Genomic DNA, 114,582 nt, shown 5'->3' on the forward strand with positions numbered 1-114,582 from the left:
GACTTGAAAAGGACTTCCTAGTTCATTCTGAATCCATTTGTTTTGGTCTTCCCTGGTTGACCAATAATTACTGCACATAGAAAAAGCAGAATTTTAGGGCACAATCCTATGCATGTTTAGACAGAAAGGAAGTCCTACAACTCCCAGCAGTACCCTGCCACCATGGCTGGCGGGGGAATGCTGGGAGTTGTAGGACTTCTTTTCTGTCTAAATATGCATAGGGTTGTACCCCTTGCTACCCATTGGAGTTATCCCTAGGCCTACCAGAAGCAGGAAGAGACAAGTCAGATCAGCAATGACCAAAACTCTCCACATGCTTAAGGTATTTTCTTCTCCTTCTGCATTAATGCTGCCAAATTTTCCGGTTTGTGGATTTTCTCCCACTTTGTGTAGGTTCCAAATGTCATGAAATGTGACTCTAAACAACAAAGCACATACACACACACACAAGGAAAAATCACAGGTGTGATGTAGTAGTGCATACTACAGGCAAATAAATATCACATCCTATTGCACATTTCTAAATTTTCCTTTGGAAAATCCCTGGACATTATGTGTGTATGTTAGACAACCCTCAAATAACCTTAAAACAAGCCATGGGTTATTTGAGAGTTTTCTAACCCTCAAACAACCCCTGCTGCCTAGGTTTGCATGACACGACAAGCCATGGCAAGCTGAGTGCCCACAGGTACCATGCAAAAAGGGTGCCCAGCACAATGCCACAGCCCCTGCAGGTAAATTAAGCCACGGTGGGCTGTCATGTAGTGCGAACCAGCTCTCTTAATCAAGGCCCCTTGTGACCTCTGAGCTGTGTTCTCAGGGCCCCACACTGGTACCAGGATTTTGTCTTTCACGAGCTGGCAACCCCAATGAACTTGCATAGGTGCACTGGACAAACAACATCATATACATTTTATTCGTGTGCATTACACTTCCGTTTATTTCATCTTAAATTTGTGTCCTTTCCATCTCTTTTTACTGGAAAGTCCTGTTTGTTTTATTTTGAAAGAGAGAGTGAGAGTGAGAGAGCACATAGCTTTTCCCTATATGGATAAGAAAAATTTTTGTTTTTTTAAGACCAACCAAAGATCACAAAGTAGTGTGCAGGCTTTCAAGTCCACCAGAAACTTTCTTCAGTCTTTTCTTCATGCCTAGCAACACCTTTTTCTGTCCTCCACCCTTTTTTGGTTATTTGTTTGTTTAGGTTGGCTTAACATCCAGCCTGAAGAAGAGCTCTGGTGAACTCCAAAGTCATTACTTTGAGAGGGGGCGAGGGGCGAAGAGTCAGGCATGGCAGGGGGGGATATTGTTAATTGTCCCTCTATGGAATTTTCCTAACGGTCTTAATGCGGAAAGGGGCAACTAAGGGCGCAATCCTGTGCATGTTTAGATGGAGAAAAGTCCTACAACTCCCAGCATTCCCATGGTGGCTGGGGAATGCTGGGAGTTGTAGGACTTTTCTCCGTCTAAACAGGATTGCACCTTAAAATGATCAAGGGGCTGGAGCATCTCCCCTATGAGGGAAGGTTACAACAGCTGGGCTTGTTTAGCTTGGAAAAAAGGAAGGTAAGGGGAAACATGGTAGAGGTGTACAAAATTATGCATGGTGTGGAGAATGTGGATAGGGAGACATTTTTCTCGCTCTCTCATAATTGTTGTTGTTCAGTCGTTCAGTCGTGTCCGACTCTTCGTGACCCCATGGACCATAGCACGCCAGGCCTTCCTGTCCTGCGCTCTCTCCCGGAGCGTGCTCAAGTTCATATTCATTGCATCCGTGATGCTATCTAGCCATCTCATCCTCTGCCGTCCCCTTCTCCTTTTGCCTTCAGTCTTTCCCAGCATCAGGGTCTTTTCCAGGGAGTTTTCTCTTCGCATTAGGTGGCCAAAATATTGGAGCTTCAGCTTCATTATCTGTCCTTCCAATGAGCACTCAGGGTTGATTTCCTTTAGGATGGACTGATTTGACCTCCTTGCAGTCCAGGGGACTCGTAAGAGTCTTCTCCAGCACCACAGTTCGAAAGCATCAATTCTTCGGCGCTCAGCCTTCCTTATAGTCCAGCTCTCACAGCCATACATTACTACTGGGAAAACCATAGCTTTGATTAGACGGACCTTTGTCGGCAAGGTGATGTCTCTGCTTCTTACTATGCTGTCTAGGTTGGCCATAGCTTTCCTCCCCAGGAGCAAGCATCTTTTAATTTCATGGCTACAGTCACCGTCTGCGGTGATCTTGGAGCCCAAGAAAGTAAAATCTGTCACTGCTTCCATTTCTTCCCCTTCTATATGCCAGGAAGTGATGGGGGCAGATGCCATGATCTTCGTTTTTTTAATGTTGAGTTTCAAACCAGCTTTTGCACTGTCCTCTTTCACCCTCAACAAGAGGCTCTTTAGATCCTCTTCGCTTTCTGCCATTAGGGTGGTATCGTCTGCATATCGGAGGTTGTTGATAATTCTCCCAGCAATCTTAATTCCGACCTCTGATTCATCCAACCCGGCATTTCTCATGATGTACTCTGCATATAAGTTAAATAAGCAGGGTGACAATACGCAGCCTTGTCGTACTCCTTTCCCAATTTTGAACCAATCGGTTGTTCCATGTCTGGTTCTTACTGTTGCTTCTTGACCCTCGTACAGGTTTCTCAGGAGACAGGTAAGGTGGTCTGGTACTCCCATCACTTTAAGAATTTGCCACAGTTTGTTGTGATCCACACAATCAAAGGCTTTAGCGTAGTCAATGAAGCAGAAATAGACGTTTTTCTGGAATTCTCTTGCTTTCTCCATGATGCAGCGAATGTTGGCGATTTGATCTCTAGTTCCTCTGCCTCTTCTAAACCCAGCTTGTACTTCCGGTAGTTCTCGGTTCGCATACTGCTGAAGCCTAGCTTGTAGGATTTTGAGCATCACCTTGCTGGCATGTGAAATGAGCGCAATTGTGCGGTAGTTTGAACACTCTTTGGCGTTGCCCTTCTTTGGAATTGGAATGTAAACTGACCTTTTCCAGTCTTGTGGCCACTGTTGAGTGTTCCAGATTTGTTGACATATTGAATGCAGCACTTTAACAGCATCATCTTTTAGGATTTTAAATAGCTCGGCTGGAATACTGTCATCTCCGCTAGCTTTGTTGTTACTAATGCTTCCTAAGGCCCACTTGACTTCACTCTCTAGGATGTCCGGCTCAAGTTCAGTGACCGCACTATCATGGCTATCAGGGACATTCAGATCTTTCCTGTATAGTTCTTCTGTGTATTCTTGCCACCTCTTCTTAATCTCATCTGCTTCTGTTAGGTCCCTGCCTTCTTTGTCCTTTATCATGCCCGTCTTTGCACAAAACGTTCCCTTGAGATCTCCAATTTTCTTGAAGAGATCTCTAGTCTTTCCCATTCTGTTGTTTTCCTCGATTTCTTTGCATTGTTCATTTAAGAAGGCCTTCTTGTCTCTCCTTGCTATTCTCTGGAACTCTGCGTTCAGTTGGGTATATCTTCCCCTTTCTCCCTTGCTTTTCGCTTCCCTTCTTTCGTGAGCTACTTGTAAAGCCTCATCAGACAGCCACTTTGCTTTCTTGCATTTCTTTTTCTTTGGGATGGATTTCGTTGCTGCCTCCTGAACAATGTTACGGACCTCCGTCCATAGTTCCTCAGGCACTCTGTCTATCAGGTCTAATCCCTGAAATCTATTCCTCACCTCCACTGTATATTCATCAGGGATATGATTTAGGTCATACCTGAACGGTTTAGTGGTTTTCCCGACGTTCTTCAATTTCAGCCGAAATTTTGCAAGAAGCAGCTCATGATCTGAGCCACAGTCAGCTCCAGGTCTTGTTTTGACTGACTGTATGGAGCTTCTCCATCTTTGGCTGCAAAGGACATAATCAATCTGATTTCGATATTGACCATCTGGTGACGTCCATGTGTAGAGTCACCTCTTGTGCTGTTGGAAAAGAGTGTTTGCTATGATCAGCATGTTCTCTTGGCAAAACTCTATTAGCTTTTGTCCTGCTTCATTTTGTACACCAAGGCCATGCCTGCCTGTTATCCCGGTGATTTCTTGATTTCCTACTTTAGCATTCCAATCCCCTATGATGAAGAGGACATCTTTTTTTGGTGTTAGTTCTAGAAGGTGTTGTAGGTCTTCATAGAACCGATCAACCTCAGCTTCTTCAGCCTCAGTGGTTGGGGCATAGACTTGAATTACTGAGATGTTGAATGGTTTGCCTTGGATTCGTACTGAGATCATTCTGTCATTTTTAAGATTGTACCCCAGTACTGCTTTTCCCACCCTTTTGTTGACTACGAGTGCTACTCCATTTCTTCTAAGGGATTCTTGCCCACAATAGTAGATATGATGGTCACCTGAATTAAATTCGCCCATGCCTGTCCATTTTAGTTCGCTGATTCCCAAGATGTCGATGTTCAATCTTGCCATCTCATGTTTGACCACCTGCAGCTTACCTTGATTCATTGATCTGACATTCCAGGTTCCTAAACAATATTGTTCTTTACAGCATCGGATTTTCTTTTCACCACCAGACACATCCACAGCTGAGTGTCCTTTCGGGTTTGGCCCAGCCGCTTCGCTCTTTCTGGCGCTACTTGGAAATACCCTCTGCTCTTCCCCAGTAGCATATTGGACACCTTCCGACCTGAGGGGCTCATCTTCCGGCGTCATATCTTTTAGCCTTGTGATACGTTCCATGGGGTTTTTTTGGCAAGAATACTGGAGTGGGTTGCCATTTCCTTGTGGGGTCATCCTATGAAGCTGATTGGTGGGAGATTCAGGACAGACAAAAGGAAGTACTTCTTCATACAGTGCATAGTTCAAACTGTGGAATTCACTACCACAGGATGTGGTGATGGCCACCAATTTGGATGGCTTTAAAATGGGGGGGGGGGGTGCGAAGAGAAAACTCCCTGGAAAAAAGCCTGATGCTGGGAAGGATTTAAGGCAAAAGGAGAAGGGGACAGGACAGCAGAGGATGAGATGGCTAGATAGCATCACCGATGCAATGAATATGAACTTCAGCACACTCCGGGAGAGAGCGGAGGACAGGAAGGCCTGGCGTGCTGTGGTCCATGGGGTCACGAAGAGTCGGACACGACTGAACCACCGAACAACAACAAAATGGGAGGGGAATTCCTGGAGGAAAAGGCTATCGATGGCTACTAGTCCTGATGGCTATGTGCTACCTCCAGTACCAGAGGCAGTGAGCCTATGTTCACCAGTTGCTGGAGAACATGACTAGATAGACCCTTGGTCTGATCCAGCAGGGCTCTTCTTATGTTCTTACGACCAGCTACTTTTGTGTAATTTGTTCTTTTAAATACGTTTTTGAAAATGCCACACTCCTCCTTTCCCCGTTGGCAGGGTCATAAAAGCACGCTACACCGCGCAGTCCTCCAGGGGGCGCAAGTGCCACTCCGCGCTCTCAGTCCGCCTCAGACGTCAGGACGAGCCTTGGGCCCTGTTGGAAGGAGGCAGCCTCGGTCACGGCGCACAGCAGTCACGTGCTCGAGGCCACTGCGTGCGTGGTGAGGTCAGGCGCTGTTAGGCGCCGCCGGCTTGGCCACCCGCCCGCCATCTTGGCCCGCTGTGTGTGGGAGCGACTCGGGCGGTCTGTTCGGCCTCGGTAAGTGTGCTCTGAAGGCGGTGTTATGTGGGAATAGCGGTGGAGAAGGGAACGGGGAACGAAACGCCGATGCGGGTGACCGTTAAAAGCCCCGGCGGGAAGCGCGGATCACGGGCAGGTGGGTGGCCTGAGGCGAGGGCGGTGGGCCCCGGCCGGACTCGAGAGCGAGCGGGGCGACGGGGTGGGGGATGGAGGCGGAGTGAGAGAGGACCGGCCTTCCCGCAGCCTCTTCTTCCTGAATTGAGCTTTGGAGCCTAACGGGCGAGCTGGAAAAGGATCTGCGGCTGCCCATGCTGGTTTCTAGCTGGATTTGGCGGGCGAGCAGGAGGGACAAAAGGAGACGGGTGGGGGAGTGAAGGAATTGGAAACGCTATATATTTTTTTAACATCCGGTCTTTTTCGCTTTGAAGGTTCCGGCGCCGTTTCCTGACCCCCCTTTCTCCCCCTCACCCGCCAATTCTCAAGCCTCCGCGATGACTCTTTTTACCCTCGCCTTTCCCTTTCTCTTCCGGCGTGTCTCTTCCTCCAGATTCCTTCCTTCTGAGGAAAATGAGTAGCTTCTGTGACTAAGTTCGGCCTAGAGTAGTGTTGCTCAAAGCGGCAAATCCTATATGCAGACCTAATTTTGGAGTAAGCCCCCTCAACCACAGCAAGGCTTACTTCCGGGTAAATATGCAAAGGATCAGGCTGAAAATCATTATAGCTGGGGATTGACCCCATTGAATATAGTGGACTTGCTTCTAACTGTACTGGCAGGTAGGATAAAAGCCCACTTGAAGATGCATGAAGGATTGCATCCAGTTCAGATGTAACCAATTAAAACAGAGTGCACAGAGGGGAGGGCAGAGAGAATTCACAAGCGACAGGTTCATTTGTGTCGCATCAATGCAGTGTCTCTGTTAAATGAATGGTTATTGAGTGAGCAGTTGTTATATGGATAACAGAGTGCATCCAATTGTACCAAGAGGCCACTATCTTATATGATCACTGACATATGCTCTATTAATTGATCATGTTGGCCACCATTCCACCTACTTCAGGTGCAATTCAGGTAAAATGAAAGATACTTAAGTTCTGTTTGGAATGTTCTTGTTATCTTGACAGGACTGTCAACATATTTTATTTTGGGAGCTTTGATGTCTTCACTGTTGTATGTACCACCTTTTATTACTACCTTATGGTACTTAGGTAGTAGTAATGTATTTTTCTGTCTCTTACCTCATTTTCATAGCACTCGAGCTTTTTTTTTTTTTTTTTAACTAAAATAAGGCAGGTTTCTCTTCTTGAGCTGTCGCCTCACTGGGTAGAACTGTTCAAAGAAATAGTTAGCTCTAGCAGAGACTTATGGAACAATCATATGCGTGTTTAGACAGAAAAAAAGTTCTTCCAATTAAGTCTGCATTCCCCAGCCAGCGTGGGGCTTTTTTTCTGCCTAAACTTGCATAGGATCACACCCTTCAAAGACTTCCCTAAACTTCTCTCCAGTCTTAGCTTTTTGATTGTGCTTATTTTTTTCTTTGTAGTACACCAGCAGTGAGGTTACTTCCGAAGAGAGCTGCTGGTACTGTCTCCATCATGAAAAGTACTATGTTAAATCACATTATGTGGATCCTGTAAATGAGAGTATCAGGGACTTCACTTTTTCAGGTTCCAATTGCCCCTGAGAAAGAAAATTTTGTTTCTGAAATATGTTGGACTTGAATAAGTTTTGGCACATCTGAAAACAGTAAATATTTTAAGAACCATGGCACCTACATACAAACTTTGTAAATTATTTCACATTAAAGTAGTGAGAACTACACCAAGAAAATGCAAGCTCTGTGCTCAGAATAATTATTCAACTCAGTGTAGTATAGTCAAGTGTGCCAAAGTGTTACCAGTCCTGTGCTTTATTCTTACTATGTTTTATTCTGAATTTAGTATTTCAGTTGAGATTTTATTTTTTTGGCAAGGTGTGGTGACAAAAGTAAAGTGGCAACTGTGGTAAATGCTTGGTCAGAGGAAAATAACTAGAGACTGGGGGGGAGTCATGCAAGTCACAGAAATTCCATGTTTTGAGAACTGAAACTTAAGAGGCCTTTGCAGGCACAGCTCATGTCTTCAAATATCTTCGCAAACATGAGGAACTTAAAAAAAAGCAGGTATGAATCTTCAGATCTATATGACCTGCCATATTCTGTGTCAGGTACTATATTCTGTATAAAAGTCCACTGAGTGAGAACTACTTTGCTTTTGAGGTGCTGCAAGAATGTAAAACTGGGTGAATAAGCATGCCATTTAGCTAGCACACACTAAGATGGAAAATGGCTTTTTCCCAGGCTTGTGAACATGTGCTTGTTTGTGGACTCCTCCAAGAGTCCAAGCAGGAGTACATCTGTAAAATAGAAGAGAGTTGGTTATTTTTTTTCTTCCATGTCCCACAGATGACTACGTATGTGTTGTGGGCAGTTCACTAATTCTTATGGACTAGTAATTTCTTCAGACTTTTTTCCAGGGCTCTTTGCTCCTCAGAGAGACAGCAGGATTTGGGGCTGGTTTAGATAGAATGGTAAGAAAAATATTTACAATCCTCTTCCATACTTTAGAATTCTGGCTTATCTGGAATGGGCACGCATGCTTGATCACTCCTGTTTGACTCCTCCTGCCAGCAGGAGCTGCTAACTAAACCAGGAAGCCTCTGTCCATGATTTGTTTAGTGTTGCATCCAAACTGAGATCCCTGGCTTGTTCCTCTCCTAACCAGCCATAATCATAAGCCAGGGGTTGTTCCACTGGCAGGAGGAGCCAAGCAAAAGCAATCAAGCAGCATGCACCAGTATGCTTGCTTGTTCCAATCATCTTACTGTTACGTCTGAACCAGGCCATGCTGTCCAATCACAGATAGCCCTTGCATTATGCTGTCAGTGACGCGGTATTTTTTTTTCCTACCTCTGCCAGTAGCCAAATGTGGTCTGTGTTCTGTTCATATGAAGGAAAGATTTATTCTATTATTTTTTCCTTTAAAGCAGCTGGTTTGGGGCTCTGTAGTATGAAACCACTTTCAATTACCTACACAGTTGTTTCTTACAGGATTGGAACATCCTGTAAGAGAACATAGTTTCATTCTCTTCACTTGTTTTCTTTGACAAGGTGATGCAGGCAATTAACATGAATGGGTGGTAGTCATGTTAAATGACAATCATAGGAGAGGTTTCTCCATTCTTTTCCCTACATAGAGAGGATTCTGCAAAGTTCCTTTTGACCTACTGTTTTTGATCAACATTCTTGAATACTTAAATAAGAATATTTTCAAAGAAGTATTTTCCCTGGAATCCTCTGCACATTTTGCATGCATTTTAGCTTTTATTGAAGGAGATTTGACTTAATCCTGAGAAAATTAGATGTGATGTGTCACCAGTGGAAGCTTTTAAAAAGTCGCAGTGGCATTTTCTGGCTGATGGTGAGTGTGTGTGTATGAGTATATGTGTTTGAATTGGCGCGTGTGTGAAAGAAGGTGTAGGGTGATCCCACCCCTTCTTGCAAAGGGGGAGCACATACCCCTGGCATGTGGCCTCCTGATGGTTTTATGAAAAAGAATGTGGCCTTTGGACTGAAAAAGGTTCCCCATCACTGCAGCAAGCAGAACTATGTCTTATTGTTGAATTGCACTTCTGAATGTAGCATTATGACTTCTAATGCTTTTCTACTTAGATTACCCTATAGTGGAATCACTACCGTACAGATATTTTTCTTGTTGCCTCAACTTGTTTACCAGGGCCCCATCTATATGGCATCGCTTTGACCCCCCATCCCATCGCAACCGCATAGCAATGCGGCTTCAAGTCAATACGACCCGCGATACACTTGCAGTGTACTGCGCGCTTCCCTAAGACTCACCGTGCCCTTCTCATTTTTTGCCACTATACTGAAATGTGCAGCTGTGCAGTCCCATGAGTGTATGGGTGCGACACTTCAGTGGTTGTTTTATATTTGAGGGACTCTGCTGTGTCTTTCTGACCCTGTTTTAGGTTAAAAAAAATTGGGTGTTTTGTGCTCCTTCATATCCGCACCATCAGTTTGTTAGTACCCCAGCCTAAGACTCGCAATGGTTCGCACTCACAAGCATCAGCACTACATGCCTAGCCATCATTCCGAAATGGTGCCCAGAGCGATGTTATTCCTCCCCCAAGACTCTCCCCTGCCCTTGGGTACTGAGTCCAAAAGCAACCGTTGCAAAGATATGAAGCTGCAAAAATGTGCAAAAGTGTGATTAAATAAATGAAAACGCTCCTCTGTGCCTATGTAACTGTGCAGCTGCGAAGGGATGGGGGGAGCAAAGGGGCGTTACAGAGTGACGCAGGCACTACGCAGACCTACAACATGCCCATTGTAAGATGCGAAGTCAGTTTGGGGAAGGAACAAATGGCCTGCAACCACAGGGGGAACCCACAGCAACCCCCCCCCCCCCCAAATGCAGTAAACGACTCCTTGGAACTCCACTTTTTCCAGGCAAAAACCACGGATGGCTGTTAAGTTGTGACTGTCATCTATCACAAGGGGCCCTGCCTTGCACCCGCCCCAGAGTAAAAGACCGGTGTATATCCTATCATCAGTACACATTTCAGACAACCAGTTACAAGTACTCTTCTGCTTTAGCATTAAGCTTTACTTCTGCATTCGTGAATTGTTGAAGAACATTGTTACCTTAACAGATAAAGAAGGGGAATTCCTAAATTTAGAAATCTTAGCTTAAATTTCTGTTAACAAGAAATGTGCAGTGAATCACAGCCAAGATTTCAGTCTTCACAATGCTTTAGAATCATAGAATAGTAGGTTTGGAAGGGGCCTACAAGGCCATTGAGTCCAACCCCCTGCTCAATGCAGGAATCCAAGGCAGATCATCCCTGACAGATGACTGTCCAGCCTCGTCTTGAAGGCCTCCAGTGTGGGAGAGCCCACCACCTCCCTAGGTAATTGGTTCCATTGTCGTATTCTCTAACAGTCAGGAAGTTTTTCCTGATGTTCAGCTGGAATCTGGCTTCCTGTAACTTGAGCCCATTATTCTGTGTCCTGCACTCTGGGATGATTGAGAAGAAATCCTGGCCTTCCTCTCTGTGACAACCTTTCAAGTCCTTGAAGAGCGCTATCCTATCTCCCCTCAGTCTTCTCAAGGCTAAACATGCCCAGTTCTTTCAGTCTCTCTTCATAGGGCTTTGTTTCCAGTCCCCTGATCATCCTTGTTGCCCTCCTCTGAACCCTCTCCAGTTTGTCTGCATCCTTCTTAAAGTGTGGTGCCCAGAACTGGACACAGTACTCCAGATGAGGCCCAACCAGTGCTGAGTAGAGGGGAACTAGTAGTTCCCGGGAATTGGAAGCTATGCTTCTGTTAATGCAGCCCCAAATAGATTTGGCCTTTTTTGCAACCACATCCCATTGTTGGCTCATATTCAGCTTGTGATCGACAACAATTCCAAGATCCTTCTCGCTTGTAGTGTGGTTGAGCCACGTATCCCCCATCTTGTAACTGTGCATTTGGTTTCCTTTTCTTAGGTGCAGAACTTGGCATTTATCCCTATTAAATGTCATTCTGTTTTTTTTCTGCCCTCCAGTCTATCCAGATCACTTTGAATTTTGTTTCTGTTTTCCAAAGTATTAGCTATCCTGCCCAATTTTGTGTCATCTGCAAATTTGGCCAGCATTCCCTGCACCACCTCCTCCAAGTCATTAATAAAAATGTTGAAGAGCACTAGTCCCAGGACTGAGCCCTGTGGTACCCCGCTCGTGACCTCTCCCTAGTTGGAGAAGGTCCCATTGATAAGCACTCTTTAAATCTGATTCTGTAGCCAACTGTGGATCCACCGGATCATTGTTTCATCTAGCCCACTTTGAGCTAGTTTACTCATCAGGATATCATGGGGCACTTTGTCGAAAGCTTTGCTGAAGTCGAGGTATATGATGTCTACAGCATTCCCACAGTCCACAAGAGAGGTTACTTGATCAAAAAATTAGATCAGATTCACCTTTGTTCTTGACAAATCCATGTTGGCTTCAAGTAATCACTGCATTGTTTTCGAGGTGCTTATAGTTGAATTGCTTTATCATCTGCTCCAGAATTTTCCCAGGGATGGGAAACAATGTGATTCAATTCGTGAACAGTTTCAGAGTTCATATAGATGTTAGTGTATGAAAGTGACAATAGTACTTGAGTGCTAATGTCAGAATACAAGGTCCATGCATATTGCATCAAATACAAATGGGGGCATGAATGCTTAAATTGTTGCTTTCCTCTTTAAAATCCGCTCAAGCAACAAAAGCCTGCAGTTGATCAGGCAATCTATGGTTGTCTTTTCTCCCTCACCAGCTAGTGGGAGAGATGAAAGAGTAAGCATTGGCCTGCACTTCTGTAGCCAAGGAATGGAGTGAGGCTGCTAGATGCTCTCCCTTTCTTTAATAGGGAGATCCAGATCCCTCAGTAGTCATCAGCCTGGCAAATGCTTAAAGGCTCACTGACTGCTGCCTCTTTCTATCTTGTTTTCTGTACCAGCAGAAAGAAATAGAACAAACAGTAATATATTGCAATGTGGTATATATTGATAAGAGTTTTTTTACTCGGAAGTACTAATGTGTTAACCTGGAACTAACTGACTTCCCCGGATGGTAACCCCCCCCCCCCCCGCAAATACTGTGCCAACTGTCCTTGATTAAGTACTCCAAACACAAGTAATGGAAATCTATTTTGTTTCTCATTTCCTACGATTTGGTCAAACTATGAATAATTCAGCAATCGCTGATATAAACGTTCTGTTACCTGGCATATCTTGACAGTCACAAACATTTATTTGTCTCTCTAGTTTGTGCTTACATACCACTTGGAACCATTAACAGTCAACATTTGACTCCTGACACCACATACAGCTTTTGCCTCTTTGCAGTGAATAATTTCAACCACAAATGGGTGGCTGTACATTTATTTATTGTATTTATTTAAAACATTTATTGGCTGCCTTTCAGGGCAGAAGCCCTCCCAAGGTGTCTCACAGCAACAAAATACATAAAAATAGTTAAAATATTAAAAGTGATAAAAACATAAAAACAACAATAAAAGTCAACAATAAATCCAGCCACAATGTTAACAGCAGTAACAGCAACAACAGCAGTCATATCAAGAGAAGGCCAAGGTAAAATATGTTTTCAAGGCCTTCTTAAAAGTCTGCAGTGATGAAGCATGGTGGACCTCTGATGGCAGCTTGTTCCAAAGGTGTGGGGCCACTGCAGAGAAGGCCCCCCTCACATGTGATCACCCACCTGACTGCTCTCATGGGTGGGCAAATGAGAAGGACCTCTCTTTCTGATCTTAAAAGTGCGGGCACCTGATATGGGTGAAGGTGGTCCTTCAAGTAACTTGGCCCCAAACCATTTAAGGCTTTAAAGGTCAAAACCAGCACTTTGAATTGGGCTCAGAAACACACTAGTAACACATCTGGCACAGTATAGGTGTTATGTGATCAAATCAGCTCACCCCCACCAATACTCGAGTGCCTGCATTCCACACAAGCTGGAGTTTCTGAACCATCTTCAAAGTCAGCCCCATGTATAGCGCATTACAGTAGTCCAGCCTGGACATCATTAGTGCACGGATAACTGAGGCAAGGTCCGTCCTCTCCAGATAGGGCCACAGTTGGTGTACCAGCCTAAGCTGGTCAAAAGCACTCCTGGGCACTGCAGCCACCTGGGCTTCCCCAGTTAGCTCAGAGTCCAGGAGGACTCCCAGACTGCACACTTGGTCTTTCAGGGGGAGTGCAACCCCATCTAAGACCAGTTGTAAACCTCCGTCCAAAGTACTTGATTTCCCAGCCAAGTACTTCTCTCTTGTCTAGATTAAGTTTCAGCTTGTTCACCCTCATCCATCCCAAAGCAGCCTCCAGACACTGGTTCAAGAGTTCTACAGCCTCCCTGCAATGTGCAGATGGAAACGAGAGGTAGAGCTGAGTATCATCTGCATACTGATCACATTTCAGCCCAAACCTCCTGATGACTTCCCCTAGCGGTTTCATGTAGATGTTAAAAAGCATGAGGGACAAGATAGAACCTTGCAGCACCCCACAGGCTAATGGCCATGGGGTGGAACTGAAGTCCCCCAGCACCACCTTCTGGGGGACCAGAACCACTTTAAAACTGTGCCTCCCAAATCCAATCCAGGTAAACGATCCAGAAGGATACCATAGTCGATGGTATTGAAAGCTGCTGAGAGGTCCAGAAGAACCAACAGGGTTGCACTCCCCGCATCCATTCCCCAGCATAAGTCATCAGCCAGGGCTGTTTCCGTCCCATAACCAGGCTTGAAACTTGATTGGAATGGATCTACATAATCAGTTTCATCGAAAACGGCTTGGAATTGTGTAAAGGTTTTGAACCTTGGCTCTTACCCCAGAAAAATGTCTCATGTGAACACCATGCACAGAAACAAAAATATTTCCCTGGAGTATGTGAACCTACCCTAGAGTGCATGAATACAGATATATGTTCAAGAAAAGTCTGTGCTAGGTACAAGTAGTTGGCATTATATAATTTACATTTGTCCAATTTCTCTCAAGTTAATTTGGATATTTTGCCAGTGAAATTGGCATCTGTGGTTAATATTGGGGCATTTACATCCCTGCCAATTCCCATCCGCAAGTGGTGGGTCCCACATTCTGTTGTGCAAGTGGGACCCATTTCTCATGTAAAGTGGATTTAGCACTTCCTAGAGGAAGTCCTGAAACAAACAGAAACACTTGTTTTTGGAAGGAGGCAGGTCGGCGGAGCTCCCTTATTCAAGCGTGGCGACCTGCCTTCTTCCAGAAACAAGTGTTTCTGCTCCTTTCGGGTTGCCTCCAGAAGCGCCATATTGCCATTGCACAAGCAGGATGCAGGAGAATCAGCAAAGGCATAAGTGCCCCATTGGATACTGGCCCAGACTTTCATCTGAATATTTAGTCTCTCTGAATTCTCAGCAGTCAATGCCAATTTCACTGGCAAACTCTCCAAATTAACTTTTGACATGGAAATAAGACATTTTTAAATGATGCAAAGCCAAGATGTCTGATGCCTCCTGAAGACCACTTTCTTCATAATTGTCATTTAAAAAAATTAAGGTGAACTTCTTAGAACATAATTTGGTACCAATTATGATTACAGAATGGTGAAAAGTTTGTTTGTCTTTAAGTAGTTGTTTGCTCAGAGAAATATAGTAGCAAACAAAGGAATATGGAAGGATATGGTACAATAACATCCTAGCTAGTGATGTGGGCTTTCTGGAAACCTTAAATTGGATTTTCTATTCAGAAAAAATTCCACTGCTCTAGATTTATAGAGGTACAATTTAACATGTTTATCTGAGGTGTGTTATGTCACAATATTTCATATAATAGAAATATCTGAAGAGTTTTTCTATAGGCAGAAGTAGTTGAACTGAAATATTTGGTTGCGGGGAAATCACTAAAGAGTGTGTTTTAAATGTTAAAACATTTGGAAATTATTTTTATTGGAATACTTGGAAATATTTCAAGACATGACAACTCAATAGCATGAATTTCCCTTACATTGTGTAGATTTTAAGGGCGGAAAATGAAAACACTGAAAACTGTTAACGTGCTAAGGGAGCATTCCTATGTTCTCTGGGAGGGTGGCTGAGGAGTAAAAGATGCTGTGGATGCAAACTCCTTCACTATGGGCAGAGAGGGGGGTCCACAGGCAGAGGCCTCCCCAGCATGATGGTGGGAAGCTTTGCCACCGTCACTGCTCAAATGGCAGTGGGCCAGGATCTTATGCCACCCCCCAAAAAAAAACACAAGCTGGCATAGTTTGTTGTTCAGTCGTGTCCGATTCTTCGTGACCCCATGGACCATAGCATGCCAGGCCTTCCTGTCCTGCGCTCTCTCCCAGAGCATGCTCAAGTTCATATTCATTGCATCGGTGATGCTATCTAGCCATCTCATCCTCTGCCGTCCTCTTCTCCTTTTGCCTTCAGTCTTTCCCAGCATCAGGGTCTTTTCCAGAGAGTTTTCTCTTCGCATTAGGTGGCCAAAATATTGGAGCTTCAGCTTCAGTATCTGTCCTTCCAGTGAGCAGTCAGGGTTGATTTCCTTTAGGATTGACTGATTTTACCTCCTTGCAGTCCAGGGGACTCGTAAGAGTCTTCTCCAGAACCACAGTTCGAAAGCATCAATTCTTCAGTGCTCAGCCTTCCTCATAGTCCAGCTCTCACAGCCATGCATTACTACTGGGGAAACCTTAGCTTTGATTAGACAGACCTTTGTCGGCAAGGTGATGTCTCTGCTTCTTACTATGCTGTCTAGGTTTGCCATAGCTTTCCTCCCAAGGAGCAAGCGACTTTGAATTTCATGGCTACAGTCACCGTCTGCGGTGATCTTGGAGCCCAAGAAAGTAAAATCTGTCTACTTCCATTTCTTCCCCTTCTATCTGCCAGGAAGTGATGGGGCCAGATGCCATGATCTTCGTTTTTTTAATGTTGAGTTTCAAACCAGCTTTTGCACTCTCCTCTTTCATCCTCAACAAGAGACTCTTTAGATCCTCTTTGCTTTCTGCCATTAGGGTGGTATCGTCTGCATATCAGAGGTTGTTGATAATTCTCCCAGCAATCTTAATTCCGACCTCTGATTCATCCAACCCGGCATTTCTCATGATGTACTCTGCATATAAGTTAAATAAGCAGGGTGACAATATGCAGCCTTGTCGTACTCCTTTCCCAATTTTGAACCACTCGGTTGTTCCATGTCTGGTTCTTACTGTTGCTTCTTGACCCTCGTACAGGTTTCTCAGGAGACAGGTAAGGTGGTCTGGTACTCCCATCACTTTAAGAATTTGCCACAGTTTGTTGTGATTCACACAATCGAAGGCTTTAGTGTAGTCAATGAAGCAGAAATAGACGTTTTTCTGGAATTCTCTTGCTTTCTCCATGATGCAGCGAATGTTGGCGATTTGATCTCTAGTTCCTCTGCCTCTTCGAAACCCAGCTTGTACTTCCGGTAGTTCTCGGTTCGCATACTGCTGAAGCCTAGCTTGTAGGATTTTGAGCATCACCTTGCTGGCATGTGAAATGAGCGCAATTGTGCGGTAGTTTGAACACTCTTTGGCATTGCCCTTCTTTGGAATTGGAATGTAAACTGACCTTTTCCAGTCTTGCGGCCATTGTTGAGTGTTCCAAATTTGTTGGCATATTGAATGCAGCACTTTAACAGCATCATCTTTTAGGATTTTAAATAGCTCAGCTGGAATACTGTCATCTCCGCTAGCTTTGTTGTTAGTAATGCTTGCTAAGGCCCACTTGACTTCACTCTCGAGGATGTCCAGCTCAAGTTCAGTGACCGCACTATCATGGCTATCAGGGACATTCAGATCTTTCCTGTATAGTTCTTCTGTGTATTCTTGCCACCTCTTCTTAATCTCATCTGCTTCTGTTAGGTCCCTGCCTTCTTTGTCCTTTATCATGCCCATCTTTGCACAAAACGTTCCCTTGAGATCTCCGATTTTCCTGAAGAGATCTCTAGTCTTTCCCATTCTGTTGTTTTCCTCGATTTCTTTGCATTGTTCATTTAAGAAGGCCTTCTTGTCTCTCCTTGCTATTCTCTGAAACTCTGCATTCAGTTGGCTATATCTTCCCCTTTCTCCCTTGCTTTTCGCTTCCCTTCTTTCGTGAGCTACTTGTAAAGCCTCATCAGACAGCCACTTGGCTTTCTTGCATTTCTTTTTCTTTGGGATGGATTTCGTTGCTGCCTCCTGAACAGTGTTACGGACCTCCGTCCATAGTTCCTCAGGCACTCTGTCTATCAGGTCTAATCCCTGAAATCTACTCCTCACCTCCACTGTATATTCATCAGGGATATGATTTAGGTCATACCTGAACGGTTTAGTGGTTTTCCCGACGTTCTTCAATTTCAGCCGAAATTTTGCAAGAAGCAGCTCGTGATCTGAGCCACAGTCAGCTCCAGGTCTTGTTTTGACTGACTGTATGGAGCTTCTCCATCTTTGGCTGCAAAGGACATAATCAATCTGATTTCGATATTGACCATCTGGTGACGTCCATGTGTAGAGTCGCCTCTTGTGCTGTTGGAAAAGAGTGTTTGCTATGATCAGCATGTTCTCTTGGTAAAACTCTATTAGCTTTTGTCCTGCTTCATTTTGTACACCAAGGCCATGCCTGCCTGTTATCCCGGTGATTTCTTGACTTCCTACTTTAGCATTCCAATCCCCTATGATGAAGAGGACATCTTTTTTTGGTGTTAGTTCTAGAAGGTGTTGTAGGTCTTCATAGAACTGATCAACCTCAGCTTCTTCGGCCTCAGTGGTTGGGGCATAGACTTGAATTACTGTGATGTTGAATGGTTTGCCTTGGATTCGTACTGAGATCATTCTGTCATTTTTAAGATTGTACCCCAGTACTGCTTTTCCCACCCTTTTGTTGACTATGAGTGCTACTCCATTTCTTCTAAGGGATTCTTGCCCAGAATAGTAGATATGATGGTCACCTGAATTAATTTCACCCATGCCTGTCCATTTTAGCTCGCTGATTCCCAAGATGTCGATGTTCAATCTTGTCATCTCATGTTTGACCACCTCCAGCTTACCTTGATTCATTGATCTGACGTTCCAGGTTCCTAAACAACATTGTTCTTTACAGCATCGGATTTTCTTTTCACCACCAGACCCATCCGCAGCTGAGTGTCCTTTCGGCTTTGGCCCAGCCGCTCCACTCTTTCTGGCACTACTTGGAAATTCCCTCTGCTCTTCCCCAGTAGTATATTGGACACCTTCGGACCTGAGGGGCTCATCTTGCGGCATCATCTCTTTTAGCCTTGTGATACGTTCCATGGGGTTTTCTTGGCAAGAATACTGGAGTGGGTTGCCATTTCCTTCTCCAGTGGACCACATTTTGTCAGAACTCTCTGCTATGACCTGTCCGTCTTGGGTGGCCCTGCACGGCATAGCTTATGGCTTCACTGAGTTACGCAAGCCCCTTCGCCACAACAAGGCAGTGATCCATGTAGTCAGTAGGCCTGTTCACACATCACAACAGCCCACTATGGCTTAATTTACCCATAGGAGCTGTCTCATCATGTCATGCAAACCCAGGCAGCAGTGGTTGTTTGAGGCTTAGACAGCCCTCAAATAATCCTAAAACAAGCCATGGGTTATTGGAGGGTTATCTAACCCTCAAACAACCGCTGCCACCTTGGTTCACACGACATGGCAAGCTGGGCACCCATGGGCATGAGCATGATGTAACTGTCCCCTGGGTAAATTAGTTGATGGTGGGCTCTTGTGTCATGCGAACCAGGTCAGTGGGTGGGAAATGAAGAAAACTCTTCCATGTGAAGGAGGGGAAAGACAAAGGGAGGTACAGCCTCCCTTCTGCATTGGCCAGCATGAGCTGGCAGGGCTAAGGAAGTGTTGGGAAGAAGAAAAACAGCACCTCAAATCAGCAAACCAGGAAGGAGAAGACATCTCTGGTGCTGAGTAATATTAGAAACCTTTAATGTAGCCCGGTGCATTTTAGAGTTAAAACGTCTTCTTCAGGAGCATGAGAGAAAAATATAAAACATACAAAACCTAGGGAGCAAAGCTTTCTTTTTCTCTGCACTTGTAAAGAATCACTGCAATGAAAGACTAAATTCATAGCACTGCCAAGATTTTCTGCGTATCTAAAGAGCAAGCAAGTTTCTCAGGTTTCACATTTTTGTTTCTTTCAAGTTCATGAAGGAGATTTTACTCCAAAGGATTTAAAGCCAAATCTTAGCAAGTAGTGCCTCCCTTGCCACAGATTTTCTCCCTCCACTCTCCAGGGTTGGTCTGTACTTTTCATATGTTCTTCCTAGGTATAGTCACGTGAACTACATTAATTACAACTTTAATTTTAAATTTGACTAGTATTATGTCCGTTCCAGTTGCCCTCTTTGACTTGTATTGTATTGTATTGTATTGTATTGTATTGTGTGCATTCATTGTTACTGTTTTGTTTTGTTTTGTTTTTGAAACAATGTATTTCTGATAGTGGAAAAATACAGTAGGTGGAATGTTTTCTACCCCATCATTGATCCCAGCCAAGAATGTGCAGCTTGGGATGACTTAGTTGTTAGCACTGTTCCTCTGATCATGCAAAGTACTGCAAACCACATGACCTTGTGCAGAATAGTTTTGGGTGATTGTGATTGTAGAACAGAGGTGGGCAACTGGCCTGTTTGCAGCTTCTCCCCCCCCGCCCCACCCCGCCGTGTCTCCAGAGTTCTGTCTAGCTACCGAATTTCAGTGACACAGTAGCAAATGATGTATTTATCCTTTAGAAAGGATTAGCCATTGTTGGTTCTTTCCCACGTGTGTCAGTCACGTGACTGTATTTTACATAATAACCCATGATGCAGCGTGGGTTTGGACCACATGGCAACTTGAGTTGCATCATGGGTGATTATGTAAAATGTGATTGCGCAACGAGCATTCACGGGGGCTGGGAAAGACCCAGCTATGGGTTCCTTTGTCCCTGTGATTATGCAAACCCAGCCTCATTTCACATCTCAAAACTACTTGGGTGTGTATAGTGCCAAGTATCTATATTGGTCAATCCATGCTTTTCAGGAAAGGTCTATTGTTAGTTTCCTAAAATTGACAAAACTGATAAAAGTGTTTTGTACTCCTTAGCTTTTGAGTTGTGTGACTGAATCTGGACATACATTTTAAGTTCTACCAGGATGTTGGTAATTTCTTGTAAAACTACATACAAGGAAATCTTGCTTTGCATAATCTCCATCTTTCTGGTCTCTTCATGATTGGCAGTGACATCAGCAGGAGATAAAAGAAGCGCCTTTTATCAGCTTAGGTTGATATACCAGCCGTGACTTTATGTGAACAGTTAACAGTTATTCACAGTCTGTTAACCTCCCAGTTGGATTGCTACAATGTGTTATACATGGGGCTACCTTTGAAGATGGTTCAGAAACTTCAGCTAGTTCAGAGCAGAGCTGCTAAGAGAGCAATCCTGTGGCCCCAGCCAGATTGGGGGGGGGGGGCAATAGGTTTTTCAGATTCCTGGATCCAGGGCCAGAATCAGCACTCCGACCTAGGAGTCAAAGCTCCCCACCCCTCCCCTGCAACCCTCGCAGCCGGCATGGGGAGAACTGTGCCGGCTGCCTCTACGAGCTCACAAACACAAGCTCAGAGAGGAGGGAAAGGGGGTGGGAGGGGAAGGGCCTGGGGAAGCAGGGATACGAGCTATCCTCAATCTTCACCAGCTTCTGTCCTTCCCCTCCCTGACATCTCAGCTAGACAGGCAAAAATGCCCATCTAGTTAAATCACACAGCAGGAGACATGGCGCACCTCCTACTCTGCTTTGGGTACTTGTAAGCCTCCAGGTTCGGAGGCTTATGAGTATCTAGGGTGGATCCAGTAGGATTGTGCGCTTAGTTACTAACTGGGACTGGCTGATACAATCATGCTTCATCAGCTGCACTGGCTTCCAGTCCATTTCCAAGCCTAAACAGCTTGAGACCAGAGTATCTACAGGAACATCGCTCATACGTACCTGCTTGGACCCTTACGTCATCTTCAGAGGCCTCCTTTGGGTGCCCCCACTGAAGGAAGCTAGATGGGTGCCTACAAGGGAGAGGGCCTATGGAATGCCCTCCCCAAAAAGGCTTGCTTGGCACATACGTTGTTATCTTTTCGGCACCAGGCAAAGACCTTTCTTTTCTCCCAGGTATTCTAGAGACCTAGTTCTAGATTTTATGGCTGTTTTAGCTATTCCTGTGCTGTTTGTTGTTTTGTACTGTATTTTATTCTTTTAAATATTTGTATTGTATGTTATATTTTTCACTGTTTATATGGCATTTTAATTTTTTGATTGGTTGTAATCTGCCCAGAGAATGCTGGTTATTGGGCGGGTCAAAATATAAATAAATAAATAAATAAAAAACAAAGCATTTTCTGTCAGAAGGAAGAAGGGTCTGTTGGGTCATCAACAATAGGAACCCCAACTCCAGGAGCACTTGGACATTCTTTTGTGCAAACCCCAATAAAATTAATGGGAGCTGTGGAAGAGTGCACTAGTGTTCCTGTGCAGCTCCTGTTCATTTAATTTGGGCTTGTACAAAATAATTTATTGGCAGATTAATTAACTTCTTCCTGCTGCCTTTCATACATGCACTTTTTCCTGGTGCCAGCCACCCATCCCATGCAGAAGACACACATGTACAAAACAATCACTCCCTGCTGGCCTCCCCCCCCCGACAGCTCATTCCCACCCCCACACTGGCCCCTGCTGCCTTCCCCAGCCCCCATTGACTTCCCCCATCTCCATGCTGCTCCCCACATCACTTACCAGACAGCAGTGATGAGGGTACCTTTTTCTTTTCTTTTTTGGGTGGCCTGGAGCACCTCAAAGAAAGGGGCTGGCTTCTTTCTAGGTCCATATGGGGCCCAGAGGCATTCATGGGACATTAACTTGGTGGTGGCTGAAGACCCTCACTTTGCTTTGAGGCAATCCCAGCCACTGGGAAGAAATGTTTTCTGAAATAATAATTTGGGTTCAGGTGTCGGATGCTTTAGCAGAATAGTCTTCACTTTTTAGTCTTCACTGGCACCCACCAGCACCACATTGTATGGGCAGAGCTACAGCAAAGCCTCCATAGGACAGTTGAGGCTATTCTCAGAGGATCCATGTCTCTTGAACTGGTTAGTATATCTGAAGATGCTATCAAAGGGGACACTTTTATTTTAGATATTGTTTGTTTGTTTGCTTGTTCTTTGTTTAAACAGGATTTTTCCTTGCATTTCAGGGGGTGAGCAAGGAGATTCCAGACTCAATGAACTGAAATGTCGGAAAAGTCAGGCCAAAGCACAAAAGCAAAGGATGGAAAAACAAAATATGCAACTCTTAGTCTATTTAACACTTACAAAGGAAAGACTCTGGAAACGCAAAAAACTACAGGTATGTAAACCAATCTGAGCTACTGTTGTGCCTTAGAAATGTTCTTACTGCTGATAGGTTTGTTCGAATTAAGTATTTCATCTAAATTAAACAGGCTACTTTAAGTTAATTTCCATTTTGTTGTGTGCAGGAATTCCAGAGCTAAACACTCTTTGTTTAACTTCAGGCTATTTTTTATGTTGCTAAGTAGTAATTTCCTATTTCATGCATATGACGACATACTTAGGCTGTGTATTTCTAAACAGAGTTGGAAGCGATCTTGGAGATCATCTAGTCCAATCCCCTGCTCAGTGCAGGCTCTGCAGTGGAGGTTGCAGCTACAGCATCCTTGACAGATGGCCATCCAGCCTCTGCTTAAATACCTCCAGTGAAGGAGAACCCACCACCTCCCAAGGCAGTCTATTCCACTGCCGAACATCCCTGAGTTTTAGGAAGTTTCTCCTAATGTTTAGCCAAAATATGCTTCCCTGCAACTTTCCACCATTGGTGCTAGTCCTGCCCTCTAGAACAACAGAGAACAACTCTGCTCCGTCTTCTGCATGACAGCCTTTCAGATATTTGAAGACTGGCAGTGTTCTCCAAATGCGACCTGAAAGTGGAACTATTACTTCCCGTGACCTGGACTCTATGCTTCTGTTAATGCAGCCTAAGGCTAGCAGCCGCATAACACTGTCTCATATTCAGCTTATGACCCATAGGTCCTTTTCACATGTACTGCTGCCAAGCCAGGTTTCCCCCATCCTATACTTGTGCCTTTGATTTTTTTTTGTACCCAAATGCAAGACAAATGCATTTATCTCTGTGGATTTCATCTTGTTAAGTTTCAGCTCAGTGTTTCAGCATGTCAAGATCCCTTTGAATTTTGATGCTGTCTTCTATGGTGTTGGCTATACCTTCTAGCTTTGTGTCATCTGCAGATTTGATAAGTGATCCCTGTACACCCTCATCCAAATCATTTATAAAAATGTTGAACAACACAGGACCTAGGACCAACCTCTGTGGTATTCTACCTGCAACGACCCTTCAGGTTGATGCAGAAGCATTAATGATCACTTAGTGGGTACAGTTGCTCAACCAACCGTGGATCCACCTAAAAGTAGTATTGTCCAGTTCACATTGTACCATCTTGTCAACAAGGATATCATGGGAAACCTTGTCAGACACTTTGGTAATGAAGATATACTAGGTCAACGGCATTCCCACAATCCACTAAACTAGTAACTCTGTCCAAAAAGGAGATAAGGTTGGTCTGATGTGTATATCCTTTCTTCCATCAATTCTACATACCTTTTGAGCCTCAGCTCACCTAGCATCTGTGCAACAACACTGGCTTCTTTAAATATTTTCCATTTTTCATTCCCATGGGAATAGCTTGCAGTTGTGCATTCATTATTTCAGTTTTCAAGATCTCCCATCCCTTTTGAACACTTTTTGCCTACAGAATTTGATACCAGGGTACTTAAAGGACGGTCTTCTCCCATGTGAGTCTGCCCATTCATTAAGATCTTCTGGATAGGGTCTCCTGAATTGTGTTTTGTTGGGATGTGGGAAGGGCCACTTTCTGTGGTCACACCCTCGCTGTGGAGCTCCCTATGTAGGGGGGACTTTTTTGCCCTGCCTTTTTTGGTCTTCTGACAGTGGCCTGAAACCTTTCTCTTTTGGCGTTCATTTGCTCCACCAAGGAATTAAGTTGTTTAAATCTTTCTGGCATTTTATCCATGCATTATCTGCTGTCTCTTCTCCTTTTAGCTGTAATTTTTTTGTGTATTTTGTATTTTATTGCTTTATTACACTGTTAGCTGCCTTGGCTATTTTTTAATGAAAAGGCAGGGGACAAATATACTAAATAAATATTGGTGTGATCTTCCGCAAGCCTTGATTAGATACTTTTGCAAGACCAGCAAAGTGAAAGTGAACACAAGAACCAAAAGCAAGTGAAAGGAGAGAAAAGGGACAGTCCTTTCATGTTTGCGGCTTTAAGATCTGTAAGGATTGATATAAAACATGAATAGGAAAGGATAAAAACTGACACTTGAAGAAAGTTTACTTTGAGAAAATTATACATAACTTTCTTAATAACGTAAGACTACGTTTTAAACCTTTTTAAATTTAGGGTTCTGAAAAAAATCAGGACACCAATTGCAGCCCTCTCCTCTTCAAGAACCTTATGGCTCAATCTTAGATTTTTAACTAGATTATTTGTATTTTTTCTATCCAAATGAGGCAGGTTATAGAGAAAATAAATTAATGTATGGATGTTCAGTTCGCTCCATCAAAGTAACTCAGCTATACTGGTTCTTAAAATACCATGTTCGTTTGTTCTTATATTAACTTAGAAATAAGGTTCCTTTTTTTCCATATCCCATTTGTAGGGTAGGAGGATAACAATATCCTCATTCTATTTTTTCAGTAGCAATGGAGCAGCAGTGATATATTTTTATCCCAAAGGGATTCTTTACTTGTATTCTTGCCAGCTTTGCCTATTATCATTTTTAATATGTATAAACGTGTACATTTATTAACAATTCAAAATGTTGTTTCTTGGTGCTTAGTTACAGCACGCCATGGATTACAGAGTCTTGGGAAAGTTGCCATTTCAAGGAGGATGCCCCCTCCTGCTAACCTCCCCAGTCTTAAAGCAGAAAACAAAGGCAATGATCCTAACATAAACATTGTGCCTAAGGATGGCACAGGATGGGCTTCTAAACAAGAGCAACATGAAGAAGAAAAGTAAGTTAGCAGTCATGGTATAAATTCTCATTCAGCATAATGGAATCATGTTTTAGCATATGCCACAGAAGCACTTTAGAAGATCGAAGGAGAATTGGTTTAGAAATAGCTTTTATCAGCTTCAACAGATACACCAGCTTCATCCATTACCTGGATGAAGATAGCCTGGCCACAGATACCCATGCTCTGGTAACTTCCTGTTTAGACTATTGCAATGTGTTCTACCTTTGCCATTGAAAACAGCCTGGAAACTCTGGTTGGTCCAAAATGCCTGCAAGACTGTTAACTGGGACTGGGCAATTTAATTATATTATGTCGGTGGGTTATCAGCTGCACTAGCTCCCAATCTGTTTGTGCACTCTATTCAAAGACCTTTGAAGCCCATCATGGCTTGGTATTGAGGTACCTGAAATATTTCTTTAGCCCATATATTCCTAGCTGAACCCTGAGATCTTGTTCAGGAGCTGTGCTCCAAGTGCCCCCAGCAAATTAAGTAAAGTGAGTGGCTAGCAGGGAAGAGGACTTTTTTGGTGGTAGCACCCCACCCAGTTGTGGACTGCCCTCCCCAGAGAGACTCTTCTTGTGTCACCATCATGGTCTTTTCAGTGTCAGGTGAAGACCATTTATTCTCCCAGGCCTTTTAAAATATGTGAACTTAACTTTTAGTCAGCTGTTCACCTGTTCTATACTTTCAGTTAAGCTGTGAAACTAGTTTGCTGACCATTTTATCCTGCAATTTGTTCGATGGTTATTGTATTTGTTTTTGAGCTGCCCAGTGAACATTGTTTTTGGACAGGATATATAAATGCTATAAATAAAATAGAAAATAAACCTAATCTCCTACTCTAGAGTCCTAGTATGATCTTAAAGTTCCCCTGATTGTGAACTTCCCCATTCACTTCAATGGAGAAAACAGTGCCACTTGTGTATCCTGTTGTACATGTTGGACTGCTCCTTTCACTGAATAAATGTGTATATGTGTTAATTTTTTAATTTTTCTGTTTGTAGCTTTGAAAAATTGTTTGAGAAACAAAATATAAATAAATACATGGTAAGTGCTTCTAGCCGCAGAGCTAGAGTCATGTCATATAGGTGTCCATAGAAGGTTTCTCAGCAATTTTCATGAGTGAAGATTGTTAACTTTATAGATCTGGGTGAGGGAGTACCCCTCCTGAAGCATTCACATGGAGGGCCTTCAGGAGTAGCCCACCCTTGACTGGACTTTGCTGCTTTCCTAAGGCTTGGCTTATATAATGACAAAACAACTCCAACAGTAGCAGGCTCAGTTCAACTGTTTCCCCTCTACAGTGAAGAAATACAGGATTGGTTTATTCATGACTACCATAAAAAAAATCATGTTATCCAACTGTGACTAGATGAATCCATTTTCTCTCTGCCCTGAGAAACAGATTTTTAACTTTAAAAATGAGAATGCTTTTTGGCTTTATACAAGCCAGGTTCATACAAATTCTGACATCAGTTCTCCTGCAGTTCTTCGCCTCTCTTCTACATTAAGGCTTCAGAAAAAAGATTCTATTGCTCTAAGTTGAACAGAAGCATTGATCAGGGCAGCTGCTTTTATATTACATAGTCCTACACTCAGATAACCAGGAATGCCTTGCCCCCACTGCAGACACTTCCTTTAATGACTTGAGAGTGTGAACTCTTATCTGCCATAAGCAACATAGATTTTCAACCCCTGTTCAAACATTTTTCTGTCAGGCTTACTACTTCAAATTTCTCTTGCTTTCAGACAGCCAGAAGTACCACAGACCCAGCCAAAGCCCGCAGTTCCTGCTCCTCCAGAAGCACCTCCTGTTGCCAAATCATGGGCCAATACCAAGCAAGGTGGGCAGGGTGACGGTAAGTGGAGGAGAGGTGGGCCAGGCTAGTTGGACTAGCTGTTCTGTTTTGTAGTTCTGTGTAGGGCAAATGGTCTCGTCTTTCTACTCTTTGGGGCAGCTAAAACTGGTGGTGTTGTAGAAACTGTGTCCTTAGGTAAAAGAATTAAGCACTTGATGTTCATTCAAGGGAACCCTCAAGTCTGTAGCAGTTGCAGGAGTTGTAGTTGAGAATGTCTGGAGCACAGCAGGTTGGGGAAGGCTGCTTCAGTACATATCCTAACGTGATTCAAGGTACTTTATTTTGTGGGACCAATAATGTTGGGATGACATTGGCTGACTTTCCAGTCAGTTGTTAAATGGAAGAATTTTACAGCCAGTGAGGTCTAAAAGATTTCACATAATTTGACTGAGGTAAGGGTACAATGAGGGGCCGCAGTGGCTTAGTGGTTAAGATGCTGAACTGCAGACTGGAAGGTTGGCAGGACAGCAGTTCGAGACCCGAGTGCTGCGTGACAGAGTGAGCTCCCGTCTTCAGTCCCAGCTCCTGCCAACCTAGCAGTTCGAAAGCAAGAAATTGCAAGTAGATAAATAGGTACCGCCTCGGTGGGAAAGGTAACAGCGTTCCGTGCACCTCGGTGTTCAGTCACGCCGGCCACATGACCACGGAAGCGTCTTTGGACAGCGCTGGCTCTTTGGCTTAGAAATGGAGATGAGCACCACACCCTAGAGTCAGACACGACTGGTTGGGGACACCTTTACCTTTAAGGGTACAATAACACTAATTTTTATTAGTTGATTGCTTGGTCCTCTGAGAGCTAAAGGATTTTTTTCTTGAAATATAAAAACTGGTTATTTCAGGACAAATCTTTACTAAACCTCATGAAAGCAATACTGTTCCACATTTCAGTGGAAAGCTCATGCAGACCCATAGATGGATTTAATGAACATTGAACAAAATGATACTGGTATAGTGGAACTTAAAATGTTATAATTGGTTATTTTATTTTTATTGTGAATCCATCTGTTGTAGGAATGGGCTGCCTTCAGTCTTGGTTCATTATTTTACTAGAACCTCAGTGGTCTACCAGTTTGCTTTATAAACTTTAAAAGCATGAGCATAGCCAGGATGTTTAACAAATCTGGGTTAAGTGATCTTGAGTTTGCACGCTTGCTTAAGGACATAGGAAGTACTTTGCTGAACCAGTTGCATGTTCACCTAGTCCATCAGCAACCAGCAGGTACTAGGTGAACATTGGTCAGTGGCCCATTGATGGATTGTTTTCTATATTCAGATCATCCCTGATCTATTGCATGGATTATCCATTTTGATAGACTGCTTGTTACTGGAATGTTCTGTTTGAAAGTGTGGCTACAGCTCTTTTCCCACTAAGTGTGAAAGATAAAGTAGATATGTTTGTACATGCTTTCAAGTCTCTTGGTCTTTCTCTGACAAGAAATAACTTTTTGGACCTGTTGATAATCCATGTTATGTAATCTGTGTTTTGGATACCTTCAAATTACGTTTTGAAATCCAGAGTGGTTTTTAATACATCAATATCTAGATTGTATAGTTTTCGCTGTATGAAAACTTTGTGATCAAGAGGGTGTCCACAGGTACATCTAGAATAGTTTTCTCACCTGCAGTTTGCAGCATGGTCAAAGCACAAAACTGGTAAAAGCAGAGATCTCCAACCATTTTTGGGCCTGTGGGCACATTTGGAAATCTAAGAAATTGTCATGGGCACCACCACAAAATGGCTTCCACAGGGGCCTGGCTTGTCACAAAGGATAAGTAACTTCCCCCAGAAACTGAATACAAGGCAGAGGTTGACCTTGAGGCCCAAATGCCAACCCTAAATTTGTCCCCTCAAAGCACAACAAAATATCCATTTTAAAGAAGGAAGACTGGTGACGGTCTGACAAACTTTGCCCAAAAGTAAACACAAGCAAAACTACCCCCCGCCCATAAGCAAATGGGCAAAACTAACCCCCAACCAAAAATCCAAAGACTGCAAATATGCAAAATACCCCTGCAAACCAGACATGCAAAACTAACTGCTCCCCAAAGCCAAACACATACAGTCACAGCTACCCCACAAACTAAAGAAGCAAACAGGCCTGCAAGACTACCCCCATTCCCCCAAGCTTACCAGGCAACAGCAGGTAAGCTTGGTAAAAGCAGGTAAGCTTTTCTTTTTTTTTTTAAAGCCATTTAAGCTGGCTGCTTAGGTACACTGCTAAGGAGATCACCAGCCTGCAGTTGCCTCGCCCTTTTCCTTTCCTCTCTGAAGGATGCTCCGGGCCCACATGGGACCCAGAAGCATGCTAGGGAAAGGAAGTAGGCAGGGTGACTGCAGGCCAGAGGTTTAAAAAAGTTTTTAAATTCTTTTAAAAATAAAAATTGGGAAGTCATGCAGCTTTGCAGGCACCTAGGTGGTGTCTGGGAGTACTGATGGGTGTGCGGGTGCTGTGTTGCCAACCCTAAACTAAAGCTTGCAAATAGGGTAATTAAAAAGTAGTACTAGGGAGGATTTTGTACCCGTTTTGAGTGTGGCCTTGTGTATCTCCTACACAGGTCTTATCGTGTGTTAGGGAACTCTTCTGCCTCCTCACAAGTCTAGGATTTTTAACATTGAAATCCATTTTGGTAAAGAGAGTATCATGATTCCTTAAACTTCCACCAATAATTCAGAATCAATTTTCTTACATCTTCAGAAGTAGATAAAAGCAACTATTGCTCTCACTGAGGTTGGAGAGGAATTTGAAATGTTACTTTTAACAAATTAGCAGTCTTTCAAGTTTCCCTGCCCCACAAAAACCCACCTGTTTTTAATTGTGCCATAGCTCAGTGGAAGAGCATGTGCTTTGCGTGCAAAAGGTCTCAGGTTTAGTCCTTCACACCTCCAGGTAAGGTTGGAAAAGACTCCTATCTGAATCTCTGGAAAGCTGCTGTCAGTCAGTGCAAACAATATTGAGCTACATGGACCAAAGTTCTAACTCCTGATTCAGTAAAGGGCAACTTCCTGTGTTCCTGAGGTCTTGCTCATACATTTGCCTTAAATGCTTAAGTATAAGGATATCTTAATGGAAAAAGAGTGATCTGGATATTTTTGCCCAGATAGAGGATGACATCCAGTGAAAACCTAAAGAGCTGCTGCTAGTCATTGTACTGAACTAGATGGATCAGTGGTCTCTCTGTATAAGGCAGCTAGCTTCCTATGTTCCAGTACTAAAAATGCATCAGAAGAAAGAAAACACACCAATTTCTCATTTAAGTAGCCTGCTTCTAAAGCAACCTCTCCAGGCTATATCCAGTTTACCTTCTGGTTATGTCAAAATCAGTGTTTCCAAATTGCTGCCATTGTAGTTCTGAAAAGGTTTTCTATCAGTAAGATTTTATGATATTGTTCAGTTTATATTCAGGTACGGGGGTTCTCAAACTTTGTATCCCTAGGGCCTGATTGAGAGAGAGCTGAAAATGACTGAGGCCCACCAGTCACAAAGTGGTGTGGCTGCAGCAGAGCCAATCAGAAAATGGTGGCAGATGGAGGTGGAGTTCAGCATAATCAGCTGGCAATTACTGATATCATTTTATATTGTTATCCGGTCCCCCTTGCTACGCAGAATTGCTGCTGCAGCAGGTGCTGCGTTGGGGACTCCTGCACTAGTGGGTCCTGGCCCATAGTTTGAGAACTGCTGATGTAGAGCAAGGTCACTTATTGCTACTTTGGTATGGCTTCTTTATTCTAACATAGTTTACCATAAAAAAGGCAATCGATCCGGTAACAGTACCAGAAGCAGCAGAATCTGTTATAGGAGAGTTATTTCTTATTTGAAGGTAGAGAAACGTCTGTGTTTTGAACTACTTACTGACTGACTTACTTTTTTATGTCAGGTCCTGGAGTTCAAATAAATAGCTATTTCCAGCAAGAGTTTCCTAGTCTGCAGGCAGCTGGAGATCAAGAAAAGACAAGTAAAGAGAAGGATGCTGCTGAAGAGCCTTATGGTCCTGGGCCCAGTTTACGACCACAAAGTAGGTATATATAAAATATAGGAATGCCCAACCTGGAGCCTAGGGCTAGGGCTGATTGGAGTTGTAGGCAAAAACATCTAGAGGGCCACAAGTTGCCTAGCCCTGGGCTAAAGCTTTAATTCCAGATTGGAAGTGAGGGGGATAAATATCAAACTAATGATGAGACTGATAACAGTCAGGCTCATATGATGCTTAAGCTCCCTCTTCTCTGTATCAGATTTGATGGTGCGGGGTGGGAAATGGTATTTCCTTCCAGTTTAATATCCAACCCTAGCGAATAGTTTGCCTTTCTTCTTAACAAAACCACCAAAGGCAACTAAAACCAAGTGCTCCATTAAACTTTCCCAATACTGATGGCTCTTGAACTTCTTTAAAACCATTAGAGATCTGTAACCAGTTGTCTGTTCTAGACATAAATTGCTAACTCGGTTCAGACATAACGCCGAACTGTGATGCTTTGCACACATCATAGTTTCATTTTAGACAAAAGCTCAAATCATGGTTTGTGTTCTATCTGCTCAACTTTCCAGTCTGTAGGTGCTATGGTATCCAGAAGTTGAGCTACAGCTGTAATGATTGTCAGTTAGGAGATACTCACCAGGACACAATTAGCACAAACCATGGTTTGCAAGCCCCCTTCAAACCAGTTACACCAATTGCATAATTAATACATTCAAACATCATATTAAACCATAGTTCAGGAAGATGCAACTCAACATCATTCAGGTGTTTTGGAGTTCAACTTCTAGCATTCCTGCTCATTGGCCATGCTAGCTGGGGCTAATGGGAGCTGTAGTCCAGAATAACTCTACCATAGCTTAATCATTTGGGATGGTGTCTGACATGAACTGATGTTATCCCTTGTCTTTTAAAAATGGCTAAATGGCTGAATGGTCTCAGCTACAGAGGGCTTGATTTGGTGAGGTCTCTGGAAAAGGCACGTGCCTGTTGACTCGCTGTGGCGATCTTCCCCAACCTGGTGCCTCTCTGGATGTTTTGGATTACAACTCACATAAACTTGTCCATTGGCCATGCTGACTGAGGCTGATGGGAGTTGTAGTCCAAAGCGTCTGGAGTACAACATGTTGGGGAAGCTACTCTATGACCATAATGGGCTGTCCTTAATTTGTGATAGTGTTATAGTTCAGGGAGGCTGAGTCATTCAGGGAGGCTGAGCATTTTACACCTGTATACACATTTGTTACTCCCATTGTTGGGGGAAGGTCTGATTCCTTTTTTCTTACAGTGCAGATATTGCAGTGGAAAGCATCCCCCTCACCTCCATCAAGTGCATACTAATACTTACCCTATCCTGATGTCATCACGTTGTGTGTTTCCCCACTCCTGCCAGCCAGTGATACGGAGCCACGGTGGGAAAGTACAAACCATGATGTCATCAGATACTGATGCTACATGTTGCAGTGGGGAGGGAATTGAATGCAGGGAAGCTGCCTCCTGTCTTTCATAACATCTAATTTCACTTTTAACTGTGGCTAAGTTGCTGCAACAATGTAACTAATCCACAGGAGTGTTTCTGATCTGATCTTTGAATATTTGTCGAGGTTGTAATAGTCATAAGCGTGTGTCGCTTGAGCCAGTTCTCTTGTCGTTGGAAGTTGTATGGGCGGGGCGGGGCGGGGCGGGGGGGGGCATCAAGCTGGCAAAGAACTACACCAAGAAGGTCCACTGCATCATCACAGCACAAAATAAATAATGTTCAGAAGCCCGTTTAGAGTTTTTTCTCCCCTCTTCCAATGCAGATGTTTCTAGCTGGAGAGAAGGTGGAGGCAGGAATCTGAATTCTCCAAACTCACCAACTGATCAAGAAGCAAAACCTCTTGCACAAGAAGATGGTAATGTGCCTGGACCAGTAGAACAGAATGATGGCCCCAAGGTACCAGAGAAGAGGGATATAAGAATAGCACCTCCTCCTCCACCCAAGCTAAATGGTCAGCAGCAGCCTGGGATTATCCCTCAGTACCGAGCAATGATACCACCCTACGTAAGTCATGTGCATCAGGAACTTGTAGAGTTCCTTTCTCTTGCATGGTCCTTGAGATAAAAGGAAAGTGGAATGTAGAAGAAGAGTTTGTGGATGTGCTTCAGAGTGTGTGCTTTTTTCCAGTTGATCTCTGGAATGCTTCTGTCATGTTTGTGTTTGTTCTGGTACCTCTGAAAAGATGAGAAACAAACTGGTACCCAATTTCAAACAGCAGAAATTGATGGCATAAACCCAACAGATTTTCAGTCAAATATTTTGACCGGAACAGGTCTAATTATTGTCCAAGGGCTAAACCCAGATGAGCTTCAGATGTTTGCCACAATTGTTGCCACTCTGTTATTGTCACAGTGACCATAGTTCGCCTAAAGATATATCAAGAAAGGAGAGTGGTCAGTCTTGGGCACTTGCTCTCATAGGGTTCATTGCTTTGACTATCTGGGATATTGAAGTTGGTCCTTGTCTCACTCTGCCAGATTTGATGAGTGAGAAATAAAGAAAGGTTAGTCCTCTCAGCAAAGCTGTTCAAAAAGAAAACTTGCACAGGTCAGGCTAAGACCAGTTCCTGGCCCAGTGTGGATTATCATATTTTGGCTTAATAAGCCTAGCTATGAGCAGTTATTTTTTCCATGCATGCAGCCTCTTTACTCCTTCCTTCATGGTGCAAGCAGTTAACCATGTTTCCTAGTTTGCATAAAGAAGTCAGAATATTAAACCTACTTCAAACCATAGTGTAACATCCTGACTTTTTCTGAAGCTGGTAACCACAGCTTACCATCCCATCCAAACTGGGAAGCTATCGTTATTAGAGTCTTCCTAATTTGATTGCTTGCAGTGCAAAGAGGAGTGTGCAAAAGGGCTGCATGTGCAAGTAAAATTATTCTTCGTATCTCTGCTTATTAAGCTAAAATATGATTGTTGGAACACAGCCCTCATCATCTGCAAGAAGAACATACTGTATGCATAGGTCTCTTTGCTAACTTAAAGTGAGAAGAATAAATGTTTAAACAACCAAGGTGACACACACTTTCATAGCTTAACTGTATAAAGCGAGGTGCCAAATCCAGCCCACCTTGGATCCCAGTCCAGCCCTCCAGGGTTTCCCAGATGGCCACACACCCTTCTCACCCCCTTTCTTCTGACTGGCAATTGTTTGGTGGTTTTCTGGCTTTTCTGTGCCCCCCCCCCTTTCTAAAAGGTTGAAATGCTTCTTCTGGCAGGAAGAGCTTTAAGCTAAACTATGCTGGTATTTTTGGCCCTGCCTTTTTTGCCATTGGCCCTGCCCACCAGTGGAAAGCGGCCCCCCAAGAGTGTCTCTGAAATTGAATTTGGCCCTTGGGCTAAAAAAGGTTCAACACTCCTAATATAAAGCCTATAAATATGAGTTTTTGTTGAACTTAAGCAGGCTCCAGTTTTCACTTTTGTAAGGTTATATAAGCTCTCCCACTTCTGTAAGTTAAAATTTTGGCATTCCATATGGTCTGTCTGTTATGTCTACCTGTAATTTAAATACAGCTTTAAACCTATCTGGCTGCTTTTCCTTAGATGTTCAATCAGTACCCTAAACTGGCATATCCTCCAATGCCAGGTCCCAGCAGGTTTCCTGCTCCATCTGAAGCCAGCAGGTAAGAAAGTCAGTAGCTCAGCTTACGTTGTTCAATAATGTATATTCAGGTTCCACATTAATAGAACTAGATTTGAATAATGCCTGTATAGTCATCAGCTATACACATCTCTAAACTCTATATTAATGCTGTATGTTCTTGATGTGTATGCTTGATATATTCCATTAATAATTATGACTGAAATTGTTTCTGTGTGCTCCTTCAGCAAGGCTGGGAAAATCCCAGAGGCCAAAAAACATATGTGCCAGTGCCAAGGACTTTGACTTTTTCCCATTTGGCTCCTTCAGATTTGATTCTAGGAACCAGTAATAATTGCAAATAGCTCTCTTCAGTAATGAAACTCACTGCTCTTACTCCAGTATATATTTTTAATCCTGAATTAAACTAATCGTAAGTCTGTTCAGGTGGTAACTCGATTAATAATATGAATTTTACTCCTTTTTCTAGAGGGCCAAAGGGAAGAGGACCCTCTTCATGGAGTTCAGAAACTGTAGAACGCCCATCCATCTTAAGTGCTAATGAACTCAAAGAACTTGATAAATTTGATAATTTGGATGCTGAAGCTGATGAAGGCTGGGCTGGTAAGAATATTAATCTCAGTAAACCTTGACTGGTTTGCGTATGGAAAAAGTGTTTGGAATGCTTACCTCCCCTCCTTTGTTAATCTAGGAGCCCAGAGTGAGGTAGATTATACTGAACAGTTGAACTTCAGTGATGATGATGACCAAGGAAGTAACCAGAAAGAGCAGGATAGCAGGTGATTTATTGAATATATACATGTTTAGGAAATTTAAAAATCAGCTAGTCTTTGTACTATACGTATAATGTGCATGTCCGAGTGCCAGAGTGATGTAGTGGCTAGTGTTGGATCTGGATGTAGTAAATTCAGGAATAATATCTGCTGAGCTATAACAATCACCAGATGATCTTGAGCATGTCTGTTTCTCAGCCAGGCCTGCTTCACAGCATTTTTCTTATGTGACCATCACCCATGGCATTTTGAGATCTATGCATGCTTACTTTTGTTCAGTTCTCTATGTATCTTGGTTATTTTTAGCTCCAGTTTTAAATAAAGCTTATAAACACAGAATGGATATCTAACTAACCAACATTAGGAGATTCACACAATCATTCAAAAGTGTGCTTCACATAAAAAGGGTAGTATGCAAAAGACGTTTCATTTTCATGAATGTCATTTATATAGCAATGAACCTACAAAAGATCTGGAGAAGAAAGAAACAGATGAACATAAGTCATCTCCTTTGCAGTCAGTTGGATCCAAAGGGCCCTTCAGCAAAAGCAATCAGTTTGACCAGGTATGCCTTATAACTTCTAGCGTCACCTTTGTACACACCAAGTATCTCGTGAGGTACAAATTGTCCGTGGTCTTGTGTTCGCTGTGGAGAACTTGTGAAGTTTTGTAGAACTGACATATAAGCAAAATAATCTTTTTAGTGGCTTGCAAAAAACCTGGTAGCTTGCACCACAGCCTCATCCTAGAACAGCCCATGGGTTATGCGAGCAACTGCAGCTTGTTGTGGGTTAAATAACCTATGATGAGCTGTGCCGTGTCATGTGAACCAGGTCAGTGTTTCAAGCAGCCACCATTTTGCATATCCAATCCCAGTTGGAGGTTGTTGTGTTATGTGAACCTGGTGACTGTGAACAACCCTCGCTTAACCCATGCTTGCTGGGTTTGCACAACATGACACCCTCACATGGGGGTTTGATACACAAAATGGCACCCGCACATGCGCCACAGCCTCACCGTGGGTTAAATAAATAACCCACAGTGGGCTGTCATTCCCATCTGGTACGAAGGAGACATCCATCATGGGTTAACTCCTCCCACTGCCCAGGACAGGCAATGAACATGTGACCAAGCTTTTTGGTCCTGGTCTCTGTGGCTCCTCCTAGCCATTTCATTCCTTGCCTTTGCCAGGGACAGAGCTTGTTCTTATCTCTCCACAACAGTCCCCTTTTCCAGGCCTCATTTTTCCTTGCCTTTGCCAGGGACAGAGCTTGTTCTTATCTCTCCACAACAGTCCCCTTTTCCAGGCCTCATTTTTCCTTTCGGTCCTTGTTCTACCTCTTCCTTAACAAACTTTTCTCTTTTTCTAGTTTAGTCTCTTTTTTTAACCAACAAAGAAAAGAAAAGGTTTTCCTGACCTTTTTCTGGCTCTTCTGCCTTTTCACCGCAAGATGGCATCACCTACAAAGAAATGCTCCAAACCTAGTAAGAAAAAAGAAAAGGTGCCTTCTGTAAGGCATATCAGAGTTGTCCAGAATCCAGCTGCCGATTGCAAGACACCACCCCTGCTCTACCTTGAGGAGAAGACCTTCGCTCCTGGCTCCAATAGTGAGGAGTTTCCAAGAGGGCCAGTAGAGTCCAGGCATAGCCTACATGCCTGCCCCACTGTTGCCATAGCAACCTCAGCTCTTCAAACACAAGCAGATCGGAGCAGAGCCCTTGTGGAACTGGATGACGCAGGATCTCGTGCCTTCTCCATACTTCCTGCCTTGGAAGAGGCTCACCCAGACATCAGTCCAGAGGAGTTTGTGAGGGCATGTAAACACTCTGGGGCCCTGGAAGTAGGATGAAGCTGGGACACACCCATTGTTTTCCCACCAAAAATCAGTTTCATTTTCCCAGGATTGTGCAGCCTGCATTTTGCAAACACAGCCTTTTCCAAGGGATAATAAGAAGGCACAGCAACCCCCAAGCTGCCTCTTCCCGCACAGGAGATTCAGCTGAACAACAGCCCCTCCCTCTTCAGGATCAGGCTTTGTTTAAAACAATTCAACAGGCCATTAGAAGGGAATTGGCTCAGTGCTCTGATCAACAATGGGGATGTAAAGCAGGTAAAGGAGTCCTTCCGCTAGTTCTTCTTCTCCTTCCCCATAGCCAAAGAAAAAACAAGACTTCAGGCCAAGTACTCCAAGATGCCTGATAAAACTAAATTGTCCACATCTTCTGCTGAATCAGCCACTGATTCTCCTGATCCTTGCCTCACGGTCAAGGGACAACATCATAAGTCAAAGGGAATCTCGCCTGAGCACCTGTCTGACTCAGTTTCTCTTGTTTTGTTAGATATATGGTCAGGTGAGTGGTCAGATCCTGGGACAGTGGACAAACCTTCCAATGTAAGATTATTTAACAATGACAATTTTCTTCCTATGGCTTCGCTGAACATTAATTCTTCTCAGGAAACAACCAAGCAGCCTTTGAGAAGTGAAGCATTATTCCCAGACCCTAAGCCATCTAACCATGAGACACCTTTTCCTTCCTCCTTTGAAAAATTGGTCAAAGCTGAATGGAAGGCCCCCTGCCAGGCCAAAAGGAGCTCTAGCTGAGAAATTTTACTCCTTATCACAGCTGTTATGGAAGAAAAGGTTCCTTTAGTTGATGCTCCAGTGGCAGCCTTACTTTCAGGAGCCATAAATCCTAGGGATGGGGACTCCCCCTGCAAGGATCCTAGTGAAAAATGTATTGAAGCAGCACTGAAAAGAGCTCATGAAGCTACAGCTTTCGCTCTCCATGCTTCCTGTACAACTTCTTTTTTTTCTCGAGCCACCTTCCTGTGGGTTGAAGATAATCCAAAGAGTTGGATAGTTTTTCCTTGCTTAGGAGTCTTTCTCAGTTACACAAGACATACATTTTCATTTCAGATGCCACACAGGATTCCATTATTTTTGTGGCACGTTCCATGGCTTCAACCACATTGGCAAGACGTTCACTGTGGCTGAAACACTGGAATGTGGATGCCTATTCCAAAGGAAACCTAAGCACAGTTCCTGTCACAGGAACACGCCTCTTTGGAGAGGAAGCCCTCAAAACCATTTTAGTGGAAACTAAAGATAAGAAGAGGGCACTGAAGAGGGATGAGAGGAGGTTCTCTAGCCAAGCTCCCTCCTCCTCCTTTCATTCCTTCAGATCGCCATTCAATTCATCCTTTCGACCATGCAGTTATACGTTCACAAAGCCCACGTGGTCCAGAACCAGGTTCCAACCTAACTCTCAGACCTCCAGCCTCGGAAGGTCAGGCTGGCCCCAGTCCTCCAAAGCTCCTCACCAGCTATTCTGACTCCCTTCCTGCATGTGTTGGAGGGTGGCTACAACACTTCTTTCACACATGGGAACAGACAGCACCGGACACCTGGACTCTCAACATTATTAAACGTGGCTATTTCCTGGAGTTTCACTCCACTCCCAAGAAGAGGTTTCTTCCCTTCCCCCTTTCCAGGTCCGTTCACAAACAACAACTGATGGCAGCAGAAATCGCCCACCTCCAAGAGATAGGGGCAACAGAACCTGTTCCACCTCCCAAGCACTTCCAGGCGGTATACTCCCTTCTCTTTTTGGTCCCCAAGAAGCGAGGATCTTCTTGGCATGCCATACTGGATCTGAAACACCTCAACAGGTTTGTTACGTACCACAAATTCAGGATGGAGACCCTCCAGACTAACAAGGAGGCTCTGCATCAGGGGGATTACCTTTCATCCATAGACCTTATAGAGGCTTATCTCCACATTCCGATTGCTGCAGAACACCGAAGTTTCTCCGCTTCTTCTACAAGGGGCACCATTTTCAGTACAAGGCAGTGCCTTTCGGCCTGGCATCAGCACCAAGAGTCTTTTCCAAGCTAATGCTAGCAGTGGTAGCCCACCTCAGACTGAAGGCCAGTCACATGTATCCCTATCTGGACGACCTTCTTCTAAGGTCTCCATCACTGTCAAAGGCCCGTGCAGATATACAGATCACTCTGTCTTGTCTCCAAGACTACAGGTTCTTGATAAACTTCCAAAAGAGTCACCTCCAACCCTCAAGATCACTCATCCACCTGGGGGTGGTTTTAGGCACCTCCTGGCCCCAGACAGGTTATCCAAGATTCACCAGGTAGCAAAGTTCCTCCTTCTAGCTCGCTCAGCAGATGTTGTGTTCCTTGCTTAAGCGCCAGGTCTCATGATATCCTGTTTAAGGATCATCCCATGGGCCAGGTTACATTCCAGACCCCTGCAGTGGCTGCTTCTCCCATTTCAGTATGAAATAATCCACAGATGCCACATCAAAGTCATTCTGCCACAATCAGTCAGAACTTCTCTCCTCTGGTGGAGAACACCACACAACATAGCAAAGGGCACACCCATCCAGGAACCCCGTCGAATCATTGTGACCACAGATGCCAACCTGGAGGGTTGGGGAGCTAACTGCCAGGGCCATCCCATTCAGGGGATCTGGCCCCCTGAGGTGGAACACCACAGTATCAACTGGCTGGAGTTACGAGCAATCCACCTTGCCATCAAACTCTTTGTCCAACTCACAAATCCTGTCCATTTCCTAGTCAGAACAGACAGCACCACCGCCTTAGCCCATATAAATCAGTGAGGAACAAAATCTAAATCTCTTCACAAGGAGAGCTCTTCCTTCCTCCACTAGGCCGAACACAACATCCTGTCAATCACTGTGCAGCACATCCAGGGGACCCTCAACATGGAAGCTGATTTTCTCAGTCAACAACAACTCAATCCAGGCAAGTAGACTCTCAATCCAACTGTTTTTCAGACTATTTGCCATCACTTCAGCCTTCCCCTGGTGGACCTATTTGCCTTCCCACTCAACAATCAACTACCTTGCTTCTTCTCCAGACATCTAGCTTGAAAAGCAGAAGCCACAGATGCTCTCCACTCCCCCCGGCCCAGGGGCAAACTTTACGCATTCCCAGCATTTCCACTTTTGGCCAGGGTCCTCAGGAAGATCACGGAGGAACTGGCAACCATAATATTCATAGCACCCTTTTGGCCCCAAAGACCTTGGTTCTCCCAAAGCCTACAGCTGGCAGAGTCAGACCCTTGGTTCCTTCCATTGACACCCAACCTTCTCATGCAAAGCCCTATGTGGCATCCAGACCCCGAATGGCTGCAGCTTGCTGCCTGACTGCTGAATGCTGCACCTTCCTCTCCCTAGGCTCTTCAGCCAAGGTAATAAACACCATGCTTTCTTCCAGGAGACCATCCACCAATCGAATACATGAAAAAACCTGGAAGGCATTCATTCGTTGGTTCAGGAGGAAACGCATAGATCACAAGATGGCAGGAATCAAACAGTTGTTCCTGAAAGCAAACTCAAAGCAAACACACTTTGAAGACAAACCGCAGCTCTTTCTTCTGTCCTTTCCAAGCCCTGCCACAAGCCACTTAGTGCTCATCCACATGTTAAACGATTCCTCAGAGGAGCATTGCTTATCTCCCCTCCAGTTATACATTGTTTCCCTACATGGAACCTGCATACAGTCCTTTCTGCTCTCACTGCTCCACCCTTTGAGCCTCTCAGAACTGTATTTCTATGTTTCCTCTCAGTTAAGGTTTTATTTCTGGTAGCTACAACATCTGCCAGGAGAGTTTCAGAGTTATTGGCTCTCTCCATGAGGGACCACCTCTGTACGTTCAGTAAAGACTCTGTCACACTCCGGTTAGATCCATCCTTCATTCCCAAAATTAACACTCTTTCACAGAATGCAAGAAATTGTTCTTCCCTCCTTCTGCCCTAATCCTTCTCACCCCTCTGAGCAGATCTGGCACAAATTGGATGTTAGAAGGGCCATCAAAATCTACCTTAAGAGGACTGAGGAACTCTGACGTTCCTATTCCTTGTTTCCTTTCATCCAACAGCCTTAAGGCAGAAAGCTTCCTGTGCTATACTTGCCAGGTGGTTCAAGGCATGTATTTTGCAGCCTATGAGGTTAAAAAACTCCCTAAACCTGCACATGTTACAGCACACCCCACCAGGGCCATGGCTGCCTCCATGGCTTTTTCTACTAACACCCCCTTAGCAGAGATAGGGCAGCCACATGGTCCTCACACCATACGTTCGTAAGGCATTATAGCATGGACAAATATGCTTCTGCTGAAGCAGCCTTTGGATGTAGGGTGTTACAACAAGTATTACCTCAACCATTGGGGCAGCCTGCTTTGGGGCCCGCCCTGTGGGAATAGTAGCTTTTGTACATCCTATGATGGATGTCTCGTTCGCACCGGATGGGAATAGAAAGTTGGGTACTTAGCTAGCATGAAGTTCCATTCTGATTTGGTGTGCAGGAGACATCCATACCACACCCTCTGGCAGGCTGACCACCCTGCTGAAACTAGCATTCCTTACAATTTTTCACATGGAATGTGGCAATACCCAGAGAGGGGTTCTTCTCCTTTTCTGTTCTACCTTCTTTTTCTTGAATTACTACATTATCGGCTCCTCAATAGCTTCTCTGTCCAAATGCTCGACTAGAAAAGAACTTGCTGGGAGGAGCCACAGAGGCCAGGACCAAAGCAAAAAGCTTGGTCACATGTTCCTTGCCTGTCCTGGGCAGTGGGAGGAGTTAACCCATGATGGATGTCTCCTGTGCACCGGATGGGAATGGAACTTCACAGTAAGTATACAACTTTCCATTTCGTGCAAACCGGCCCATTGTGTATGGTGCAATATGACCTAAATGCTACTGTGCTATAAAATCTCCTTTTTAACTACCTAGCAAGAGTGCATTCCAAGGCTTCTAGCATAGAGTAATTAAGATGGTCCTTTTCAGGGCCCATTGGCATGGCAACTGCAGTCTTGGTTTGTGACTTTCATGTGCCGTTGAGTGTCTCTGGAAAAGACATGTGCCTATTCTTCCCTGTGTTGATGCAGAAGCTGACTGTGGAAGCAGCATGCCCCACAATGGTTCTATAGGCCCATTTCAGCCATGACTGGTTTGGGGACCATTGCAGTCTGAAGCTTTCATTACATGTGAACTCTAGTGATCAATCACTGAAATGAGGAACAGATACACTAAAATAGGTGCTGTGTGAATATGCCCGTAGTCTCCCAAGAGGAAGCCCTCATATTATCAGTTTCAGAGAGAATTTCAGGGGGAAAGCACTTCAAAACCTATCTCCTTACAACTGGCTGTGCAGGTTAAGATCTTTTGGCCTCCAGACTTGCCCGCCCTTCTTTTTTCTTCTTGTCTGTTAGATTGTGAGCTTGCCAAGGTTTGTCTGCGTTTGACTTTTGTACTGTGCTTAATTTTTAAGCGGTATAGGAGCAATAAACATGTAGCCTTAAACATCAAACTTAAAAGGAGATTCTCTCAGAAGTACTTTATTTAGAAATATAAATATTGAAGAAGAATAACATGAGCCTCACTGGGCTCTGATGTGTTTCTTGTTTTTTAAAGTCTGGAACAGCTTTTAAAGCTTATGTTTGCTCTTTAAAAGCAACTTACTATCTTCTCTGGATGCCTCTGCTGGATGAAGTGAAATGGGTAGATTAGTTACCGAACAAAGGGCCTTTTTGGTGGTGGTGTTCTAAAGAAGAGCCAGTCTCCTCAGAGAGACTTGAGGGACATGTTCACTGTTGACTTTTAGGCATCAGCTTATGGTGATATTTTTTAGCAAGGCCTTGAATTTATGGCTGCTCGCTCCTTGTTGCACTGTTTGAGATCATTCAGTTCTTAAAGCTGTATGTGGCTCTGCTGCTGAATTCTGTTTTGTTTTGTTTTTAGTGTTACAAGTGTATAACTTTATTGTACGCTGTATACATTGCCTTCAGTACTTCTATTTGAAAGGTGACTAATAAATAAATTATTTTGATATATAAATACACAAATTTTATTCCCTTGGGGTGTGCTTGTGGGCATATTTTTTACTTTTATTTCTACTTTGCTCTCATTGTGTCTGCCTCTGTGCAGAATTTAGTTTGCACGGTTTTAAAATGGTTAAATCAACTTCATTACGCTTTTTGGTTTGGCATAATTTATAGTCTTGTTTTTGAATCCAACAGGGGAGGGGTCTGTCACCAGCACAATCTTCAGTGCTTGAGAGGGGCAGTCCTGGCCTCCATCCAAAATCTGTTCTCCAGGTATGAACAAAATGTCTGGTTATTAAATATCACCCCTATGCCCAATTGTCAATGCTTAAAATCCTTCCTCTCTCTCCAAGTAAAATGTACATTGAGCTCAGCAGGAATAACATGGTAGGCATCCAGTGCATATTTGAATATATAGAACAGCAGCTGCATTTTACATTAAGTATGTTTCTCTTTAAATGCCTTTGTTGAATCTGTAGACTAGGATCCAAAGAAGCCTCTGAATGTGTAGAAAGGGCTTGTGCATGTGTACTGGGATCGGTTTTTCTCTTCCAGCTGCAGTATCTCACACCACATCAAATACTGCTTTGAGGAAGTCTGAACTTTGGGAGTACTGGAGGGTGTGTGCGTGCACTGGTAGAGGGCTGAAAATCCCTGGTGCACATGTAAAATACTCGTGCACAGTCCTCTGGATCCCAGCTTACAGTTCTTTGCAGTAAATTATTCTCAACCTAAAATGAGACATCATAACATGTTAATTTTATTATGTTACATTGTTTATTAATATTTCTATAATGCCTTACTTGCTAAAAAGCCATCAAGGCAGTGCTAAGCTCTCCACTCCTTAAAACCCACATCTCATTCTTTCTTTAAAAAGGTATTAATTCCATAAACTTAGAAAATTTAAGGTTAATTTTTGCACATGGCTGGAAATACTAATGGAACTCCTACTTGCAAACACTTCTTACAGCTTTCTCCTTTCCCTCTGAAGTGTTTGCTTCTGCCAGGTTATAAAGTAATAACTTTTAGTTTTAGGACAGGATTTTTTTGCCAGATGCCTTAACCCTAAAAGTATTATTGATTAAAATAAACTGTCGTCCTTGTAGTTTGAATTGAAGTGTATTCTACAAATTCTTTGGTGAAAATGGGTGGAATTCAGGGTTTCCCATTTCTAATTAGCATTGCTTTTGATCAGAACTCCACTTGTTAGGCCTGACCCAAGAGTATGTGTGAACTGGCAGTTCATAGATTGGAAGCCTGTCTTCCATGGTTGCTAAGAGAAGAGCCAATTTGCATAGGTATTTAGGCAGTGGATCTAAAACTATATCTTTACATTTGTACTTTTTTTACTTCAAAAAACATTATAGCATCCACTTCCAGATCGCTTGACAGGCCCAGGAAGACAAGGTCCCTTTCCTCCTAGGCCAGTACCAGATGAGGATGAGATTTGGAAGCAGAGGCGAAGACAGCAGGCAGAAATCTCTGCAGCAGTAGAACGAGCCCGTAAAAGGCGAGAGGAAGAGGAGCGAAGAATGGAAGAGCAAAGAAAAGCAGCTTGTGCTGAAAAGCTAAAACGATTAAATGAAAAATTTGGCTGTGTAGCAAAACCACCTCGGGAAGACCAACTGAAAGAAAAAGAAAAGGTCAAGGAGAAGGAAATTGAAAAGGAGAGGGAAAACACAAGTGAAAAGGAGAGAGAGAAAGTGATGGAAAGGGAAAAAGAAGAAATAGAAACCCAAGAGAGGGAAAAGGAACCAGAGAAAGAGAGGGAAAGGGAGGAGAAAGAAAAAGTAGAAGAGAAACCTAAAGCCGAAATGTCTGAACCTCAAGAACCAATCACTCCACCTGCAACCATAGAGAAGCCACAAGAAAGTGAAAACAGCAATGAGGAGGAGAGAGGTCTGTATCAATTATTTTCTTTGAAGCAAACAACAAAGTAGACATTCAGCATTTTGCAAAGAGGCACACACATTTCAGAAGCTAAAGTTCAGAGAAAAAAACCTTGTTTGGTTGCAATTGCTTATGCCTAGATTATAAAGAAGTATTTAAGTCACCTGATTTAAAAACGTTTAAAATGGGTTTGAAACAGAACTCCTCTGAAGTAATGCTTGGATATTCAGAAGTAGTATAAAGTTTGCAGGTTTTGTTATCCTTTGAAAGATGTGGGCTTGTATATATGCATACGAGCATAAAAACCATGGTTGCAATCCTTCGTGCATTGAAGATAATGGGATTAACCAGTAGTAACCAACTGTCAGCAACCAACTGTCAGCAAGATTTCAGCTAATGGGGTAGTAGCCGATGTTAGTCCTACTTAGACTAGATCCATTGAAATGAATAGGGCTTAGGTTAGTTATAACTAACCTAAGTCCCATTCATTTCAATCGGTCTACTCTTAAGTAGGACTAAAATTGGATACTACCCCATGTGTGCAGTAGGACTTTCCTTTTACATTTTCATTGGAGTTGCCTAATTTGCAAGAACATACTTGGTGACAACTTCCAAAAAAGTCTTTAAACACACAGTTTTAATCTGCACATGTGTATAGCTGCTTTGGATCCTTGTCATAGCTTACTGATTTATGGAGAATGGACTTGTTTGAGGTGGGATTTCTCACCTAGTCGCTGATCAGTAGTGTGATAGTTAATGGTCTGTGTGCATTATAAGGGCTACTGAATCCTATTCTGTACACTTACCTTGCATTCCTGTTTCCTTGGAGTGTGACTTAGGGTTAATGTTTTCCCATTTGTTCCATATTTGTGTAGTTCTGTCTCTTCCTGCCCCCCTGTTTCAGCATAGCTTTTTCATGGTGTCTGACAAGACTAAAAATGTCCACCTACACTAACGTTTAAGATTATTGTTGTAATTTTTCAGCACTTTCTCTGACCTATATCATACATGGTGCTATTCTTACCTCCCCCCCCTCCCCCCCCCGGACAGAGTGTCAAGCTGTTTCCACCATACAAGAAAGCAATCATAATGAAAGAGAGAGTTCTCATGAAAATGAGCTTGATTCTGGTGCTCAGCCTCGTCCTGCTATTTCTTCTGGCTATTCAAAACAGTTTCAGAAATCATTGCCACCAAGGTTTCAGAGGCAACAGGTAATATGCAGCCGTCTGGAGGCTATGTACTTATCTTGTTTGTTTGTTTATTAAATTTATAAATCTCCCAACTGGCAGATGTCCTCAGGGCAGTTTACAATTAAAGAACCATAAAACAAAAATAAAGTAACAACCAAAACAATAAATACAACAATGAAAATATCAAAAATATTAATTTACCATTAAATAATAATGTAGATATGAAGTCTTGAGGCGCACAAGTTTCAGATGAAAGATTTATGCCATTGCAGTCTGATTGCAAACAGGGACCAGACTGGTTACTAAACTTTACTGTAAGATAGGTGTGGTCAACATGCAAAGGTGAGAGCTTCTCTAATCCTTGTCCATATAGCAATTCTCAGTTGTTCTTTCTGCACTATAGTTTGCCACCTGTCATGTTTATGAAGATTCAGAATGCAATTTATGCTTGCAAATTGCCATAAGCCAGACAGCCCAGCTATCTTTCCATTTTGCCCCTCAGTGCTGCGAAGGCTCCAAGTCCTGCCTATCCTGATCCTCTTGCTTCTTCCTTTTGTCTTCAGTGGCGTGGTGTCCTCATGATGCTTCTGATCACTAATTCCTCCTGCCCTTCCCATGAATACACTTTTAACCATGGCTAAGGTTTATGACCTTAAGCATAGAGTTTGAAACTTGGAGTTTAAGAGCATTATGTATGCGCTGTTCCAGTGAATTCTTGAGTACATCTTTTTTCCAGAAGGATCACAGGAAATAGTACATGGCTGAAAAGGCTTTGCAAACTGTCCCAGAAATCAGGTGCCTAAAACATTCCTAGCAAGAGAAGTTGCTTAATGATAAAAGGAATTTGCTATAGCTTATTAAAATTAATCATATTAATCTTTGTTTTATAGGAGCAGATGAAGCAACAGCAGTGGCAGCAGCAGCAGCAAGGGGTCCTGCCACAATCTACACCACCGCAACCTTCTAGTGGCCCTGTTCCCCCACCACCACATAGACCACTGTATCAACCCATGCAGCCACACCCTCCACATTTGACTTCTATGGGTTTTGATCCACGGTGGCTCATGATGCAGTCTTATGTGGATCCAAGAATGATGTCGGGACGGCCTGCTATGGATATGCCACCCATTCATCCAGGTACAACTCACATCTTTGTCACCTGGTTTGTTTCTGGACACAATTCAAATACTTGTTTTGACCTCAAGCACAGACTGGTCTGGGACCAGGGTTCCTGAAGGACTGCCTATTCCTGTATGAAAGTGTCCAGCAGCTGAGATCATCATCATCAGGGGCTTTCCTTTGGGTGCCCTGGAGAAGGGCTCTCTTCTGTGGTTGTGCCTTTTTGTGGGACAAGGGGAATATATCTGATGCCTTTGTTTCTCTCCTTTAGGTGTCATCAAATCCTGTTTATGTGGGCTTTAGTAGATGAATTTTGATGGCTTAATTTAGTTTATTGAAGTGTTTGGTTTGCTTCACTATACTTGTCTGCCTAGTTTAGTCTGTAGATGTTTACTGGCTGCTGAATTAGTTGCTGCTTTTATATATTGTTTAATGGGGTGTTTTAACTCTTGTTCTTCCTGCTTGTCAGCTCCCAATGATCCCAAAAGCTGGACTAGGAGGCACCTCCACCTTCCTCCATAAAGCTAGTTTTCTCCTCACTCTGTAGTGAATGGTTGTGTGTTCCAGGTTCGGTCCACTGTGTTGATTTTAATCTTGTTTAGGTGAGGTTTCCGCTGCTTTGTAGGCCAGGTAGAGGGGGAAGAAGGCAACAGTAGTGAGCACTGGCTCTTGCTGAGCTAAATTTGCTCCTAGTCCACAGTTCCTAGGAACATCAATGGGCTTCGCAGCTCTGCCTCATCCCACTTCTCTGTGCAAAATATCACATGAAGACACAGGAGGGGATGAATAGCACCTTTAAGCTCAGCTTCACAGCCGTTGCCTAAGCACAGTGAGCTCTCCAGCTCAGCATGTGGGTATTAGCCCCCTCTTTTTTCTTTCGCATCTGTTCACACTTGAAATTCTTGCCTCCAAGCCAGTGGCCTTTCCTCCCATGGGGACTATCATTTGAGGATTGGATAGGATCAAATGTGGGAAATGGCGACCAGGGGAAGGAAGCTGTATTCGTGGAGGCCCTGTGGAGGCCAGATGTTCAGGGGCCTTAGGCAATTCACTGTCTTTCTGTCTCTCTCCCCATTAAAGGGATGAGACTGGCCTACTGTGAGTTCCTATCTAAATACTTCAAATCCTCTGAAGTGCTTTTTTGATGTTAAATGCTGTAACTCCCTTCACTGCTGCCTGTCTTGTACCTCTACTTGAATCTTAGTTGACCATACGTCTTGGATGATCAATATAATTCCAGGGGCTCCTTCCTGTCTCCCACCTCTTGCTCTGTTCTTCAGGGAAACACCGTCTTAGGATTCTGCTCAGCTTAGAAAATCTATTTAGAAATGGCATTTTCTATGGGTGAGGTTCACCAAGATCTTTTTCTGTGCAAGGGCACAGTTCTTACTCATTTCAAAGGAGTAGCAGGAGATATTCCCATCAGTTGTACTTTTCCTCTTTTTCTTAACAGGAGAATGCAGAAAGTTGAGGCTGTTAAGCTTACTTGTGTTTTGTTTTTATCTTGGTTGCAAATATGAAATGCCCCATATAGGCAATAATTAGTAGTATATTACTAACATTTGATTAAATGTCATGAGTTATATGCTCTTGCCTTTAGGTCCTGTTTCTTTGCTTATAATGTATAAAAACTCATAAATCATCACTGCCTTGAAAGTGAACTTTGCTGTTGCTTGCAACTGGTGATACTGCAACTAAATCAAAAAGAAGTCTGCCACTCATCTACTCAAACAGTAGTATCAGAGTGGTTCTCTTTGCAGTCTAGAGCATGTATAGAGGAAGCTAACTCTGTGTGGCATGCAGTTCATCTTAGTAAAACAATATTTGAAGATCTAGAACTGCAAGCACTATTGCGGGGTGCTAGAGTGGCTGGCTGCAATCTCTGTTTGCTTCTTAGGGTGGGAAGAACCTTAGGTATCCATTACACAATAAGAAAAGCTTTAGAGTCTTTAGAAAAGCTACTCACAACAGAATTTCTTTGACTGGTGTACTTGTTTGTTTATAAATTTTGTAAACTGCTTCTCAATTTGAAAATGCCATATGTGGGGTCAGTCTGATGTGTACTGTTCTGTGTTTGTGTTGAATAAGGAAAAATGGTTCAAATTGAGTTTTAAAAATACCCAAAGTGATTAGCAGCATTTAAAAGCAGAACTGTACAAGAGAACAATAGCTAGCCATTTAAAAAAACCTTTAAAACAGCCAGGTTTCCCATATTTAAAAGACTTGTGAGAATAATTTTTTACCAGATATTGAAAACTATACAGTGGTGTTCCGTGACAGGCTGCACTATTTAATAATTGCAGTATTACGACTGAGAAGGCAACTTCTCCTGGGGCACTACATATCTGACCTCTCTGATAGATGGGTTTGCCGTGCCTCTTGCACCTAGGCATTCTACAGTCACAAATACGGGAGATTTGTCTTGCACTGATGCTTCTTAGAAGCAAGGTCATGGTAGCAGAGTGCAGACAAACCTGGATTGAAGGCCCTAGCACAGTGAGAATAATTGTGGCTTATTGGTACACTTCAGACATTTTAGTTAATGTCTGTTTTTGAAGTAGTCCTTTAAATTACTGCTTTGAGTTACTAGGTTTAACATCTTTATCTGCATATCTTCATTACAGGAATTATACCTCCCAAGCCACTTCTGAGAAGGGATCAGATGGAAGGGGCAGGAACTGGTTCAGATTCTTTTGATCACATTACTCGATCGGCAAGGGAACATGCTATACCACTGTCAGAACCACGCATGATGTGGGGGTCAGAGCCCTATCCTCACACAGAGTCTCAGCAGACTAGCACCCCCCCCAAAGTCGTAGAAGAGCATGAAGATCTAAGGTATGTTTTGCTGTTCTCGTTTGCTGTTCGTTTTTCCTGCACAATCCTAGTGCATCCAGTCCATTTCAATCATAGTTGTCAATTTCCATTTTGTAAAAAGTCATTAGCGCCTCTTTAAATTTGTTTCTTAAACAAGTATATTTCTGTTGTGAGTTGTTTGTGTTGGACAGCTAACTCAAAGGTGCAGTTTCAGCCCCATTCAGCTGTAGCTGAACTAACAGATGGTTAGTAGTATGCATGAAGAGGCTCCTGACAGTTGTCTTTTTAAAAGTCAAGCAACTATGGGCGACTGCTGGAGGGGTGGGGTGTCCTGACCCTTTCCCTTCCTGCTGTTAGTCTGCTCAGAATACACCTGAATTGTACTGTCCAAGTAGCGATGTGAAGCCCTGGGGAAAACCCCTGAAAAACATGAGGTGAGAAGAAAAACAGAATATTTTTAATGTTTTCCCCCCCAGGGATTCTGCATCTCCCCCTCCCCCCATTTTTCCAAGCCTTCATATCTCTATCCCCAAGCTACTTTCCCCCCATGGAAAATGAGGCAACTAGGGGGAGACCATTTTAAATCGACAAACAGGAAGGGAAAGATTAGGACACCATCTACCACCATTCTCCGTTGTGACTTCCATGGCTGTTTTTCAGTTAAAATAAAAAAATCTAAGCTATCGGGAGACTGCTCACACATCTCCTTTGTCATGATTTGTTTGACCCTAAGTGTTGGTTAAGCCATGTATTTACTATGTGTTGTCATGACTGTCTATAAAGCAATTAACAATATCCTATCTGAAAGGGGTTGTAAAGATGAACAAATTGAAAAGCTCTTACAGTATATGCACATTAACATTTCTGGATGGGTGAACATTTTAGCAGCCATTTCACTTCCTTCTGAAGACCTGTCTGCTGGGCTGTTTGTAAGATTTGCCGTTATATTTGAGATTTTCATAGCAGTTTCTTTCAGAATTCATAAATTTAGTAGCTAAAATGATAGCTTTAGTCATTGATCCCTAGCACTGTTGGCCTATTAGCACGTGCTAGATTTTGTACATCCTGGCCCCCCAATTTCATTGGTGCTAACAAATCTCTCTAGAAGTGGTCTTCTAATTGTGTTGTAAATAGGTATGATTCAATCATAAAATAGGTAACCATTTATTTTTAACATGTTGCAATGTATAGAGACATTGATACAGCTTCAGCTGAAAATGTGGCTTGCTTGCTTCTAGGCCTGAGGCACTTCCGGATCAAGAGCAAATGACTGTTCAAGCAATTTACTCAGGAGAACCAAGTCAGCTGGACTCCCATACAAAGACAGACATCTTCAAGGAACCTAGTGAAGTGAGTGTACAGAAGTCTTCAGGCAGGTCTTTAGAAGATGCACAGCCTCGCCAAACTGACACACCTGCTCCTACAGTAAGTTTTGAAGTAACTGCAGAAAATGTCTCTCAGAGCTCCAAGGAAGAGCAGGTGCCTGTAGAAGAGAGTAATTCTTCCCTGAAGAGGAGCATTTCTCATGGGTCAAGCCATTCTCTGAAATCAGAAGAGCAAGGGAATGATACACAAGCAAATGTTTCCAAAGTAAACAGCAAACACATTGAGCCAAAAGAAACAATGCTTGAAAGAGTGGATAGCAAACTAAAAAAGGAAGGGTTCACAACTAATAGACTGTTGGAAGGACCAAAACCCGAAAAACCCTTCAAGCCTAAATCTGAAACCAGGTGGGGTCCAAGACCAGGTTATGGCAGAAGAGAAGAAGGTAGTGACAGGCCAGTGAGAAGGTCTGGTCCTATTAAAAAGCCTATCCTTCGAGATATGAAAGAAGAGCGTGAACAAAGAGAAGAACGTGAGCAGAAGAAGGAAAGAGAGGGAGAAAAACTGACAAATGAGAGAGTTAGCAAGATTGAGAAAAGGGAACAGCCTCCAGTGCCACCTCCCAGACTAGAACCAGAGAAGACCATCACAGATGTCAAAAGAGCATTGCAAAGCACACCACAAGCTTCGGAGTCTGCAGACAGTCCCGTGCAATCTACAGTTACACCTGCTGTTCAGCAGTCTCATGTTGTCCAGCAGGCAGCAGTAGTAACCCCTGTGCCTCAACCGCCAGCTGCAGTTCAGACACCCCCGCCTGCAGTTCCACAGCCACCTAATCCACAAACTGCAGTTGACCTTCCATCCCTTACTGTTCAACAGCTACCAGTTCAGCAGCCTGTCAATACAATAAAGGAAGAAAAACAGCCAGAGAAAGTAATGAACAAAGAACGAACTGTAGAGAGACCTCGTATGGAAACCAGGCCTGTGAAGAGAGAACCTGGTTTACCTCCTAGAACATACTGGAAAGAAGCTAGGGACAGGGACTGGTTCCCAGACCAAGGATACAGAGGCAGAGGGCGTGGAGAGTATTATTCTAGGGGACGCAGCTATAGAGGTTCTTATGGAGGTAGGGGTCGTGGTGGGAGAGGCCATAATAGAGACTATCCGCATTACAGAGACACTAAGCCTAGAGTGGAGCATGTGCCTTCTGGTCCTCTTAGGCAGAGAGAAGAGAGTGAAACCCGTAGCGAGAGCTCTGATTTTGAAGTTGTTCCAAAACGGCGGAGGCAGAGAGGCTCAGAAACTGACTCTGACAGTGAAGTGCATGAAAGTGCAAGTGACACCCTTCTTTCAGACAAGGACAGCTTAAGCAAAGGCAAGCATCCAAAGAGAGAAGAAAAGGCAGATGTCAAAAAGCCTGCAAAAGCTCTATTGTCTTTCAAACCTGAAAATAACAGTCGAGGGGACAATAAAGTTTTAGACAAAACTTACGGGAGGGAAGATGAAAATAAGCCCAAACCAGGTTTTCTTCCTAAAGGAGAACCTTCTAGACGTGGCAGAGGAGGGGTATTTAGACGTGGGGGTAGAGATCCAGTTAGCCGTCCACCTCGGCCATCTACTCTTAGGAGACCAGGATACAGAGATAATCAGTGGAACCCAAGGCAGACAGAAACCTCTAAAGTTGAAGATGGGGAACCCCCACGAAGGCACGAGCATTATGGTTCTATACCACTGGATAAAAGACCACCTGCAAGGTTTGAGAGGAAATTTGATCCTGCTAGGGAAAGGCCTCGAAGGCAAAGGCCTGCACGACCTCCCAGGCAAGATAAGCCGCCACGCTTTAGACGTCTAAAAGAGAGAGAGGCAGCATCAAAAATAAATGAAGCTACAACTAGTTCCTCATCAAGTGCAGCAGTGAGCAATGCTGTTAATGAGCAGCCAAGCACTACTTTGGATGTTTCAGGAAATAAGACGCCAGACTTGTCCAATCAGAACTCCTCAGACCAAGCAAATGAAGAATGGGAAACTGCTTCAGAAAGTAGTGATTTCAATGAGAGACGTGAGAGGGATGAGAAGAAATTAACAGATGTCACAACACAGGTAGTTGTTAAGGCAGGGGAAAGCACACTAACCCCCAAAAGGGAAATAGCCAAGAGGAGTTTTTCCAGTCAGCGACCTGGGATTGATCGGCAGAATCGCCGTGGCAATAGCGGACCACCCAAATCTGGACGGAACTTCTCAGGGCCAAGAAATGAAAGGAGAAACGGCCCTCCAACAAGAAGTGGAAAACGGGGGTAAGTTTGCTTACTACTAGAAAGCTAATGCAAAAGGCTTCAAATAAAAAATCAAAGTTCTGTCATCTACTTAGGTCACTGGAGGTTCAAAAAAGATTTAATTAATCAAATTGGTTTGAAGGGATATGACTTCCATTCAGTAGGTCAGTGTGAGGAACCCCTTTTCTGTTGATAGCTGCATTCCCTCAAGGGCAATCTGTTGGGGGTTGGGGCATGCTGGCAGTAGGCAGGGCCAGAACCAAAAGTAGATGGGCCCACCCCTGCTCTGCCCAGTAGGGCAGCTGGGAAGGCAAATATCACTTGCCAGATCTCTGAACTGATGGCTTGCAGAGGACTTTAGAAGTTAGGCCTAGGGCCAGTGGCCGCCCAGTAGTGCAGTAGGTAGTGGTTTGAGATAATTATGCTGGGATCATATTTTTTAAAAAGAGACGGAAAGAGGCAACAGAGCTCATCTCTCAAATCCAAAAGCTGGAACAACAGCACAAAGCACCTTGCTCACAGCATATATACAGAAGATTTGAGGCATCTAGGAAACCGTTGGATATAATTAATTGTTAGCAGTTGAAAGATCTTTGCGTTATTTAAAGCAACGTACATTTGAGAAGAGAAATAAACCTGATAAATTATTGGCTACTCAACTGAAAAAAAGCAACGAAGTAATGTAGTTACATAATTAAAGGTTATAGAGAACTTGATAACTTTTCCAAAGCATATAGCCAATGTCTTTTGTCAGTTCTGTAATAAGCTTTATTCTTCTAACAACTCAGTTGAAGATAAGATCAGAAAATCTTTGCAGAAGATCCTCATTAAGAATCTTAATGAGCATCCTCATTTAAGCACCCTCATTTAACTCCTGTGGAGATTGACAGTCTTCATAGACCAATAATTATAGAAGAACTACCTCAAACAGTAAAGGAACTGTAAAATAATAAAGCCTCGGGTAATGAGTGGGTTACAAGAGATTTTTTTTTAAACTTTAATTTTTATCTGTTAATTATACTAAATGAAGTAATGCAAAAACGCATTTAAAAAACTTTGAGAAATAGCAAAGAGAGTAGTCTTGCTCAAGCAAGAGAGATTTATCCAAGTCAGATTCATATAGACCAGGGGTGGACAATACACCCCCTTGACTTTTTTTGCTACTGCTGCACCACTGAATTTCAGAAGCAAACTGCCAATTTTTTGCCACTGTTATAAATTCAGTGGCAGCGGCAGCAAAAAAAAAGTGATTGTGTGCTACTGAAATTTGGTGGTGCAGTAGCAAAAAAAGTTTCAGTTTGTCTTAAAACAAGGCGCAAGAGATCACACACCTTTTCAAGTAGAAATGCCCCTTTTTTTGCTGCCGCTTCTGCTAAGTTTCAACAGCTCATTCAGTGGCGCAGCAGGGGTGCGGCCCCCGGTCAGGTCCCGAGGGGGGAGGGGCAAAGCAGTCCCCCAATCATTGAAAGTTCCCACTCCTAATATAACCCTATTGCCCTTCTCAATCAGGATTTTAAAATTTGAACTAATATCTTGACAAAAAGATAAAAAAAAGTAATAGATAACAATAGAGGATCAAACTAGGTTCATTAAAGGCAGGAAATTATCAATGAACTTATGTAGGGTACATACAGTTTATTCACTAAAAGTGTAGAAAAGAAACCCCGTGGAGTTCTATTTCTGGATGCTGAAAAGGTATCCGTTGAATAGACTTACCTGTATCAAGTGTGGTATAAATTCTCTGTAGGCTTTGTGTGTGCATGAAGGCCCCACTCCCTACAGGCATTCGTGGTATATGTGGACATTGGGGAAGGGGCTGTGTAATGAGTGTGATATCAGTGGGCAGGGCTACTTGGCATTGCCCTGCTCTGCTTGCGTGGTGAATTAACCTTTTCTATAATGTCTGAATAGAGCTTCAGTCATTGTTATCCCGTATATAGCTAGGTTATTATCAGTATTTCTTTTAAACCATGGAGTAGCTAACACATTGAGACACGGCCATGTGTGAATGTCGACCTGATTCACACAACACGACAAGCCGGAGTATGGGTTGAATATGAGTTGTCATTGAATCATGGGTTGCTGTGCTGTGCGAACCCACCCATGCTAACAAACCATGGTTTAACAAACAAGCCACAGTTCACAACCCAACAACAAACCATGGGTTCTCTTTGTGCGTTGTTCATGGTTAACAAGCCATGGTTTATTAGCATAGCTGGGTTCACACAATACAACAACCCACAATTCAGCCTACAACTCATTGACAACCCACACTCAACCAGTACTCTGGCTTGTCATGTTGTGTGAACCCAGCCATTGTATACTGCTGCTAGGGGAACATAGGATGCTGCTGTGGTAACTGCCCCTCTGACAGAGTAGGCTTGAATTCCAGAAGGAACATGAACTCCTTGGGATTAATAAACTGTGATGATGCAGTCCTTAATCCAAGTAAAATACAATAGATAACCTGTTAATCAAAATTGCCTTCTTCACAAGAAACAAATGCAGGATCCAAGGGCCTAGCGCCCTTGATCCTGTGAAAATATAACTTAAAGGCACTTCACCTGTTTCATGTATGTTGCTTTGTAAGACGAGAACAAATTAAGAAAAAAGAGAGCAAGTTACATCTCAGAATGTTTTTCTGGTGGGGCGGGATAACTTTTGGAATAGAAGAGTGATTAGTTCTGAATAATCATGCAAGGATAGAAAATAGAGTTCTTTCCTAATTGAAATTGCCCTTAACTATAGCATCTCTAGTTAAGCTGGTCATTACCAGAAATAACATTTGTAAAGTAAGAAAGTGAAGTGAAACGTCACAGATGGGCTCAGAGGGTGCTTTAGTGAGAACTATCGGCATCCATTCAAGATCCCAGGAGAAGAATCTGGACTGTAGGGTGTTTTAGAAGGCATGCTCCTACTAAAAACTATTTTACCTGTTTAGCTAGGAAGACAGAGCCTGGTTGGGTGAGATCCATTGAGATGGCTCAGGCTTGCTTCTTCAGAGTGTTAGGTGTGAACTCTTGAGAGAGACCAACAGGTGCCAGACTCCTTTGATTAGACACCAATGCGGAGTGGCTTCCCAAACCTAGCTGGCCAGCTAACAGTAGATAGTCTCTGAGACAGAGAGCCATGGCTAGACCTTCTACCTTAGTGGAGGCAGGGAAAAAACAAAGCTGAGAGAGCAATTCCCATGGAAGAAGTTTCAAGCATCTAGAAGTCTTGCCCTCCAGTGAGTGAATGGAGAAAGTCTTCCATCACTGGATGTCATCCTCTGTCTGAGCAAAAATATCCACATCAGTATCTTTCTATTAAGCTAGGATATCCCTATACTTAAGCATTTAAGGCAAATGACATATATGTGCCCTTTACTGAATCAGGAGTCAGAACTTTAGTCCATGTAGTTCAATATTTTTTGCACTGACTGGCAGCAGTTTTCCAGAGATTCAGACATGAGTCTTTCTCAGCCCTATGTGGCGATGCCAAGGATTGAATTCAGGACCTGTTGCATGCAAAGCATGTGCTCTACCACTGAGCTATAGCCCCTTCAATGTAAAAAAAATAATAAAAAAAATCTTTCTCTCTTTCTTTGTGAGCTCCTGTAATGAAGTTCTTAGTGTTCCCCTAAAGCTTCTACTTGCAGTGGTTGTGGTAATCAGTTTTATTTTAAGGATGTCAAGATATTCCCCACATCTTAATCTTCATACCAGGTCAAACATACCCAGCTCCATCAGTTTTTCGTCCTATGACTTGCTTATAGACCATTTGTCAACTTCCTCTTCCGAGCCCTTTCTCACTTGTCAGTGTTCTCTCTGAATTCATTGTAGTACCACAATGGAGCACAGTTATCTCAATTAAAGACTGGGTTCAGATGGTTGCAATGGGGAAAGAAGCCATTGTGGCTTCTCCCCCTGCGTGTGTTGTGAGCACAGCTGCCGTTTGCATAATTGCCTGCACTGCAGCATGGGTTGGCGTGTCGTCTGAACCCAGTGCTTGGTAGCAGTGGCTTTGTACCCACTCTACAACCCACAAGATGTGCAGTAGATGTTGTAGGGTGGATATGAAGCCACCGTGCCGTGTGCCGGGTTCGGACGACACAGCAATCCGCAGTGCAGGGAATTATGCAAATGGCAATCGCTCGCAGGGGCAGTGCGAGAAGCCACAATGGCTTCTGTTGTCATTGTGATCATCTGAACAATCCCAAAGTCTTCACAGTGTTCTGTAAATTATTACATAGCACTATATTTTCCCCAAATCTTTGCTGTACTGCTAGAGATTTATTCTCTGGTTTGGTTTTTCTGGTATAGACCTTTTGAGGAACAGATGCCAGCTGTGATTAGTGCTGAGCCAGTTAGCAGCAGTTTACATCAGGAAGAAAGCGGGAGCAGTGTTGCTGTGCTAAAAGGTTCCAAAGATGGCAACAACAAGAAGCGAGAAGAGTCCAAAGCTGGTCCAAAGAAACCTAAAGAGAAAGTGGATGCGATTTCTCAGTTTGACCTTAACAACTATGCAAGTACGTACTGGAGGTCTCTGGGAATCTTAACTGCATTCTTTCAGAAATAAATGTCTGTGGTTTTCTGAAGAAAAATAATAGTATTTTTTCCAATTACATCAACCAGATCTATGATTAGATCAGGAATAGTTATAGTTCCAACTAAAATTTGGGTCTTCTTTACAGGTGTCGTCATTATTGATGACCACCCTGAAGTGACAGTAGTTGAAGATTCCCAGTCGAATTTGAACAATGATGGTTTTACTGAAGTGGTATCAAAAAAGCAACAAAAACGTTTGCAAGATGAAGAACGCAGGAAAAAGGAAGAGCAAACAGTGCAGGTTTAAGTTCATGCATTTTATCACTCTTTTCTAGCATGTTTTTTTATACAGAGAGCCATTGACCTGGTTTGCACATAACACTCACCCATGGTTTGTTGCCCTACCCAGGTTTTGTCTGGCAGACAGTTGAACAAACTGTGGTTTATTTTCTCAATCCCTGGGTTATTGTTTCCCTCCTTCGCCTGCTCCCTCCCTGTATTCCAAATGCCGTTTGTGTCACTGTAGTACTGGCGTGTAGACTGACTGGGTTTTTTTTCCCACTGTTGCCCACCTCCTCTGTAGCATTGCAAAACAGCCCTTGATTAGCCCACAGTTCTGGGTTCGCATGTAATGACAACCCATGGTTTAAACAACCTAGAGTTCACAGCCCAGCAACAAACCATGGATTCTCTTTCTGTGTTGTTCGTGATTAATAAATCATAGTTTGTTAGTGTTGCTGGGTTCGCACATCATGTCAACCGAAGATTCAACAACCCATGGGTTAAATAAACCATGGCCCAGTGTTATGTGGAAACCAGGTCATTGACTTGAGATGCTTCACATTTCTCAAGCAGTCTAATTCTTTCAAAATAATTTTTGAGTTGCTCAATTTTGTAATGCCCCAGTTGTTTGAAATTGTACAAATTAAGCAAACTTAATGCAGTTGTGATGTTTTGTGCATTGTACTTTTATAGTGATTTTTTTGAGCAAGTTTGGGGGGACAACTATCCTGATTTTTGTTTTTACTGTTGGACCTTTCCTTGAGGGGTACCTTGAGTGGAAAAGGCTGGGGAGCAAGAATAAAGAAATGGTAAAAGGGCAAGTTTAGATCTAACACTGTTTTTCTGAAAGATGGTTAGTGGAACTCTGGCATTCCAGCTCTGAGCAGTAAGTGCTGCTTGCCATTCCTGGTAGATTTCCCAGTATGATTCTCTACATAAGAATCACCATGCTTGGTCAAATTAATGGCCTGCCTAGCCTGGCATTCATTGACATTTATTCGTTTGTTTGCATTATTTATATATTGCTTCTCATTTCAAATAAAAACCAGAAGTGGTTTACAAAAGAATGAAAAACAAACACACACACCCACACACACACACACACACCATGAGGCTGGTACAGAGATTGCTTGTGGCTGGGGGAAAGCCAAAGCAAACAAATACATCTTCAATAAATGCCTAAAACAAGTCAGCATTAAGGCCTGGCATACCTCAGTTTAACCTCAAGCATCAGTTGGTAGTGGCAATATTGACTCTGAAAATAGGCTTGTACTTTGTGGCTACTAGTAGCTAACTGATAAGCTTGTCCTCCTTGAGTTCATCTAATCTTTTAAAAGTGGCTTATGGTAGTGGATATGTCATTAATGGCAATTAGACTAATTAGGTATTATTTGAAAAAAGTACTTAGCTTTGTCTTGAAGTTACTTTCCATTAATTACAGTGAATGAACCTTTTATATTGAGTATCAATCAGTGTCCCTGATTTCAGCGTATCTCTTGTGATTTTATAAGCCCCTCATCTCCCCTCAGTTTTGAGCATAGTCATTAACAGGTGAAAAATCAGGGTTCCATTTCTTCTTTTCTTGGGACATAAGCTCTAGACCCTCTTAACAATCTTTCTTATTCTTAGGTCTGGACCAAAAAGGGCTCAAATGAAAAAGGAAGATGCCCAAATTCCAAACTACCACCCAGGTTTGCCAAAAAGCAGCAGCAGGCAACAGCAGCAGCTGCTGCTGCTGCTGCTGCTGTTCAGCAGGTTCAGGCTCAACCACAACTTCCATTGCAGTGCGTGTCTCAGATTTCAAGTCCACAGACTTCAGTTCCGCCACAAACACAGGCAGCGTGTGCAGTGAACAACACAGAATATACAGCAACAAGCAAAACTCTGCAGAATACTGCTTCACATAATGCTGTAGGAACTGAATTATGGGATAATAAAGTGCCACCTACAACGGTCCTCAATGACATATCTAAAAAATGTAAGCAGAGGCTTCTCTTCTACCTGGCTAAATGTGCAAGAAAATGTAAAATGTGTGAATGTGTGCTTGAAATCTTGAATAGCTGGCATCCTTTCCTCAGCTCCTTGGTTAATCTTGGCTTGCAATTTTGGGTCCATCACTTAGATGATACATTGTCATGTGAAATGATTTCTAAGAGTGGAGAGCTGCAAGGCTTGTCCACACTTTTCCAAAATGTGTATTTGTGTCCAGTCCTTCTTCCTCTGTCCCCTGTGAGTAGCCTTTATGTACAGTAGGACTGCTAGAGCAGTAGTTGGTGGGTAAGTTTTTCTCCCTGCTGTTTGTCCTTTGTCTGTATATGTCAGGGGTGGGCAACATGTGGACTGCAGGCTGCATGTGGTTCCTTCTCCTCCCCCAACCACCTTTTTTCTTTCTTTTTTTAAATGATCAAAAGCCATGGTTTGAAATCAGGCAGCAAACCACTGCAGAGGCTTAGAATGGACAAATGTAACTTGTTTTCCCCTTTCCCCCCTTTTTTGTGGCAAGAGCAGGAGGAATGCAGCCTTTGGTAGTTCTGCCAGGGGGTGGGAGGTGGTCCTCAGACTACCTGAAGTTGCCGACACATGTTATATGTGGACATGTCAAAGGGAACCATTGTACTCTTCCGTTCTTTCCTGGGCTTCTCCCAGGAAGCTTTTCCAGACTGAGGGTTTGGCTCTGAACTACAGTGAGAGGTTTATATGCTCTTTTCACAAATGCCAAGCTCCTGGCCTTTGGCCTGTTTGTATTGGCGTCTGCTGTGTAGGAAGGGGCTGTGGATAATCTAGAAGCAATAACATCATTGAGGTCTTAGCATACATTACATTAATGTGTTCTCTGTGGACAGATAACTGGTCTACTTTCCCCTCATCGTTCTCTTGTCCTTTCAGGCAAAAATGCTAAAATATTAGGGATTCTTAGCAAGCAGCATGCTGCCTCTCATAATTTTATGTATGTGTGGGCAAGTCATGGTTTCTTTGCAATTAGCACCTTTCCTATCAGATATTCTGATCCTTTTTTGTTCTCTGCGCTTTCAGTGGGACCCATTAGTCCTCCACAACCTCCTTCAGTCAGTGCATGGAATAAGCCTTTGACATCATTTGTTTCAGCTACATCTCCAGAGGTAAGTAACCAATATAAAGCAAGTAATGGGTTTGTAATTTGCTAGTGACTGGAAGTAAAGGGTGCAAAATGTTCATCCATTAGCTACTAAAGTAATAGATAACCAGTTTTTCACAGGTGAAACCACCATTGTTTTAATTTGTTGTCACCAACAGATTAAGTAAGCTAGTTTACAAATATTATATCTACAAACAAGATCTGACGTCTTAAATAAAACCTGATTGATAAGAAATTTCACCTTCCATGGTCACAATTTAATTTACTCATACCATTTGAGCTATTTTAAAGTACTTAAACGCAATAGTACAGGACAGATGTTTGCTTATGTTTGAAAAGTAAAATTCCTGGGATCCTACCTAGGGAACAACACCTGGGCAGGAAAGTGGAATTGATTTGGGAATAGAAAGTATTCAGTTCGGAGCTCCAGCATCTAGTGGGAGCGACAATGAAGTTGGCCCAGTTTCAGAGAAACCTTCTGAGAAGCTTCTTGAACCAAAAGAGCAAAGACAAAAGCAGCCCCGGGCAGGACCTATAAAAGCACAGAAGGTAAGTGAAACATTCCAGCTCTCATGAATTACAGAAGCATATTGAAAGTAGCATTTTGGTATCCATGCATATTAGTAATAGGAAATATAATGAAACCTCTGTGCTTATTTATTTATGTAATCTTGCAAATAAGAAATGAATGGTTAATATCCTACTGATGTGGGGGCAGGAGTGTGGGAGAAGTTGAAAATCTGTGTAGGATGCCCAAAGAGCAAGGATGCAACCTGCTACTGCTGCCACATGTTAAAGCTGCTGCTGTTGCTCTGGATCTACCTGGGAAACATTATGTGGGGCAGCTTTGCATTCAAAACTTTATTTGTATGTGGTTTCCCCCATAACCCAGGGCGGGACGACGACTAGATATTCTGTTTTTTCTCAAGATTAATTCAGCATAGATGAGATCTGTTCATTTAAAGCAGTGGGAATAATTTTAAGATTTAAAAGTGCTGTATTCCAGTTTGTCATTTATTTACCATCTTGACACTTGGTAAATCCTGCTGGGGGCACTCTACGGATAAAACTAATGCTAATTACATTAAATTGCATCATATGCTCACTGCTATTGGGTAGAGGTCTGATGAGCTCTTCATCCTAGGACTTGGATCTAAATTACATTTGAATATAGATGCCTTATCTTTATCAGCAGCCAGCATTAAAAAAAACACAAACTTTTATTAGTTGAAAAGACAACAACACAACTGATGCTTCAACTCCTGTTTGTAGAATTTAGCATCCAAAAACGTCCATGTTGAAAAAAAAATAATATGTTTAGCTTCCAGATTTGAGTCCTATAGAAAACAAAGAGTACAAGCCCGGCCCAATTGGGAAAGAGCGGTCACTAAAGAACAAAAAAGTAAAAGAGGCTCAGCAAGGTGACTCTGAGGGACAAGAGAAATCCAGTCCTACTGCAGTCAGAAGCCCAGACCCTGTTACTTCTAAAGAAACCAAGGCAGCCGCTGAACTTGGAACTGAAATAGGAACAATGATATCAGTGTCTGCTCCAGAGTTTGGTACAACCCAGAAGGTAAGAAACAAATGGAATGGCTACTTAGGCTTACTCATCAATGGTGAAAGAATTTGACTGATTTAGTGAATGTTCATAAAATTATCAAGCATTTCATGGAGAAGCTGAAATCAGTGGTGCCCCCTCTGGCCATTCCAGAAGCTCTTTTAAAGCAGGTATGAATAAGAACACAGCTGAATATTTGAGCAGCCTGTACTTGCCCAAACTTTACCGGCATGAATCTTTTATGGGAAGTTGCTGTGTCTCTGAAAGCAGATATGACAACTGAAGTGTGTGTCCACTCCTACTCCAGAAAAGTATGTGTGTGTCTACTCCTACTCCATTCCTACTCACATAAAGTATTAACAGGATGAAAACATCTGCAGAAAACAAAAAAGGATGGGGTAGCATCTCTGAGATTCTGGTGCAAGGTACTTGCTTCAATGCAGACCAGAATTTCTGGGGCCCCTCTATACTTTCAGTTGATGTCACGTATTTTGTACTTGTCAACAATTAATAGAATGGATAAACAAATAAAAATAGGTATTTCATGGCAACAGGATGCTGGCTGCAATGTGCAAGAACTCACTGGACATCGCACAAGGTTCAGCATACTTAAAGATCTCTAGATAGCAGTATATGGAAGAAGTCCTCTTCCTTTCTTTTCAGAAGGCACATCTGGAAAGATTCCTTCAGACCAGAGGTGCAGAGCCTCAGGCCCAAGGGTCAAATCTAGCCCTCCTAGGATCCCAGTCCAGTCCTCCGGCATTCCCTAGATGACTATGTCCCCTTCCCCTGGCCCCACTTCTTTTTCCCTGACCACCAGTTGTTTGGTGGTTTCCCAGCATTTGTGCAGTTTTCCCCCATCCTAAAAGGTTGAAATGCCTCTGCTAAGGCTGAATTACTGGCAGTAAGAGCTTTAAATTAAAATATGCTGATTTTTCTGTTCTGTTTTTTGGCTCCGTCCCTTCTGCCTTTGGCCCTGCTTATTACTGGCATGCGGGCCCTGAGAGTTTCTCCAAAATGGAATTTGACCCTCCAGCTGAAAGAGGTTCAGTGCTCCTCCTTCAGGCCATGGTTTGCCTCCCTTCCTAATAGGGATGGACGAAAGTCCCTTACCCGGCCCCACAGTTTTTTTCGGGGGGGGGGCGCTCTGTTTCTCCCCCCGAAATTCTTGGTGGGTGGGGAGGCGCCCCGTCCCTCCCCGCCGAAATTCTGGCCGGGGGGGGGGAGCGCCCCGCCTCTCCGGCCGCGAAAGAAGAAAGTAAAGTAAAAAAAAAAAAAACGTGATAGGCTACGTAAAGATTTACGTAGCCTATCACGGCTAGATTTTGAAAGTCAGCCGTAATAGGCTACGTAAATCTTTACGTAGCCTATCACAGCTGACTTGGGGGCGGGGAGCGCGTACGCAAATGGCGGCGCTCAAGGGCGCCGCCATTTGCGTTCCTTATTTGGGCGTGGGTAGTCTACATAAAGATTTACGTAGACTACGGCGAAAATAAGGGCAACGCTATTTGCGTTGCCCTTATTTTCGCCGTAGTCTACATAAATCTTTACGTAGACTACCTGTGCCCAAATAAGGAACGCAAATGGCGGCACCCATGGGCGCCACCATTTGCATACACACTTTTTTTTTTTTCAAAGTCAGCCGTGATAGGCTACGTAAAGATTTACGTAGCCTATCACGGCTGACTTTGAAAATCTAGCCATGATAGGCTACGTAAATCTTTATGTAGCCTATCACATTTTTTGTTTGTTTGTTTTTTTACTTTGAAATGGCGGCCGGTCGGAAGACCGGCCGCCGAACTGCCACCGGGACCCGCCGCCACGAGGGACATTCGTACGAGGTAAGTCCCATCCGGGGGGGGGCGGGGGGTGTCGTAGAATTTCCCCACCAATTTCGGGGGGCCAGATGCATTGGCATTCGGCCTCCTGGAGATTCGTGGAGAAATTCTCCGACATCCCTACTTCCTAACAATAAAATATTTGAACCTTAGTTAATTACGTACCTAATTTTTTCTTCATTGGTTTGAAGTGATGGAAGTGTTACGCTTCCTACATCAAGGAAGACATATGAAATTAGAAAGCCTCTTTAATGTCAACTTGTTTAAAAATTATAGGCATGTCTCTTAACTAAATCTGTCAGGCATGGACAACCCAATATACATTTGTAGATTTAAGTTAGTGTATTAATCATGAGCATTATAGTTTTTTTAAATGCTGGATATGTAAACTTATTTGTGGAATTACATAAGAAGCTTGATTCTTTTAATATAGGCATTCAGTTTATGAAGCAGTGAAATAATAATTTTTACCTTTTCATGTGTTCAAATCACTCTGTTTCGGGGAAGAATTTTCTTTATTACATAGATCAGCTTCTTCAACTTCTTTTCTTTGCAGGAGTCTGTAACAGACTACACAACACCTTCCTCTCATTCCAGTACAGTGGCAACAAGCAGTGCAAAGATGGAGGAGGCTTTAGTGACTAATGTAAGCATATTAGCGGCTTCAGGCTATAACCTGTGCATTTCACTGTATTTTAATATCAGTGATTATTATTTTAGGTTTCTGTTACTGGCAGACTAATATCATGTAAACTACATTCTACAGATCTTTTAGGGTATGGAAAAGCTTTCTATAAATTTTGTTTCATGAAGTTTTGTGACTTAATAATGCTGAATATTCTTTTTAGAGAACTAATAGATGGAGGCTAGAGGTATGTACATGGCTGTTTCAGATTAGTGGAATCTGGCAATGCTTTCAAGAGTTGGGAGGGAATAGAAACTGGTTTGACCAAGGTCTGGAAGCTAGGCTAAGGGGATATTTACATATTATAGTAATGTGTGCAATGCCATGTGGTAAGGGAACGCACATTGTTATGACAATTGCGGTGTTCACAGAACATTTTAAGATTTGTTACTGCTTTGGCTACACATTCGGAAAGGGTGTGTGTGTGAGAGAGAGACAGGCATGATGGATGAATGAAGTGGGGAGAAGGTAAGGGAGAGAAAAGGAGTATCAAGGCTACTTTTGGCTTTGTCCCCGCCCAAAGTATGTGGCCCCTTATCACTTTCCTCTGAGGGAATGTGGCTGTTGACCCCAAAAAGGTGGGTAACCTCTGGATTACTTGGTACAATCCTCTTGTACAGGTGGAAAATGAATTAAAATCATTCCCCACATTAAAAGATATGCACGCATACACACACTCACATGTGCACGTGTGCGCGCGCAGCCCTTCTCTGTGTACCATTTTTCCACACGTAGGGAGCTTTTTAGATGGGGGAGCAGTAAATCATGTGATAGCCATCATCCTGGGGGCGGGGGGGGGCAATATTAATTTTACTACTCCATTCAGCTCTGTATTACCATATTACTGGACTCTAGTTCTGTATCAGAATTGTTACTCTGCTATACAGTGAACAGACTGAAAAAAACTACTCATTTCACGTACAGAAAGGAAAGTGTTTTAAGAACAAAGTAACTGCATCCGTATTGAGTAATGAAGTTAGTACTCCTTATCTGCAATCCTATTAAAGCAGTAGGACATATTTAAGTTATTATTTTGCTTTTCACACCCCGCTCCCACCATAGTCTTGAAATTGGCATCTTGTCTTGTGATAGTAGAATTTGCCCTGAATAAGCATGCATGCAACAGAGCACACATTTTTCATGCAAGACTGGATAAACTCAGATGTCATGGAACCAGTTGAGAGCATTCCTGAAAATTCACACACTCCTCCCTCTTCTCCTTCCACCTTAAACTCGTGCACTACTCCCCCTAGTCTTCTGTGGTTTAAGATAACTAGTTTGCTGTGATATCTGAATCAGGCAAACTGTGGTTAGCAGTAACCGTTATTTGCCTCCAAGCTAGAGATTGAAACCATGGTTTGAAGTGGGTTTAAATCCATGGTTTGGATATGTGAATCACCAAATTAAAACATCAAGAGAAACTAGTTCTTCACACTTTGGAAAGGAAGGAGGAAGGAGTACACAAACCTGAGACGGTGAAGTGCCCGAGACTGTAGGGGTGCTTCTGATCACCAAACCATGGTACCAAACCATATTTACCATTCATGCTCATTCTCTCTCTCTCCCTCTCTCTCTCCCTCTCTCTCTCCCTCTCTCTCTCCCCCCCTCCCCCTCCCCCTCCAGACCTTACCTTTACAGCTACAAAGAGCAACTTTGAAGCCTTGCATGTTCCTCTTTTAAGGGCTAAAAAAAGTAGAGTAGGATGTGGGTGATTGCCCCTAAATAATCAGTTTGCAAGACTGGCATAAAATTTGAATTATTAACCATTCTTGAAGCAAGCGTGTATGTTACTTAGCCTCATGTTCTTGCAAAGTGGAACAGGGCCTTTAGAAATGGTTCCTTGGCACTTGGTATCTTATTTCCTACTGTAATATGTGAAGTCCTGAGTACATTGTGAATACCTTTTGAAACTAATTGTAGATGCTAAATAATATTGAAGCAACATAGAACTTTGGAGAGCAAATGCTTTTACCTGTTGTGCCTCTTTTTGCAAGTCTGCAGAGGCTTTGTGGATTTGCCTGCTGCTACTGATGGTGCAAGTTGGCAAATGCTGTCTGGCAACAGAAGGTGTCCCTCTAACATGGAAGCCTGATGCTTATTATTCTTTTGCTTTGCGGCTTCATTTCTGGCTTGGCATGTGTGTGTGCGTGTGTGAGCACACACGCATTTGAAGGAAAACAGGATTGGAGCATCTCTTCAAGAGAGTTTCCCGTTGATAAATTGTTTCCTTTAAACAGATTTGGTGATATTAAATATACTTTGTTCAGTTTTATGACAGTGTTTGTAGCTTTCTGTGTCATCCTTTCTATTCATAATGGTTTGAAAGGTTTGAGGTGGATTACATTCATGTTGGAGCACCTTGCAGTTCTTGGGTGCTAGTGACTTTGTACTGCATTTTTGGAGTTAGATTTACCCATAGGTGTGTGGTTTGAAAATTTCATGTATCTTCATTCTTTAAATTAGCTTCATCCTATTCTATGGCAGCATCGCATAAGGGTGATTGTAAGAGCATTGGTAACGACCAGGAGTACAAGAGCATCAACAATTTGATTCATCTTTATTTAAGTCTTCAGGAAAATTTGTTGAGGGCATCTAGTCAAGTACAAATTCTTCCTCCTAAGTGTGGAATCCAGCTGAAGAGGTGTCAAGTAAAATTATTATTCCTGCAGTAGTTTGTTTTTGTGCTCTTTTGGCACTAGGAAATGGACAATATTCCATGACCACAAACAGGATAGACCCCACCACCACCACCTATTGGGGGTTTTTTTGCCTCTTCTGTCAAAACATCCCTGCGAAATGCTTAAGTCTGGAAGACTGTCTTAGCGCAGCAGCATTGCTTGAGCTCTTGCTTTTGATGGGGCTTTTGTGATAGACTTAGCTAGAATGTGATGTGTGTTGCCTGCCTTTCAGGTGCCCCTGCCCCACACCCTCCCCCTCCCTAGGAGGGAGACTCTACAACAGAGCTCCAGCCTAACTCCAGTTTCTCCCGCTACCGTCGACCTCACCCTCAAGGTATGTACCACATCCCTCTAAGGGTCATTTTCTTGCATGCAGGGGAAAGACATCAGAGATCTTGCTGGCAGACCAGTGGAGTTTTAAAAGCAACTGTTTGCTTTTTAGACCACTAGAACAAGAGGGGGGTTCATTAAACTATCTTAACCCCACTTTGTAACTAACACCAAGCAACTGACTCTTGCCACCCAGATCCTAGTATACATGTCAGAATATTGGATGGGATTTATCACGATGTTAGTGATTTCGCTTCCCATAGAGAACATCTGGAAAACAAGCTGCTTATAGCTAGGTGGTTCCAGAGGTTTTTCTGTGAAATAGATTGTGTTGGCTTGAGCTGGCAGTGTTAAGTTTAGCTATATGTAGTGTACATTGACTGGCTGATGTAGCAGACATCAAATCGGGTGACTGGCAATATAGGGTAGTATTTGCGGATACCTTAATGGTTCCTATATATTCCATTGTAGCTGATAAAAAAAACTGTTAGTGGTGGTGAGTGGACTATGGAAGACAGGTGATGTTCATATTGACCGTGTTCATTTAGATTGCGTTATGCATCTCATCAAATTTTAAAGTGAGTCTTGGTAGCATTACTTGCAGGTTGATACCAATTCTTCTCAGTGCTATAAATGAGCTAAGGGGTAGAACAATTAGATCTCTATCTCACCTTTCCAATAAGGACTTGAATTAGTGTGGCTTGCAATTTCAGTTTCAAAGGAGCAAACATGGTGGTATTAGCAGCAGCAAATTGTTCAGTCGTTAAGTCGTGTCCGACTCTTCATGACCCTATGGACCATAGTACACCAGGCCTTCCTGTCCTGTTCTCTCTCCCGGAGGGTGTTCAAGTTCATATTCATTGCATCGGTGATGCTATCTAGCCATCTCATCCTCTGCCGTCCCCTTCTCCTTTTGCCTTCAATCCTTCCCAGCATCAGGCTTTTTTCCAGGGAGTCTTCTCTTCGCATTAGGTGGCCAAAATATTTGAGCTTCAATTTCAGTATCTGTCCTTCCAATGAGCAGTCAGGGTTGATGTCCTTTAGGATGGACTGATTTGACCTCCTTGCAGTCCAGGGGACTTGTAAGAGTCTTCTCCAGCACCACAGTTCAAAGGCATCAATTCTTCGGCGCTCAGCCTTCCTTATAGTCCAGCTCTCACAGCCATACATTACTACTGGGAAAACCATAGCTTTGATTATACGGACCTTTGTCGGCAAGGTGATGTCTCTGCTTCTTACTATGCTGTCTAGGTGTGCCATAGCTTTCCTCCCAAGGAGCAAGCGTCTTTTAATTTCATGGCTACAGTCACCGTCTGTGGTGATTTTGGAGCCCAAGAAAATAAAATCTTTCACTGCTTCCATTTCTTCCCCTTCTATCTGCCAGGAAGTGATGGGGCCAGATGCCATGATCTTCGTTTTTTTACTGCTGAGTTTCAAACCAGCTTTTGCTCTCTCCTCTTTCACCCTCAACAAGAGGCTCTTTAGCTCCTCTTCACTTTCTGCCATTAGGGTGGTATCGTCTGCGTATCTGAGGTTGTTGATAATTATCCCAGCAATCTTAATTCTGACCTGTGAGTCATCCAACCCGGCGTTTCTCATGATGTACTCTGCATATAAGTTAAATAAGCAGGGCGGCAATATGCAGCCTTGTCGTACTCCTTTCCCAATTTTGAACCAATTGGTTGTTCCATGTCTGGTTTTTACTGTTGCTTCTTGACCCTCGTACAGGTTTCTCAGGAGACAGGTAAGGTGGACTGGTACTCTCATCTCTTTCAGAATTTGCCACAGTTTGTTGTGATCCACACAATCAAAGGCTTTAGCGTAGTCAATGAAGCAGAAATAGAGGTTTTTCTGGAATTCTCTTGCTTTCTCCATGATCCAGCGAACGTTGGCAATTTGATCTCTAGTTCCTCTGCCTCTTTGAAACCCAGCTTTAACTTCCGGTAGTTCTCGGTTCACATACTGCTGAAGCCTAGCTTGTAGGATTTTGAGCATCACCTTGCTGGCATGTGAAATGAGCGCAATTGTACGATAGTTTGAACACTCTTTGGCATTGCTCTTCTTTGGAACTGGAATGTTAATTGACCTTTTCCAGTCTTGTGGCCACTGTTGAGTGTTCCAAATTTGTTGGCATATTGAGTGCAGCACTTTAACAGCATCATCTTTTAGGGTTTTAAATAGCTCAGTGGGAATACTGCCATCTCCGCTAGCTTTGTTGTTAGTAATGCTTCCTAAGGCCCACTTGACTTCACTCTCGAGGATGTCCGGCTCAAGTTCAGTGACCGCACTCTCATGGCTATCAGGGACATTCAGATCTTTCCTGTATAATTCTTCTGTGTATTCTTTCCACCTCTTCTTAATCTCATTTGCTTCTGTTAGGTCCCAGCCTTCTTTGTCCTTTATCATGCCCATCTTTGCACAAAACGTTCTCTTGAGATCTCCAATTTTCTTGAAGAGATCTCTAGTCTTTCCCATTCTATTGTTTTCCTCCATTTCTTTGCCTTGTTCATTTAAGAAGGCCTTCTTGTCGCTCCTTGCTATTCTCTGGAACTCTGCATTCAGTTGGATATATCTTCCCCTTTGTCCCTTGCTTTTCGCTTCCCTTCTTTCCTCAGCTACTTGTAAAGCCTCATCAGACAGCCACTTTGCTTTCTTGCATTTTTTTTTCTTTGGGATGCAAAGAGTTGCTGCCTCCTGAACAATGTTACGCACCTCTGTCCATAGTTCCTCAGGCACTCTGTCTATCAGGTCTAATCCCTTAAATCTATTCATCACCTCCACTGTATATTCATAAGGGATATGATTTTGGTCATACCTGTATGGTTTAGTGGTTTTCCCTACGTTCTTCAATTTAAGCCGAAATTTTGCAACAAGAAGCTCATGATGTGAGCCACAGACAGCTCCAGGTCTTGTTTTGACTGACTGTATAGAGTTTCTCCATCTTTGGCTGCAAAGTACATAATCAGTCTGATTTCGATACTGACCATCTGGTGATGTCCATGTGTAGAGTCTCCTCTTGTGCTGTTGGAAAAGAGTGTTTGCTATGATCAGCGTGTTCTCTTGGCAAAACTCTATTAGCCTTTGTCCTGCTTCATTTTGTACACCAAGGCCATGCTTGCCTGTTATCCCGGTGATTTCTTGACTTCCTACTTTGGCATTCCAATCCCCTATGATGAAAAGCACATCTTTTTTTGGTGTTAGTTCTAGAAGGTGTTGTAGGTCTTCATAGAACCGATCAACCTCGGCTTCTTCAGCCTCAGTGGTTGGGGCATAGACTTGAATTACTGTGATGTTGAATGGTTTGCCTTGGATTCGTGCTGAGATCATTCTATCGTTTTTGAGATTGTACCCCAGTACTGCTTTTCCCACCCTTTTGTTGACTATGAGTGCTACTCCATTTCTTCTAAGGGATTCTTGCCCACAGTAGTAGATATGATGGTCACCTGAATTAAATTCGCCCATTCTTGTCCATTTGAGTTCGCTGATTCCCAAGATGTCGATGTTCAATCTTGCCATCTCATGTTTGACCACCTCCAACTTACCTTGATTCATTGATCTGACATTCCAGGTTCCTAAACAATATTGTTCTTTACAGCATCGGATTTTCTTTTCACCACCAGACACATCCACAGCTGAGTGTCCTTTCGGGTTTGGCCCAGCCGCTTCACTCTTTCTGGCGCTACTTGGAAATACCCTCTGCTCTTCCCCAGTAGCATATTGGACACCTTCCGACCTGAGGGGCTCATCTTCCGGCGTCATATCTTTTAGCCTTGTGATACATTCCATGGGGTTTTCTTGGCAAGAATACTGGAGTGAGTTGCCATTTCCTTCTCCAGCGGACCACATTTTGTCAGAACTCTCTGCCATGACCTGTCCGTCTTGGGTGGCCCTGCACAGCATAGCTTAAGGCTTCACTGAGTTACGCAAGCCCCTTCGCCACAACAAGGCAGTGATCCATGAAGGGGAGCAGCAGCAAATACAGTGCGTCAAATACATAAGAAAGGGAGTATCTGCAGGCAATTCTCTAAAATGGCTTTATGGCTGATTTAAAGCTTTTGCTAGTTTTCTCTGTCTTAGGTCTGTATGTAAGGTATAAAGGAGACTTCTAGAAGTAGAAATTCAGAGTTTTTGATCAGCTACTAAACATAGCAGATTATTGATACTTATTCATAACTATAGTGACAAATATGAGTCTATAACTTAGCACTTTAGCTCCTTTATCTAGGTGCAGTTACATACATCTGCGTGTGCATGTATGCACCCAGTCATATACACACCTGTGCTTTTGTATAACTCATGTCAGTGGGGCTTCTGTGAGAGAAGTTCCTGGCAGGAACATGCCTGTTTTTTTAAAAAAACAAGTGTTTTTTTAAGTTTTAAAAAAACCTTGTGAGTTTTCTTGCCTTCTTTTGGCATACATCAGCAACATGCTTTCTGCATATACATCTACAACTAAGCCTCTTGATAGACCAAGATTAAAGAGTGAAACATTGAGGACCCACATTTCAAAATACTTTTGAAAAGTACTCTGGCAGACATTGCACTGGACTAAAAAGTTACTTTCAATATATACAACTTCAGCAAAACTTTCACTTAACATTTCTTACAATTGTTGCTCAGTTTGACATGGCTGTGGTGCCTTTTTCTCTTCAACTCTCTCAAACCTTCTTTCCATGTTAAAGCATCACTTAAGCACCACTCTTGTGCCTCTGCAGATGTATTTAGCAGGACATGTTGCTCTGATAAAGTAATGTGCCTTGGTTTTATCAGGATAACTGGTGATCTGAGAAACTTTTTGAATGTTTGGTAAAAAATATTATGTGTCCACTTAATTGGCTATTGTAAAAGTAATGCACTGTAGAAATTCAAGACTATAGGAAGATAGTGAATAGATTAAGTCATCTGTCATTCTCTGATAGTTGTTTTATGATCAGTATCTGATGTCTTGGTATTGATCCTTATCCTCCCCCCTCCCCCATTATCTCAGTTAACAGATTTTCCATTTGAATCCTTGTGGTCTACTTTGTAGGTGTTTTTCCCTCTGTGCAGTGTCTTGGATGTTTTACATCTAGAGAAATAATTTGATGTTATTCTTGTAGAATAAGAAAGACTTTTAAGAGTTTCATTGTCTACATAAAAATGTGCTTCACAAACATAATATGATTTTGTTAGACTGCAGTCCAAATAGGGTGCTAGCTTTCACCATGCATTATAGTTGCAAACAATTCCATTAGAAAATTGAAGGATGATTTTAAGCTGATATAGCGAATACGTAATTGATCAAAACTGGGTATCTATAAAAATGATCTATAGCATAGACAACAAAAAGTATGTATCATAAAGACCAGCAAATCTGTTATTACTTCTGTTGAAATCATAGCATAGTGTCTCAGAGGTGATCCAAAGCAGTCACAGGTAATGGGGATCTAAGCCAGCCTTTCCCAGCCTGGTGCCCTCCGGTTTTTTTGGACTTCGTCTCATCAGCCCCAGCCAGCATGACAAGTAATCAGGAATGCTCAGAGCCATAGTCCAAAACCTCTGGAAGGCACCAGGTTGGGGAAGACTGTTCTCAGCTGTTGGTTCTTAAATTATGAAAACTGCATATAATTTAAGAACCACAGCTTAGATCAGGGCCCCCCAACTTGGCATCTGTAGGCACCTCCATTGGCATCTGCACAATTCTTCCCTCCCTGCCCCTTTGAAAAAAATAATAACAATTTTAAAAATGTTAGGGCACCAGGTTCTCCTTCCTGTTTCTGAACCTGCCACTGATCAGCTGTTCAGCAGGCATGAAAAGAATAAAAGCAAAGGGAGTAGAGGGGAAAGAAAGAGCAAGGCTGGGACTAGGAAGGGAGAGAAAGAAGAATGGTAGGAATGGGGAAGGGAGAGAAGTAGTGAGGCTAGAAGCAGGGAGTTGCGATGGGGAGGGAGAAAGAGCAAAGGGGAAAGGTCTGTGTGGATGGATGAAGATTGGGCAGGCCAGGAAACAACTCTTTCCATTTCCCCCTCCCTCCCAGCCTCTCCCCACCTCTAGCCAGGCCCTCATGGCAGAAATTATGTGCCTAGCCACATCCTCAATGGGAGCCATTTTTGTGGTGGTGTCTACAGCAGTTTCTCAAATTCCCAAATGTGCGCACAGATCCAAAAAGGTTGAAGATCCCTGGCTTAGATCCTTTTCACTTGTGATTGCTTTGGGTCACTGCAAAAAGTATGCTACAGCTTCCAATAAATGTGTTAGTCTTTAGGATGCTGCATAAGGCATGAGTGATGTTAAAATGGTTGTTTATGCAAATCTCATGTGTTACTCAGTACTGATCAGACAGGCTGAGGTAGTTCATTCAGTGTAGAACCCTGAAGATTTGACATACCTCAAAGCTACACTTTAATACTAACAAGCATGATGATTCACTGTTTATGAAAATCACATGTAGTTAAAAGTCCGGCCCTTATTGGCTTTTTCTGTTATAGCTCAGCATGCCTAAAAACTCAAACCTATTTAATCTTGATTTTATTTGCTGCTGTGAAAGTTAAGAGCAGCAAACGTGGTATAAAAAGCAAAAGTTTAGCAGTTTTTCTTCCCTCTCTGCTATAATGAATGTGCAGGATTGTGCTACATTTGGTCCAGTTCAAACTGCTTATGTATCGGTCCCCAAGGTTCAAATCTGGAATTGAAAACTTGTGTTTGATTGGTTGTGCCATTAACCTAATTTTAATATGTGGATTAAATAGCTGAGGTATACTTCTAACAGATATTCTTGACAAGTTTCATTTAAATGAAAAAATATTGAAGATTCACACTTGTTTCTAATATTTGCTGTATCATTTCCTGTGTTCTGTCCTGAAAATATTAAACAATTTCTATATTGAATGTTTTAAAGCAATTCACTTTTCCTGGCAGCTCACTAGAGGAGTATGGATGCTATTTAGTATGATGATATTAAAACACGGCTGTGAAAATTAGATCTGCTAAATATCTCTTTTAAAACAAAGCAATTCCCTTTTCTGAATAGATGGAGTCTGCTCGCAAAGCATGGGAGAATTCACCAAATGTAGGGGAAAAGAATTCACCAGTTACATCATCGGCATCTCCTGTTACTGGTGGCAGTAGTGGTGGCAGTGGTGGTGGGAGCAGCAGCAGTAGTGCTGGACCAGCCAGTGGTACATACAGCTCTTTCTCAAGTGCATCAATGCCTCCAATTCCCGTTGCTTCAGTTACACCTACAACGTCACTGTCAGGTATAAACCTTTAGACTGTGCCCTGAAAGTTACTTATTCCCGTGATATCATCTTGTTGTCAAGCTTCCTTTGATTCTCTGTTTAGCACTTGACTCAATTCAACACTATTCTGAAAAGAATATATGTAAGTAGTCTGTTTTGGTTTGGTTCACTTTGATTGTAGGAACTGTTGTAACTAAACTATAATTGAAAACTTCCCAGCCTTCCTCCTCAATCACCCAAGACACTTGGATAAGGTTTTACTACTTGCATGCCATTGGCAAAGCCCATTAATAGTACGGACTTTAAAAAGCTAGATCAAATTTTTATACACCATTTATACAAAAGTTGGAAAGAATATCAGTGTTTGCATTCAACAGTAAAATGATGATGCCTACAAATCCAGCATGACTATGCAGAGGTTCTGATAATCCTTGGTAAGTTCAGCCGCACAAGTAGCATTTATCTGATAGCACTGCTTTTTTGTAGATTTTATGCAAATTTAACATGTACTGTATAATTTTTAAGTGAAGGAAGTCATTGATGTATCCAGAAGGAGGTGCTTTGCAAAGACAATAGCTGTGTTCAATATTGCTTAATCCAGGGGTCATCAACGCAGCGCCTGCAGGCACATTGGCACCTGCCAAGACCCCCAAGCGTGGCTGTGAGTCCCCTCGCACTGCCCATTACTCAGCACTGCTGCCCCTTCATCAGTTGGCACACTTTTTCCTACCTCTACTGAAGTGAGTGGAGCAGTATTGCTCTATTGACTTGAATAGAGGTGGGGGAAAGAATGCTTTGCCGAAAAATGGCTTGTGGTGGGGAGGAAGCCTAGCCCCCACCAAGCACACATGGGTCAACAGGGCCCTTGGCAGTGGATAGGCTTCCCTCCCCCTCCAGCTGTTCTTTGGCAGCAGACCCTATCACCATTTTTTTGGAGGGTTCCATCTTGACCCCCATGCTGTTTTAACATCTACATGAAATCACACAGGGAAGTTATCCAAAGGTTTGGGCTGCATTGTCACCAGGTGCACAGCTCATCTGTTTTCCACCAACAAAACCAAAGGAGGCTGTAGAACTCTTGAAGAGGTGTCTGAAGGCAGTTTTGGGATGGATGAGGAGTGATCAAGAAGCTTAATCCAGACAAGATGAAGGTTCTGTGTGGGAAGCCACCTAATCTGGGAAGCCACCTAAACAAGTGGTTCTGGCTAGGGGTTACTCCCCCTGAAGCACCAGCTTCACCACTTGGAGTCTTTTCTGGAGCTGTCACTGTCTGTGAAAGGCACAGGAGGTGGTGGTAGCCAGCCATGGCCTTACTTGGAAAAAGCAGACCTAGCCTCCTGTTATGTGTACACTAGTTAGAGTCAAACTAGACTACCTTAACATGTAATGTGTAGGGCTGTCTTTGAAGACAACTTGAAAATTTGAACTGGTACAGAATGTGACCTCCCAGGTGCTTGTTGGGACTAGGCAGTCAGAACAGGTTCTATACCAGTTGCACAGATTGCTTGAAGGATCTAACTGCACCAGTTTGAACCTGCCTATTCTTTAAAATTTGCATAGTTGGCCAAGCTTGCTCACTGGCCTGCCTTCTTAGTCCCTACTCTGTAGAATGCCTTCCTTCAGTCTTGGTGTTAAAAAAAAGTATTTGAAAACCTGTCTGTTCCAAGTGGCTTTTAACTGAGATGATTTTATTGAATATGCTGGTGACTGACTGCTTTATTGTTGTGGTTTGTGATAATTTTATGCTGGCTGTTTTATATTTTAAAATGTTGCTTAATTTGGAAGTTTAGGAATTGTAACCATTCTAATGTTATACTGGGGGGTATCCAGTATTAGTCCCTCTTAAAGTAAACCCATTGAAATTAATGGGATGTACATTAGGGTGGATACAACCCAACATTTTATTTTTGTGCTTTGTATTATTTGTTTGTTGCCCTGAGAGGGCTTTGTCTGGAAATATGGCCTAAAATGCTTTAAATAAATAAGCTGCTGGGGCAGGCTACTGTCATTTGCAAAAAGCTGTTTGCTGTCTCAACTACGGAGAGATTCAGCCTTAAAAATAGCAAAGAAAACTCTGGCCATATGTATGATTCTCCTACACATGTCCTAAACTGCTCCTTGGTTTTGTGTAGATGAATATCATTGTCTTGGCATTAAGTCATTACTGGATAGCTCTGGCACAGAATCCAAGTCCAAGTAAAGAGACCTTACAAGACTTCCTTTGGCAAGTATCTCCCAGAAAATGTAGTTCTGTAAGATTGGAGACGCTCCCGTGAATATACGTTCCTCTTTCATTCAGATTTGAGGCACATATAGCGGCGACCTTTTCACCATCATGCTAGCAAATATAGAAAGAGGTTCTCTCAAAGCAATCTTGGGCAAATATTTTTGTAAAGTGAGACAAAATATTTTAATAAAGCACTGCTCTAATAACTCATATTTTTAGTTAAAGTGCATCAAACATTTTACTGACTGAAACATTACTTTGCTGGTTGTAATCTTAGGAGCTGGAACATACACTACCTCTTCACTGAGTACAAAAACCGCTACCAACTCTGACCCACCCAACATCTGTAAAGTGAAGCCACAGCAGTTACAGACAAGTAATTTGGCATCTGCTGGTCACTTTTCCCAGCTAAGCTGTATGCCATCACTAATTGCCCAGCAACAGCAGAGTCCACAGGTCTACGTGTCTCAGTCAGCAGCAGGTAATGGGATGGGGGTATTCATTGCATTATATTAGGGAATAATAAGTTGCTCTTTTTCTTTAAAGGTAGAAGTGACTAAATTTAAGCTCAGCGTTTCTTAAAACTCCTAGTTATTTTCTTCAATATATCTTTGCAGTCTGTTCTTTGTTCCCAACAGACTTGATTTAAATGTTTTAGTATTCAAGGTGAATGCGTACAATTTTTAAACAGAACATAGAGATTCTTCTGAAAGTTGGCAGCAGCTTTCTTTCTTTCTTACCTTCGAACACATACGTTTAGCAGATAGGTAGATCAATATAACTTTGCTTTTGAGTTAATTACATTAATTTAATTCGCTGACTTTTATCTCTTCTTCTGGTTCTGTAGCTCAGATTCCAGCTTTCTATATGGACACAAGCCATCTGTTCAACACCCAGCATGCACGCCTGGCTCCTCCTTCACTGGCCCAACAGCAAGGATTTCAACCAGGGCTCTCACAGGTACTTGGGGGAGGAATGGGGAACTGCTGATCTTTGAGCCAAATGCCCTGTGGTAGATCCTCTTCTGGCCTGTAACCTCTCCTTATCCCCACTCCCTTTTCTTCATCATTCACACACAGTTAGGCTTAGAAAAAAGCTCAGTGTGGGCGCATGCACGAATGAGATGTGTGAATGGGTGGTGGTGATCTTAACCACTCCACGCTCACATTCATTCTCTCTCTCATATCTTGAGAGAAAGAGAGGGAATATGTGGGGCAATGGTGATCTTGCAAGAGAGTAGGAAAAGTGACTTTGGCCTGCCCACCCCTTGCATATGGCTTCCAATAAACTTCTTCCCCAAAAGAAAAAAGTTCCACACCCCTGACTTAGGGGGTTGATTGAGCAGCATGTTGGCCTTTAAAGAGAAATACAAAACTTGATTTGTATTCCAAATCAGGGTTCAACAATGCTATGTTTTAAATGTCTCTGTCCAGCCAAACCAGTGAGTTGTGGCCACAGCTGGTAGCTCATACTAGAATATTATTAATGCTATATCTAAAGAGGAGAGGCAACTCACTGTGCAAGATTATGCTTGTTGGTTGCAAGAACTAGGGTGCCTGCTCCAGTCCACAGTTCCTGTAAGCCAAAAGTCTAGCACAAACACTGTCGGCATTTCCCATCCCTTTGATTTTTCTAGCAATTAGTGAGCTGCCTACAGAGTTGTTGAGGGGCCAAAGGTCAGTGTTAGAGTACTTGCTTTGAAGCAAAATTTCAGTTTCACTCTCTGACAGACCCCAGTTTCACTTCCCAGCATCTCCAGTTTAAAGGCTTTCAAGTAGCAGCACTGGAAAATACCTTTCTGCCTGTGACCTTAAAGGCCCATTTTAAGAAAGTAGACTGGCTAGATGGAGTTGGCATAAGGTAGCTTTAATTGTTAGTATGTTTTGTTTGGATATTAAATTATTTCCATTCCTTACAGCCTACTTCCGTTCAGCAGATACCAATCCCTATATATGCACCCCTGCAAGGGCAGCATCAAGCCCAGCTGGGTTTAGGAGCAGCGCCTGCTGTCTCCCAAGCTCAGGAATTGTTTAACTCTTCATTACAGCCCTACAGGTAAGTGTTTTTAACCAAAAGAAAGCAAAATCTGGAAATAGAAATACTTTGTTTCTAGTTCCTTCTCCTAAATGTGTCTGCACAGTTATTTATTCCATTTGTGTTCTTTGGTGCAAGAATGGTGAAAAATCCACCCAAAAGCCCAAGTTCTGAAATTGCATTGAACGATCCAAGTTAGCAAACACTGAAAAATGATGCAGAACCATTTCGTTTGAATTGGCGTGTGTTTGTTAGGAATCAGTGTTCAAATTTTACCAGACTGAAATATTTGGAGTGAGTTAGGGTAGGTGTGGTTTCTGACATGTCATCTCCTCTGCCTGTCCAGAATCTTAGTGGTCTCTCTTAATTAGCCACAGTGTAAGCTCCCTCTGCAACTCTTGAGAGGAAGCACTTGAAGCATTATAAAGGGGTGGGAGGACATTCTTAGGACTTCTGTGTCGCATCTTTTCAGGGAAGTTGGAACAATCAGTTGACCTGGGTTGAAAACACTTTTTATCAAGTGTACAAGTTAAGCCACAACTCTACAGTGCTAGCTAAGTGGTTTTAGGCCACACGTTACAGATCCAGATTTTCCCCCATTCTTTTTCTATAATATGGGAACATAGAATATATCTGCTTCTGTGGTTTTTATCTCTTTTATTCTAGTGTACCTTGAAACCTTTTGTCACAAAGGCAGATTTGTACTGTTTAGTAACATCTTAATGACTAATTCAGGCCAAATTTGTTTTATAGATCCCAGCAGGCATTTATGCAAAGTGGCCTGTCTCAGCCATCACCAGTGGTTCTTTCTGGCACAGCCTTACACAACTTCCCAGCAGTGCAGCATCAAGAGCTTGCCAAGGCACAGTCAAGCCTTGCATTTCAACAGACATCCAACACTCAGCCTATTCCTATACTGTATGAGCATCAGCTGAGTCAAGCTTCAGGACTAGGAGGCTCCCAGCTAATTGATACGCATCTGCTCCAGGTAAGAGCTAGATGTCCTCAATGAGGTTACTGAAGAGTTGGAGTTACCAGGTGCTTCACTGGAACAAAAAGGAACAGCTGTGCTTTTCTAGAACTGTTTCTGGATGTCTATAAAATGGATGGAAGAGTCCTGATGTCAGGCTGCTTGCACTGATGCAGTCCTGATTCTTCCATTAAAACTTCTGCACTTTTTTTAGGAATCTCTTCTTATATTTAGCAGTGCTGTATTTGTGCTGCTTTTTGTATAAATTCAGCTGTTTCAAATATATCTTGTAAATAGCAGCAGTGCCAAATATGTGCCATGCACATATGGGGTATCTTTGCTTCACACTTGCTACTCTTCCAAATGTAAAATGTGTATATTAAGGAGCATTATAAAATCCAAAATGAAATGCCCATCCATTTGTTCTGTTCTTCATATTAACATAACATTGCCTGGTCACCTAGAAAATGTCAACCTCTCTCTTCTCAGGCCAGAGCTACTCTTACCCCGGCCTCAAATTTGTATTCTGGACAGGTTCAGCAACCGGGTCAGACAAGCTTCTATAACACTGCTCAGTCTCCCAGTGCTCTCCAGCAGGTAAACTATGGCACGGTAAATTGCTTTCAATTATACTTAATTTGTATGTGATTTATGTCGTACCTCAATCTCATGACAAGAGAATATCCTACTGAGCAGGATTCATGTTCTTTTATGGGGAAGTTGCCGCCACACTGGATGATGGCAACCTAAAGCAATTATTTCACATAGAAGAATACTGTGGTGTTCTCTGAACAGGCCCTTGCAGTTCCAGTTGGCGTGGTCGCACTCTTGTCAGAGCTTTTGCCACTTCAAGGAAAATGGTTGATACAAGCATACCTAAACATCCTCTCCAACTGGATAGAGTGCATATGCTTCCCTAGTTGGAGCAATGAAATAGTTGGGACCTCAGCTAGAACACAGGTGGTGGAAAATCTTAGCTAGCCAAAGACAGATAAGACAGCCGTGAAGAAACGGTACCTCTCTGCTGTCATTGCATGTTGCAGTGCTTTCCAGCTGAGCTTTTCCAGGTGGTGCAGGGCCTCCTCCATCAAGGCCAACAATTAACTGCTAAAGAACCTTCAGAGGCCCACTGCGACGTAAGCATTTTGAAGATAAAATTGCTCAGATCCACACCAACTTAGTCACTGAGTACAGGACCTGGAAATGTGTTCAGCACACCACTGAGCTGGGTTTTATTGGATGAGTTTTAGTCATTGGGCCCAAAGACATCAACAAGGTGCTTGGAGGAATGTGGAGTACCACCAGTATAAGCTCAATCCTTGCCCCTCCTGGTTTATTGCATTGATCGGGAGTGTGTTAACTAGTTGGGTCCTGGGGCTATAAATGCCTCTTTGCAAGCAAGTGTGATCCTGGGTCACCTTAAAGGAGGCAGTTGTATATGAACTCCCATTAATAGCCTCCATGGACCCTGATGACTTCTCCAATAATTGGCTGTTCTGATTGCAAGTATTCCCTTTTGGACCAAGATTTACAACTCCAGGATGAAACTGATTTTTCGAGATCCATTTCAGTCTAGCTTCTTACCTGATTTTAGCACAGACACTGATTTGGTTGTCCTGGTGGGTGACCTATGTGGGAGAAGGGCAGGCCTCCCAGTGGCTTTCTCCTGGACCTCCCAGTGGCTTTCAGCACCATCACTCATGGTATCCTTCTAGAGCAGCTGGCTAACATGGTGATTTGGAGCACACCTCCTCCATTCCTACTTGGACAGTTGACTCCAGAAGATGGAGGTACTACAGGCAGGTGGGTTCTTCTGAACAGGAAGATGGGCTTCATCTTGTTCTGAATGGGGTGCACCTTTCCCTAATGGATCAGGTTTGCTGTGTGAGGAAACTGTTTAAATCCAGCCTTGTGTCTGGAGGTCCAAGCAGCTTCTTGGAATTAATCACCTTTCACATGGCTTAGGCTGGTGCACCAACAGCAACCCCACCTCAACAGAGATAACCTGGCCATAGTTATCCATGCTTCCATAACATCTTGTTAGAGTTACCATGCTTGGGTCTGTCTTTGAAAACTGTTCAGAAGTTTCAGTTGATACAAAATACCACAGCTAGATTGTTGACCGGGACCTTGCATTCAGACCTTACATTGCCAGTTTTGAAACCTCTGCACTCACTTCTGGGCCAGATGGCTTGAGACCAGCATATAGCAAGGACTGCTTGCTCCCATATGAACATGCACCAAGACTTAGACCTTCCAAGCCCCTTCTTTAGGTCCCCAAATCTCTGAGGTGAGGGGGTCGTGATCAGAGGCAGAGCTGCTCTGTGGTGGAACCCCTCTTGGGATTGTCCTCCCAATGGTCCTAGGGGCTTGCCTAGCACCAACTTTGGTATTTTCAGTGGCAGATAAAGAACTTTTTATTTGTTCAGAGAATTTAGTTCTGTGTTTTTACCCTCCTGGCTCTGTTTATATGTGGCTTTTAATAACTGCCTCTGTTTTTAATGTTCTGTTTTATATTTTAATAATTAATTACTCATTTAATTGACTCTTAATTGTTAGCCACTTCGAGAACCCTTTGGGATTGAAGGACAGGATTTAAAATTGAAAATCATTTTAAATATGGTGAAAGCCATGCATATATTCTGAAGGCTTTGCAAGTTTAGAACTTCCAAAACCTAAGTCTGCTCTAAGGAAACCCAAATCCTCCATGTTCAGGGGAATTATGACGACAATAAGGAAAAGTGAAGTTAATGGGGAAAGGAAAGGAGGGAGAATTCTGTTTACTAAGAACCCTGTTCAGCTTGGTTCTGAATAGTAGATTCTGCCCACATGTTCTCAAGTTTTTCTCTTCAACCCCAAAGGGTAGAAATGTGGATATTGTTTTTCAGGTGCACAAGAGAATAGCTACAAGATGTATTAGTACTATATGTGGAGCAAAATGTATATGCTGCTCACCAGAGTTCAAAAGTGACAATTTTGTTTTGATGAACTTAAATTATTGATGTATCTGCAGGTCTAATACATTCTCATATTTTTCTCCAGGTGACAGTACCTATACCAGGATCGCAACTTTCTTTGCCCAACTTTGGATCAGCTGGTCAGCCTTTAATTGCTCTTCCACAGTCCCTTCAACCTCCATTGCAGCATACACCACCACAGCCTCCGGCTCAGAGTCTGAGTCGGCCAGCACAAGTGGGTCAGCCTTTCAGAGGACTAATTCCAGCTGGAACTCAGCACAGCATTATAACTGGGAAGGTAAATACGTTTGTCTTGATCTTGCGCTATGTGCTAATGCACATTATATGCCAAGTGGCTACAGTATGGCAATAGTTCCAAAGGGGTAATGTCTTAATCCTTACAATACTTAAACGAAATTAAGCAAGAATAGCAAATGGAAAAAATTGAACCATTATCGAACTAGTTTAGAATTAATATACTGGTAAGACGTGTCTCGTAGTTGACATTCACAGTCGTCATTCTGCTTAGGTGTTGGCTACCTACCCTACCCTCAACCATCATACATATGTCCACACAGATGGCCAAGGTAGGCTGAGAGATGGATGAGTATAGAGAGGGCATTGGAAAAGAGAGATGTTGTGTTGTTCCGCTTGTGTTGTGCATTAGAGGATCCAACAAAATAGACCCAACAAAATACTGTAACAGCATAATAATGCATTTATAGACTTTTTGTCACTATCCAGCCAAACTTAAGCACTTTTAGGTCCTGCAAATTTCACCGGGAGAGAGCTACACACATTCTTAATTATCTCATTGAAATGAATGAGAATTGAAAAGAGCTTAACTTTGGCTGGATTGTGACATTTTCTTTTTCGTTTAATAGGATGAATGCAAGAGTGTTCACAATGTGGAGAGAATGCTCTATGATGAAGTCTGTACAGGGAAATGAATGAGGGTCCCAGAAAAGTGGCCTCCCTTCTATGTGTGGTCAAAGGGAGTCCTGTGGTTTTGGTTTTTTGGAGTGTGTGTGTGTGTGTGTTTGCTTGCCAGAGAGACTATCTAGTTCTCTGTGTATGTATGCAAGTATAATTGTCCTTCCAAGTCTCTTCTGGCTGTATTTGTGCATATATAAAAACGTGTGTGTATGCATACATTAGTCTCATAAGTCTTCATTCTGTGCCTTTTGAACCACTTAGGATGAATAATACCCATAAAAGGTTACTTTATTTTCTTTTTGGATATGGGGAGGCAAGTGTGCAAATTGTGAGTATAGTGGTTTTGAGTTGCCAACTCACACTATACATTCCTGCCTCTCTCTCTCTCTCTCTCTCTCTCTCTCTCTCTCTGTTGGAGGGAGAAAGGGATGATTTCTTGCTGTCAGTCAAGTTACAGTTGCTTGGCTCTCATCTCTTTTATTCTTTGTGCAGTAGGCATGTGGTGTAGTTTATTGACTTTTGATAGCACATTAGAGCTGTGTCCTACTCTGTTTAACCTCTTGAGCATTTACTTAAGTTGCATGCATATAGGGGTATAAATCCTGATACATCCAAATAACTAAATGATCAACTGCTTTTATTCAGATGTATCAGAATAGGTGTGAAAATTGTAAGTTAGCTTTTATCCCCACTGTAGTAAAGGCTTTGTAAAGATGTAACTGTGGTTAAAGGATGATGGTTGGATCGTTGATGGAACATATCAGTGTTGCATTCATGGGTAAACTTGTTGTTTTCTTCAGATGTCAGAAATGGACCTGAAGGCCTTTGGAAGTGGCATTGATGTTAAGCCAGGCACACCTCCAGTTTCCGGACGAAGCACTACTCCAACTTCTAGTCCCTTTCGGTAAACAAGTCTTTTCAAACAAGTCAGCTTTGTAGACTTGTGATGGAGTCCGATTTAAAAAAAACAAAACAGTACTAAATTAAACATTAGTGTAACGGTGCCACTTTGGCAACAAAAAAAGCAGTATTAAAATGCTAAATAAATAAAGGCTGCAATTTGGAGAAACATTTGTGATTTTAAAATAATCATTTGTGCAGAATGTTGGCTAGGCAACAATGTTTTATGGGGGCAAGCATCTTAATAATGTGGAACAAAAACTATTATTATTTTGAAAAAATAATATAGAGACTACATGGGGATAGAAAGAACTGGGTTGGAATGCGTATGTTTTAAGAATGCCAGTAGTAGATATTCTGGCCTCCTTTTGCCATCAGTCACTTCAGATTGCATCTTGGTATTTTGTTTCCTTTCTGGTAAAGAGACAGTATCAATAATTATTCTACTCTGTACTCAGATGGAAAGGGGAATATATTTGGAAACAGGGCAATTTATTTTGCAGGAAATATGAAGACAGAATGGCTGCACACTTGCCAAATTTCCATTTATTTCAGCAGAGCTTGCACAGGTGTGTTTCTGCAGGATTGTGCCTCAAATATGCATGAATGCCAACGAGCTATTGATTATGATTTGGACATTGTATGCTGCCAATAAAAGCTTTACACTATTTGGTGAAATGTTCTGAATTTTATGAAGAGGATGCTGCTTAGAACAACTTCTTTTCACTTCATTATGTATTTTTCTACATAGTTTATACATTGAATCTTGGTTATACAACTAATACTGCATGGATTAAACAATCACAAAGCAAGAGGGAATACCTCTTATTAGGACTATCAGGTGTTTGGTCTTAGATGGGGGAGCAAAGACTGGTTATGGCCAGTGTTGTACTAGGGCTCCAGGTTACCCAAACTCCCCTGAGACAAAGTGAAATGGAACATCTCCCTTGGAAAGGAGGAAAAAACAGTAGTAAGGCATCCCTCTCTTTCTTGCATTGTTTGGAAAGCACTGCTTCAGTGGAAGACAAAAAACGGGGGGGGGGGGGATAGTAGTTGGATGGGATCCAAAGAGCTACCTAGGCTCTCATAAGAGACTTGCACTCATCCAGTAGAACGACTGTTTTTCTTTGAATTGCTGACCCTCTTTCCATATTGCAAACTGCCCTTTGAAATCCCCAGCTGTTTGGAAAGCAGTCTGCCATGCAGCTTTGGGTGGGAGTGCTGTTTGAGGAAGGAAGTCCCCTTTTGGCTCACATAACTAGTTTCATCATTCATTGGATCCTGACTATTGTTAGCAGAGCTAGGGACTGAGTTTTAAAGCAGTGTGAATGTTAAATCAATGGAAGTCAGAGTGGATGATAGTACCTAGTGTTTGAAGGGCTAGATTTTGTGCTTCCCTTAGAATAAAGCCATGTGCCAAAGTTGCGGATAGTTTGGATATCACAGATGTCCTATGAGCTCAAGACATTTTCATATAACAGCACTTAGCCCCAGTGATTAACACTGCCAAGTGTGGTGGCTGCTCAGGAGGTTAAACTACCAGTGTCATACCAGAGGTGCTGGATGATATTGCACAACTCTTTGGCTCGATGCGGAGAGCATAACCTCAGAGTCTCTTGCTCTGTTATGGAACTTCTAGAGGCACTGGACACTGCCTATTAATTTCAAGTTACCTTACCACCACCACTTATCTATATCAGCATTTTTGATAAAATGAATTTGCCAATAAAGAAGCTGACATTTTTCCACATAAGTAAGATAATTACCCTAGGGCTGGGATTCCTGTCATTTCAGAATGACCTGGTTCACATGTCATGGGGGCAATTCCTGGGTTGTTTAATTCAGGAATTGCGGGATGAGTAAACGTGCAAGGTGCACACTTGTCATTTCCACTTTTAACAACCCAGGAACGCCCCATTCCTGGGTTATTTTGTCATGTGCAAAACCTGGAAACTCTGGGTTGTTTATGGGTTAAAGAAACCAGAGTTAACCCAACAGCAAAGCATAGGCAACAACAAACCATGCTGGCTCTGCTAAGGGAGAAACCAAAACTAATGCTCAAAGAAGTTTCTGTGCTACAGGCCTCTTCAAACAGGAAGAGGAACACAGAGTTCAGGAAGCAAAACCATGCACAAAAACATTTGGGCCACAAAAGTACCCAGGAATTAGAGGCCTGCTATCAAGTCTATTTGTACTTCAGTTGCTGCAATAAGAGGAGAGCTCTTGATGTGGTCATGGAGTCACTGGAACTGACATGTCTCTTCCTTTGTGGAAATTCAAATTAATGCCTTTTAGATTTAAGCATTATTTGACCAGTAAATTGGTTGATTGTTCTTCATTTAGTTAAATACCCTACACAAATGGCTATTTGTTCAGAAATAGAGTGTTCACAATATACTCTGTTTGCCTGTAATGTGACAACTGTATACCTTTTTCTTAAGCCAAAACTTGCATTAGGTTGAAGAATTGTCTGCATGCAGGAGATCTGCATGCATATTCATTCATCTGAATCTAGAAGAAATTACCAAAATATTACTGAAGTACATGTAACTAATCTTAATCGCTCCCGTTGTGTGAATGGTGGTAGGCAATTCAGCTTAAATTTACCATGTCTTTCATATCTTTGTACAGTAACACAGTTTCCCTGTGTTGGCTGCAAACAGCATTTACTAAGTAATACCCAGTTTTTCTTCTCGATTCAGGTAGTATATGAAAATTGTAAACACAAGGTATCCCTGGTGAGATACCCAGTATATTAACTGACTTTAAATGTTTTCTCTCTAAGGGCTGCTTCTACAAGTCCGAACAGTCAGTCCAATAAAATGAATACCATTGTCTACCAGAAGCAGTTTCAGTCGGCAGCTGTGAGAATGACCCAGCCGTTTCCTCCTCAGTTCGCACCCCAGGTGGGCAGCAACAGGCTTTCTGCCAACAGGCTGGGATTTGTCATGCGTGATTGTATAGCTCAACCTTGTTTCAAATCAAGAATCCCTAAATGCAGGAATCTCAGATATTTGACTAAATGTGCTTTCCATAATTGTAAATCTAATTCATGTAAGCAATCTGGTATGTGGATGAAAATACCTTTCTTTCAATAACATCTGTGCTCCTGAAGTTAAGGAATTGGACAGCTGTGATGCAGGCAGTGACCACAGGCTTCTTCGCACAGCTCTCACTACAATTGAGTGTTGAACGTTTGAAAGGAAAGGGGAAAATAGTGTCTGCGAGAAGGGTCCCAGTGTGTGCCTCAGGTCTCCAGCAAACATTCAGGGCAGAATACACCAGAAATGTCTCCTGTGCAGGCTTTACTGGAAAGACTAGGATTTGTGCAAGTGGGCAACAGACCTCTTGCACAGCTTCCACTCATTTCAGTGAGGCGTGCACAGAAATTCCTGGTGGCTTGCATACCCTTAGCCACTAATCTGAAATGCAGCTATGAAACAGTATTCCAAAATGACAACAGTTTCTTTAAATAATTTGAGAGCGCTAGATTTTATTCGGAAGCATGAACCTACTTTTTCCAGTTCCACCATCTTGACATATTTGAGGATACCCTTCTCTTCCCCTCCCCCCTTTTGTTCTTTGATGTGCTGAGGCAGTTTTTAAGCACAATAGACACCTTAGGATTTTCTCCCCTAGGGTTTCCCAAACATGACCGTAACAGAAAAAATGTGCCCACTGCTTGGCACTGATGGATAGCAGAGGCATGCTCCCTGCAGAGAAGCCACCATGTGATCAGGTTGGCAGTTTGCTAACAGCTAAATGTCTCTCTTTTTGTTGTTGTTTTTTTCCCCCACTTAGATCCTCTCTCAGCCTAACCTGGTCCCTCCATTGGTAAGAGCCCCACATACTAACACCTTCCCAGCGCCTGTTCAGAGGCCGCCAATGGCACTGGCTAGTCAGATGCCACCTCAGATGACCACAGGCCTTTTGAGCCACCCTCGTATGCCACATGTGGCCAGGGGTCCTTGTGGATCACTCTCTGGAGTCAGAGGCAATCAGGCCCAGGCTGCGATGAAGGCTGAACAAGACATAAAGGTTAGTATTTTTGGATGGCCATGCTGTGTTAACCACAGTTCAGTCTTGACAGCTTGCAAGGCAAGGTGCTTTGCTTAAGATGCAGATCTCTTTGCTTAAGATGCAGATGTCCCTTTCTGCAATGGCCAAATAGGAATTGGAATTCAAATTTTGCATCACAGATAGCCCCTGTAGTTGTAGTTAAGTATTAAAAGAAAACAAGAACCCAATGAACTGCTATGCTTCCAGCACTTTGAAACGTTTGCCTTCTTATATTGGATGCAGTCCACAACTTGGGGATTATGCTCATTGTCTATGACCTTCTTTTTAATCATACAAAACTCTTAAATAACTAGAATCACCCATCCATAGCTGCATTTCACTGACATGATTGAAAAGCACTTGGAGACCCTTCTGGATGAAACAAGACACTCTTTCCCTCAGATGACAGTTGTGATGCGGAGTCTCTGTGGGGGTGCCATAAGATCAAAGGAAATCTGAAATCTGTAGGACCAGTTGATTGCTATCCGGGGTAGAACTTCCTTCATGTTTCCTATTCTGTTCACTCCCAAAAGAAAGTGTTTCCCTGAGACTGAGACCTGTACTTTTTGGTGGTGGTCTTGGTTTTTATTTTCTCTGTGTTTTTTGTATGTTTAGTCAACACAGTAGTCAGCACTTCTAATAAATGGGTTCTGTTATTTGTCGAAGTCATCTTTGGAGGTCTGTAAGCGGTCAGAGTAGATGGAATGCATGTGTTTGTTTGTTAGTTTGTTTGTTTAATATATAGATTTATGCCTTCCCTTTCCACCAAGGAAACTGTGCTCAAGGCAGCTAACAGTAAGAAGAACCAACAATTAAAATAAAAGATTAGGGCAGTATCTAACAAGGCACTGCCCCACCTCACCAATTCCATTCCACAAGTGAGACCCACAGCATGTGCAACAGAGATTTCGCTCTTTCGGGAGCAACCAGAAACAAGCGGAAAACGCTGATTTCTGGAACAGGGCCGGTCAGCGGAGCTCACATCAGGGAGCTCTGCCAACCTGTCTCAATCCAAAAATGAGCTTTTCCACTAATTTCAGGACTTCTTAGAGGAAGCATTAAATCTCTGTTGCGCAAGGGATAGTTTAGGAGTGACTTAAGTCCCATTCATTTCAGTGGGTCCACTCTAAGTAGGACTAACATTGGATACTACCATTAGTTAAAACAATTACCACATATTTAATTTTGAAATATCTATATGCTGAACTTCAGTTTACAAAGCTCCCAGTGTAGCTTACACATCAGATACAAATAAAATGCAGTATTACATCAGCAGAAGAAACAAAACTAACAAAAGTAGTTTGTTAGTAACAGACTAACAAAAGTAGATCAGAATAAAAACAAAACCAGTTCAGTGATCCACTGGATCCTCATCTAGTTCAACTTCTAGCGGGGGCTTTCCATGGTTTGTCATGTCATCTAAACCCAGGCGGCAGGAGTTGTTTGAGAGTTAAACAATTCTCAAATAAGCCTACAATAGAGCATAGGTTATTTCCACTGCTCTTAAATTTGTAGAGAGATAATTTAGCATGTTTATCTAAAGGTATATTATGTAAAGTTAATGTTTCATATTGTATAAATATCTGAAAAGTTTTCCTGTAGTCAAAAGTAGCTGCACTGAAATATTTGGTTGGGCGGAAATCAGTAAAATGAATAGTGTGTTTTATATGTTACATGTTATATTCACAGCTTTACTTGAAAATTACTTTTATTGGAATACTTGGAAATATTTCAAGGCATGACAACTCAGTAGCATGCACTTCCCTTAGATTAAGTAGATTTTAAGGGTGGAAAATGAAAGCACTGAAAACTGTTAACATACTAAGGGAGCATTCCTGTGCTTCCTGGGAAGGTGACTGAGGGGCAATAGGATGGTGTAGATGCAAACTCCCTCTCTATGGCCACGGTCACTAAGCCACCCTGTGAATAAAGCTACACAGTGTGGGTTGTTCACGGAACAACCCATGGTGCACCTGATAGATGATCAGGCTCGCCATGGTTTGTTCTCCCCCACCTTCCCCCTTAGTCCTCCAGCTGGTATCCCACCATCCTTCATGGCAGAACCCATCTTGTCTCCCCTTCCCTGCTCCAATTGCTACCCCTTTTTGTTCACCACTGTCTTTAAAAAAAAAATTTTTGGAGCCTCAAAAATGTGCAGTTAGGGTCGTTTTATTTTTTCAGCCCCAGAAAATTGTGCAATTTTGTTGGTAATTTTTTTATTATTGTTGTCGATCAAGTGCACTCTTGTGGCTGTCATGTTAGTCTTGCCTACTCAATTTCCCTGTATGCTTCAGCTGTCAAAGGGATTGCAGAAGAGGGGTAGTCAACATACATGGAAATTGACAGGGCAAGACTTGGGCAATTTTTGGGACGAAAATGTATGCAAATTTAATGGCTGGAAAGTAAATTGAGGGGAATTTTGTGTAAATTTAATGGCTGGGGAAATTTGCGCACCTGCACGAAGTTCTCCATTAGCTGGAGACTCGGGGAAGTGTTAAAAGGTGGGAGGGCACTGAGAAGTGTCAGCCCAGCACTTAGAAGCAATGGAATCACGTTGTTAAGAGGCAGATATTGTCTCTCCCCCCCGCCCCCTTTTTGGTGCACTTTTGCTGCTTTCTCCCCCTTTTTGGTGCTTTTCAATTGACAACTTGGCAATTGGTCCCTGGCAATTTCCATGTATGCTACCTACTAGACTTCACCACTCTGTTTGACAGCTGAAACATACAAGGAAATCAACCAGGCAAGATTACACATCGGATAGACATAAGGGCGCACTTGTGATAGATCGCTTCCCCAAAATTATGAACACACTTGAGCAGTTTTCTGGGACCAAAGTTTTTTTTTAAGGGTGTTCATGATGGTCGCCCCAAAGTGCCACTTGGGCATCTGTGGAGGGGCTGCCACTGGTGGCACTAAGAGTTCATGAAGAACGGCAGGGTTTTTTGCCACTCTTGCTGAGCGGCTCTGCAGCTGATCCCTGCAACCCACGATGAAATTGCTCTCCCGGGTTCAGATGATACGACAACCCATCATGGATCGAACAATCTTTAGAACAAGCCATGGGTTGTCAGGGTGGCTTGTTGCTGAAAAATAAACCACCCTTCAGGAAGCAGTCTGGGTTTGGAAGACACGGCAACGCGTCGTGGCTAATTACCTACAATGTGTTGTTGTGTCATGTGAACCCAGTCAGTGGGTGGATAGGGAGGTCTACAGGCAACCCTATGACAGAACATGAGTTATTTGAGGGTTATATAACCCTCAAACAAGCCCTGCTGCCCAGGTTCAGAAGACACAAACCATGGCCACTGCCTGGTATGGATGAATGTTCAAAATGGCTGCTGACACACACCACAACCCACCATGGCTTAAATAAGACACAGTAGGCTGTGGTGACTGCGCAAACCAGGTCTATGTTGTAATGTATTCAAAGATCAAATTCTTCTCTCCTATATAGCATTGTTTAGAGGGTTTGATTGTGCAGAATTGTTTATGGAATTTATAACATTTTAAGCTGCCCTCAACACAAGTAGAACCATTTGTCATCAAAACAGGAGAGTGAATGGCTGACATTGTCTTGTTAATATAGTTGGGGGAAGCGTAGAGTTGCACTAAGGCCATGGCCTCTGTAGGCCTGCTGTGTGTCTTACGTATTAATGGTTGCTGCTGGTTCTCAGTGATGTTCAGCAGTGTGTCCAGCTACATGAATTTCCTTGAACTACCAAGCAGAGCTGCTTTAGCATCTGTGCTGGGTAGAGAATGTGCAGAAACACATTGTAAGACTAATTCACAGAAACATGAGCTATTGCTTATTCTCAGGCATCCAGTTCAACGGAACTATATGAGAGAAGCTTTCTAGCAAGCCCTAACGATATCGTAACAATTTCCACAGGTATGACTGGTAGTGTCCAGGGTGGGTAGTGTCATCTCCTTCAGCATGTGGTTTGACTGTCTTGCTTGAGTTACTTGGTGCTGCTTGATCTGAAGCTGGGGTTCAGTCTAGGTGGCATTCTGGCCCCTCCTAACTCCTGTACTACTTCTGGTGGAATCTAGGTCTAAGGGAATTCAGAATACTAAAAATTGTAATGAGCAATTTTGCTTGGCATTCAGGTAACTATGTACAGAAATTCCAAGATGTATAAGTTCCTATAGCATGTGGTACAATATTCCATTTTGACTGGGGCTCTTTTAAAGTATGCGCACAGAATAATTAGCTTTCCTTTCTGGACTGTGCCATGCTTAAAACCTCTTTCTTTTTTATTAAGGCAAAGCAGAGAGCAGAGGTCCTTCAGTCCACACAGAGATTCTTCTCTGAGCAGCAGCAGAACAAGCCGCCTGGAAGCAAAATGCTGAAAGTGGGTGACAATGGGAATAAAGCCCCTGAGACTATGGCAGGCTCCTCAGGAGCATGTCAGGACAAAGTGGAGGAGAAGCAGAGTCCTGCAGCTGCAACAGCCCCCAAGCCTGTTAGAACTGGACCAATCAAACCTCAGGCCATCAAGACAGAAGAAACGAAATCATAAGTGCTGTGCCCCTTTATGCCAATATGGGGAGTGAAATGACAGCAGCACAAACCTGTAGCCCAAAGGGCAAGGCATGTCCCTCCAAGGCCATGAGTGGCTTAAAGAGACGCAGATGTGAATGGCCGCAGGCTCGAAAGGTCTGGGGATCTTGGGGCTTGTAGCTTCCATGCCACCGCTTGAATGAGCGTGATCTTTTTGAATAGAGGCACCTCTCTGCTTTCCAAGGATGCAGAATGAAAAATAATGCTTCTGAGGCATCTTATTTGCTGAAAGTAAATACTGTCCTGTTTGTTTGCTGCTGTTTCATTTTGGGACGAGAGGCAGATTGAAAAAGGCCAGGACAGAACTGGGTTTGGTTTTATGTTGCTCAGTTTCCTAAGATAATGTTGGTCCTTAATAATGAACTCAAAAAATGTAAGACAGTTGGTAAGTCACACAGAGCAATTTAATCACACATAGTCACACATGTACGCGCACACCACTTCATTCTGTAGATGTTCTTTGTCAGACTTCCCTAAAAAGTAGGGCGTGGCTGCTATGGTTTGATGTAGTGCTGAATTCAGCTGGAAAAAAATGCTAAGTGATCCCTATGACATTCTAATACCAGAAGTGCAGAATTCTGAAGGCTCCCTTTTGGAGTTGTATTGGCAGTCATATTGAGCTGCAGCTCAGTAATACTTGGGGGAAATAAGTCTTTGGCCTTCAAGTGGTTTTCAGCTTATGTCTGTATAGAACAACAAGCACTTGACTTTGTGCCTCAAGAGAGCACCCTCTGAAATGGCGCATTCTTCTATCAGAGCTGCTTTGCACCTCCTTTCTGCTCACTGTGTGCTGGGAAATAGAACCAAGTCAAATAATGCCTTCTTAATTGTATCCTTCTAGTAGTGTAGCTGTAGAAGAGTACTGTATGATAATTTCTGTGAATGTAAAATATCCCATACCTGCTTATGATATGTAGTTGTGACTGTGCTATAGCAGAGCTGTTTTAATAACGTTACTCTAGACTTTTCAGGCAACGGTTGGAAGTTAATAAGAGCACCACATGCCACATTGGTTTCCTTTACTTCCTCTTCTTCCCTTCCCCAACACTTTTCTGGGACAAAGAGTGAACTAAAAGTCTAATATGTATAATTTTGTTCAAATGACGGCAGAAGCTGGAAAGGTCTGTTGCTGCTATTGATGCCTAGTGAAATGCTATTGGTTCTTTTTTATATAAATATTATAATTTGAATTTTTGGAAACTTAGCTGTGATGTCAGCTTTGGGAAAAAGATATCCACTTGTACTGTGAGTTGGCATTGTACAGAAATTAACAGCCATATTGGTCTAGAAATGTTTAAACTTTTTTTTTTCATTTGTACAGGGGTAACGCACTGTATTAAATATGTAAGGTCTTATTTACATGGGTTTGATTACAGAAACTAATAAAATATTCTCTACATAAAATACCTGGGGATGCCATGCTTTGTTACATAAATTCACACCCCATTGTAATCAGGCACTCCCCAGCAGCTTTGGAAAACTATCTCTCTAAAGATAGGGAAGGATGTACTGGGCGTTGTGTTGCTCTATATGTCAAAGAGGGCATCGTGTTAAACTAGAAACCTCAGAAGGGGGGCAGACTCCTCCACAGAATCACTGTGGGTTGACTATACCAGGTCCCAAAAGTAATTTAATACTGGGGACATGCTATTGTAATGGTGAAATGGAGAATGAAATGAGGGAGGAATCCAAAAGGGAAAGTGTTGCAGCAATGAGTGACTTCAATTACCCTCACAGAGACTGGATAAATGCAAGTCCCAGCCATGACAGAGAGGTAAAGTGAATACCCTACGTAATTGTGCACTAGAACAGTTGGTCATAGAACCGGCCAGAGGGGAGATGACCTTGGAGATAGCCCTAAGTGGTGCCCAGCACCTAGTGCAAGATATGAGTGTTGAGCTGATTGGAAACGATGACCACTGCTATTAAATTTAATTTATATATAAGTGGGAAATTGCCAAGGAATTCCAACACCGTCACATTTGTTTTCAAAAAAGGAAACTTCTCTAAACAAGGGGACTGGTAAAAAGGAAATTGAAAGGAAAAGTCAAGAGGGTCAAGTCTCTCCAGAATGCTTGGTAGTTATTCAAAACCACAATGATAGAAGCTCCGGTAGAATATATACAGCAGGTCAGGAAAAGTACCACCAGGTCTAAGAGATCACCATGGTTAACAAGTAGTGTCAAGGAAGAGATTAGAAGACTTCATTCAGAAAATGGCAATGTTGTCCAAAGAGAATGAAAAGGAATCCTAACTTGCACAAAGGAGATGCAAGGAGATAAGAGATGCAAATAAGTATTTTGAGGAGCCTGTCACTAATAGGATTAATTTATCCGAGCCTTCCCTCAATGATTGCACTGCCAACTTTGTTTACTAATTATTGAGCTTTTAGCTGTGGCTTTAAATACAACATTTTAACGGATTAGTTTTTGCATTTATTACAATGTATTTTAATTTCTGATTCTGTGAGGGAGCAACCCTGTGCTTTACGAATGAATGCCCTGATGTTGGAGCACCCCAAATATCCAGTGCTCTGCTGGCAGATGCCCAGTAGAGCAGAAGGAGAAACAAAGTCAAACTTCTCTCCATCCTCATTTCTGTTGCTTTTCTCACTAGATGTGCTTTTGAGCGCATCTAGTGGAGTTTGTGGGGATGGGAGCTGGGAGGCTTCTGGATCCTGCATATCCTCAGTGCCTTTGCTCCCTGCCCCTACTTTGCATCCACCCAAGGTCAAAGCTCCAATCTCAGGTAAGGAAGCTGTCGCGGTGCTTTCCACGGGGGCTGCAGTGGGCAGGGGGAACATCCTCTTCCCATCTGGTGCAAGGAGACATCCATCATGGTTAACTCCTCCCACTGCCCAGGGCAGGCTAGGAACATGTGACCAGACTTTTTGCCTTGGTCTTGGCCTCTGGCTCCTCCCACCCAGTTCGTTCCTTGTCTCCATCTGGGACAGAGCTTGTTCTAGTTTCTCTTTCAACAAACTCTCAGGCCTCTTTTCCTCTTCTTTGTCTCTACAAACCTTGAATTTTGTCTTCTCTCTTTTACCAGTTTTTCTGTTCTCTGCTTCAAAAAAAAAAAAAAAAAGCTTTTGCTTTGTTTTTCCTTCTCTTGGCTTTTTCTTTTGCTACAAGATGGCTCCAACAAAAAAGAAAAGCTCCACAACTGGAAATGAAAAAATGGTCAGAAATACCCATTAGAGTTGCCCAGACCCAAACTGCTACACATAAAGTGCCCCACTCGCATCAGAAGAGTTGTTGGTCGCCACTTCTTCAGAGCATGAGGATTCTATCCAGGGGGCCTGTTGCATCCAGGCAAAAGCCAGCGCACGTGCCCTACTGATGCCAATGCCATTACAGCAACCAACCCTTGCACAACTCAGCAAATGGAGGACGATCATGGCAGATCCTCTGCCCCCCGAACAGGGAGATGCAGGATTGCGTGTCCTCTCCGCTGTTCCTGCTTCACACGAGACCAATCCGGACATCAACCCAGAGATCTTCACCAGGGCACATACGCAATTCTGCACATCTTTGGAGTGGGAAGAGGCCACGTTTTGCCCATCCTTTTCCTGCCAGAAATCACTGTTGTTTTCTCAGGCCTGTAACATTTGTGTTCTCAAGCATACTCAGCCATCCCTGGGGAGGAAATAGAGATACAGCAGGCTCCTTTGCATGTCCATTCCTCTTTCTCAAAGCAAATGACTAAGCAAGGTCCCCACACGCATCTTCACCAAGGTCAGAGGAAGGTGCGTAGCTCAGTAACGGAGAACATACTTTGCATGCAAAAGGTCCTGGGTTCAGTTCCCAGTACTTCCAAGTAGGTACTTTGGAAACACCCTTCTCTGCCTGACCCTCTAGAAAGCCGCTGCCACTCAATGTAGATGATGATGATGATGATGATGATTAAATTTATTAACCGCCCATCTGGCTGGTCACCCAGCCACTCTGGGCGATGTACAACATAAAATAAAACAGTTTAAAACAATAAAATTCTACAATAAAAACATTTTCTAAAATACCCTAACCCACCCCAAATGCCTGCCTGAACAATCACATTTTTAATGCACGACGGAAGCTCATTAAAGGGGGGAATGACGGAGTTCCCTAGGGAGGAAGTTCCACAGAGTGGGGGCCACCACAGAAAAGGCCCTCTCCCTCATCCCCACCAGTCTAGCTGTCCTGGCTGATGGGACAGAGAGAAGGCCATCCGAGGCTGATCTTGTTAAGCGGCCTGTCTGGTGCTGCTGGAGGCGCTCCTTAAGATAGGCTGGGCCGGAACCATATAGGGTTTTGAAGGTCAAAACCAACACCTTGAATTTGGCCCGGAAAACAACTGGTAACCAGTGCAACTCCTTCAGCACTGGAGTGGTGTGATCTCGCCGGCGGCTGCCTTTAATCAGGCGAGCCGCCGCGTTCTGTACCAGCTGCAGCTTCCGAACCGTCTTCAAGGGTAACCCCACGTAGGGTGCATTACAGTAGTCTAAACGAGAGGAGACCAGGGCATGTACTACCGATGGGAGCAGATGGTCGGGAAGGAAGGGGTGCAGCCGCCGTATCAGATGGAGTTGATACAACGCTCTCCGGCTCACAGCTGACACCTGAGCCTCCATGGACAGCTGGGAGTCCAAAATGACCCCCAGGCTGCGGACCTGGTCTTTCAAGGGTAGCCGTACCCCATTCAACACCAGGTCAACATCCCCTAGTCTCCTCTTGTCTCCCACCAAAAGTACCTCGGTCTTGTCAGGGTTCAGCTTCAGATATTCCTGAGCTGGATGGGCCAATGGTCTGAATCATCATAAGACACCTTTTAAGACCCTCGCCTCACCACTCAGCAGCACACTGTAAGACTAAAAGGGTTTCACATGAGCATCTTTCAGACTCTGATTCTCCCATTTTGTTACAGAGATCTTAATGATATAGGGTGGGATACAAATGTTTTAAATAAATGAAATAAAATAATACATGCAGCTGCACAGTTAAAAGGGGAATGGTCTGATCGGAGTTCAGTGGAAGAACCTTCCAGTGTAAGATTATTTAATAAGGATGACTTTCCTCCTTTTTTCTGCAAAGCTATGGCGTATTAATTCCTTCACTCAATAACCAGCCAAGCCTCCTTCTAGAAGTGATGCCTTGTTTCCCGAGCTGAAGCCAGCTAATCGTGAGGCCCCTTTTCCTTCATCTTTTGGAAAAACTGATTAAAGCTGAATGGAACACCCCCCTTCAAAGAAGGAAGGCCTCCAACCTGGCACAAAGGTATTCTTTGCCACAAAGGGTTATGGAAGAACTGAAGGTGCCCTTGGTTGACACTGCAGTGGTGGCCTTACTCTCAGGAGCCATGAATCCTAAGGACAGGGACGCCCCTCTTAAAGAATCTGGTGAAAAGTACACTGAAGCAGTGTTAAGGCTCATGAGGCCACTGCCTTGGTGCTTAGGGCTTCTTCCGTGGCATCTTTTTTTCTCTAGGGCTACCCTTCCTTGGGGAGAGAACGTTATTAACGAGTGGATAGTTTCACCCTACTTAGGAGTTTATTAGATCTATATAAGACACACCTTTATCTGACATGCCACACAGCGTTCCATGATTTATGCGGCACATTCCATTGCTGCAACTGCAATGGCAGGATGTTCACTCTGGTTAAAACACTGTGATATGGATGCTTGGTACAAAGGAAACTTAGCCACTATTCCTTCTGTAGGGCCCCACATTCTTGGAAAACTGGCTGTTAATATCGTAGTGGAAACTAAAGACAAGAACAAGGCTGTGCCCGCTTCTAAGAAAGATGAAAGAAAACCTAATAGGGCCCCTTCTGCACCTTCAGGTCCCCATTCAACCCTTCACTTTGGCCTTAAGTTATCAAAGCCTACCTGGTCCCAAATCCTCTACTTGGGGTAGACCAGGTCCCTCCCAGTACTCCAAGACCCCTCCCCAACAGTCCTGACTCTCTTCCTGCGTGTGTGGGAGAAAGGCTACACCGCTTCCTTCACACATAAAAGCAGACAGCACCAGACACCTGGACTCTAAGCACTATTCAACATGGATATGTCCTGGAGTATCACTCCACTCCCAGAAGCAGGTTCTTCCTCCCCCTTCTTCCAGATGTGTCCACAAGCAATAGCTAATGCCTGCAGTGATTGCTCATCCCCAAGAGACAGAAGCCATAGTACCTGTCCCTCCTGCCTTCTGAGCAGCCATCAAGGAGGCTCTACACCAAGATGATTTCCTATCCTCTACAGACCTCACGGAAGCCTACTTCCATGTCCCCATAGCTGTACAGCATGGGAGATGTCTTCACTTTGTTTACATGGAGTACCACTGCCAATTCAGGGCAATGCCCTTCGGTCCCCTCCTCCCATTTCAAACCAAAGTCATTCACAGATGCCACATCCATATCACCGTACCTCGCTCAATCAGAATCTCCCTGCTCTGGAGAAAAGCACCATGAGACAGATCAAAGGGCACACTCATCCAAGAGCCGCATCACTTAATTGTGACGACAGATGCCAGCCTGGAGGGGTTGGGGGCTCATTGCCAGGGCCCTCCCATCCAGGATCTCTGGCCTCTCAAAGTCAAGCACCACAGTATAAACTGGTTGGAGCTCCAAGCAAGTTATCTCTCCATCCAACACTTTGCTCAACACATAGGCCCCACCCGTTTTTAGTCAGAGAGGGGCGAAATTAAAATCCCTACACACGGAGGCCTCCTCCTTCCTCCTCTGGGCAGAACACAACACCTCATCCATTATTGCACAGGGGACCTTCAATACAGAGGCCAACTTTCTAAGCCAAATATGCCTCAATCCCAGGGGGTGGACTCTGCAGACAAGTCTTTCAGCAAGCAGCTGCCACACTTCTCAGTAATGTGGCTCCATCAGCAGAGGCCATGGAAGTGCTCCACCCCCCTGGCCCAGAGGCATGATCTATGCGTTCCCACTTGGGGCCAGGGTTCTCAGAAGAATCATGGAAGAACAGGCAACGGTAGAGCTCAGAGCTCTATTCTGGCCCTGGACACCATGGTTCTCTCAAATCCTTCAGCTGGTGCAAACAGATCCATAGTTCCTTCGCTCAAGGACCAACCTTCTTACGCATGGACTGGTCTCATATTTGGTGGATGTGGATATTGCACATTGCAATGCACATTGCCGAGGCAGGCAACACCATAGCCAGCCGGCTGAATCGGTCCTATTCTGCTTTTCACGAGTGGAAACTAAACAGTCCTCATAGATCTATTTCACATTTGGGGCACTCCAGAGGTGGACTTCTTTGCTCTGGCGGCCAGTGCCATTTGCCCAAACTTCTATAGAGGAGCAGGAATAGACATCTATGGGGAATGCCTTTGTTTTCCAATGGATAAGACCACTGTTTTTTCATTTGTCACCCTTCCCGCTCGCAACAAAAATGCTAGCAAAGATCAGAACAGATGGGATGGACTGCATCCTGAGGAGGCCATGGTGGCTGAGGCAACCACGCTTCGCCCCTCCATTTCAAGGCTCCCACGGGAAGGCTTTCATCAGTACCAAACCTGATCACACAGGATCAAGGCAAGATGCAGCATCTGGACCTCAACACACTACAACTGATGATATGGAGGGTCCACCTTCGGTCCCTGACAGTGTAAAATGCATTCTGGATGCTGCACATAAGCCATCTATGAGACATTCTTATGCCTGTAAGCGGGCAGCCTTTTTCTCCTTTCGTACGACTCGTGACTTTGGCCTCGGCCGGTGCCTGATGCAGTTTATCAGGACCAAGTTTAAGCCAACACAGTACCAGGTGTTTACGTTTAGCTGGCACAGGAGTGAGCCAGTGGCTGCAGCTTAAGACCAACACAGAACCAAGTGTTGCAGTTTATCTCGTCTATCTTTATGACAAGGGTTTAAAACCCTTGTCCTCCCCTGAAAGTGTATCCGTAGGCTGCCTCTGTCTCTCGCGCTCCAGTGGATGGTTTCTCTGTTTTTTTTCACACCTGCGTGCTAGGCAGTTACTTCGGGGGTACGGAGTCTTGCTCTTCAAATTTGTCTCCCAGTGTGGAGTTCGTCAGTGGCTCTGCAGGCCTTGACTACTAAGCCATTTGAACCACTTGCGACAGTAGATTTCCATCTCCTGTCTTGGAAAACTGCCTTTCTAGTGCCTATCACATCAGCCCACTGGTCCAGCACGCTGTGCATTGTGTGTAGACCAACTTTGTATGACTTTCTATCGCGATGAGGTGGTGCTCCATCCTGGTGTCATGTTCCATCCTGGTGTCATGTTCCTGCCCGGCTTGGTGTCCAAGTTGTGCTTGAATCAGAACATTGTGTTCCCAGCTTTCTTCCTGTCTCCTTCTACTCTGCTTGAACCTACTCTTCATCTGGGCATTTGAAGGGCATTGGCTTTCTGTAACTGAGAACTGAGAACTTTCATCAGTCCACTCGCTTATTTGTGTGCTACAATGGCAGCAAGGACTCCCAGTGTCATCACAGAGACTGTGGTCCTGGGTTGTCCATGCTATCAAGTTGACATATTAGCTGGCCTCGACTTTACTGGACCAATCCAAGCTCACTCGACTCGTGCTGTGGCTACATTGGTGGCATTTGGGAAAGGAGTCTCCCTTCCTGAACTCTGCAGAGTGGCAACTTGGTCAAAATTCCTGATGTTCATCAGCCATTACCGACTTGATGTGCAAGTCAGAGCAGACTGCTCCTTCGGCCAAGCAATTCTACCTGCTGTCTTGAAGTAGGAGACCAACCCACCACCAGGAAGACAGGTTGCTTACTTGTAACTGTAGTTCTTTGAACTGAGGGAACAGGTGGGAACCCGCCAAGGACATGCGCACTGGGATGGGCGGGAGGGTTCCCACCTAAAATTCCCAAATGGGGCTCTGTGCAGGTGCAGAGGGCCCAGATGTGTGAATGCACAGATGTCCACACAAAGAATTATGCCTACAGGTAAGCAACCTTTCTTTCTTAAATGATCCGGAGTTAGGGGTGAGCAGTGAAGTGGCCAAGTCTGTTGACAACAGCAAATTATTTAGGGTGGTTGAAAGGGACCACGAAGAGCTCCAAAAGGGCCTCTGCAAACTGGGGGCACAATGGCAAGGATTAGTGAAGCCTGTGGGGCCACCCAATGCTGAGGGAAGTGGGGTGTATTTTGGGTGTGCAAGAGAGTTTAAGGAGGTGACCTTGATAAAGGCATGAGTGACTCTTATGTTGGGAGTGTGGGGGTGAGTGGATCTTGTGTGCTGGGGGTGAGAGAGCAAAGGAGAGTTTTGAGGGGGGTGATCCTAAATGAGAGAAAACTGGGTTAAAAGGAATGGGTTGGTGTTTGGGGGCTCAGACACCATCTCTATGTATTTAGGTTCTTGGGCAAATTACTTGTTTTCTAGCCTTACTAGTTTGCCTTTCTGTGAAATGGATATTTTGGGACTGGATGTGCTGACTATGGCAACCACGCTGTGACTGTGCCCATTACACTTTCCCAAACTTCCAAATGAGCCCTCTGGCCCCAAAAGGTTGGAAATTACAGAGGGTACAGCTCTCGGAAGCAGTATGCTTCTGAATACCAGTTGCTGGGGGACATCAAGAGAGTGCCTTTCCACCCATGCCTGCTTGTGGGCTTCCCACAGGCAACTGGTTGACCGCTGTGGGAATAGAAATGCTGGACTAGAAAGGCCTTAGGTCTGATCCACCACGGCTGCTCTTATCTGTCAAGAATTCTGCTCTTTTGATCTGAACTCCAGAGGAGATAGCCCTGGAAAGCTGCCCACAAGAGATGGGTAAGAAAATGATGTACAAGTTGAAAGGGAACATGACAAGGGGTACATGAGAAGTTGAGGAGCAGCTTGGCAGGGATGGAGGAGCCTATGTTTGGCAAGCAAAAGGTCCCGGGGGCATCCCTGTCACCTTTAGGCAGAAGGATCTCTGGCAGTAAGAGAGCCATCATTGGGTGACGAGGACCAACTGTCTGACTTAAGCAGCTTTGTGTGAGCACCTCTCTTCCCTCAGCCTCTTTTAACTTAGTAGTTGCATCTGTATAATGGAACTGTGTTAGTACAACTATTTTAGGACATACCCTGCCGTTTAACAAGTTCCCAGGACAGGTCCCCACCTCGATAGCATGAAGCACCCATCTTCCATCATCTCCGTTAAGACACTATGATCAAGTGAGGGTTAGATCCAGTAAGTTTAGTGAATTGAGTACTGCTAGTTACATCACTAGTCAGTCTCACACACATACATGCACACACACTGCTTCCCTTTCAGGGCAAATAATTGTGTCTCTCACTTCCAGCTGAGGGATCAGATAAATATACATTATGGCCTTCATCTGGGGAATAAGGAGTTGAGGCTCTCCCATGCTTTGCAACCATTATTTGGGGAGGGGGGGGTTCCTCATGAGGAAAGTCTGGCATATCCTGAATGGCGCCATTAATCTCTCCATGTAATTGTGCAATTCCACTATACCACAGCGCCATCTAGTGGTTATATAACAAAACACAGAGAAAGAGAAAGAAAAACCCTGGAAAAAAAGCATGTGTAAAGGAAGTGATCATAATCCTGCAAAGAATCTGGAAGCAGAAGCCTTGATAGAGGTGTGGGACAAAAGCCTCATGTAGAAATGCCCTAAAAGTCAAAACCTGCACTTTGAATTGAGACCACGGATATGTCATGACCCAGGGCAGTTGGCAAAACTCATACGGTGATCATAACAACCAGTCCCAGTTAACATCTTAGCAACTGGAGGATGATCTCAGCCTACTGAGATCAGTTGGCTGGCCATTGCTGAGAGGGCCAGGCCCTTAAGGGGAGGGGGGCACCACCAATCCCTGACCACCTCCAGTTGCCCTTCCCAGTGTGGTTATGAGATACGTCACGCCAAAGGCCCCGTGACATCTACAGCAATCTGCACCTTCTTAGGCAGAGGGGTGCCTGGAGGAGAAAGTGGATTGTCGCCCTCTCATGTTCCCTTGGGCAAGAGAGAGGAGTTGCTCCACCTGTCCAGCCCAGATGGTTTCTGCTTGGGCAATTTTCTATTTCCCATTGGAAGTCCCTGTGAAGATGGCAAGGCCTCGGGGGGGGGGGGGACTCCATTTGCCAACAGGAGGGGTGGCTGGAGGAGGAAGCGGAGAGTAACTTGTTCTCAGTAGAGTCCTCTGGAGGAGGAGTGGGTCATAAGCACTGTTTGCATTGCAGGCGCTGAAGCTGGGAGTGCTGGCTAGTTATCTATAATGGGGGCTTGGATTGAAGGGGGCACCTGGCAGCTATCTGAGCACTAAGACCCCCTCAGGCATCAGAGGTCAACACAAACTGGATCATTTCATCTACTGCAGTTTCCAGCAATCTTTGAGACCATGATAAAAACAATAGAGGAAACTGCTGATGAGGGAGGCTATTTTGAAACCTCTTTTTTCTTTTTCTTTTTTCAAACAAAATGGCTCCCCATAATTGCTATGGAGTGCTAAGAGGGTGAAATTTAGCTTGCAAACAAGTGGAACGTAACCCTTTCAGTGCTGCTGAGCACTATGGAGTGGTGGCAAACTGGTGAATTTTTTAAAAAAATCTCCAGTGCAGCCTACAGGGTGAGAAGTCCATGGAGGCAAAAATGCTCCCTGGCCCTCCCACAGTTGCTCATCCCTGTTTTAGTCTATAACTCCCAGCATTCCTGACCATTAGCCATGCTGGCTGGGGCTGATGGGAATTGAAGTCCAAAACATCTGGAGGGCACCAGGTTGGAGAAATCTGCTGTAAGCTAAGAGAACATGAAGGCTGACAAAGAACAAACCAGATAGTCTTCCTCGATACACCGAAAATTAAGAACCACTATTCTAGTCAATCATGAAAACCTGGACTGGATTAATCTAGAGTTATTCAAGAGTACTTTAAAATACTAGGGGCATCTCTACACCAGCCTAAAATCTTGCATTTAAAATGGGGCTTTCTGCTTCCATTTTAAAGGCAGGATCATGATGGACTCCCTTTACACGCACTTCCTCCCTCTCCCCCACCACTTTTCCCTGTCCTTTCCCCCCTTATCTGAGTCTTCTATATGTTTCCTTATACAGCCACTAGATGGTGCTGTGGTCTAACTCCTCTTATGATGGGTTTTCCTCTTTTCATGAAGGAACTCAAGTGGAACTCAACTGCCGTAATTTGATAGCTCATTATCCCCAATCTTTTAAAAAAACAGAATAAAGGTCATTTTGTGCGGGAGACGCCCTGGAGGGTGACGATGTCATCTAAAGGACCCACAAACTTCCATGAATAACCAGTCTCAATAGCAGGATAAAAGCTCTGTGTGAAGAAGCTCTAGCTAGGTTCAGGGAACGGACACATGAGAAACACTGCGTGGGAATGCTTTTGCATGCCCACCCCCCCTTTATTGCAAGAAGAGGCCCAGTCTGCTGTAGATATTCTCCAGGCAGCAATTCAAGAGTCCACCTTTTCAGTGATGTTGCTCAAGCACACAAAGCAAGTGGGCCAAAGGAGCAGGATGAAGAAAGCCAAACTCACATGATGAGACACAAAGGGAATATGAAATGATGAGGCCAAGCCAGGAATCTGATGCGGCAACTGTCTGTTAATTTATGATGCTCAAGAGAAGCTGTCTATGTTCTTAGCATATATTCTAATACCCAGAGAAGGCCAAATAGCTATCTGGAATGGAGGGTGTGGGGGTCCGGTCAATTTGGGCTAGTTGTTCCACATGTGGTGGGGACCCTTGTTCCCTTGGACACACAGCAACAAGAACTGGTGGCACATTATTAGAAAATCTGTGACCACCTCCATGTTGCAAACAGCTCAAGGAAACTGGCGATGAATAAATTGCATAATGCATTGGCACAGCAGGAGCACAATAGCCATGCTGGCATGTGAGGTCCTGGCCCCTTGTATCCAGAGAGTAAACAGTGCAGTTTGTATGTGTAGGCTGGTGCTCAGCTATGTCAGTTGCCTCTTGCACAGGGTCTCTGGAGGGTGCAGTCCAGCTGCCTAAAGCAGGTTGGGTACCACTCCCATCTGGCTGAGCTGAGACCCACCACGGGTGAGGATGGATGCATCTTTCAAGGCAGGTGGTGTTTTGGCTCCTTCGGGCATGGGCTGGAGATCTCTGGCTAACAAGGCAGGGGTATAGGCTCCCTTCATTGGTGGGAAAGGCCCGGATCCCTGAGAGGCACTGCACGCAGCTCTGGCCGAGGTGGCACGACAGCCCATGGTGACATCGTGCAGAGCGACATGTGCACCTGCAGAGCTGTCCCCCCGGATCAGGAGGGGATACGCTCCGAATGCCATTGGGGAAAGCTGGAGAGGTATCTGAAAAGGGGGGACTTCTCGGAGGCGTGCAAAAACATCTCACATCCATCCCTCTGTGCTCCAGGGTGGCAGGTCATAGTCCATTGGTGGCTGCCTGTGGGGGGGGGAATGGGAGTCAGTCACAGAGATGGAGCTCAAGCTTACCTGCTTTGCCAAAACACAAGAGCTATTTGGGTTTGGCCAGTGCCATGGCTCCCTGCCCAGTCTGACAAGCCAACAAGACAGAAGCCAGCTTTTCTTAGTAAGTTCTATCAGTTTTTAGGGTGCAGCATGCTCTAGATCATGATCTCATTTTGCACTTGCAACAGCTCTGCAAATATTATTTCCATTTGACAGATTGAGTACTGGTTAAAATTTGGGTGCGCTAACCTGAGAATTGAACCCAAGTTTCATCAACCCAAGTCCAAGGTTCTGTCCTCTGGGACACCACATTGCCTCTCAGGAGTCCACAAATTCCTCCCGTGCATGTAGTCTTGCCCTGCCTTTGGCTGGCCCTGCTTCCAGATACCGGACTCTTGTGCAGCAACCATGATTTCAGCGGGGCTTTCACGAGAGCATTTCTAGTAGGTTGTGCCCATGGCCCTGCTGCCCCAAACCTGTTCCTTGGCCTTCTCTCTGCTTGCAGAAGGGATGTTTATGAGTTAAAATGTGGATTTTTAAGAAGACATGCTTAACTGCAGAAATTGTGGAGATAGCAGCTTCAGTATGAACAGCAAACCTGTGTAGCAGGCTGTTGTCCCTTGAAGTAAGTGCTGAATAAATAAGTCTGTTTACCTGGAAACAGCACAAGCACATCCTCACCTTCAGAGCCCTCTATGTCTCCCCCCACCCCCCCTTATCCCTGTGTCCTTGTGTCTGATGTCCAATGACTTCATTTCCATCCTCAGGCTGCCCCTTAGGGCTAGAACTCACTCCTCACAGAACCCCTAGAAAACACTACCTCTCTTCCTTCAAATCCCTCCTCAAAACCCATTGCTCCAATGAGGCCTTTGGCACACAGCCTCAGTCCTCTGCTGAAGCTCACCTTCATTATGTGCAACAAAACCTTCCTCTAATGCTGTCTCCGTCTTCTTCCCCTTCCGCTATTGCCTCTCCTGTGCAACTGCTTAGACTGCAAGCTCCTCAGAGCGGAGACCTGCCTGTTTTGTTTGTAGACTGTATACCATAGACCATGAATGGCACTGTGTGATTATAAGGGAGGGCCAGGGAACCAGGGCTCTCAGCAGCTAGGCTCCAGGGCCTAATCACTCAGAACACCAGCACGCTAGCTCCTTGCCAAGCTCCACAGATTAAGCTCAGTGGTTCAAGGTTGCCGTCGGGCTGCTGAACATTATCTGGTGACCCTACAGCCCATTCTGGTTCAGCAAGGCCTATAAAGCCCTGTCCCCACAGTTTGCTCTCCAGTTGAAGCAATGGGCCTTGAGGACCCTGCTTACACTCCTGTCCCCTTTCTCTGCCTGCAGCCTCAGTCCTTCTTGACTGTGTGCTGCTTATGGCCCTTTCGCCCTAGTACTGTCTCACTTCCAGCTAAACTGAACCTGGCCCCTCTGATCCTCCTCTGGGACTCAACCTTCTGCCCACTTGTGTCTTGCTTCCCTGCCTTTGGTGCCTCAAATCCTGATCCACCTTCTCTGGAACTTGACCTTGTCTGCTTCAGATCCTGTCCCATCACTGTCCCCCTTCCCTGGACTGATGACCAGCTTCTCTGGATCTCAGTACTCAACAATCTGGAGCACACCCCTGATGAAGCCAGACTATTAGTAATGGTACTTTGTAATAACTTGGAGGAGAGCAACTAAGACTAGAATGCTTTTATAGCAATTAGTGCACCATTTCCCCTGAGAAAGAACTAGTTTTAACCGAGAAAATCATTTCTTTCTTTGTGCATCTTTCTACAGTGTGTATGAGGTCCCAATAATTCTGTGTCAGAAGAGGGAATTGTAAATTGAACCTCCAGGATTGGGGGGGGGGCACCATGTGAGGAGAAGAGTTTTTTGTTAAAACACGTGACTGTGCCATGAGGTGAGGAGATCAGGGAGGAGATCAGACCCAGAAAAATGGGCGAGTCCTTTGGGCTGCCTCTCACATTATAATTTGAAGGTAGACCTCCGTAATTAAGTTACTTCTAGCCCTGCCTGTAGGCTTCCTATAGGCATCTGGGTGGCTTCTGTGGGGGACCAAATGGTGGACTAGATGGACCTTTGGACTGATCCACTTGGGCTCTTCTTAGGTTCTTAAGATGTTTTACATGTACACATAAAAAGGTAATGAGTGAACGTAAAATATGTATTTGCAAATGCAGGTGCTTTTGTCAGGCAGCACTGTTTGGGCACAGCTCTCTTTGGCAAGTGTGGCAAACCATGTTTTGTGCCAGGTAATCTGTGAACGTGTCTTTAGGCAAACTAGGAACACCACCACTTTGTCTATAGTTCTCAACAAAGTTCTCACTGTGGTTTAAAGCTCCTTCCAGAGATAATAGAAGAACCACATCCACCAACCCTTTGAAAGACACTCACTGCGCAGTGTTGCAACTCTTCCCCAGGCAGACTGTTGAACGTGGCGGCTGCTTCTTGGCGTTCCAAGCTGCTCCTCAGATGGCTCTCCCTTGGTGCTTTTATTCACACACACGACAGGAGATTCTGAGGCTTCTGCTGGGACTGGCAAAGGCTGTTGGATGCCCCTCGGAGCCGCTCCGCCACATTCCTATCATATGGTTGCTAAACTCCATTAATCTCAACTGAGATACCTCAGAGCAGGATCTAGCTTGGTGCCCATCCTGCTCAATTAGGTGTGCAGTGGTTCACTCTGATTGGCTAGGTAGGAGTCTTTGATGATGTCACACTTGTGTACCAAATCCTCACAGTGTTCAGGGAGGAGTTGCCATATTAATCCCATCAGAACAAGAGTATATGAATATTGCTCTCTTGCTCTGCCCAAGCTAGTTCTGCCAGAGGTATGAAAGGTGAGCTTACCAAGTCTCCTAAGCTAGACTGGATGCTGAGATGCAGGGGGCGGAGCCTGGCAGGTCAAGGGGCGGCAGCTAGAGGCACCTGGCAGATCAGGATGGAGTCTAACAGACCAAATGGCAAAGGCAAAGGCTCCCACCAAGCCAAGCAGCTTCTCTTGAGAGAGGGAGAAAGGAAGGGCAGAAAGAAAGAGGGAGAGAGAAAAGGGGATGGCAGAGAGAAGGGGGGGTGGCCCCATCCACCACCAGCATGTCCCGCCTGCAAGCAGATAACCCCTCGTGGGAATATGGCTCTCAACAGAGAAAAGTCTCCTTCTGACAGGAACCTTCCTGTCTTCTTGTACTCTGTAAAGCTCTATGCCAGGGCTATTGAACTTCAGGCTGGCGGGTCAAATCTGGCCTACCTGGGGTCCCAGTCCACCCCGCCAGGTTTCCCCAGATGGCCCTGACCCCTTTTCCCTGCCCCTGCCCATTTTCCCTGGCCCCACCCCCTTTCCTTTGACCACGGATCTTTGGGTGGCTTGCCAGCTCTTGTGTGCCCCCCATTCCAAAAGGTGTAAATGCTTCTCCTTAGGCTGCCTTTCCAACAGCAAGAGATCTAAGCTGAAATATCTTGGCATGTTCACTATTTTGGCCCTGCCGCCTTTGCCTTTAGCTGCCTTCCCCACCACTGGAATGCAGCCCCCGAGGGCACCTCCAAAACTGAGTTTGCCCCTCAGGGAGAGAGAGGTTTGACATCCCTGCTCTGGGACATGGGAAGGCACTTTCACTCAATGCCTCCAGTGTGAGGGGTGGCATGGGGCGAAAAGATTGCTCCACATGGCAGGTGGCGGAGAGGAGAAGCAAGCGGGATATCGGCGGAGTCCTAAGCCCGATGGTTGTTGGGTTTAGAAAACTCCTGTTATGGCCTGGTTGGTGATCCATGTATTTTTCATAATAGCATGTTAATATTTATGTGCTTTTCGTTCATGTTGCAGCTCTCGAGGTAGATTTTAATATATAATGGCACCATGGCATTTTTTTCCATCAATGCACTTATTCTCCTGCTGTTCCAGGTTTGAGCCCCCGCCCTTAGCAAAGTGCCTTTGGGCACCCCCCCCAAGCATCTTTATTTGCTGGTGGTGGGCAGTAATGCTATGTTCTGCACTGAACAACTGGGTCTGCAAGCTGCCCACCATTTTAATTACCCCTGAAACACCATCACTCCAGGGCATGTTGGGAAATTAAAGTGTGGGTCCCTAGAGGACCACCATTTTTATTTCTAACACTGTCCCAGAGTTATATTATGATGCTGGCATTACAGATAATTAAAATGGCAAGTGGCTTGCAGTCCCTCCCCCTGGCGTAGGGGGCTGAGGATGCCAGCAGTATCCCGGTCTGGGTACTCAGGGGCTCCTCAAGGATGTCAGGTGCTGATCCTAGCCCTGTCCTCTGGCAGCAGTACATGTTGCATAGCTGTAGCGTGTGGAAAGGACAAGGGAAAGCAGGGGGGATTCTCCTTACTCCTGATGTGTAACTGGAGCTCTCAGCCCGCCCAGCCTTTCCCTCACCAGGCAGAAGTGGGAACAGACCAGTCTTACCACACACCCAACCGCAGCCCTGGCTGGCTTCCTCCCTGTCACCCAAGCTTGCAGCATCTCCCCCAATTCAGACGCTGCTTCCCAGGCTTGTCTTTGCTGCCAATGGTGGCATGACGTTCCTTGGCAGGAACCATGGTGCAAAAGGGAGAACAACACACATAATGCTGGGGGGGGGGGTCGTTGTTTATTAATGTCCACACAGACAGTTTCCTCAGCAAGCAAATTAACAGGAAACATCAATGCTGTGCGGAAGTTATTCTGAACTCAGACCTACTACACCAGTCAAGCAATTCTAGTGTCTAATAATACTTAGAATTGGTATAGTGCTTTTCAGTGTCCAAAGAACATCATATCTATTATTTTGTTGTAATCCTTACAATATCCTGGTAAGGTAGGTCAGCATCATTATTCCGATATTGTAGATGGGGCCTGGGTTATAGTAGCTTTCCTAAGGCTACCTTGTGAGTCTGCAGCAGAGGAGAGATTTAAACTGCAGTCTTTCGGCTCACCCTCTGAGCTGCGCTTTCTAAAGATGTAAGTGCCATAGTGAAGCTGGGCTGTTTGGACTAAAAGGCTTCCGGTAATAGTCTGGTGCTTTGATGTTCTGGCAGGAGCAAAGAGAGGCCCTTAAAATACGACACATCTGGTAATCCTCAGCATAAGTATGAGGAAGTTTCAGAAAGCACAGAGAGGGCACTTCTTTTGCCATCACTTTCAACTATTCCCTTTGCATTCCAAAAAGTACATTTTGCAGGTTAAACGGCAGCTAAGTCAAGGCAGTCATGCTTGATGTTGAGCCAGGAACTCTGCTGACTGGTAGTTAAATGCTGTGTAACCGAGAAGGGGTACGGAAGGAAAGAAGCTGCTTTCTGAGCTGGGGTCAGAGTGCAAGATTCTGACTTGCACATTCTTGGGTTTGAGTAGCCGCTTGCTGAGTCTCACAACTGGACTTCAGCCACAGCAGAGTGTAGAGTCTTCCTTCTTTGCCAACATGGTGCCTGCAACCCACTTCAAAGCAAATGCCTTCATACTGCTGGGCGGGGGGCGCAGAGTGCAAGGGAGGTGAGCACAAACAACGTATTAGGAGAGTGATACTGTCCCATGGAGTCGCTGTGTAGTTTATTGGCCAGTTCTGCACTGCTGGCAGGTACAGTTAAAATTGCTCATGTTGGGCTGTATCTCTTTTCTGTACCTGGGGCAGCTCTCTTGTTTTATCCCTATATAGGCCCTTGTAAGTCTGGTTCAGAATCTAGACTGGAAGCCTGTAGGCAGGGGCATTTCTTTAGCATATTTGTATATGCTAAAATGCTGTAGAAATAATAAGTGGTGATCAATTTATTTCTGACAAATTCTGCTTCCCTGGGCCCCTATTCATCTCATTTCTGAGATGAATAGGGTACTGGAATCCGACAGAGGTAGGGAGGAAGCAACTTGGGAGGAGTTTCAGAGGGGAAACAGCTGGTGAGGGAGGGTTAAGCAGCCCTTTCCCCAGTGCAAAGTGGCCCCTTGCCAGAGTGCTTTCCAATGAAGAAGAGGCCACCATCTGCAGGGCTACTGCTGCATTTCTGTAATGTCATGTGTAGTTTGCCTCTGTTATAATGATCGCTGCACATTTATGTAGCGATTGTATCATTTTCAAGTACAAGTAACAGAGAAGATAAACTCAGCCCTGGTTGTCAAGTAAAAGACCAGCCCTGAATCCTCTACTCAGGCTAAGAAGCGATCTCCACAAGCAATGGATTCAGAGGATGAACCCAACAGAACTTGTAAAAGGGCAGAGGGGTTGTCCGTGTCATCCTGGTGGTTGCATTCCTTTGTGGTTCAGTCCTAAGTAGTAAAGA

The 114,582-nt window shown here is 43.7% G+C and overlaps 3 protein-coding genes across 31 annotated transcripts in view; 1 reads left to right on the plus strand and 2 right to left on the minus strand.

Annotated features, from left to right (window-relative positions):
- The first annotated feature begins 5,537 nt into the window (after positions 1-5,537).
- On the plus strand, positions 5,538-96,318 carry PRRC2C (proline rich coiled-coil 2C). 29 transcript variants are annotated; one of them, XM_084851094.1, is made up of 36 exons: positions 5,538-5,623; positions 22,426-22,577; positions 25,130-25,307; positions 27,061-27,170; positions 31,047-31,184; positions 32,945-33,186; positions 34,729-34,808; positions 35,256-35,389; positions 35,478-35,565; positions 36,013-36,124; positions 43,621-43,698; positions 44,793-45,324; positions 46,366-46,526; positions 47,396-47,642; positions 50,249-50,462; positions 51,680-54,058; positions 58,342-58,547; positions 58,713-58,867; positions 60,478-60,826; positions 61,882-61,967; positions 62,327-62,512; positions 63,285-63,536; positions 65,916-66,005; positions 68,955-69,056; positions 76,063-76,288; positions 78,775-78,978; positions 79,345-79,457; positions 80,416-80,552; positions 81,285-81,519; positions 81,991-82,113; positions 84,544-84,756; positions 86,195-86,298; positions 86,798-86,863; positions 89,080-89,200; positions 90,096-90,332; positions 94,616-96,318. In XM_084851094.1, the coding sequence occupies exons 2-36, from the start codon at positions 22,463-22,465 to the stop codon at positions 94,871-94,873; spliced, it is 8,271 nt and encodes a 2,756-aa protein (XP_084707220.1). In that variant the 5' UTR covers positions 5,538-5,623; positions 22,426-22,462; the 3' UTR covers positions 94,874-96,318. The 29 variants fall into 29 exon arrangements, with proteins under 29 accessions (XP_084707220.1, XP_084707221.1, XP_084707222.1 ...); XM_084851095.1 differs by having other exon boundaries at positions 81,991-82,098; XM_084851096.1 differs by having other exon boundaries at positions 82,036-82,113.
- Positions 96,319-107,513: 11,195 nt separating this feature from the next.
- Positions 107,514-108,245, minus strand: LOC146347686 (uncharacterized). The gene has a single exon (XM_084851609.1). The coding sequence runs from the start codon at positions 108,243-108,245 to the stop codon at positions 107,514-107,516; it is 732 nt and encodes a 243-aa protein (XP_084707735.1).
- A 4,666-nt stretch (positions 108,246-112,911) lies between these two features.
- Positions 112,912-114,582, minus strand: part of MYOC (myocilin) — a 9,587-nt gene continuing 7,916 nt past the window's right edge. The window contains exon 3 of the mRNA XM_084848178.1: positions 112,912-114,582. This exon is cut by the window's right edge and continues 1,143 nt beyond it. The gene's annotated coding sequence lies outside the window, so the exon portion shown is untranslated.

Source organism: Heloderma suspectum, chromosome 4 (genome assembly GCF_057233095.1).
Source record: "Heloderma suspectum isolate Gila_16-S chromosome 4, 16-S_ref, whole genome shotgun sequence".
NCBI lineage: Eukaryota > Metazoa > Chordata > Lepidosauria > Squamata > Helodermatidae > Heloderma > Heloderma suspectum.

Coding starts and splice junctions, on each gene's coding strand:
- PRRC2C (XM_084851094.1), top strand. CDS start 22,463: ATGTCGGAAAAGTCAGGCCAAAGCACAAAAGCAAAGGATGGAAAAACA. Junction 35,566..36,012: donor CAGAAAGAGCAGGATAGCAG/GTGATTTATTGA, acceptor TCATTTATATAG/CAATGAACCTACAAAAGATC. Junction 61,968..62,326: donor TTTCAGCTACATCTCCAGAG/GTAAGTAACCAA, acceptor GATCCTACCTAG/GGAACAACACCTGGGCAGGA.
- LOC146347686 (XM_084851609.1), bottom strand. CDS start 108,245: ATGGATGTGAGATGTTTTTGCACGCCTCCGAGAAGTCCCCCCTTTTCA.